The sequence below is a fragment of the Musa acuminata genome, chromosome BXJ2-8 (assembly GCF_036884655.1).
Source record: "Musa acuminata AAA Group cultivar baxijiao chromosome BXJ2-8, Cavendish_Baxijiao_AAA, whole genome shotgun sequence".
In the NCBI taxonomy this organism is placed as follows: Eukaryota; Viridiplantae; Streptophyta; class Magnoliopsida; order Zingiberales; family Musaceae; genus Musa; species Musa acuminata.
The window spans coordinates 42,703,326-42,806,120 of record NC_088345.1 but is presented as its reverse complement, the minus strand read 5'-3'; the positions used below and the strand labels follow the sequence as shown (position 1 = coordinate 42,806,120).

Sequence of the window (102,795 nt, the reverse complement as noted above, 5' to 3'; positions counted from 1 at the left end):
CATTGAACACATGTGATAGTTTCCCATTGTTATGATCCTTAGGATAATAATGATTTTGATGGCTGTCACAATATATTAAAGAAAAAAACTCTTACAATACTTCCCCACCCCCTAATTTACGGATTTGGTGAACTCGAAAGTCCAAACGACCAATTTTCTATCACCTCTCTCTAGTCCACTCCGTCATTTCATTGCATTTCAAACGAAGAACCGAAGGAAGAGCAACACCATGCCTCCGTTTCTCTTCTTCCATCGGCTCCCCCACTCCCAACATAAGCGGCTTACGTTCTCAATCGTCATAGTACGAACAGGAGGCTCTCGGTGTCCTCCGTTCCCGAGGCTCAGCTGCCTAAACTAGCTTGTCGGTGGTGGCGAGCATGCCATCTTTTCTTCGCCTTTGGGTTTGTTTGATGCGAGCATGCATTTAATGTGGCCCTGTCGGTCCCCAACCACTCGCCAAAGTCGTTCTACCTAGCAGTCCGATCATAATGTTTACATAAAGGCAGTGGAGGCTGAATGAAGTAGGTTTCTTCCCCGTAACAGAGCTCGAGATTCCTGTGGGAATGGTGATCATGTGACGCGTTCAAATACGTTGTTATACTAACCCTAGACGGTAATGTTGTACCGAGGTAAAAGCATTTATAAAGATCCAAGTGGCCGCTCTACCTCTTCATGCAACTCCTCTGAAAACGTTGTACGCAGGACGTAGCTGTTCCCCGTCCCAAGACAGCCCGACGCTGTTCTCTTTCCTCGCCGCAGCCACCCACAGGGAGCTTTTTACCCTTCTTCCTGGACCTCTCTCTCGCTCTCTCCATGTCTATTTGTCTCGTTCTCTTTGGGAAGCCTATTTGCAAAGGAAGCAATACGTGCAGCTACGTAGAAGAAACGAAAAAGTAATTAAGGATGCTGGCAGGCGCCGCTCCGCTCCTCAGTCCGTACGGTCAGTGGGGGACGAGACAGCGAGAGATGGAAGAGCGAGTAGCGCAAGGGGGTGAGAGACCGCACGCCTGTACCCGCTTCTCAAGATGTGGTAGGGCTGACGCGAGGCTCACATGAGGTCGCTGCGACACGTCAAATCATGCGGCGGCTCACCTCTCTCTTCCCCTTCCCCTCTTATTGAGTTGTACCTGTCTCTTCGAAGACAGCAGCAGCAGCGGTGTAGGTGAGCAGGAAACATCGGTGGCCAAAACCCATACACATACACGCATCTCTCTGTCGCTCTCTCGGTCGCTGTTTCCTTCTTCTGTTCATGAGGATTGTAGAGGAGTAACGTTGCGGTGGGAACCTGTGAGACGGCAAGGAGAATGGAGGGGACGAGGTCAGGAGGAGAAAGGAAGCAGCAGCAGCAGCACTACAGGGGGGTGAGAAAGAGACCGTGGGGGCGATACGCGGCGGAGATACGGGACCCGTGGAGGAAGGCGCGGGTGTGGCTCGGCACCTTCGACACCCCCGTGGAGGCCGCCCTCGCCTATGACCGCGCGGCTCGGTCTCTGCGGGGAATCAAGGCCAAGACCAACTTCCCCCACCAGTTCGCGCCAGCCCCCCCGCCTCCGCCAAACCCTCCGCCCTCCTTCGCAGCCGCTCTCGACCTCAACCACCCATCCTTGCACCTCTGGCTCGGCCCAACCCCACCCTCGCCATCGCCACGTTCTCCACCGCCGTCAACCAAGCTGGCCTTGGGAGCGTTCGTGCCTCGAGAGCCTCCGGCTGCTGCCACCTCGTTCTACGCCGTCTCTGCCGGGGGCTTACCGTTGGATCTCAACGAGCCACCGCCGCAGCTGGCGCCTGCCTTATCGCCACTCTTCAATTGAGCAGCCTTCCTCTGATATGCTAGCATTAATATGCTCTGCTGATCTGATCCGTGCATGTGATATCTTTCTCTTGTTATTTACGCTTTCTTTCTTCTTCTACTCGTTTTAAGATTCTTGACGTAGGTTTCGGAGAAGAACAGTAGGGAAAGTAGCAAGCATGCACCTAAAAAATCCATCCAGCTGTATATACTTGATGTTTAAGTGCGTCTTCTCGAATCCTTTTCCTTCAAGGATAGTTTTATGTGGTCGATCCGCACATGTTCTTCTTTGTATTACCTTCCTATTCTCCCTCCTTAGTTCCAAGTCCATGCGGACCTTCAGGAAGTCGATCCTTGTGTCTATCGTCATACATTTACAAACCTTCAGCGCATGCATGCTCATGCTTTTCTGTATACATCATCGAGTTCGGTGGTGGTTCCCACAAAGTTAGGCTTTTTCTTCGTCGTGTTGTGGGATTCATAGGACCATTGTGGCCGTGGATAAAAAAGAAAAAGGAGACAAAGGAGCGGCGGCCGCAGCGCGGTGCACGCACATCTTTTATTTAATGCAGCGACGAGTCCTTGGGCTTTGCTTTTGGACGAAGAATAGTGGCCGAGTCACGTGTCGCCAAAGCAAGAGCGGAAAGCAATGATCTTGCGCTTGGGCAGCTGACGTCGACCCGATTTCATGTTGTCATGGGAAATTACGGAGGGCGGAACAACCACTGTTTCTGTGGAATAAAGCCATTTCATGTTGGTCTTTAGTAATCGTTGTTTCACATAATCGAATGAACTAGTACGATCATCACCTGTCGAAAGTGGCGACGAATAATATTTGATGAAGAAGGTGCATTGCAAAGCCCAAAATCTGAGTCCCAACCAAATTTGATGAGAGAAGAATCAGGAGCGAAAGAAACTAGAGATGTAAATTAAGAAGTGAGAATTGCGGCAAACGAAAAAGGAGGACAAAAAGAATAAGAATCATACGTCTGCAACTTGGCATAAGATCGGATAACATCCATGTCTCTATCTATGATTTGGTGACCTCAGGTTGACCCCAGAGTCTTCGCTGGAAACTGTTGCTCGGCCGCACCTCTTCCACATCAGAAGCGGCGTCGTGAAAGACTCAGCCAGATAATGCGGTTGTTGGGTGATCTTTTGGTAGGGATCTTCCGTGTTCTGTCGCCATGGATCTGAACCTGTGAAGGTACGAACTTGCCATCAACTTCATCACTGTGGCTGTTGCCGCACAGCAACCAAAGGGGCAGGCGGCCTGGACGGTGGTGCGGAAACGGTTGAGATCGCACCGTTCGCGCTCTAAGATGAGCAGATAGGTGGGGCCGGATTGTGATGGGTGGGGGTCCAGCCGGTGGAGATTGGTCAGTAAGCGTGTACACGTTAAGCATCGAAGCCAACATTTATGGCGTCTTCAAAGCAACGTTGCGTGGTTTTTGCATCGCTGTCACACGTTTCCCCCACCTCTCTCCCTCCTGTTCTGGCCGCCGGTAAATCCAACAACAAAAGAATAAGAGAAAAAAATATTTTGATACCCGCCTCAGATACCGTCAGGTTGTCCTGCGTGGGCCCACACACTCAAACATATCAACACACAGAATGGACGGACCGGTAAACATTTGGGTGGAGGAAAGCATATCCGAAAGCAAAAGGAGCGCTTGCGGGCCCCCCTTGCTCCCTCCGCGCGTGTTAAAGGGGCGGGATTAGATGCGTTTTAAGTACGGGCCGGCCGCAGGCAGGTAGACAGCCAAGCGGCACGTGGCTCTAAGCGGCGCAGTCCACGTGCGGGGCCCTTCGCTCAACCACCGAACCACGACGCGTCATGCGACGAGCGCGGCTCGACGATGGCAACTAATGACACCATCTGCTGACGTTTCATGTTATCGTTGGCTGGGAATCGGCGGAGCCCCTTCGATCAACGAGAGATCTACGATCCTTCTGGCGAATAGAAGCCCGCCACGTCGTCCAAGGTATTTGTATGCTGTCCGCTAAAGGACAGCCGTGCCCGGCCACCCGCCGCGACCGCCGTTCCTCCTCCTTAACGTCACCCTCTCCCACACGCTTCCCCCTCACTGCCTCCGCTGGGTCCGAGACGTGCCCTCCTCGACCGGACCACTCGAACCCCTCCGTGCGGCAGCGGCCATGCTTAGCAACCCACCCCCCCACCCCCGAAAACAAGAAAACCACACCGCCCTCGAACGAAGGCTCTCCATTTTACCCCCTTCATCATTGGCGAAAAGAATGTGGGGCCCCAGTCCAGAGGTGCGATTAGCGACGCGGGTAACGAATCGCAGGTGGGGAAACAATCGGTGTGATACGAGAGAGCAAGCTTCTGCATAGAACTCGATCACGACCGCGACGGGGGTCCATGTAAAAGCTGCCGCCCCTCCCCGCGCCACCCCACATCCCCAACCACCGCGCCGGACCATTCACGTGCCCGAAACTTCCGCAAGAATATTCTAACCCGAGGAAGGGCCGGTTTCCCCTCGCCGTCAACGATACCGCTCTAAACCCACCGTTTCTGCAGACGACAGGATCCGTGGGGCCCAGCCGGCCCCCGACAGAGAGAGCTAAAAGTGGGGCGTAGATTTAAACCGGCACACATCAGGCGCGCACACGTGTCCCACCCTGTCCCCTACACCGCGAGTCCGGCTGCCGTCAACACGCTTCTACCCACGCCCAAATAGCACTCGCGATTCGCTCTCTCAGGTCTCATCGATCGCCACGCGTCGACCGGTTCGATCCAGCACCCATTTTAAAGCAATCGTGAGAGAGGAAACACTATCATCATGATGAAAATTAATAATATATTCTGAAAGATAAGAGCACTGAGAGTACACCTCATCTCGGAGCCGACTACATGAGTTCCTTCCCGGAAGGCAAAAGGAAAAAAGGCGAAATAACAGAAGAAAAGCTAAATATTTACAAAATTTGCTTCCTTTTTTCGAACATCGCTTGCATAAGCGGAAAAAGAAGGAAATAAAGAGGATTTTTTTTCTTCTTTTGTTGATATCAGAGGAGTGGAAGAGTTTGGGGGACGGTCTGACGGTTTCCGAGTCACACGATCTCCTCCGGCGGAGGGAGGTTGAGGTCGAAAGCGAGAGGGAACGTCTTCGCCTGCGGAGGAGGAGAGCGATAGTCCGGGTGGAGATCTACGACGGAGGAGGAGTCGGAGTCGCTCTGCACGGCGACGGCGGGCGGCGGCTGGAAGCAGGCGACGATCATCGGCGGGCAAAGGGCCAGCTGGCGGTTATTCGTGGCCGACTTTGCGTCCAGGAAAAAGAACTGCTGGGCCGACGGGGCGGCGGTTGGGTATGACTGAAAGGGGAAGCGACCGCCGGTTCCGCCGCGGTAGAGGAGGCCCAGATCGAGGGAGGGTGGGAGCGGAACAGCGAGTGGAGGCACCGCCGCCGCAGCCACCTCGCGGCCTGAGGATTCCACGGTGCTGCTCTGACTACTGGGGCTGCCAGTGGCAGCCGGGACGGCGCTGGGGCTGCTGCAGGCGTCTGAGAAGGCGAAGTTGGTCTTGGCCTTGGCGCCGCGGAAATCGCGGGCGGCGTTGTCGTAGGCTCTGGCGGCCTCCTCTGCGGTGTCGAAGGTGCCGAGCCAGACTCGGGTCTTCTTGCTGGGGTCGCGTATCTCGGCGGCGTACCGGCCCCACGGCCGCTTCCTCACCCCTCGGAAACGCATCTCCTTCCCTTCACCGTCGGCGACGGTGCTGAGCTTCCCCCTTGGAGCCATGGAAAAGGAACCCAAACTCACGCCTTTCTTTCGACTGTTCGATCCTCTCCCTCTGTTTCGGTTTCCGCGGTGCCTCTGCAGACGACGCAGGGCATTATATATATAGTGGGAGGGGGGTGAGCGGCTTGGATTAGTGTATTAAATAACGATTAGGCTCAGTCAACGAGTGCTTTGACTGTCTCGCCTCGCCCCCCTCGGTGCCGAGCGTGGTCGCATTTAATCGTCCTCTCCGTCCATGCACTTTGCTTCGGGAACCCTTTCGGCCACCCTGTAGTGGTACACTAGCGGGCGCCACCCAACGGCCTTACCCAGCCGCCCTCTAGGGGCCCGAAAGAGTTTTGGTTTACGCACCGCGTACGTGGCCGGAAGCAGTCGTGACACGCCCTTCGGGGCGGCTTCCGCTTTTTTGGACATGACGCCGTCACTTGGCGGGCGGGCGTCAAGATACGTGGACGCGACGGCTGTTCCACCGGGTCGAGTAAACAGGCACTTCCGTGGCGGAGGGCGTCTGCCGCCTCACCGCTTGCGTGACGCGCGTAGGATTCTTCGAGTGGGCTTAGGCAGTCGGGGGGGGTAAACGGCGTGACTCGCGGCGCCTCCGGGTGGCGATGGGGCCCGCACCGCCTGTCGGCATCGCGCCGCGAGTAACTCGGATCACGGATGGGCCACTCGGCACGGAAATCGAAGCGGCTGCGAACCAACGCGTGTCCTCGTTGATTCTGCGCCGGCCTTGTGGGCGGAGGGCTCCCCGCGTGGGTGGGGCGACACGATTGGATGGACTCAGTCACGGGGAGGTGGGGCGGGGCGGAGGGCATCGGACGGCTTTGATGGCTCCTCACGGAAACGAACGGCTAGGATGAAACGGTGGAGGCTATAATGGACCGACGCTAACGCGGCAGGGTGTCGGCACTGGTACGGGACTCTCCGTGCGAGTCGCGTCCACGTGCCGCCTATACTTTTTTCGTGTCGCAAAATCGAATGCCTGCTGTTGTTACCCCCTCATCGTCGCCATGGGTCGTGCTTTAGGGCGACAATCCTATTTCAGAAAAAAAAATAAAAAGAAGGTTATATTCACAAATAATTTTGATTATACAATGAGAAGAATTTATGAAAAAGAAAAAAAAAACCATACGCAATCCTACCTGATTTCCCAATCGGAACCAATTAAATCCGATCTCATTTAAGATTATCATTCTCGTTTGCAGCATATATTTCTTTCGTGTGGTTTTTGGTATATAGCTTGGCAGATCCATGATCCTTCTCTCTTCTCGGCTTGACGTGTGACGACGTAACATGTGATGCCGTGGCTTGCCGACATTTGCCTCTGCGTCATGTTACGCTGAGTTGACTTGGTCACCGTCGTTGATTTCGTCTTGATGCTCTGTGCCATGCAATCTACAAAGAGGGTGAGAGTGAAAGAGTTGATCGAGTAGGTTACATGGAGCACCTGCCTGTAGTCCCATGGATTTGCGTCGAAAGCAACTCTTAACATAAGAGTCTCTCCCCAACAAAGATAGGGCTGACTGTGAGAGTATTTATTATCCATATTCACCCGATTTATTTAATTAAAAATTGGAAAAATTAGAAACATCAAGAACGTTACACTTCACTAGTATATCCATCGTGGGTTTCATTTATTCCTCCAATCTAACATGACATTGTCATTCTAGTCACACCTGCTGAAGAAACAAAAAGGCCATGAAATCCATCTCATTATCAAATAATCTGGATTTTATTTATCATTTTGTTTTTTTAATCAATATCAGGTTCCGATAAGGATATCAAAGGGATATAATTGCACAAGATAAAATGACCCACCCTCTGAAACCAATGCAACAAAAGTAAAACTACAATATGCTTCTACACTTGCACGAACCAATGGAGTTTCATAAAGGAGATAGGAAGATGAACACAATTTTATGGAGACTACACTTGGAATGTTCATCTACAGTATTCTACACTGCATTATGTATATCCCTTTTAACTTATTTCAAACAATATCAAACCACACTTGGTAGTGAATATAAACTAGTGCTAGGAGTTACGGTAAACTGAAACATCTTACCTAGGTAAACTTAACTACTATGCAAGAAATATCATCTTTGCTCTTCCTTGCAACAGCCTCCTCTGTCAGATGCTTGGCAGCTGCTTGAGGATCTCTCGTATCTTTGATGAGATCCACTGCCTCTTCGTTTGACATTACCTGGTCAAAAACGTAAAGAGAAAAAATATTCTTAGATAAAAGAAAGGAAATACTTCAATAAATAAGAGCTGTCCGATCTCTTTTAATCTCCTCTTGTGAAGGACATATTGATGTACTTGGTTGCAGAAGCATGCAACATTCTCTATACAACAATACAAGTAAACTTCTATTCTACTTTATACTAAATTTGTTGGTCATTGCATGTATGCTACAGCAACCAAAATTTTCCTCACAGTCCTGCTTAAGGCTGAGAAATGGTCTCGGTCTTTCTCACACAGTTAATTTTAACATTTAAGTCTTATGAGAAAATGCTAATCTCAGGAAAGCAAAGGACTGCCACGAATCTACAAGAATGCACCTTCTGACATAGGTACACATCCAATGGAAGGAAGCCCCCAGATTAATGGGCAAAATGCATTTCATGTGGTTTGTAATTTCATCACCAAGAATAAGTCCATGAATTTTCAATCTGTAATCAAATTGTTCCATGTGATGATGCTTGCCCTTTTCAATAGAGAGTTTACCTTCCATAATCCATCACTTGCTAGGATCAGTGACTCTGTGTCATCATCGATGACATCATCGGCCACATCAGGTTCAGAACTGAGGTGTGCCTTTAAGCTGCAATCTCCGAATGCCCTTGCCACAGCCAGCTGCCCATCCACACGTGGTACATCTCCTGAAACGAGATATTGCTACTCAGTTTTGAAGGCTCATGCTCAACAATAAACTATCAAATTCCAGAATTGCAAATCACATATATAGGTAGCAACAGAATTATTTATCTTGTCTGCTGACACATCCCAAGCGTCAGTTGCTTCAAAATGTAACCTGAATAGCAAGAAATTTTGCCTACGTGCAAGGATTTTTACAATGTGATCGATAGACAACCAGCCCAAGGCCAGTCGTATCTGTAGTCGCAATGGCATTCCAGTTTAAGGTGGACCACACAAATATTGATGGCACACAAATAAGATAGGAAAACAAAGAAATAGTCAAGTCATAGTTATTAACTACAAATTACGATTGTCAAAAAAGGCCGCCACCTATCTTGGAGTACCACAATAGAGTTCAATATTTTTTATTGATATTTCAGATGAATTATTATTGTTACCCTGTTCATCTAACCAATGGTTGATGGTTTTATCTAGGGCAAACCGGTAAATATCAGTCAGCAGAATATGACATGGTCCATGTTGACCGATGCGAGCCAAATCACAATACCAAGGATGTTAAATATATTTTCTGCTTGACACGAAACTCCTGATTAGCATCTTGGTAGTCCAATGGTCCCATTGCTTTAGCAATCCATGGTGCTATGATGCCCCACTTGAGATTTGGTTTTATTTAGACTTTAGAGTAGATAATAAGGTCATGAGGATATGAGATTGGGGAATCTTGGAGGTTATGTTATATAGAATTTTGTGAAGAGTAATCCAACTGCTAAAATGGAAAGATTCATAATTATGTAAAAGATCTACATAGATTATGGCATCATGTTACCTATGCTACTTTATTACATAAACTATACATAATGACAAGTGTTTTATATCAACCTCTAGAGAATGACAAGTATCATATATCCATATCAATTTTATCCACATGTTTAAATAAAATAAATCACACTTCTCATGAGCCAATATAACTTTTAGAAAATCAACTAGATTTGCTATTTGGTTGTTTACCATCTGTGTCACACACCTTCAAAAATATTCACATACACCAACTGCACAACTTTTACCCATAGCCAAGTCGTTTATCACAAACTGCTTTGTTCAGAAGACGTCACGTCCCAACTATTTAAGATAAGCTACATGAATTTTCCACTCTACTAAGCTCTGTCCAAAGGAATATACCGCACTAGTCAAATTAAGAGTCACCAAATCTCTATATTACTGTTTCTAAAACTGTCTTTCTTCCTCTACTATCCTCACATCACTAGTTTTGATTGATCCATATCATCTAACCAAGTGCATCTATAGGTGGACAAGTGCATTTCATCTTAAACATATCACCTTATATATTTTTTGCTCACCTCGAAATTTTGTACTCACTAGAAAAAAATCTTATATTTTTATTTTTTCTAGTTTCCCACATACTCATTTTAACATTATCATCTTAGTGACAGATACTAACTACTTTGTGTTGCTTCCTATTAGTACAGCATTTTTATCCATAAAATATAGCCGAACTTACAATGTCCTTAAGATCTTTTTACTTGCAATAATCACAAAACACTCCTAGCACCGCCTCTTTGCACATTAATTATCTCTTTTTAAATCTTGAACAATATCTTCATAAATATCTCTCGTCTGATGAATAAGATATCAAACATATCTATAACCTTTACTTCTTCAAAAGGTTTCTTGACCATGTATGTTTACTGCACACCTTAGTTCTTCCCTTGGTATTATTAGAATTGCACTTCATATTTCTCCCCAGTTTAGGACTTTTCTTGTTATCATTTGTCTTTATAACACAAGCTCAAAATTAGTTATACCCTTGATTTCTCACTTGGTGATGCTCATAATTTTCACTGTCATCAGTAGAACTCTGGACGATTGGTGAGTTTGCAATAATTTCTTTTCAACATATACATTAACAATGAGGAATCAAGTGAGACATTAGGTTCCTTCTCTTATCTATTATCACAAGCAAAGTACTTGAGGTTTTTCTCGTTCAATAAAGTCTTGTAAAGAATACTTTGCTGATATTCCTTGAAATCTCTACCATGGCTTGTTCAATTAATCAGCAATCTTGGTTCACTGGAAACTTTTCTTACCTGATTGGAAACAAGAATTACAATTTTGAATTTGTTAAAATACTTTGTGTTAAAGTTCAAGTCATAAAGACTAGTTTTAAAAGTAGCTATCTCTCTGTTTGCAAGATGCAAATGGTCCACATTAATTATGAAATTCATCATAAAGGTATAATGTTCTCTAGAGATTAGAGCATAACAAGAAAATTTCAGGATAAAATACAATGGAGAAGACAGGAAAAATGGATAGAGCTGATTTAGCGGAAAACTAAAGAACATCACATTCTAATAATAAAGAGGAGGTACAAGAAAACAGAAGAAATATGACAGGTATGAAGGAAGGATAATCAAAAGAAGAGAGCAGAAAGACACTCGGAAGAGCCAAAGCCAGTAGACAAGAAAACCATCAATTTATTGCTCAAGATTATCACAATAACTCACACTTCTAGGCAATTGTACATTATGCTTATAATAATTTTGTTTCACTTTGTTGGACAAAGACTCTACAAGATCCATGAAGAAATAAATTAGTCAATTGGCACCTTATCTAAAGCAGGGTTCGTCGTACCGAGCTGTACCGCTCGATATGGGCGGTATGTATCGGTCCAATAGGGTATCGATAAGCGGACCACCCTATACTGGGTGGTACCCATTATATGATCTTGTATCAGGCGATACAAGGTCTATACCAATCGATAACGATCGAAATCCAATCATTACCAATCAAAGGGTGAGATTGCTCTATTTCAAATGGTCAATTTGACCGTCTGAACCATAGGAAAGGGTTTTTCAAATCCTTTTCCCCCCTCTCTTTCAATCCATTTTACTCTCACAATCTCTTCAACTCTTTCAAACTCTTTCTCACTCGTATCTCTCTCTCATTTGGTCTTCAACTAGGGGAGCGGATGTCGACACCTCTCTTGTCTGTGTTCTCGTTGTCATTATTTTAACTCTCTGAGGATCTGGATGGGATCTTTGAACACTAAAATCCTTCCTTTTGCTTCTTTGGGTCTTTCTGAACAAACTGAGGTTTGAGAGTTTGGTGATGAGGTCGTCCGGGATTGCTTGGGACGGCCTTGTCCTTGCTTGTTGTAGCTCCTTTATAACTCGGATCTCCGATTGTATTTCTTTGAGATTCTCTGCGATTTGTACCAAAAGTTGTATCTGAACGTTGTGTTGTTTGATAACCGCAGACTGATGGCTCAAAGTTCCAAGAGGATCCTTTACTTGATGAGGCAAGAGATCCTCCACGTCCTTCGTGTTTTATCGCTAAGGCAATAGAAGAAAAGAAAACACATCCCCAATAGGAGGAAGATCCCCCTCAATCAGAGCGTGTTGTAAGAAGTCAGATACCATGGAGTCAGACTGCTCGAGGAACTACAGATACCCAACCGTCACAATCATCCGCCTAACGCACAAAGGCAAAGGCAAAGGGAAGACATGAGCATCAGTTACACGATTAGAAATAATCGAGTCGAGCAATGAGTCACCTTCTCAATTGCATTCAACAACCCGCTTAGTCCAAAGATATGATAGCGACATGGATAGTAGTGCCTCGACCGTGGATGGCGATGACACCGAGGAGTCGATGGTCCCCTCTACACAATTTGAGAGTAGTGCATCGACCAAGGAGCAGTATTTTACACGTCACCCAAAATTCACTAAAACCATTCAGTTCCTTAAATAAGTAAGATAAACAAAAAAAAAGAAAAAAGAAAACTTGAGCAATCGAACCATATTTTCAGCCAAAACTTACCAAGACATGGATTGCAGTTGAGTTTGTTCTAAACCTATGTAATTCTAGCGATTCCCAATCATGCAAACAGTCTGCCCCTTTTATTTTCTTACCAAGCTAGTAATTACCTTAAAATTTTGTCATTTAGCCATGCGTTGTATTAAATTCGTTTAAATCATTACCATAAATTTGACACGATGTTGTGAAATTTTTATGGCGATCCATCAAGTTTGATATTATAACTCTTCTCTGTTCTCCAGGTACTACATATATGGCATATACAGCACATCAACCACTTTCCATTCAGTTCCAACTTGTTGCCATTTTTGTTCATAGGTTAAATAAATTGGGAAGGGAGCCTCAACAACTTAAAGTAACAAAAATAAATAATTTATAAGTTACCTGGAATGTTTGACACAAATCCTCCCTTTTCCTCAATCAAACGCTGCTCGGTGCTTGGTTCATGATCGACAGAAAGTTGTCTGGCTACACCATTCTTTGAAATTACAGCTCGTGAATCTCCAATATTAGCTACCACCAGCTTTACTCCATCTATTAAAATAGCTGTAACTGCAGTAGAACCTCCTCTTCCCAACTCAGCTGCTTTTTCCAGTATTTTCTGATCAGTGCGATCATATGCTTTCCTGATTGCACTTTCTATATCACTCCAAATTTCAGGCTGCAGGAATCTGAAGGTTAGCAGAGTTTACATATTCAAGCATGTAATTAGTATTTGCATCATGAATGTTTGATGATATGAGTAACAATCTTACAGAATGTCGCTAAAGCAAATGTTGAAAATGCAATTTGGTTACCTCTTTCAATATGTTCTCGAATAGATGAGATCGCAGATAATCAGCAACATCATGGCCCAAGTGGCCATCAAAAATCGCAAACAATCCCAATTCATGGTCATCAACTTTCTTAAATTCCGCCACCAGATAGTCCTCCATTGGATGGCTGGCTTTTCCCTTCACCAAGTGATAGCCATGTCGGATATTCCTGCCAGAGATCTTGCACCTGCCCTTTCCAGTCTCTGACGATGAAGCAAACCCCGCTTTTGCCTGCGAGGATAACATGATCCCACGTAAATCGCACTTGGAAACCGCATGATAGATTTGATTATAGAGAAAGATAAGAAAACTAGTGTATGAGGTCTACATATGAAGCTCAACAAAGATTCAAATGATGCTCAAAAGGCGTAAATTTTCCATCGCTGCTTTGTTCCATGCCGCCGAATTTTCGAGTAGCATCGTGGAATTCCGCATCAACCTCAACAAAATTTATACTCATCGAAAGAAAGAAAGGAGCGACGAACAAGATCAGAGCAGAAATGATGTCACAAATCAAGCATCAAGATCAAGATCCGTACGGGTAAGGCAACGGATACTACAAGCGAAACGAAAATTGAAAGACATGGAAACACAAGATTTGAGGCAGGTTTGATGACGCACTTTCAACTTGTGCAGGATCTCCTTCCCCGTCATTCTCCAGATCTGCTCCGCTCGCGATCAACCGGCGTTCGAAACCTAACGATATCTTTTTGGCTAGAGAAGAGGAAAAGGGAGAGTGAAGGAAAAAAGAGGTGCTGTGGGGATTAATAGATCAAAAAGGAAAGAAGCACTCTTTCTTCCTTCGACACGGGATCTTATGAACGGAGAAATCCAACTTGGGGGCGTTCGTTGTCGTTGTGGAGTCAGTCGGTGGCCTCATGGCGAAACCCTCCGCCCGTTCCGCTTCCCTCGGTACTCCTCCACGAGCTTCTCCTGTCTTATCCAAGACAGGGTCCGGGGCTTTGTCATCCTCTAAGAATGCGGGATGGGACGAGTGTCTATTTGGCCTCGTGGAGCCCACAGCTGCTAACAATTAATAACCGAAACAACAACCCACTTGATCTCTAGAGCGGGACACGATAACCGGACTCCGCGCGTGGGGCCCATGACTCGGCCACCCTGAACCATGCAAGGGCTCGAACAGCTGAGCCACAGAACGTACTCTGAACGCGAAAGCATTCGTCTCTACAACAGGTTACAAGCGGGTCCCAAGATGATCCGGTGAAGGGAGGCTTGTCTCGATCCTGATATGCTGATGGCCACGGTGGATGCGCGCGCTTCTCTCGCAGCCTTTGTTGACCAGGATCAAATCCAGTTGTTTAATGAACGGTGGTGATGCCGCGAGATATGGCTTCCGAGTCGTCTGTCATCCTGATGACACCGCCGTGGAAAGATCACCGACCAAAAACACGTGCGTCGAAAGAGACTCGCCCTGGCTTTTATGTGAAGTCATCATATACACACGTCTCCAACCGCCGAGCTCTTTACCTCAGGAAGTAGTTGTAGGCAAATTATTGAGGGGCTTTTCCAGAATCATCCCCGTGACAATTCGAACTAGCATTTGTGCAACATCTAAATATTAAGACCCTCCTCCATACATCAACATAAAAACAAACCACTATGATCTAATCTAATGACCAATGTCTGCAAGTTTGGAATAAATCAAAATTTAGAGAGAGAAATACACAACAAATGGAGGCCCAAATAGTTGAGCAGTTTGATGGTTGACTTCCTGCAGCATTTGTTTAAGCTATCAATTTAATCAAGATACGCTTTGGGGACTCCTGACTCACAATGAATCAAAGCCAGCTAGCTGACAATTGCATCAAAAGAATTTGATTGTGTAGAATATAAGACTGGCTACGTAGTACACACACTCGGTTCCTGAGTTGTTCCTCTTCCTTTCAGCAGAAAGATGTTACATATTGTGCAGACAGACTGGTTCAAACAGTCTTGAACGACTGCAGAAGCAAATCATCTCATGTGAAATGCCTGCCGCAGCTCGACTCTGTGATTCACACGCAAGTCTGGTGACTTTGGCTTTGTAGCTTCCTTCGTAGATCTGTAAACATATTACCGCAATCTAGTCAGAAATAAAGAAACAACGGTAGCAGAGGTTTCTATTGATTCTAGTATCAGTTTTCATACTTCTGAGGGACAAATGGATTGCTAAATTTTGGAAGGGGCTTTGCGTGAGGCACCATTGTTCTCCTCATCTGCTTCACTGCCTTCTCTTCTTCCATCTGGAGACAAGAAGAAATTCATAATCATGAACCGACCGAAGGTGAACAAAAATCTAAATTGCAAATTTTCAGTGGTTACCATCTGCGCAAATTCCTGCTCTTCTCTTAATCTCTTGTATGTCAATTCTTTCTCCTTAATCTGCACATGATATCAACAAACTCAGGATCACACCTTTATGATGTTGCTTCCGGAGGGGTTATTTCATACTACTCCTCACTCCTCTCTCTCAACAGTGAGACACAATAAACATGTGCAAGCAGAAATGCAAGCAGACATAATTCTAGCAAGGGGACTTTGAGCTCTTCAATATTCTAACTTTTCACAGTAGAAAGTTAGAAAACAAATGATGTAAGGAGTTGTAAGGAAATTAAATGATGTCTTCTTTACTTGTGAAGAAAACAAATGATGTACTACACACACAGCTGCTCAGGAGCAGCAAACAAGTATTTATTTAAGACTGAGAAGGATGGAAGTGTACAAAACAGATTTGACAATAAGAATTCAGAAAAAAGGTAGTCAACTGTGGAATCAACAAGGCCAGATTTGACAATAAGAATTCAGAAAAACGGTAGTCAACTGTGAAATCAACAAAGCTGGCACAGCTTAATTACCAGATATGACAAAGAGATGCATGAAGAATGAATTAACAGTGAAGAGTAACCTTTTGATCAAATTCTGTTCTTTCGACAGCTCTATGGTCCAAATGCAATACAAACTCCTTGATTTCAGTGAGAGGCTTTCTCTCCCTTTGTGGAAGTGGTAGAGGGTCACTGCCATAATGTTGCAAAATACTTTCAGTTTGTCTTCAACTAACACACTGAAATTGTGAATTATAAAAGTACTGGAACTTACTCGTTTAAAATGGGCTGTGCTCTAAATATTCTTCGTTGTGCCTCCTCTCTTTCCATCCTCTCTTTCTCTTCTAACTTTCTCTGCATCTCCTCTTCGTGTCTTACAAGGCTTTCTAACTGAAAGGCTTCTGGCTTTGTACAATGCTTAGGCTCAGGTTTGGGAGGTATCTGCAAGCACGCGAAAATTGCCAAAATGCAATGAGAGCAAGGTATCGTTGTAATCGTGTTGTCATTGGTAATAAATAGATAGTGCTTCTTACCACCGGATAATCAGTAGTATACGGGTAAGGGTTTGCCTTTGGAATTCTAGCCCTTTCCTCTTCCAACTCTTTCTGTAAAATCTGTTCTGCAAGTTGCCTTTCTTTCTCAAACCCTCGCTCCTAAAACAAGGGGAGATCAGGAGAATCTTAGATTATAACTGAAAAATGGAAAACCAGCATTTGCAAAGAACATAGTTCACACACCTCTGTATGAAGATGGAAAGGAGTTGGAATTGTGACTCTAGGAACTTCTTTCCTCTCATGATTAGAAGTTTCAGAATGCAGTGAAAGCTGAAAATTTTGAAATGCAATTATCAGTAAATTTCTCATACTTCTGCTTGATGTAAAACCAAAAAGCAATCTGATGCCTGCCTTATCGAAAAGTTGCACTACTGCTGCAGGAGGACCCAACCTCTCATTTGTTGCAAAGTGAAATTCCTCAGTAATAGTAATCTGGGGCTTTGGATTACAAAACAAGCCTATTTCCCCTTTGCTTTCAAGAATCTGGATATATCAGACAGAATTTGGTAAATGCATCAATCTATAAATGAGTGAGAAAAATATTGCATGATTTGTTTGATTAAAGAGACCTTCTTATTGAGTGGCCTAGCCTTGAACTTCGGTATCTTTTCAAGATCCTCCAACTCTAATTCCTGAGTACTCTTGATCCTGTAAAAGACAGGTCTATCAGTGGCAGTGAAGCAACATAATAGTGCATGATGCAACGTGCTCTACGACATATAACTGAGATTATACATTGGTGGTCGAGCTCGGAGTGACGTTTCAAGATGAGGAGGCCTCGGTTCAGTAAGTCGGAAAGGTTTGTTCTGATTCTGTTAGATTGTGTGATCAATTTATTAGAAGCAATATTATATGAATGACATCCTCAACAATTAGCAAAGACGAAACAAGGAGAGGTACCTGAACGGAACCATCTATAGAGGAGACTACTGATGATGTTTCAGTATGTTGATTTGCTCTGTCCATTGTCTTAAGATGGAATTCCTTTGCAAATTAATAAAATAGGTAAGTCACAACTGCCAACTTCTTCATAGCTGATGGAAAATCAAGCAAATCCAACCTGGAAAATAGGTGGTTGTGGAACACTTTTGGGCAATGCAGGAAATGAAGGTGCTTCAAAAATCTGCAAAATTAAAAAAATATTGACATAAATATAGACCTCAAGTCTGACGGAAACAAAGGTTCTTGAGAGAAACAGGAAACCTTCTTATTTAACGGACGAGCTTTGAACTTGGGGATTTTTGCCAGCATCTCTTCTTCTAGCTCAGCAGAGCTCTTAATCCGTACTGCACGAACTCGGTGGGCTGTTTCAAATTCAGGATGTTTTGGCCTCGTCAAGGTAAGTTTAGGCCTCCTTTGTATTACTGAAGCTGTATCATCCTGAATAAAATATCATATGAGAAAATGAAGGCCTTCTAGAGATTGTCAAAAATCGGAATCAAAGAGCAAAAACTTATTACACATCACAGGTAAAAAATTATATATTGAGAACTATATATCTTTAAGATCTAGACATTTGTGAATATCTTGCAATGAGAATAACCAGGCACACTCCAATACCAAGATAATAAAATATGATTGCAATATAAGAATAACCAGGCCGTGCTGGTGATCTCATTCGACTAATATGATTGCAATAAATCTTAAGTGAGCAATATAAGTTGAGCACTAGAAAGCAATCAACTAAGTCAACTCTTTACTTGCAAGGGAAAGCATGTCTAAGTGATCCATTTCAGTGTCTTTATGCTAGTTTTGTCTGTCTTCTGCAGCTGAGTTTGATGTCAACACTAGTCTTGTAAAAGATAATAGACAAAACATAAAGATGCAGCTAAACATCGAAGTAATAGTTGTTATTAATAGGCATATTATGCACAAACAACACAAGTAATTCCCACTAATGCTCGTACCTACTACCAAAAAGTAATATATCTGCAACATAACAAAGTATGCAAAGTATACAAGTTCTTGGATCTACTCAAAATTCTTCCTTTGGAATGCTCTTAATGTTTTAGAATAAATAACAGAGAAAATGAAGATCAGGGAATCACCAAATTTCAAGCTGATTAAGAATGAAGCTCAAGAGGGCCACCTAAGATCAAGCTGATTCAAAACTAATCTCAAGAAAAACACCTAAGATCAAGGTGATCAGAAAAGCACTATGCATTCAGTTCTGAGTATGAAATCAGGCTGTTCTATAAAATGTGACCAGATTGCTAATTCGCTGATAAGAATCAGAGCGACTTAAAAGAAATTAGCATAAGCTACTTGACTGAGCCTACACTTACAGAGCTCATTTACACATCAAGAAAAAAGATAGATAAATCACACTGTGGAGTGAGAGAAAAGTCTTAGATTCTAACTAACATTTGAAAGTGATCTATTCTGAGAGAGATCCAAGTCTCTAGTCCTTGAATGGAATTTATTAATCATCTCTGCAGCAGATATGAAGGGTGATATTTCCTGTTTCACAACACGAAACACAAGTTATTTTGTGTTAAAGAAACATAAAATATGGCTACTATATCACAGAGTATTCTAACAGTCTTGCAAATTATCAGTAGTTCAAAAAGAATTTATACCTTTCGCGATGATTTCTCTTCCAGACAACCTTTAGCAGCAGAAGTAGACATACCAGTGCCACCGGTTAAACCCAATCTCGGCTTGTGGAGTAGAACTCTATTTTTGATATTGTGTATCTGAAAATGGTCATGTCAAAGTGAATTTGTATCAACATCTATTTGAACTAAAATTTCTGTACTTCTGAAGAAAAAAATTGCAAAGCTTAATAAACCTGTCTGGATCTTCCATCATCCAGCTTTTGTCGTTTTACTGCTTGATTCTCCTGTGCAATTTCAGCAGCCATGGAACTCTTTGCAGCAAGGCTACCAGGACGTCTATCACAGACAAATATGCCAATCTAGGTGATCCATTAAGTAAATAACTGCTAGATGATATTGTTGCAGACACAAAACGTACTTGATTATATTCTTTCCTTTGGTGCTTTTTGAAGATCGGATAGGTGACTTGGTTTTTGGCTTTAAAGCAGAAGGCTGTCGCATCATACTTGCATTTTTTCTAGTTGTTAAATGCTTTGAACTGCTCGGTGCTACTCCTTTTTCTGGAACTCTCTGCGCTCTAGGGGTGCAAGCTTCAACAGTCACATGGTTGTTCACGGTAATAGGTGCTACCAATTTTGTGGAACTCTTCTGTGCTTTGGCAGTACAAGCTGTTGATGCTATCAATACATTCAAGTAATACAAACAAAATCAATAAAAGGAATAATTTAACCAAACTACGGCAATGGAAATTTGTCCATGAATCAGTAGTATATACCCGCAGCCACTGGAGCACCACCTGGAGCAATATGGAACTCCAAACAAGGAGCTTCTTCCTTGCTCGATGCTAAGGAAAAACTGTTACATGGAAAACTGTCATCAAAAGAATGTTTGAGCAATAAGCGAGTTGGGTTATGTTTCTAGTAAGAAAGCAGAATGGAAAAGGCTCTGAATTAAAAACCTCGTCTTCTGTTGTGGAAGAATGTTAGTCTGAGGCTTAACTTCGGACACCTAGACATACACACAGGTAAAAACATTTTAGAACTTGAGGACCGGGTAAATATATCAATAGAGTATTGTGTTCCCAGACCAGCATCTTTTAACTTACAAACTCGAAAGAATTTTTCCTATCCTCTACTTCTTGGCTTTGTTCAGGTTTAACCAAAGGCTTAGTTTCAAGCTCCTGCTGATAATTTCTGAATGCACGAACAAGAAACAATGTTTCAGGTCAGTTCTCGGCAATATAGCGTGTATCCCTCCAACAGAGAAAAAAGAAGCATTTGCTCGATAAATTCAGGTCAGGTCTCAGCAAGTTAGCATATATTAAGGAGTCAATAGATAGATTTTCCACCTTGTGGTGTTCTCTGCTTCATTCAATGCATCAGTTTGGGTAACTTTGGTTGATACTTCCACCTGATATTGAAAGAGTGAAAAGAACAGACACAACTTAGCTAAAAGCTTCCGTTTCTACTCGACTAGCACAATAAAAAAAAAAAGTTTGGTAACATTAAAAATCACCTTTTGTTGTTGATCAACGTTTCCAAAGTCACAGAGACTGTCAATTTGAACAGATCTACCCTCTCTGATTCTGGGCATGAAAGCTAAAGCAACAAAAAGAAACATAATTGAGCCCTATTTTCCTACTCAAAGAAAAAAGAAACTCTCTCAAGGAAAGAAGGAAAAATCTAAAGAACCGACGGTATCCAGAGGGGAGAAATCTGGAACTTTGATATTAGAATCAAGAAACTCATTGCCCGACACAGAAGTAAAACACTTTCTTGATCGAACACAAACACAATCTTAGTATCAAATTCCAGTTCAAGGTACAAGAACCTAAAACAAAGCCCTGATTCCCCACGATCTATACGAAATAACAGCAAACAAAACCCTAAACCCACCATCATCGACATCAAGAAAGCAACGAGTTCAAATACAAACTCCTCTACCAACAATCAGGAACATCAATTGGAAGAACCAAATGCGAAATAAGGTAGAAAGAGAGGCGTACGAGACGGGGCGTAGCTGCGCGAGGTCTCAAACCAAAGCTCGGCCCTTTTGATGTCCTCCTCAGTCTCTTCATTGACGAAATCGAAGAACCGAGGCGCGCGGAACTCGTACGCCTCGTCGATCTGTAGGACATCGACTCCACCGTTCGCCATCATATTCGATCCCCTTCTCCTCGTCTCTTGCTGCGAAATCGATAAGAGGGGAACCACGAGAAGCGATAGATGGCAACGGAAAATGGGGTTGTTTAGTTCCTAATCCTGCAAAAGATTCGTTGATCTTCAAGATGGAAGGGCACGGCGTTTCTCTTTCTTGAGGCTCTCTCTCTCTCTCTCTCTCTCTCTCTCTCTCTCTCTCACTCCCTCTCTCTCCCCGCCTCTCACTCCCTCTCTCTCTCTCCTTCTTGATCGAGGAGTAATATTTCCTTGGAAGGGAGATGAATGAAATAAACGATTCGAGGTGGCAACGGTCGAATTTTTTGAAACAGTTGATCGGTCGGACCAACGGCTATTTTCTAGGCGCTTCGTGGGGTGTGGACCCGCCTCTGCACGTGTTACGCACGCCGATACTAGTCGTGACTAAAATCGTAGTGTCACCAATAGGAACACAAATATAACATTTTTAAATAATAATTACATCGAAATATTTTTCTCACAAATTATAGGAAAAATAGATCCAACGCAATGTTTATGTTCGAGTGGCATTGCCATGAATCAATCATATGCAGATAATTCTCACTATTTTACAAATAAATTTAAAAATAATTATATAACTTCCACAGTCAATCAGTTGTGCTCCTAATCTAAAAGATCATTAAAATAATTTATATATATATATTAAATAGTGTATTTCAGAGTCCGATGTCACTATTTATCATATACAAAATCATAATTAATTTTTTAAATAAATTAATTTAATTCAATTGAATCAAATTTGATTTAATTAATCGATTTGAACCAATTTAGTATCAAAAACTCAGTTGAATTTATATCTTTCAAATTAAAATCAATTTGATTTGGTTTGATTAATCAAACAAAAAAAGGCATCCTCAAACTATTAATAACATTTAAAATCGAATCCATTCAAATAAAAAAGATTTCAAATCAAACTAAATTGAGCATTATTTTTTCTTTTGATTTGAATGCCCCTAATATACTATCATCATGGATCATATTCGTTGACATATGGCATGCAAGTTCTTTTAGATCGTAGTTGACAGTTAAAGTTGGGGTGGTCTCCTGTAGCCTCCGGAAACATGGCTTTGACGGACTTTTTGGTGCGAATGGGTCGGATGTGGTCTGGCTCAATTCAACCCGTTCCGTGGGTGCAAATAGCTACAGGCTCAATCAAGGCTATGGGCTGGGCTAATCATGTATAGTTCAAGCTGCGAGCTCAACTGGTTTCGACCTAATCTATGACTACGGTCTTTCCTTCTTTTTTTTTTGTTTTGGGGGTTCTATTGTTTTTATATTTTTCTTTACAATTTTGATCAACTTTGCTATGTCCTGACAATTTTTTTTTTTCTTTTTCATTCTTGGATCAAAAGTTTTCTACAACAACTTCGAACGTTCAACGTGACCATAATTAAAAACTAGCATTATTAATCTCAAATTAGTTTGGTTTTGTAAATTAGAACTCCAATTTAAACACAAAATATCATTCCTTCTCCATCTATTTTTATCTGTATTGCAAGCATACTTAGGCCTTTATATTTTATATTATTATATAAATTATATTTAATACTATAATCGAAATTAAATAACAATATATCACTATCATAATTATGTATCTTAGGATGTCATTTAAAATATTTTAGAATTAGAGTTATCTTCTTATCTCTTCGTATCCTTCACAAGATCATTATAAGTGATATAATATGGACTAAGAATGAATTCTTAAGAATATATCTCATATCGTATATAGTCTTTAAGAGGTTTTATTTATTTATAAGAGTAGAGGATCTAGGATAAATAATTAGGAGAGTCTCTTTCAATAAAAAATCATCTCTTAATGAATCCTACTATAATTAATTTTTTTTATTGATTGATAACTATAATCAGAATCTAATCAGATCTCTAATATATCTTACTCAATTAAACATGATCATATAATCTAATTTTTTCTAATTATCCAATAATTATTAAGATATAAAAGAAATTCAAAATTAAATAAATAAAATAAAAATAATATATTAAAAAAAATAATTTTACCTAATAGGATTTTAAAAGTTTTGAAAAGTATTTTATATCTTGCTTTGAATTTTAAAATAGGTTACTAAGTCTAATAAATATAATAATACTATATTAAGTCTAACTACCAATACGAGTCATATTGGTTGTATATCATTAATATCGTACTCTCTTCTATATATATCATAACACTATTAGTATTTCTTAATATAGTTTAGAATGATCCTTACAATTTATCTTATCTGGACAATCATGTTATCATTGTTGAGTCCTGTATTTTGATAATAAAACTAATTGATGAGTTTATTAGACTAAATATGTTTTTGAGATAAGTGACATGTTGGAAACATTAATAAAGCATCACATATACAATGGAAGAATATAAAACAAAATTAGTTCTCAAAGCTTCAATATCAAATCGTCGTGTAAAGATTGATGCATAAAAAATCGTAAAATTAAAAATCGTATATTACGTGTGAGATGATTTACCTAGGGGAGATCATATATTCCTAAAAATGCATATCCAACTGTTTGATGAAGGAGGTCAGATGCCCTCCTTTCTAGTGGTGATCCACACGGTAGATGAAGTGATGATGCTCCTCCTTTTATAGCCCAAATCCTCGTAGTCTTTGCACACCACCTCACAGCAAAGATCAAGAAGGGCTAGCCCTTTGTTACTGTTCTCTTGCACCACCAAGAGGGTTGTCAACTCAGGAGGAGAGGGAGGAACGAGAATAGGAGGTGGTAGCTAAAAAGAGTCTAGCCTATAACCAATTTGGTTCCATCATATTTATATAGGTCCATGTCAACTTAGCCATAATAGATTTTGCCATATTGAGTATTGGATCTCTATCTAACTACCCAAACCTCTTGTATTAATTGATCTCTATCCAATAATACAGGAGCTTATTGGATATCCAATAAAACATGGGCTCGACGGATATCTCGTATCCAAATCTCTATCCATCGCAACACCTATCATATATGTGTGACTCTTTAGGCCCAATACTGAGTTTGTCATGAGTCATATCTATCAGAACTCTTTCTGACTCAGTGAATTATTATTTGCATAACAATTCACTTGACTCATCGATTATGAACGTACTAGGTCACTATGTCATAGTCCCTAGACGATACAGGGGGATCAAATCCATTAGACTTGTCCGCTCTCAGTTACCATGTATCTATAATCCTTCATCCATCTAATATCCCAAAGATTGTATATTGGGTATAATGTTATCAAGCCCATACACAATCTACTCGAGCCTCACTTTAATCAAATTCTCCTAGAGAACTCCTTTCTCTCTCAATCTGAATGACCCTAGCTATGGATTTACTTGAGTAAGAACACATGAGACATTCCTCTCTTGACATTTAGAGTGGATTATCCTCTATTGACACTCAATTACTCTCGTAAAGTTGTATACCACTCTCGATGATCAATTGTGCCAGATTTGAAACTTTCAAATTTATAAGTCAAATATCAAATAGTTGAGTACTCATATAAGATATCCTTGGTGTCTCAAGTCTAAGGACCAGACACATAATTGAGATAACAAAATTGATGTCTAACGATGAGATATCATTAACCATCTAATATTTCGTGAGTGGATCATTCATAAACTCATTCTCCAATGAACACTAGCACTATACCCCTAGTGTCTCCACATGAGCAATTATGAGACCAATAACCTTCATCATATGGATGGACATACAACATCACATACACAATATCTAATTCCTATCATGATCACATTTCAATATCTCTCTTGAGTAATTTATGATCGAAAATATTTATGATCTATATTTATAGGCGAATTGGTCTCATTATCATGATCTCATTTTGATCTAATTCCTATTGCACATATTCAATGACATCATAATATATGCAATAGGTTATTAGGAAATCTAGAGCAACATCACATACACAATAGAAGAACAGAAAATAAAAAATTTAGATTTTCATATAAAATAGTTTCTTATCATCGTGCGAAGATTGATGCGTAAAAATCCATAAAATCGAAAAACTACACGTGTTAAGGGATATGTGTCACATAAGGAGATTGTATATCCCTAAAAACCAGTAGATCTGTAGGAGAGAATGAAGGAGGTCAACTATCCTCCTTTCTAATAGTGATTACATGGTAGGGGCTGCAAAGATGCTCCTCAAATCATTGCTCAAATCTCATTGTCACGTGCATCACGCAATCAAGAAGGGGTCGACCCTTCTTATTGTCCACATTGTTGAATCTCGTATTTTGATGATGAAACCAATTGATAAGTGTTTAAGATTTAATATACATTTTGAGTGACGTAGGATGCTTCGATCAGGATGAGATAATTAAAGCAGGAAGAATCATGTTCGATCAGGAGAAAACATGTCAAAAGATTAGACATCGGGCCGGAGGATCGGTCGACATATCGACATAAGGCTTTGGGCCATGGATTCAGGTATCGGGCCAAGAAGAGCGGATATTATGCCAAGAATATCAGAGTTGTGGAGTCAACTTACCGATTGGGCAATAGGCCGCAAGAGAGGACGATGCGTCGACGAATCGGACGAAGCGTCAATGGACCAATGACATGCCGGACAACATGATTCAAGCTTAGTAATAATTGTCTAGATCGAAGTGTATTTTTACATATGCAGGATTAACTACGATAGCAAGGCATAAAGCAAAATGAAGTCCCGGAGTCAATAACGCGATTTCGTTGGGAGTTCGAGAGTTCATCGGAAGTTCAGACGTTCGTCAAAAGTTCTGCAGGAACTATTCAAGAAGTCTCAGAGCTTGCCAGAGAAGCTCATCGGAACTCACCAAGAAGATTCTTGTGAAATCCAGGAGCTTGCCGGGAGTCCACTAGAACATTGTCGAGAGATCATCGGAAGTTCGCTGGAAGATCGCCGGAAGCTCGCGGGAAGAAACTAGACTTATGGACTTGTTTAGCTTAGGAAATGTCTTAGAATTCATAGTTAACACATAATTGGATTTGGATTTGGGCCAACCCAATTAGGGGCCAGTTGGGCCTATGTAAGGATTGTGTTAGGCTCAATGAAAGGCTCAAACAATAACCCAAGAAGTGGCACCGTAGTGGCACAGTCTTTGAGACTATATCAGGCGATGGTATCGCCAGTCTGGGCGGTGGTACCGCCCAGCGCAGTGTTAGTGTCAGACTGACACTGGCGGTGGTACCGCCCAGCACAGACGGTAGTACCGCTCAGACTTAGGAAACCCAGGATGAGATGTTTTTAGGCTCTAAGTTTAAATCAACTTAAAGCTTATAAATACCCCTATCATTCCTAGTTAAAATACACAAGCACGAAGCATTTAAAAGTGAGAACATGCTGTTGCAATTACTAGAGAAATCCCCTCATATAGTCTAAGTTTAGAATTCTATTTAGGAGTAGTGTGTGCTTATAAGGGTTGTCTCCTAAACTCAGTAAAAGGAGAAGAAGGGTGTAAGAAGGAGATTGATCTTCACCTATTAAAGGAAGATCGATAGTGGATGTCGATGGCTTCGACGAAATAGGAATCGGCGAAGTGGATGTAGGTCACGACGATTGAACCACTCTAAAATCTGGTTTTCGTTTTACTTTGAGCAATTTATCTTTACTGCAAACCTCTTTAATAGCTTACTGCCTTCAATACATTTATAAACACGTGTTTTAAGTTAAGCATTTATGGCTTTTGTCATATGAAAATTTTTTGGAACTGACGTAATTTTTACCGCTGCACTAATTCACCCCTCCTCTTAGTGCCGACCCTTGTTCCTAACACACATACCCCAAATAGGGGCTGCTAGCTGAGGAGGAGAAGGGGAGAGGAGAATAAGATATGGTAGCCAAAAGGGATGTAGCTTATGGCTCTTTAATTCTCTCATATTTATAGAGGCCTCATATTAACTAAACCCTAATGGATCTTGCTCTATTGAATATTGGATCTCCATCCAACTATCCAAGCTTCTTAGATTAATGGATCTCTATCCAATAATCTCATATTGGTTCTTATTGGATCTTATCCATAAGATCCAATAATTTATGGGCTTTATTGGATATCTAATAAGATAGAGGTTCTAACGGATATCTCATATTCAAACATTTACTTGTCGTGACACCTACCATATGTGTGTGACCTTCTAGGCCCAATATCAAGTTGGCCATAAGTTATACCTGTCAGAACTCCTTTTGGCTCAGTAAATTATTATATGCATAATAATTCACTCGATTTATCGATTACAAACGTACTATGCCACTACACCATAGTCTCCAAACGATACAAGGGAATCCAATTCATTGGACCTGTCTGTTCTTAGTTTCTATATATCTATAGTCCCTCATCTATCTAATATCTTAAAGAACGTATACTAAGTATGGTGCTGTCAGGCCTATACGATTTCTACTCGAGTCTCGCTATAATCGGATTCTCTTAGAGAACTCTTTCTCTCTCAATCCGAATGACATTGTCTAGGGATTTGCCTAAGCAAGAACACATGAGATATTTCTCTCATGATACTGAGAGTGAATGATCCTCTATCGACACCCAATAGCCCTCGTAAGGTTGATTTTCACTCTCGATGACCGATTATGCTAGATTTGTAACTTCCAAGCCTATAAGTCTAATATCGAAAAGTAGAATACTCATATAGAACATCCTTGGTATCTCAAGTCTAAGGACCAGATATACCATTGGGATGATAGAATTATTGTCTAACAATGAGGTATCATCAATCATCCAATATTTCGTGAGCGGATCAATTAGTGAACTCATTCTCTAATGCGCACTTGCGTGGTATCCCTAGTGTCCTCACATGAGAAACTATGAGACTAGCCGCATCCATTATATGGATAGGTGTATAACATATCAGTCTATCCGGTCATCTCGATTTCCCTCTCAAGTGATCTATGACCGAGATTATTTAGTGTTTATATTTAAAAGTGAATCGATCTTATTATCGTGATCTTATCATGATTTGATTCCCATTACACAGATCTATGAATATCACAATACATGTAATAGGTAATATAAAGTGAGAAAATTATAAAATAAATAACCTTGAGGGACTCAAGAAAAATGCCAAATAAATCACCCTTAGCGATTCTCTAGTGGGGATCAAGATCCAATCGGTGTCTCAACGTAACCTCGAGGGACTCGACCAATTAGGCTAAGCCCAAAAAGGTAGGCAACTCTTATCGATCATAACTCTTTATGATTCCCATCCTATTCGGCCTTCAAATCACCATGGTCTCGAGGGACTCGACCAATCATGATGTTCGATTAAGTTATTACTATTGTTATAAGATGAGTTTGAATCGATAATATGCCCTCGAGAGACTCGACTAGCATATTATGTCCTCAGGTTACTAGTAACATTTCTATTTCGCAGGTAAGATACAGAATTGCGATATAAGTGAGTCTTGAGGGACTCGACCAACTCAACCTACATTGGGAATCGATTTTTCCTTATAATAATGGAAGGCCACATGGGTCAATCTAATTGTCTCACCTTTACCGACTTAATATTATTGATAGAGGATATTTTAATAAATTCGTTGACGTGTCACACATATACATATTTAATATATATCTATATCGCATGCATATATATATATATATATATATATATATATATATATATATATACATATCTAGTGAGTGTATAAGCAGTTATATATTACATGAGCAATCACACAAGATAATCATGGACCAATCACACAAGATAATCATGGACCATGACCTAATGTGATCAAGCTTGAGCTAATGGACCCAATCACTCACATCATGATCTATGTGTGCATCGGCACATCTCCATGCTTTGTGATCATCCATCTTGTCCTCGTCGATTTTGTCAATGTTTCGGTGCATCTCCATACGTTGCGATCATCTATCTTAGCCTTGTGGGTCTCGCTATCGCCTCCACGCTTTCGCTATGCCTCTTTATATAATTACAACATAATCACAAGCACATAGACTTGACAATAAACGAGAAAAAGTAGAGGCGTAGACCCCAATAATAATAATAATAATAATCATAATACTGTTATGATCAAGAGCGGCACTAAGAGGGGGGGTGAATTAGTGCAGCGGAAAACTTTTCGAATTTAAAAGACTTTTGTTTTGATTAAAACTGATTCAGACGAAAATGATTTCGATTCAATCCATTTTGGAGAGATTATGAACTTGAAAGTTTTCGTAAAAGTGCAATAAAGAATTAAGGAGATTTGCAGTAATGTAAATTGCTCAAATGAAAAACAAACCATGATTTAGAGTGGTTCGGTCAATGTGACCTAATCCACTTTCGGATTCCTCCTCCGACGAGATCTCCGGCGTCCACTAAAGGCCTTCCTTCAATATGTGAAGACCAACCACCTCTTTTACAACGCTTTCTCCTTTTCATGGGTTTAGGAGAGAACCCTTACAAGTCTCACACCTCTCTTGAATGGTCCCAAAACTTAGAAAGGAAGGAGGAGAACTCTAGCACTTGTTTACAACACTTTTACACCCCAATAACTCAAGATTATCTCAATGTTTTCGTGCCCTTTCATGTAGAAAAGGGTGGAGTTTTTATAGGCCCCAACAACTTTAAAAATGGAGCCAAAAAATGTCTAATCCCGGATTTTCGGGGTCCTAGCGGTACCACCGCTATTACTGGGTGGTGCCACCGCTTGACACCTGACACTGGGTGGTACTACCACTCAATTTGGGTAGTACTATCGCCTAACAGAGCTCGGAGACTGAGCTTTAGCAATATCACCGCCTAACAGGGGCGGTACCACCATTGGCAGCAATAATTATCGACAGTACCACCGCCTAGTCTGGGCGGTACCACCGCCTAGATTTCCTAGGGCATTGCTTTTCAGGCGGTGCCACCGTCGACCAATAATTCATGGGCTAAATTGGGTGCTTAATTCGGCCCAATTCAGCCATGTTAAGGGCCCAATTAGCCTCTAATTAAGTTAGTGAGATTACCTCACAATCCTAACTTAATTTACGCCTAACTATGGTAATTAAGACATGTTTACTGCACTTCTTGTTCTGGTTCGTCAATTGCTCTTCCAGCGAACATCCGACGAACTCTCGACAATGCTCCGGCAGACTCCCGGCAAGCTCCTAGACTTTACGATGATCTTCTTGGCAAGTTCTGATGAGCTTCTTTGGCAAGCTCTTGGACTTCTCGGTTGGTTCCGACAGAACTTCTGACGAACGTTTGGACTTCCGATGAACTCTCGAACTCCCAACGTGATCTCAATCTTGACTTAAGTTTTCAGTCTGATGTCGATGATAACAAGTCGAATTCAGGGTATGTGTACACCTTGAATGGAGGAGTAGTGTGCTGGAAGAGTTCCAAGCAAGGTACTACTATTGACTCGACCATAGAGGCGGAGTACATTGTTGCATCAAATGCAGCAAAGGAGGGAGTTTGGTTGAAGAAATTCATCACAGATTTGGGAGTTGTGCCGGATAACGAGAAGCCAACTTCCTTATATTGCGATAACTATGGGGCGATTACTCAAATAAGGGAACCTGAGTCTCATCAGAAGTGTTCTGAGGAGGTTCCAGCTTATCAAAGAGATCGTAACCCGAGAAGATGTAGTAGTGGAAAGTGTTCCATCCGAAGATAACATTGCAGATCCACTGACAAAGTTGTTGTCTCAGATTATCTTTGAGCGTCACGGAGGTCTGATGGGGATCAGAAACATAGGTGATTGGCTTTAGGTCAAGTGGGAGATTGCTAGTCATAGGTGCCCAACAAGCCAATCACGTGAGTGATGGCACGTGTGGCTTGATATAGAATCTTTTTGCTTATTATATTTTGGTATATATCACTTTATAACTATTGCATATATGCATATATATATATATATATATATATTGTGATGTCCTTGGATTTGTGCAATGGGAATCAGATCGTAATGAGATCATGATAATGAGATCGATTCACCTTTAAACACAAATCCTAAATAATCCCGGTCATAGGTTACTCGAGAGGGATATCGTGATAACCGGACAGACTGGTGTGCTATATACCCGTCCATATGATGGATACAGCTGGTCTCATAGCTGCTTGTGTAGGGACACTAGGGATACAATACAGGTGCTCATTGGAGAATGAGTTCACTGATTGGTCCGCTTACGGAATGCTGGATGGTTGATGATGCCTTATTATGAGACAGTGATTCCGTAGTCCTAGTGGTGTATCTGGTCCTGAGACTTGAGACACCAAGGATGTCCTGTATGAGTGCTCCACTCTTTGATACCATACTTATAGGTTTGGTTGTCCCAGATCTAGTACAACTAGTCATTGGGAGTAGTAGTCGACCTTACGAGGGCTATTGAGTGTCGATAGAGGATCATCCACTCTCGGCGTCATGAGAGGAATATCCCATGTGTTCTTGCTCAGACAAATCCCTGGCCAGGTGTTGGGAAATCTTGGGGGGCGACATCACATGCGCAGTGGAAGAACAAGAAAACAAAATCCCCGATTCCCAAAGAGATGTTCGTCATCGTGCGAAAATTGGTGGGCAAAATCCGCGAAACTTAAAACTGTGTATAGAGTAGATTGTGTTACCTAAGGAGATCGTATATCCCTGTTTCCTTACAGATCTTTAGGAGAGGGTGAAGGAGGTCAAGCGTCCTCCTCTCTAGTAGTGATCCACATAGTAGGGCTGCGACGACGCTCCTCAAAACTCCAGGTCTGCTCTGAGATGGAGAAGGGGAGGAGAATATGAAAGACAAGTAAAGGCTCTAGCCTATGAGGCTCTGAATCCCTCATATTTATAGAGGTCCCCTGTCAAACCCTAATGGGTCCTCCCCTAGTGAGTATTGGATCTGCATCCAATAAGACAAGGGCTCCGTCGGATTTCTCATATCCGAACCTCTACTCATCGCAATGCCTACCATATGTGTGTGACCCTCTAGGCCCAATATCGAGCTGGCCGTGAGTCATACTTGTCAGAACTCCTTCTAACTCAGTGAATTATTATCTCTGTAATAATTCACTTGACTCATCGATTACGGACGTACTAGGCCACTACACCGTAGTCCCCAGACGATACAGGGGAATCCAATCCATTGGACCTGTCTGTCCTCAGTTATCGTGTACTTATAGTCCCTCATCCATCTAATATCCCAGAGAACGTATATCGAGCATGGTGCTGTCAGACCCATACGATTTCTACTCGAGTCTCGCTCTAATCGGATCTCCCGGAGAACTCTTTCTCTCTCAACCCGAATGACCCTGGCCAGGGTTTTGTCTGAGCAAGAATACATGAGATATTCCTCTCATGACGCCGAGAGTGGATGATCCTCTATTGACACTCAATAGCTCTCGTAAGGTTGACTATCACTCCCAATGACTAGCTATACTAGATCTGGGACAGCCAAACATATAAGTCTGGTATCAAAGAGTGGAGCACTCATACAGGACATCCTTGATGAGTCAAGTCTAAGGACCAGATGCACCACTAGGACTATGGAAACGCTGTCTGACAATAAGGCATCATCAACCATCCAGCATTCTGTAAGCGGATCAATCAATGAACTCATTCTCTAATGAGCACCTGTACTATATCCCTAGTGTCCCTACACGAGTAGCTATGAGATCAACTGCATCCATCATATGGACGCATATACATCACACTAGTCTGTCCGGTTATCACGATGTCCCTCTCGAGTAACTTATGACCAGGATGTTTAGGATCTGTGTTTAAAGGTGAATCGATCTCATTATCGTGATCTCATCACGATCCGATTCCCATTGCACAAATCCAAGGACATCACAATATATATGCAATAGTTATAAAGTGATATATGCCAAAATATAATAAGCAAAAAGATTCTGTATCAAGTCACACGTGCCATCACTCACGTGATTGGCTTGTTGGGCACCTATGACTAGCACGAGGGTCATTTGGGTTGAGAGAAAAAGAGTTCTTCGGGAGAATCCGATTAGAGCGAGACTTGAGTAGAAACCGTATGGGTCTGACAGCACCATGCTCGATATACGGTCTCTGGGATATTAGATGGATGAGGGATTATAAGTACACGGTAACTGAGGACAGACAAGTCCAATGGATTGGATTTCCTTGTATCGTTTGGGGACTACGGCGTAGTGGCCTAGTACGTCCGTAGTCGATGAGTCAAGTGAATTATTACAGAGATAATAATTCACCGAGTTAGAAGGAGTTCTGACAAGTATGACTTACAGCCAGCTCGATATTGGGCATAGAGGGTTACACACATATGGTAAGTATTGCGATGAGTAGAGGTTCGGATATGAGATATCCGACGGAGCCCTTGTCTTATTGATTATCCAATAAGCCCCTGAATTATTGGATCCCATGGACGAGATCCAATAAGAACCCATAAGAGATTATTGGATAGAGATCTACTAATCTAAAAAAGGCTTGGGGTTATTGGATGCAGATCCAATACCCATTAGGCGAGGATCCATTAGGGTTTGATAGGGGGCCTTTATAAATTGGAGGGATTCAGAGCCTCATAGGCTAGAGCCTTTGCTTGCCTCTCGTATTCTCCTCCACCTCTCCACCTCAAAGCAGGCCTGGAGTTTTGAGGAGCGTCGTCGCAACCTTGCTATGTGGATCACTGCTAGAGAGGAGGACGCTTGACCTCCTTCACCCTCTCCTAAAGATCTACAAGGAAACAGGGATATACGAACTCCCTAGGTAACACAATCTACTCTATACGCAGTTTTAAGTTTCGCGGATTTTGCGCACCAATCTTCGCATGACGACGAACATCTCTTTGGGAATCGGGGATTTTGTTTTCTTGTTCTTCCACTGCACATGTGATGTCGCCCCCAAGATTTCCCAACACAATGTCTGCTCTTCTAGGCTAGATGCCCAAACTCATGACACGAAGCCTTCTGTCGATACGTCGACCGATCCTCAACTCGACGTCCAATCTTCTAACATATTTCACTCTGGCCCAACATTGATTCTTCCTAGTTTAACTATCTCTTCATGATCAAAACTAGTCTTGTATTACTAAAAAATATAGATTATATCATAAACTCTATCAATTTGTTTCATCATCAAAATCTGAGATTCAATAATACCAACTAGTGTTAGGCAGTGGTACCACTAGATTGGGCAGTGGTGCTGCCCAGTGTTAGAGTGCCAACGATGGTACTGCCTAGCATAGGTAGTGGTACCGTTAGTACCCCGAAATCTTATGGATTTAAATTTTGGCTCAAAATTTTAAAGTCATTTGTGGTCTATAAATATCCTAATCTTTCTTGCTTAATGTAGCAAGAAAGTAAAATAAAACTCTATTATTCTAAAGCTCGTTAAAAGGAGAAAAGAGTTGTAAGAAGGTAGTTGGTCTTCGTCCATTGAAGGAAAACCAGTAATGGATACCGGTGGCCTCAACGGAAGAGGAATAGATAGTGAACATAGGTCACGATGACCGAACTATTAAATATCCGGTGTGCTCTTTTCTTTTGCTATTTACCTTTATTGCTTATTAATTTTATTGCTCGTTACATTCTATAAACATTTTCAAGTTAAGTATCTTTTCGATACGGGGTTTATTCAACGATAATTTTTTAAATCGTCATTTTTAACAAAGTACTAATTCAAACCCCCCCCCCCCACCCACCTCACAGATTTTATAATTATGGAGGAACGATATTATCATTGTGAAATTATATTGTCATCTTTGTTCCAGAACTACAAAAATATTAAAAATAATATCATCCTATTTCATCATATATTCCTATCATATATTCCTTTGAGACTATCTAAATCTTCTAATTATATATGCTATTATAAATATTATTTTTCTTAATATTATTTAAGACTAATCCTTAATATAATTTTATAAATTTATTAATATAGATAATTTTGATGGCTATAAAACTAATATAATAAAATATATTTTAAATATCATATCAATGATAAAATATTTATTATAATTCATTTCCCATAAGTCCATCAACCTATGTCACTTTAGTGATTACAAATTAAATAAAAATTAGGAAAAAAATTATAAATATTATTTACTATTTTTTAAATATAATTAATTCAAAATAGTTTAATAATTATTATAATAATTATTGAACTTTTTTTAGTATAGAAAACTCATATGATAATTGTAATCATAATAAAACATAAATAATACCTTTATATGAATAATAAATATTATTTTATTTTTTAATATACATATGAATAATCATATAAATATTCAAAAGTAATAATTTGAATTTAAGTACCATAAATAAATAAAAATACCAATATTATATATAAATAATGAAAATTCATAATTTTTAATTTTTAATTCTATACGGAACCTTAAATTAGGGCAACTACTTAATTAGAAAATTCAAAAATTAGGTGGGTCAAATATTAACCCAATTAATTAAGTTGCACAAAATTAAAATTAACCAAGGTCAAATAAAGTTGATTAATTCAAAAAACTTAAATTTTGATCAAATTATGCTATTACATGAAATATTTTTAATACCAAAATCAAATTCAAACAATGATATATTAAGAATGAAATTGTGTACTTTCAATGCAATGCAGAATACCTTTCTTCTAATCTACAAACACATCCTCATTGAATTCAAAGGAAGCAGCAATGTTAATTTATAAAGAGAACTAAACTCGTCTTCTCCTCTCTTCCTATTTTTTACATAATAACTATAAGTAATGGACTATGAACTAAGAGAAATTGAGAATATATCTTCAGTTTATTTATAGGCAATAGGCGAGAGTAAAGGGTCTAGGATAAGTAATTAGAAGAATCATTCCCATCAAGATTATCTTCTAAAAAATTCTACTATAATTAAACATTCTTTCAATTGGCCTATAAACATAATCAGAATCTAATTAGATCTCTAATATATCTTATCTAATTAGATATGATCACATAATCTAACAAAAAAAAATCAAATATCAAATATCTTAATTTAAAAAAAAATTCAAATATATATATCAATTAAAAAAATTATGGAAAAGACATATATAGAAACCATGTTTGAAGTAAGAATTTATAGAAAACATATCAACGTGGGAATATCATATAAACTATTACAAATATGTATTAATACATATGAACCAAATATATTAATTTTCAAGGCTTCATAGGTAGCTGGTTTTTCTCTTAAGTTGGCACATTTTTCTCATGTTAGAATAAATTGTTTTCAAATCTCAGTTGATTTGTTCATTCAATATTTATGAGTTAAGCTGAAATCTCATCATTAATTATATCATATACTTTGTCATATCTCATGTTAACAGCCTCCATAAATTGATAGACAAATCATTTTACATTTACTTTAGCAAGCTCTTGTAATATATTATAAATCATGTTATCCATGAAAACTGTTTTCTAGGATTTTTCAAGAACAAATCTTTGCAGGTTCCTCAGCTTACATAATCCTCACTAAGTCTGTATTAGTAAGGCTTCAATTATCATGTCAATATGAATATAAGCAGCTCCAAATTTAAAATTATCTATAACTGAAATCGAATATTTTTACAAGTATAGAATGAAAAATCATATACTGTAAAGTTTTTTTTGGTAATTAAAAGGACAAAACATCAAAATTTTTGAAACCCTGATTAAAATAACTAATCTTCAAATGACTTCTTTAAAACCATATGTTTTCTTTAAAGTAGAAATAATTTTATTATGGCAATGATTTTCTACCACTAATTACTTTGTACAAGTCAAACTGTGGCACAATTTCATATAGCCATAGCTTTAACTTATATACTCTTCATAACTTGGCATCAGCTCTGTGATAGTTCAACTTAACCTGGATTTCTCCATATGATATTTAGGTTACATATATGCTTCTTAGATTACAGCACAATCAATGACCCAAAACTATAAGTTACATATATTTATTTTCAATGCCATAAGCAAGGGAGGGAGGGAGGGTTTGTCTTGTTCACCATCGAAACTATCTTATGAACAAATGACAATGCCTGTTTTCTAGCCATGGCTAAGAAGAAGACCAGCATACCATTCTAATCAAAACAAGTCTACCATTCCCAAGAGTAAGGATACTTTCCTTTTCCTGGTAGGTTCTCTGCATCTTGTGTTCTATAAGTTAGTGCCATTCACTGAAGAAATAGATAAGCAGCAACTCGAAGAACATGAGAACAGAATCTAGTCTCTCTTTCTTGTTGTTCCCCCTTCTATCTACAAGCATAAAATCTGAGTGTTTACAGTGGTTACATGATCTTCTCCTGATCTTGTTTCACATAGAAACTTAATCATCACAGACACCACAACAATTGCAAACTTCTCCTGATGATACTCAAATATTATAGCTGGTAGATTACTACACAATTACTGACATCTAAGCAGGTTGTTCTAATGCTATCATCCAATAATAAGTTTCTAACGCATCAAAGGGAAAAGGTCAAAGAGGAAAGTGATGAACAATGGCAGTCAAGGCGATTCTAATAGCTCCAAGTGCTACGTTACATGTAGGAAAAAGTTAGGGTTTTTGGTGCCCCCACTATGTGGGTTATACCTTTTTATCCTTTACCTGATGATGAAGAGTTGTCCATGAAATCCAAGAAGACAAACCTGTACAAAAGCCGAAACACATGACTGTCAAACTGATGCGTCTCTACCAGCATGTACGAAACACATGCAAGCCATGCCTGCACAAATGCATTTCTTCCCTACCAAAGATTCAACTGACATGATAACCATGAAGGCAAGGAAAGCTCCACCCAGAAGAACACAAACTCTAGCTAGAATACTGCTGAGAAAGACAGTCATTGCACTTCTGAACATAATCATCAGAACAAATAAAACCACTCAGTCCATTGTCAATACAGTCAAGGAGAGAGAGAGAGAGAGAGAGAGAGAGAGATTCGCAAAGGTTATCGATACACCTGTTACAATGGAAGAAAGCCCAAAAAAGGCAAACCCTAAAAACCACTCATAAAAGTGAAATAAAGACCCACTCCAGAAGATTATTGTACTAAATCTTTTCTGCAAGTACACCAAAGAAAAGAGAAAAGAGAAAACAGTAGAAGAAGAAGAAGAAAAAGAAGAAGAAGAAGAAGAAGAAGAAAAGGACTTGATTGTTAATTGGCTTCTGCACCAACTGAGATCACATTTACTGATGAAGAAGAAGAAGAAGAAGAAGAAGAAGAAGAAGACGAAGAAGAAGAAGAAGCTATGATGAAAGACCAACCACTCAGTAACCAGTACATTAGAAGAAGATGGTATGCCATGCCGGCCATGTAGACACATGCAAAACCAGCTCACTCCTCCAGCACCTCTACAGAAGTCTTCTTCCTCTTCCTTCCCAATTCACAAGGATAAACATCATCCGAGTACGATCGGAGATGGATAATGCATGTTACCGATTAAGCCGAATGGATCCGAGGTTCCTCTCGGAGCAAACGGTCTTCTTGATGCCACAATGACTGAAAAAACACAAGGGGCTTGAGACGTTTGCGTCCGACAGGAACTCTCCGATCCGCATTCCCTCCGGTGATCCGCTCGCGTTGCCCCCATCACGACGAACATGAAATATAGTTATAGCCCACTACTACTACTGGTAATTGAGAGAAGCAGCAAGTATGAACGATGAGCAAAGTTGAGAGACGGTACTAATTATCCATTCGGACTAGATCAGAGGTGTGACCGACGACCCACCCGCAGTTTGTGCCGTCTGGCCAACCGGCGCCGCCGCTGATGGCAGCATTCCAGTACACTGCTGCAGCTGGACCGTAATCATCCAAAGAATTCTCCGGTGGAATCTGCCAATCTATGCAGCTGTTGATGTTGTCATTCACCATGTGATTGGTCTGCCCTTCTAATTTCACTTCCTTCATCATCCCATTAATGCTCTCGCTCATCCCGCCAGAGGTTTGCAGTTCATCAAGCGGCAACAAGACTTGATGGTCCTCCACTTGCTTGGGCCGTTTAATGCCCGATACTAGAAGCGATGCAGATGACAGAGATGAACCAAAGATTGGATAGTCGTTCAAGAGTGAAATCGCGGCTGAGCTCATCGGCGCTAATGGCTGAAGCTCCCCGAGATGGTACTCGTTTTCGAGCAGCGGGTCGGACAACAGCCCGAGACCAAGTGCGCCGAGATGAGGCTGCAGATCGAAGGCAGAAGCGCAAGACGGGAAGTGGATGCTGTTCGCGATAATTGGCAACGTGAGGCTCATGTCCGAAGATGAAGCCGCCGCTTGCAGGGCGTAAATCGCGGCGGCGTCGAGTTGGGAAGAGGAAGATCTCTGCGCCGACAAACAAGCGATCGGATCCGGCGGAAAAAGGGGGCGGGGGTGCGGATTACCCGGCGGCACCATGGGAGCGGCTGCCGGCTTCTTGGCGCGCTTGTTTTTGCGGCACCCGCCGCCGACGGGGACGTTCCGGAGCGTGCCGCCGCGGGTCCAATATCGCTTGCACGCCTTGCAGAAGTGCCTCGGCTGAGACAGGCTATAATTGTTGTAGTAACAGAACTTGGTGTTGGAGGAGTCACATCGGGGGCATCTCAGGGCCGCCTGTGGATGATCTTGCGCTGACGGCTTGTCCATAACCCTAGCAGCACCGGGAGTAGTAGAATTGACATGGACCATATCGTTGTTGTTGGTGTTAGTGATGGTACTGCTACCATTGTTGTTGTTGTTGGTGATGGTAGTTGTAGTGGTGATACTATTGCAGCTCTTAGCAGTGGTCATAGGTCTTTCACCCATCATCTGCAGAGAAAATTGAACAGAGGAGTTCAGAGAAGATCTGACAAGGGGGAAGAGAGAGAAAGAAAGCTAGGGTTGGAGGGGTATGAATGATGAAAACCAGAGAAGGTTCCCTGACAAAAGCTAGCCAACAAAAACAAGCATGCAGTACCATTGACTGATGGCGATAGGAAGAGAGAGATAGAAAGAGAAAGAGAGGCTAACGAGGAGGAACAGATGCCACATGTGGACTAGCGGAAGAAGGGAAAAATCGGTGCCAACCTACCTGTGGCCGTTCCTTGCCTGAGCTGATGCCCAACTTCTCTCCATTGCAGAGCATCTTCCTTCCTCACTGCCAACTGCAACTCCTGATACCGATGATATCTCGATAGTAGTTCAAGGCAACAGAAGCAAGAGAGAGAGAGAGAGAAGAAGAAGAAGAAGAAGCGAGAAGGGTGTGCTTATGATCAAAGCAACACTAACTCAAAGAGTTGGGTGAGCAAAATTTACCCAAGAAACAGAGCATATAAGTAGTAGTGGTGGTAGTAGGAAGAGGAAGGGAGCAGGAATCCCGATGCAGGAGTAAGCGAGAGAAACGAGGCAACCGAGGGGCAGGAGAAGAATCCTTGCGACTGCCACTCGCCTCTCTTTTCTTTACTTTGCCTTTAGTTTTTTGTTTGTGCCCGCTGTGCCTCTCCCAACTGTTCAAAGCAGCCTCCCTCCTCTACCTCAAAAGAAAGGAACTCCCACAGGAAAGCGACAACGCTCACCATGTGATCTCATGAGTAAAAGAGAAGAAAGAGAGAGCGAGAGAGAGAGAGAGAGAGAGAGAGAGAGAGAAAGAGACTGTGGGTTTTAGGTCTCGTTGCTGCTCTTCTCTGTTGCGAGTTCCCGTTAGGCCCAGGCGTGCCACTGCTTTAATAGGACAGCAGATGGGCTCACCCATGTGATCGAGCAGCTCACAACTCCCTCCTCGTCCTCCTCCTCTCTCTCTCCCCTCTCCATCTGTAAGAAGGAAGAAGGCATTCATCTATTCACGTTCCAGGGAGAGGAACAAACGACAACGGGATTTTGTAGTGTCCCGAGGGATCTCCACTACACCCCACCATTATTCTCCCCTAAACCGACACTCTATCTTCTGTGTCATAGCCACACAAGACGCTTGTTAAGCTACATCTCATTCCTGTAAACCCAAGCTCAAAAGGAGCAGCAACAACACTTGTTACTCGGTCTTTCGAAGGTCCTGTTGGCGTGCACAAAAAGAGCAAGAACCACAAGCAATACCGAGCCCTGGAACATGGTGGTGTTTCATGCATGCTGCAGTGAAGATAGACAGTAGCACTGCTTGGTCCTTTGAACGTTTGGTAGCACTACCAATCATTCAAACCTGGTGTTGTTTTGTGCTGCAGCGGGGGTAAGCACTGGCAGTACTTGTTGTTCTTGTATTGTCTTCTGAAGGGTTTGTTGATTCAAAGATGGCGTTGAAGGTCTGTACATGTAACAGTGAGGAGACATGGAGGAGAAGGCAAGCTGGGTAAAGGCTTCGGGTCAAACACATGAATGGGGGAAGTGGGTGGCGGGGCCCTCCTGGGGGCCCCCACCCACTACCACCACGGATTCCCATGCATTGCATGATGATCATACAAGGACAATGTCCCATAACGAGCGTTAAGTGATCCCCGTTTGGCACGGTAAAGAATGTTTTGATGATCGAAAGAGAGCTTAACGTGTGACTGACAAGTGAGCGTCGTAAGAGAGAGAAAGAGAGTGAGAGAAGAATCCTCGGTATACCACGACGACAAAGATCTTAGTTCCGATTAGGCTGTACTATTCTAACCTATGACATTCTTGAATATGATATTAGGTTCTCTCTCTCTCTCTTTATCCATCTATCTATACATATATAAAATAGACTGATAAAGGGATGTTTATAGTGCTAAAATTAGAGCATTACAAACTACAAAAATTGTGCTTTTAACGCAGGCAACAATTAAGGTTAATGACTGTCTTCTGACTAATTTTGCTAATGTTTTTTAGGATCAGTATGTGAGGAATGATATTGATATCAATCCCATTCGGTATTAAAGTAATAATTATTATTTTTCGATGATACTATACCATATTTTAAACCTTGAATATAAAAAAAAAATCACCATTTTCCTTTTGATAATGTACTAAAAAGTGCTTACGACAAGAATAATACAAGTATTTCATCTGATTATTTTTTATCGATTACGACGAGCGAGTATAATACATTACGAAAACTATCAGCTTCATTAATTTTATATCAGGCCACCTATCATCATCATCTTTCATATTCAAAATTCCATTTTGTTATTTTGTTATTTTTTTTTTGTGTGACAATAATGATTGCAATAAAGAAATAATGGGTTATGGTGGTAGTCAATTTCATCTTCGTTGATATTTATGTGAGATTAAGTTCCTACAAATTTACAATTGAAGTTATAAATAGTGACTTTTTTCTCAAAAGTAGTAATGGCTAATGGAGGCATCTATCTTGAAAGCCTCAACACCATCAAAGTGGTCGACCAAAACTCGAATCAATTGACACAGGTACTAATAATTTCGAAAGTGAATGACCAGAAGAACAACAATGCACATGAGAAATGCATGAGACTCATGAAATCTTGTCAGGTCCAAGTGCACTAAATGGTGTTCCAATCATAGCATATGGCAAGCCTGTCAAAAGATCACACTGTCCAACTGATCATTGTGGAGACTTGATGTGGTTTTATTGAATATGTGAATCTTATCTTATGTTCCATAATTTGATGAGAAAACCAAACCCAGTCTTATCTTAAATTAATATTATTACTGATAGAAGATATTTCTCCAACTTGATAGAAGATAAGATTTCCTAGGAAATCTCTCTATTCTGTTTATTCTGTTGAGAGAAATCCTTCCTCTTAATTTGTATAAATAGGAGAGGAACACGTTAATATATTCAAGCTAAAGCTATTTCATTTCTACAATAAAGTTTCTTCAATTATTGTTCTTTATCTTCTATTCTTTTTATCATAATATCGAGGGAACATGTTAATATATTCAAGCTAAAACTATTTTATTTCTACAATAAAATTTCTTTTTATCTTCTATTCTTTTTATCAATTACTTCACAAAAATATGGATTGCATACACATGAACACATGACAAATGTCTTCCGTGTACTAATATTTTCCTTAATTCCCTGATCCATCTGATGAACATATCAAAATCATAGTATATGTACTAAAGAAAACCTCTTGTGAATTCAATGTACCTTCCATGGTCGATCAATTTCGATGCTGTAGCAAAGTTGAACTTGTGTGAGAATATCTCATGAAGTAATCTTGGTGGTTTTGACCCTAAGAACACAGGACAACAGTTCCTTTCATGTTTTAGGTGTATTGTGTTGACAATCCCACTCGATGAGATGGATACATGGTGGAGAGAAATGCATTGCCAATGTGGATTTGACAACTCCATCAAGTCAACACCCAATAAAAAAAAATGGAAATAGAAAGAGAACTACAGGTTTAATCTAATCATTATTCCATGGAAATGAATATGTAGAAATACATTTGCAAAAAAATTACATCTACTCCTAATGTCATGCATGATGTCCCTATAAATACATTTAGAGAGAAAAAACACATATTCACAAGCTAATTATGGCAGCATACTATTCAATTCCTTTGTGTCTGTGTGTCTTCTGATCATCTTGTTGCCTATATATATATATATATATATATATATATATATATATATATATATATATATATATATGTACATATATATATCACAGTCACAGCCTCAAAAGCATCATTTCGAGGATGACAGATTGATCCGACACACCACAAGGAATCGATTACAGTCATTATCCTCATATATTGGCGGCCAATGCCAGCTTGCTCAACTAGTGGAATCTAAGATCTCCCGAGTGTGTCGATGGCCATGCCACTCCCCTTCCTTCTCCCTCATGGCAATGTTTAACATCAGATCATGCTCATCCACACAGTCTCATGGTCCTATGGACCGTTAGGATCTCGTTACTAGCTCATCATAAGACTTGAGTCGCATAAAGAAAGGGGGAAGGTGGCCGACGACACTGGAGCAGATGCATCTTCCTTGTTTGCACCACCTGCTCTTTGTACTACGTTTTGGTGTTTGCTTCTGTGACACTCGCTTCCCTTGTTTTTATTGATGTATTATTTGTCGTTGATCAGGTGCAGAGAACCTGAAGCTTGTTGTCTAGGAATTTGGTGAGACTTTTGTGCAGCTTACGCGTGCTTTACAGTCAAAGATTGGTCCCAAACACTGTGATTTTTCCTTCAGAAAGCATTACTCCTACCACTGTGTTGTAGATCTTCTCCAGATATGACTCAGCTTTCTTTTGACCTTTGATCTCCAGAACAGAGAAAGAAAGCGATGGAATCTAACAATGATGAATCCTGTTGTGCAAGCTTAATTCATGGATCTCACTGGTTGGCAAAGATCAAATCAATCCAACATAAATCCACGTATATGAACACAGAGAGGGAGCAACCTGGTCTGAGATGGAACATTGGAAGAAACAAACGCCCTCGCAAAGTATGGCCTCATCGCATGGAAAACAGTAAAGAAGAGGAATAACTCTGGCAGGAATCCCCAGTTTACTTTTCCCAGATTTGATGGTAGACAAACAGCATCATCCCTTTCTTGCTAGAGAAGGATCCTCGTCCTCCTCTTTCAAGTTGATCTGCTCTTTTTCTTAATCCCAGCCATTCTCACCAGCTTCGAGTCTCGGGTTTTGGAATTGCATGCCTGGAATTCCGGGAAAGGGAATGTTTCGGGTGGCTCAGGTTGACACAGGTGGCATGGAGATTAATTTAGTCTTAATCCAAGCTCCACTTGGTCCCACTAAGATCGCTTGTTGGATCTTGTTAAGAGTAATTGGATCGAGCATGTCTTTTTAGCATGTTCTTGAGGCTCCTCTGTGCTATATGCCATGATGATGAGCATTACTCTACGTGCAGTTCCCCACCAAGGTGGCAAATAAGTCTCCATAAACCAGCAGCTGACGTCGTGTGATCATGAGCATAATAATATATATATGCCTAATGGAAGCTCATTTGCCTCAGAACGATTCAAAAGCTTAAGCATCATTCATTCGTAGGCCTCATACATCGTAATCGTCTCATTCCAATCATGGAGACGAGCTTTAAGTCGAGGAAGACATCTCTAGTTGTCGTGTTTCAGAACAAAGGAAGGGTTCTCAGCAAGATGACAGGCGTCTCAAGCCACTCCTCCATGGTTAACTCATTCCGACGGTGCTGTCACTGAACTTTTAGGTGGTCAGAGACCTACCGCAGAGGAATCTGCAATCCACGAGGGAGGAGGGGAAACAGAAGGCCGAGCTATAGCATCAAATGATGCTTCCCACAACGTTGGGATGTGACACTGCACATATTTTTAGGAGCTCCACTGTGCCCAATACGTGATCTCACGCAGCAAGAGCAAGATCGAATGAGTGTTGTTTCAAGTTCCTCCTATTTGGATTTGCAGGTAGGTCATTCTTTGAAGCATTGGGTTTCTTCCAACATATCTAGGGAGTCTAGCTAGTCTACTTCTTGTGTCTATATGGTCTTTCCTGGCTGGCCCTTTAGCTAAAAGATGATGAATTATATTAAAAGATTAGTGCAAAAGCAGTGCCTTGTATACATGCATATATATACAATCTTAAAGGATCCCATGTCATTATTCCATTGCCTTTGGGTGAAGATGAGAGTTAATTGGGTTCATTGGCAGAGTCCTATAAAAAGAAAAGCACGCTTCTTCGATCACTCATACACTAGAAAGGGAAAAAGAAGACAAAATTGAGAACACAAATTGAAACGGATCAGTTTGCCAACTTATTATATCCATGGATGAAGAAGACGAAGATAAAAACAATGCAAGATAAAGAAGACAGAATTGCTGCATAAATGAAGTATCAGAATACACGGAAACTCCGAACTGTAGGAAAAAATCATAATAAAATGGTATAATAGACAACTCTAAGATAACATAGAATGGCCAAAATTGATCACGAAAGATAATTCGATTTATTTTAAAATCATCTGCACGATGTCCTGATATGGATTGAACACAAAGCACGACCCACAATCAAAGATCTACATAAGGTTGCCAATACAAATCAAAAGTAACCAAAGAACATCTCTGCAGTCGTGAATGTACTCACGTTTCAAGGCAAGCTATACTGTTCTGAAGGTTGAGCAAACGTATCTAATACCGAATACATTGCACATACAATGCACACTAGACTGAAAACAGGGGACCCCAGAATATATCGGTCTGCTGCATCTGTGTATTGAACTCTAATCATCAAGATGTCATTATTAGATGCAATCTTCTACCACGACAAAAAGGGAGAGAAGTTGCATCGAGAAACAAGTGAACGATTTCCTCCCTATCAAAGTGAATGGGCAATCAGTTCTCTACAAACAACTCTTTCGATAATATCCTTGTTAGCATTTAAAGATCCAGGGTCAGCTGAATCTACAAATTAGACCACCTTTCAAACAGTTCCAAACATATGGGAACCAACTATTTGTAAACCCAACTTGAAGAAAAAGCAGCAACCAGGAAATCAGACCATGTAAGTCATGCCCACCTGCATCAGGTTTGTATGGGGAACGCTTAGTGATGCAATACCTCTTCTGCAGTTCCTTCTCAAGAAAGCATAGAAGTAGTTTATAACCAGCTTCTTAATGAACCAAGATTCCTTCCTAGCCCTAATGTCACCATGTCCAAGAAGATAAACTACGCCCGACTCTTTTGCCTTGTGTATGAATGAGAGCTCCCGCTCAAGGCTTTGTCGTGCATCTGTCACAGTTTCATCACGTGGCTCATCAAAGGAAGTGCTTGCTTCTGAGATTGTCTTATCAATACCGCTATAACCAGCCATAAGCGGGACACCAAGAGAATAAACGCTGCCATTAGGAGCTACAAGAATGTTTGAACAAGAAACCTCATTTTCAGAGTCTGTGTCACGATCCTCGTCGCTCTCCAGTGAACGTTCTTGGGCTTCTCTGCGTATGAACTTCTCAAGGCTTTCAATCAAAAGTTGTTCAAATATCAGGTGATGCTCTTTACGCACATCCTTGTAGCCATACCTACATCAAATATCTAAAACTAAGCACACTAGCAGACAAATTAGTGGAGGTGTTGAACAACTGCACTGTGATAGATGGTACAAGTCATCGACTCCTTGTAAGCATAGCATCCATAGGACAGCAGTGTGGTGCATATCAATCAGTGAGCTACAGACCACCAACTGACTAAATGACCAGGGTGAGGTGCCAGAGATATCATCCCTACTTGAGTATATTATAACAATATCATGGAAAGAAGAAAAATAGGACAGCAAATTATGAACATAGAATATGCTGGATATGTTTGCTAAAGAGAGTTTCAATGACATGTAGCTGTTTGAATAACAATAAAATGTTTCTGAAAATTCATAAAAAATATCCATAAATATACAAACAGACAAGAGAACTTAAATCTGACTCAACTCAATTTTTAGTTTGAGTTTAACCAATTTTCAACATAAAATTTTACTGTTAAGATTAAGATCCTTTAGGACTCCTGATTTCATCTTTGTAACTCGATTAAAAAAAATTTGACCTTTCATTCTAGTTTAGGTCGTAGTTGTACAGAACCAAATTCAAGACTAAAGAATCCTCATCTGGTGCATAGACATGGGATCTGTTTCTCACTCGTTGAAGTTCCCACTGATAATAGTTTCCTAGAGAGGACATCAACATCTAAGTCAAGGCACTAGGAGTGCGAACAATGACCAGTCATGGAAACCTTCAGAATTGTCAATGTAGTAAATGCACTAGAAGAAAATAAATATTGTTTTGCAAATTTTAATTGACAGAAGAAACTGGAAGTGTTTTTCATTGTTTTATCTTTGCCACACAGTGTTATCCTAAACTACTAAATATAAACATCTCAAAAGCCAAGTAAATTATTCTCACCGAGCAATGCAACGAAACACGTGAAAACTTTTAGGGCAGACCCGCCTGAAGAGAAACCTTTCTGTCTGTGGCACGACAGGAACTGGCACATATTTTATGCACACAAATATGATCATTGAGTGAATTGCTGGCAAAGTGGTCAAGAAATGACCAAAGATTGCAGGGATTCCTTTGACTAGCTCATTGTAAACCAAGCCAATTCCAGGGGCCCTTATAGTACCAAGGTTGCTACCCAGTTCCATCATCAAATCCATAGAAAGTTTCTGTTTCACTTCAGTTTCATACTTAAGCTTGCTGCCATAGTTCCATATGTACATTATCATAAACAATACTGCTGCAAAAACCAACATCACCCAGCTACCATCTACCACACTACCCAGAACTGAAGAGAAGAAAAGTAGTTCCAACCCCAGAAAGAAAGTCAAGAAGCATAACACAAATACAATGTTGATCTGCCATATAAGAAGCATAATTATAGTTACTAAGATTGTGGTCATAATCATCACGCCAAGCTCAGCAATGCCTGCACAATATGTTTTGTCAATATAGGAAACAAAACAGGAGACATATATGAATGAATGGGCTATTCCGATCAGTAAAAAGGAAAAAAATTCAAAAAATATTTTGGAAAAGGGAAACAAATATATAATGAAATAGGAAGAACCAGTGTTGTTGGAAATATCAATAGTGAGACAATCTCATAATCTTTCACATTTTCTGATCAAAAGTTTCAAGAGGCATTAACTGAAAATTCTTCATTGAGTATGCCACATGGACTCAGGATTCAGGAAGCATATTCCATATAGCAGAAAAACTAATCAAAATGCCAATGACCGAAGGACCATATTCACTAATGACATGCTCTTTCTGACCATGAAGATAAAAAACTCCTAACAATAATTATCATCTAAGCATACGAGTGTAGATTTCTCAAGCTTCCAAAAATTTACCATCTTATTCTATTATTCCGTTTAGGAAGTGGGATGTGAATTCCTAGGAGAGAGCCTCACCAATGCTAATAACTCTTGAGTTGGTCTTGGACTTCTCATCAAACACTTGCTTATATCAAAATCAAGAGCAAACTTTGATCATGGAAGGTATACTACAAGATGTAAGAATGGGTAAATAAGAATCATGACAATCCATCCATCAGAGCATCATAAGAAAACCTTTCCATGTGAACGTCCATATGTTATCCAACATTCAATCAGACTGTACACAGGCAATTATATTCAAAATGGTTAAGAAAGGTGGTGTAACTTTAATCTCAGTGACTGAAAATGAGTTCCAAGAACTATTGGTCAACAACAACAAGAACAACAAGTCTTAAGCCCCAAACGTTGGCTGGCTAACCAAACAACATAGAGATGAAGAGACAAAATTATGGAGAAATAAAAAGTGTGACACATAAAGAGGTGATCCATAGAAAGAGTATGACTACTTGCTTCAATGCATCAGAAATTTCTCTTCTCTCCACCTACATATTACCCATAGCTTTTTTATCCCCAACCAAAAGACATTGTCATGAAGATTATCATCATAATTAAACAAAAATTTAAAAAAGGACCAAAATATCATTTTCAAGGCAAAAGATAAGCAAAAGGATAGGAATAAAGCACCATATGCATTGCCAATCTCATATATGTTACCAAAGGTAGCAACAAATGCCACACAGAAAACCAGCAGAAACCAGTTTATCACTGGAATATATATTTGGCCCATGAACTTCCGAGACGTATGTATGATTTTAAGTCGAGGAAAACAGCCAAGAGCTATTGATTGTTTTATGCATGAAAAAGTTGCTGTTGTCATTGCTCGACTTGCAATTAGCGCAGCCATAGTTGCTATGAGAAAGACTGGCCAGAAAGCTCGACCTGCAATTGTAAATAGCATAGTTATGTCCTGAAAATTTGCCAAACCTTGAAAGCATACTTGTGATATTAAATGGATTTCGACCTAGTTTACTGATCAAAAGTTGTAATGTTGCTCAAAGATTGATGGTGTCATGGATTAGAACATCACAAGTACAAGCAGAAGACAACCTTGCAGATACAAAAGAGTAACAAAGACAAGAAATAGATTGATCTAGCTTCAACTTGCAGATATCAGTTAGAAGAAAGTAATGAAGAAAGGAAATAGATTGATCTAGCTTACTCGGGATAGATGAAAAGAAGACCTGCTGATTTTCCGTAAAATTTTCCATAAGGAATGCAGCCTGACCGAGGTACCCCAAGATAAGGCATGGCAGAACGAGAAACAAAAAGGTGAGCTGCAATAAGGAGCTAAAGTAATCAGAGCATGTAAAAATGTTATAAAATAAGTTCTGAAAGAACAGGAAAGGAAAGAAAAAGAAACAAATTTTCATAGTTCTCAATGCTTTACCTGGACGGATCTAACAGAGAAATAGCAAAGGTCAGCAAACATTGCCTCAGATCCTGAAATGCAATGGCCAAGTCAATCACTTAGCTTGAAGAAATAGTTATAGATAATGTTGAGCAACAAAGAAGCTGAAGAAGGGCTACAGAAGTATTTGTTATGAGTAACCAAGGATTTCAGTTTTTTACTTCACATAATCTCCATGCTATCATATTCATTATACTCAAGTTGCCACATGAGTCATTTTGTCAAGTTATATCAAAATCAGACTGCTACTAGAAAGCACTTCGGATCCTGAACTAAAGAAACTATTAACAAAATAACATGTTTGTTATGGTAGAAAGCTCCAATTCATATTAATTGAATAATGAGTTGACTTTGGAGTACTTAAAAAATGCAACAATGCCCTATTTTTCTGGGATCTTAGCTGACACAGCTGGGAATTACAGTATTGCTGTTGTGTGTTGAATGCAACCAAAAGATATCTTGGTAGAATGCCATTGTCTTGGACAACATTGTAAATATTACATATTCACAAACAGACATCAAACATGGTTCAAGTTTTTTGTTTACTCAAGGTACAGTTGTATTGTACAGTTTAGTTTATATTGGTTCATCCATATTTAACGGAGATAGTCATTGGTTTTTGATATGGCAACAAGCTGGACATGCTACTCAGTGAAGAAGTCAAAAAATGGTAGCATCTAACCGTTTAATGTCATCAAAGACGATTTTGGCTACTAATGAAAGATAGTAAACATCTAATATATCACAACTAGGTTACCTAATTGGACTAAGATCAACAATATTAGTTTATCAATTAGATCCCAACTTGTTCTGATGGAAGACAAACACTGATTGGACAATTACAGTCAACAAATTTTGTAGAATGCATATAATGGACCTTTAATCAGACAGTGAAAATACTATAACTTTACCATTTAAACCTGATGGAAGCAATAAAAACCTAGAACGCTTATTTGGCCATAATAAGTTGCAGTTATTCCTGAGGTACAGATTAGGCATGAAGAATGTACCAATCTATGTCAAACCTCCACTATTGCAACACAAGATACAGTTGCTTTTTCAAGAAAAAATAGGATGTTAAAATAGAACCTGATGACAATACCCAAGACATCGAGTTAATGACTTGTTCTTTTGCGTTAAGTAAATAAGTAAAATTAAAAGATTGCTCCTTACCTGTTGCACAAAGAAGACAACCCCCAAGAGACATCCATGCCTGAGTTGGATTTCTTTGGAAAAAATAGTAGATATAAACAGGGCTAAATGCTCTCAAAACATCTGTTCCATACTTAAAAAGGTTGTAGATTCCAATGAATCCAAGTAAGCAAAACCATATGAACAGTGCAGGACCCACAACAAGCCCAACTTTGCTTGTTCCAAACCTCTGAACACTGAACAGGACAATAAGAGATGCAATTGAAATCATCACCACTTCGTCTGCAAAAAGTTGTAGAGAAAATTAACTATACACACTGATAAATATATCGTAAGAAAACTAAACAGACAAAAAAAAGAGCTACACTTGAATTTCATGCTCCAATCTAAGATTTATAATAATACATCCCTCACCATGGATTATCTTCACAGGCTTACTTTGCCCAGGTGTGTTTTCAGTGAACAAACTACACTAGAAGAATCTGCAAGATCTTGATACATTAACTAATGGTTATCAATTTCTTTAATTGGTGAGGTTAAGGTAAGGGTGGGAAAAAGATCATCCAATCCATCTGACACGCCTAATAAGACACAAATTTGGACTCAAATATCGCAAGTCATGCCTGATAACTAGCTTTGAACATATTTATTCTGATTAAAATAAAACAGCATTGGTCAGAAACTACATTATTGGACTATCTGAGTGGCAATAACCCAATTCTATCAGTGGAGGGCTAATCCAAACCAGCCACATTGATCAATGAGATGGAAACAACCATGTGACAAGACGTATTTTTGTAAATGGCATGGTTTTGGTGGTGGATGGTCTGCATTAATGAATAACGATCCATGTCATCCACAAAAGGTGGCACTTAAATTATGTCTCAAAATCCACATGTGGTATCATCATCTCACCGCATGGGTTATAGGAAGCCCGACACTTCGCACCCATACAATTCACCAACCGTACTTGGAGAATGGTCATCCTCCCATACCCAGCTATGGAAAGATGACTCCTACCTTAGGAAAGATGGAATACCACAAATGGCAATACTTCTTCAATCATGCAAGATTCCTCTTTATGTCTCTCATCACCCCTTTTTCTAACAACAGTTATCCTAAACAGTTAAAAGATTGTAAGAGGAAAGATGAAGCTCAGAAGGCATAGGAGAATTTCAACTTACTCCAACCCAATACACAATGGAAGGCATGAAGCTCAGAAGGCATACAAAAACTTCAACTAACTCCAAGGACACAATGGAAGGCCTTTCATATATGATAGACAACCTTGGACCACATGTACCGTGCACAGATAAAAAAAAGTAATATGGTGTGCGACTAGTGGGCAACCCATGAATCTCACCAGCCACACAGCCTTCTACATCACATATAGTATAGATATTAGATAAACCAGTTAAATTATCACAACATATATCGATTAAAAACTATCAGAAGAATTGCAGGAATATTGAATGTGATCAGTAATGCTCACATTTCACCGGTTGTTAAACAAAAACATTCATATAAAGATGCCTGCATCTGAATAATAGTTATGATCACAAGGTTACCTTGCTCGACACTAGATATTCCAAGCTTCAATCCACTGAAAGCTGACATAACTGCGATCACAAATATTAAATAAAATAATAATATAAGAAGTAACGAAAAAAAAAGACATATTACTAGTTAGGCAAAGCAACAAGATTTTTAGGTTTGTTCTCAAATGTTAGGCAACATGATAGCAGTAAATATGGATTTGAGGAAACTAATCACGCAACCTGACATTGCTGGAGTGACAACACCATCAGCAATCACCATAGAGGTACCGAAAAGAACCAAAATCAAAAGCAGCTTTTTGAGTAATAATGAATTTTCAAGATATTCCTTGATTTTTAGAGACCTTTCCAGCTCCGGCGATGGCACCTTGAGCCTAAAACTCGATATGCGAGCATCAGAAGGCAACTGATTTGGAAGAAGACTGGCCTTTGCATTTCTGCATATCAAAGAATACAAAGCAAAGGTGCCCCCTGCAAAAGGTACAGCATAATGAGAAGACACCAAAATAACCTCCTAGTAAAAAAGGGTTGCATACAATAAAACCCATGCATACGCTCCTAGCATACCTTCGCCATCATCATTGGCCCAGAGGACAACCAAGATGTACTTCACAAGTGGTATCAAGATCAAAGTATATAAAACAAGAGAGAGTGCTCCTAGAACATCTTCCTTCTGAGCGAGAGGATACTTGTTGAACAAAACATCAAAAGTATACAACGGGCTGGTCCCAACATCACCAAACACCACTCCAAGTGTCTGAAGAGCAAGCACTATATGTCTTCCCAGACTATCATCCTGCGCAATCAAGCAGACCGGCTTTAGAGCAATCACCAGCACGAAAATACATATTCCAAAGGAAGGTTTTCTTTAAAGCTGGCCAAATCTAAATCCTCAATTGCCACACTACCAAGAGTTATGCACCATCATTTTCTTTTTGAAGAATCAATTCTTTCATATTCTTTAAAGATAATCAGAAAATATCAACATAATTAATTGCATTGGAAAATATGCTGCACAATAGCCATCAGGATACATTGACATACCAATCAAATTAACATGATAAATTCAAGAAATATCCCAATTTGATGATAAATACCCACCTCAAAATCGTTCCTAGGGGCACCAGGTACCTCGAGAGCCTCGACGTCGAAGGAATCGATTCGGGGGGCGGTTCGGATCAGCCTCTGCTCCACATTATCATCTTCCTCCTCCGACTCCAGGCCCATCCTCTGCGACAACGACTCCCCTTCCACATCCGAATCCTCCTCCTCGTCCCGGGCGACCCATCTGGATTCGGTGGAGTCCATCTTGGCCAGCTGCCCGTACCCCCTCTCCGACCCTTCCGCCATCGAGCTCTGCACCAATTATTTCCCAAACCGAACCCTAATCCATCAGGAACCACATAAAAGATCACCAGGATGAAAATGAATCGAGAGAAGACAAGGAATTAAGGATTAAGACTCTATAGAGAGAGGAAATGGGAAGAAGCATCAGAGAGTGGACAATCGGAAGCGTACTCACGAAGCCGGATATCCAGGGTGGAAAAAATAAATAAATAAAAGAATATTTCGGAGACGGCGTTTACAAGGGAGGCCCGAAACCACGGGCGTTACGAGGAAAGCAAGCCTGTCTGTTCTGAGTCAGGGAACACGGATGAAAACCCACAAATAAAGCTGATACGACAACAAATGAACATATGGCCCACTGGGTACTGAGAGTTAGCGTGCATCCCGCATGGGTCAAGGCAGCTGAGCTACACAGGTCTGACTGCGGTGCTCCCTGACGTGGTTTCGCTAAACGGCCGTCATAGCGGTCATAGTATAGAGATAGAATATAACTAACTAGTGTAATTACATATGTCTTTTGACTAATCGAAGGTTCAAATTTTGTTTCCTAATTATTTATTGCCTACTCATTTCACCTTCCTACCCCTTCCAATTAATTATCTATATACATATATATATTAAAACAAAAGGGTTATTCATATATCGTATGTATTAATGCATGTATTAACGTATTGCAGGTGCAAATTTTTTTGACCCACTATCATCCTTGAACGTTCGACTCCGTGCACTCCTCCCCTGATGGCGCGACGATCTGCTGACCTCTGTCGCCTGCTTCACTTCGACCCCCTCCACAAAGCCTCCTTCCCTTCATTCCTCCGATCTCAGTGCCATCTGCACCTCCGCACCAAAGCCGCTCGCCGCCGCCCCGATGACGACCCCGACGATCGGCACAGGCGGAACGACGCCGGAGGCGGTGGCGAACCTTGGGACCGCAGCTTCCGCCTCGACAAGGGCCGCGGCCAGTACCTCCTCACCAACCCCCGCGTCCTCGACACCATCGCCCGAGTCGCCGGACTCCGCCCCTCCGACACCGTTCTCGAGATTGGCCCCGGCACCGGCAATCTCACCGCCCGGCTCCTCCAGTCTGCCCGCAGAGTCGTCGCTGTAGAGATCGATCCACGCATGGTCGATTCTGTCCTCGCTCGCGCGTCTCGCCTCGGCGTCGACGATCGACTTACGGTACTCGATCCCACGCCCTTAATTTGTTCGTCGTAATTCCTCGGTGAAGTAAGAATAGGAATTTGCTGTACCTTGTTGGGTTGAATGGGAACATGACGTATCAGGTAATCACTGGCGACGCGCTGAAGACGGAGTTCCCAGAGTTCGACATCTGCGTCGCTAACATACCTTACGGGATCTCGTCACCTCTTATCGCGAAGCTTCTCTTCAGTACGAGCAGGCCATCCAGCTTCAGGAGCGCGGTGCTCTTGCTCCAAAAGGAGTTCGCCCGGCGGCTCCTGGCCGTGCCAGGTGACTCGGAGTTCAACCGGTTGGCTGCAAACGTGAGACTGGTGGCCACAGTGGAGCTGCTGATGGACGTGAGCAAGAAGGACTTCGTGCCTTGCCCAAAGGTGGACTCTACGCTGGTGCGTCTCCAGCCCAGGACTGATGTTCCTGAGGTTGATTTGGATGAATGGTTGGCTTTCTCCCGCACATGCTTCAGCAACAAGAACAAGACCCTGGGTGCCATCTTTAAGCAGAAGAAGAGGATCGCCGAATTACTTGGGAGGTCCAAGTCTGAAGGAAGATCTACCAAAGTTTTCATGGAAGAGGAGCAGAATGATAATGGAGCCGAGGAGAATGATGATGACAATCGTGACGATGATGATCTTTTGGAGCAGAATGCATCTGAAGTAAGTTCTTTTAAGGAGAAGGCTGTTGGGATATTGAAGTCTGGGGGCTTTGAAGGGAAGAGACCTTCCAAATTATCCAACGAAGAATTATTGCATCTGCTACAGCTTTTTAATCAAAATGGTGTTCAGTTTCGATAGCTCAAGTTGAACTTATTTGGTCCCATTGTGTTTGATTACAAGCAAAAGCAATTCCCAGAGCAGCTGTCTGCTCTATTTGTGGATAGATCTTGTGATATAACCAGCATTATAAGCTCCAGACTACCTGATTACTTGTACTCACATGGGTTACAAAGAGTCAACAGAAACGTTTTGTGAGCTCTGACTTATGCCACTGATATGATTCAAGGAGTTGCTTGTTGCTGGGAAAATGAAATGAATATTCTCCAATTTATTGGAAGTCTTTCTTCCGAGGATTCAGCAAAGCTCAACGTGAAGTACTCTGTTTCTCTTCTATCCACAACCCTAGGTGAAGGCAATCTTTAAACTGCAGATACCATCATGTTATACGTCCAGAACAACTGACAAGCCTACTGCCTTTTCTGTTATGCTAGAAGCTGATGCAGAACTTTTGACATTTGATGTCTCTCTAATATGTGATCCTAAGCTTGTTGTTGCTGAAGTACCAATATTTAGATCATCGCTCAGTTGACTGCAGAGATGTACGTATCTATTTCACTTTCCATGCTCAAATTGCAAACGGATGTTGGAGTATGACTCATCAATTAAGGTATCAGCATTATGTTTCATAGCTTTCTGAGTTCTCCTAGAAATCAAGAGGTCTTTACATAATATTGGTTTAGCAGTCTATGCATAAGAATTAAAACCAATCACTCATTAAGTGTTGATTAATATGGATGAAATAGAGAAGGGCTCCATGAAGCCAGCTCTTGCTTTTTGATTGATAGGAGTGATCCAGGTTCCACAATTAGGATTACAAAAACCTTCACGTTTGTGATGAGACTTGTTACTTAAGTTATTCTCTAATATTTATAATTGTGAGATTGATGCAAGAGGCGCTGTCATTGTTCTGTTATGAATGTTTGATGATTAATGCTATTTTGTGATATACTCAATTTTAACTGTGTGGTCTGCTAAAGGATTTCCCACATCTGATGGTCCTCTCACAATGGCAATGTCATTTGACTGGATAGTAAGTGAAAAAAATTGCATGCAATTGGATACTGCTTGTGCCATGGGTGTCTATTCAGTCACTAATCACTTGAACTAGTAGGACTAAAATCAAAATCAATTTTTGGAGGAACTATAAATGCGTGAAAACTTCCAAACATTACACAGTGTGCCTCATGTAATACACTTGCCCACCAGAAAAGGGTTTTATGCCACAGACATCATGGGGTAAAATGACTGCTTCCTGAAAGCCAATACTATTATCTGATAATTATTTCCTTAGAAACAAAAAGGAGCAACTGGTTGATTAAAGCATTAACATAAATTTAATAGAGAATAAAATTGTAGCATTTAGCTCATAGTGCACACACACACACACAGGTAAAACAGGCAGCATCTTCCTCTTTCCTGTATGAAAGCTCTGGTATTGCTTCCATGCTAATCATGTCCACCTTGATGAATCTGAAGTTGTTTAATTTGCAGATGAACCTATCCAGTCTTTTCCGCAATGGCCTGTTGTGCATTAACATTGGGTTTGACTTGGTATCGGAAGTCCATCCTTTCTCTTCAAGTCTCAGCTCACTCCAAGCATCAAGCCAACCATCGTGCAGAGGGAAAGGGCCATCTAACTATTAATCTGAGTTCATATCACCACCAAATATAACATTGGGTGCATTTGATAGAAGATTAAGAGCCATTTTAGTCTGTGTTAGACCCTCCATACTGTGCATAATTGGTGGTATTGGGCTCTCCAGATGGCTAGTTGCAAGTTGCAACTGTTAGATTCTGACCCATGCCAAATCAATCTCAGCTGCTCAAAGCTCTCTTCCCATGGAGGAGTTTGGAAAGCGACCACAGTAGAACCTTTTGCCAGGTGACTTGGTCAACTACGAGAGGTTAACAATTTTTATTTTTAGCATTAGCGTTATCAATAACGTTAGCACATTGTCAATCAAACATAATTAGTTTGCTATTAAGCTCACAGTTCAACTTTACCCTACATATTTTATTTTATGCCAGACTGTGTTGCAAAAAAAAGCAAAGGAACCAAAAGGCTAAGCCTACTTTCTGGTGGTTGCTTGTAGATGTTTTTGTTTAAATCTTGATCCCTGCATGCAATGTAGGAGCTTAGATATTCATGATCACCCTGTAGATTCATCACAAAAAGATACAGCAGGAATGTAGCATATATATAGACCCGACAAGGAATGTATCTGTTCATATAAATGTGATCAGTTGACTGGATGATCTACTTATGCAATGAAAGAGAAAAAGATGGATCCAAAATTTTGCAACTGATTACTTTGAGGTACAAATGTCAAACAATATAATATGATATATTTTAACAAATTAAAGAAAACAACAAGGATTCAATGACTTAACAACACACATGCACGCATATTCCAGATATGAGTATACCAGCATGCAGAAGCATCTTATGTTTGCTACCTCTGATGAAACTGAACAGTGATATGCTTTCCACCAGGATGAGCTCTGAGAGATGTCATAGATATTTTGTGAGACTTCTTGAATTAGGTTTATCACAGTTGAGAATAGGTGTTAAGCAGATGTTGTGTTAATGCAGAAGCTTTAAGACTTGCAGGAGTTGGTGATACCTACATCTGGAAGATGTTGCAGTATCAGGCGCCTAATTGCTTTCATTCTCTCATGCAGTTCCAGTTCTTCATTGAACCAGACATTGTAAGTCATGACTTTCTCTATTCCGGCACTAAGATCTTGGCTTTCCAATGTCACAAGTAACATCATGTTTACTTATTTAGAAAGATGCAGATGATAGTGATTGTACTCTTGGTTTGTTCACTTGCAAACTTGATTTCATAATCAGAACTTTAGTAAGAGAAATTTTACTGTTAGAAATTTTGGAACCGATTTTTCTCAGGAATAGGAAGTTATGAGATATGGTATAAAGAAATCCACCAGTGGTTGTTAATGTCATTTGTTCTGAAAAATAACCTAAAATCATAACTAAGCAAACCTTTCTGAAGGGAAAATGGAGTGAATAATTATTCAAACTTGAACCGATGATTATTTCAGCCTGAAGTATTTGCACCCAACAACATATCAACACTTGTTTTTAGAACAACTTGGCTCTCTATTGTAGTCAAATGTCAAAAAATAATCTGAAGAAAAAGTAGCTGAGAAATTTCTATCTTAGATAAATTCTGTGAATGAACTGCAAGATCATGTTCTGATCCCTCCAGGTCTTTTATACTGATAATATACCTTTAGGGGTTTCTTTGAAAAACAGAAAATTTTGTTTTCTATATATCCTTGTAAGGTTTGAGAAATGACATATATCATGTATTGATATTCCAACTATTTGGCATCAATTACATGAATTTTAGTATAGTCTAAGATAGTATTTATCCTATGCATATGTCATTCTTATTAGTATCCATCTAGAAATAGTGAAGATAACTGTTCTGAGGATAGGATAAAAGAAGTCTATACAATATTTGAAATGTTGCTAATGCTTTTCAAGTATGAGATTTACACGATCTCAACATAAATTAGAATTTTCAATTAACAGCAAACTTACAGCAGCTAAAGAAAGTTAACCATATGTCACATATGAAAATTCTTTTGTTACATACAAAGAATTACTCAAAGTAGGTGGAATAAAAATTGTGGAATTAATGTTGTTTGATAACGATGCATGTGCATAGAGATGGGTGCATAAGTGAACACCTTGTATGCCCATGCACCCACATGGTCTTAAGCTTTAATTAGGTAGGTAATGGGACGGTGTCTTTGAGCTGAGACATTCACATGTTAGTCTACGGTTCTTCCTTGCCCCATGATCATGTCATGCAAATTGGACATTATTATCACCTTCCAAGATGACTCTGTCACACCAACTTCATATTCTTTTGGCCACCACCTTCCATAGATAGACTGACATAAATTGCTGGAAGAAGGATTTTGATCACTGCCTTTTCGCATCAATCAAATGCGTTGATTAAGTAATAATGCCTATGCGCGTAGAGCCTTCTCGCTGCTCTGCATACTCATGCCACGATAACAATTTGATCGTTTCTCGCATGATACTTTCTAATATACTAACATTATTTCCTCTCCTTTCTGCGATTGAGTGGTCGTCATACTTATTTTTAGAGATCTTATGCATCCAAAACTTTGGGATTCATACGTTCGTGAATTGAACTTCGTTAATTGCTACTCCCATCTCACTGAGAAACCACCGTGACAAGACGCACATTCATTGCAGATGATGCCAGAACTGTTGTTCAAGAAGTCAAAAAGACCAGCTTGGTCTCTAAGAAGCAGCAGCAGCAGCAGCAGCAAAGTCTGAAAGCATCTTTGCCAGATGGCACTACTCGCAAGGAAGGATTCCATTTGTCAGGTGAAAGCATTCTGGGAATTCGGTGGGTTTTCCTCCAAGAAGGTGAAATATTTACGCATCAAATCGTTTAAATGAAGGAACTTGAGATCTCGGTGAATCACAAATGCATCCCTCTCACCACCAGCTAATTCCCTTCCTTGTTTTTTTCCCCCAGCATCAGCCGCTGACAGCTCATATCAGAGTGACGACTCCATTGACAGACGGATAGCACTTTCCTCTCCCTTCTCTCTCGTTGTCTCTGCTGCATCTATATCATGGTCATGGATCGAGAGTTGGGCTGCATGCGGTTCTCTTCTCTCCTCACTCACCTCCTTTCTGTGCAGCAGTCAGAAGGAGCCGTTCCTGCAGCAGCATCCTATTGCTAGTTTTGAGGATGGGAAAGAGTCGCCTCTTGGCCTCTTTCCTCTCTCTGCTGCTGTTGCTGCCTTCTTGCGTGCTGGGGGACAGCCCATACAGGTTCTTCACTTGGAACGTGACCTATGGCGATATCTATCCTCTCGGCGTCAAGCAACAGGTCTGCTCTTCCTTCCTGTCATGCTTCTTCCTTCTTTGGTCTCGTTGGCCTTCTCTGGAGACTGAAAGAGACTGCTCTTCTTTACTTGTGGAACCGACGCAGGGGATTTTGATCAATGGGCAGTTCCCGGGGCCACAGATCGAGGCCGTCACCAACGATAACCTCATCGTCAATGTATTCAACAGCTTGCCGGAGCCCTTCCTCTTTTCCTGGTTACTCCTCTCTACCATTAGTCCTCTCCCTTGTTTCATCGTGACGCACCATATCTTCCGTGTCTCCCTGTCTCATGTTTGGCTTATTGGTTTGACTGGGGATGCGTGCTCGACGATCTACCAGATTATTTCTTGTTTCTTTGAATCAGACCGGACGCTTTTATGGTGATAAATGTCGGTGTGTGGGATCTAATCTCATATCGCCAAGAGCAAGATCTGAAGGTCAAAAGTTTAAGGAGCTTTTAGTTCCTCTTTTTGGTGGCTATCTTGTGTCAGGTTCTGACCTGCAGAAAGGTTGCCTAGTCTGCTTTGACTCAGCTCTTAGTTCCTCTTTTTAGAGAGAGAAATCTGACTTTTGATTCAGCTTCAGTTCATCTTCTGTGCATCTGTCTCGTGCGTCGAACCTGAAAGTCTTACTCTGTTTCCATCATATATTCGATGATACCGATTTAAGACCTGTTTAAGGATATCATTGGTCTTCTTCTTACAGGAACGGAATACAACAAAGGAGAAGCTCGTGGCAAGATGGTGTTTATGGCACCAACTGCCCCATCCCCCCCGGTGGGAACTTTACGTACACCATGCAAGTGAAGGACCAGATCGGGAGCTACTTCTACTTCCCCTCGCTGGCCTTCCACAAGGCTGCCGGTGGATATGGTGGCATCAGAGTTCTAAGCCGCCCATTAATCCCAGTGCCTTTTGCACCTCCGGCCGCCGATTACACTGTCTTGGTTGGCGACTGGTACAAGGCTAACCACACTGTAAGCATGCATCTGCTGACACTCGTACTCCTCTTCTTCATGTAGTCAGTCCACTTTGATGATCCTTCCCCACTTATCTTTTTGTGTTGTTTAGGACCTGAGAAACATATTGGACGGTGGCAAAGATCTTCCCTTCCCTGATGGTCTTCTAATTAATGGCCAAGGATCGAATGGAAGCGCATTTACTGTCGATCAAGGTACCTGTTCTCATCTCTGCATCGATCAACATAATCTTGTAGCAGTTCATTTTCTTCACCTAAAACTCCTCGTCTTTAAGGTAAGACGTATAGGTTTCGAGTATCGAACGTGGGGGTGGCAACATCACTGAACATAAGGATTCAAGGGCATGCATTGCTGTTGGTGGAGGTGGAAGGATCTCACGCCCTCCAAAACACATATTCTTCGCTCGACATCCACCTCGGCCAGTCTTACTCCTTCCTCGTCACGGCTGATCAGCCACCCATGGACTACTACATCGTCGTTTCGACGCGATTCACCACCACCGTGCTCTCCACCACCGCCATCCTCCATTACAGCTACTCCGACGGGAAGCGGGTCGAGCCACCGCCGGGCGGGCCGACTACTGACATCGAATGGTCCCTCAACCAGGCGAGATCGATCAGGTATATATCCTCACACTGTCGTTACACGTCAAATTGTTCCAATGATCAGGCATTCTCACATTTCTTGTGCATCCAAACACCAGGTGGAACCTGACAGCCAGTGGACCGAGACCCAATCCCCAAGGCTCTTATCACTACGGCTATGTGAACGTCACAAGGACCATCAGGCTTGCCAACTCTGCACCGGTCATCAACGGCAAGCAGAGATATGCCGTCAACAGTCTCTCCTTCATTCCAGCTGATACGCCCCTTAAGCTAGCGGACTTCTACAACATCTCCGGAGTGTTTGAACTCGGAAGCATTTCAGATATCCCCACATCCGGGCCTGCTTCTCTTCGAACATCAGTCATGGCGGCCGATTTCCGAGCTTACGTCGAGATCGTGTTCGAGAACTCCGAGACCAGCGTGCAGTCTTGGCATATCGATGGATATAACTTCTGGATCGTCGGGTAAGAACTGCTGCTGCAACATACGATCTGTAAGATTGATTTACCTGTGATTCTGTAACCAAAGGTGACTTGGAAATGGCAGAATGGATGGAGGGCAATGGACACCGGCAAGCAGGGATAGCTACAACCTAAGAGATGCAGTATCTCGTTGCACTGTTCAGGTACTATGACATTTATGCTTAGATACAGTCTTACTGGTTTGCTGAGAAGTATACACGGCATTCATTCCGGTGGGTCTGCTGCTGATGATCGCATGCGATTGCAGGTGTATCCCAACTCATGGTCAGCTATCTACATGCCTTTGGACAACGTGGGCATGTGGAACGTCCGATCGGAAAACTGGGTTCGCCAGTACTTGGGTCAGCAGTTCTATATCCGCGTCTACTCTCCGGCGAACTCATGGAGGGACGAGAATCCAATCCCGAGGAACGCCCTTCTCTGCGGCCGGGCGTCAGGCCGTCGAACGAGGCCACTCTGGTGAAGCACAAGCACAGGCATCTTCGCTGACACGATCTCTCTTCTCTCTCTTGCCAGCTTCTTCCATTGATTTCTTCTTGGATTTTTAGTTCTTACTGTTCTTTGTACTACTTCCAATCTCTCTCAGTCATCTCAAATACTATGAATCTCCGATTATTTCAGTGAGATCTAATTGAATCTGTGTATGATCTGCATTCATGTGATTATATCAGAACGCAGGTTAGGCAAAGAAAGCAAGCATTGCTGCATGCAATAAATGCCAGCTCGAAAACTCACGCATATGTCTCGCATTTATCTGTTTTTGTAGTAGATAAAGATGTTGCAGGGCAAATGGCATCTGATTGCCCCTAACAAGCGCGGAGATAGAACCAAAAGGAAATGCAATGCCATTGCTTTTCCTCAGTTCCGGAACTGCACAACCCATAAGTAACAAGAAAATGAATCCAGATTTTGATCTAAAAAAATTCTTATTCACTTAGTTTGAATGCAAATAAAGGGAATCAAATTTCAGGCAAATGACTTCTCTAATCATGCAATCTGATCCACATCGGGAGCTTTTACCGTTCTTATTATACGTTATGAACTACAGCTGCAAGCACAACTATTCGGGGTTTTGAACTGCGTTCTTGAACCGGAACGGACCGGCCAATTGCCGATCCCGTAACGGATGTTGTCGTCCCCTCCTCCCCTCGCCGTAGGATACGATCGATTCCGAGGATCATCAATGACCCACTCGCCGTAGAATAACAACGCAATCTCCACCGGAGATCACCAGCAGGCAAACTTCTTGATCATTCATTTCTTTACATTTTCTCGTTCTTCCCCTTTTTTTTTTAATTTTCCCTCCGCACATTCCCAAGATATCATACATTTAGGAACTGTCTCATTGGTGTTAAGATCGGTCTCTACAGTATCTCTGTCCTTCTGTAATAATCTTGTAAATTGTCTCTTATTGTGATCACAAATATGAATAAGTTGTTTTTCTTTTTTGTTGGTCTGATTTCCTGCTGTTTCTACCATATGTTGAACCTATTGTTTGTATAATATCTTCTTAGACAAGTTTGAGATGTTTGGGGTTTGTCTTCACATCTTCCTTAAAAGTCATTTTCAATATTGGTTTTATAGGAACTTTGGTCCAAGTATTTCTAAAATAGTAAAGGTTAGTTATGCTTCTTGTGTACAAAGATTAATGATAGAGAGTACTCCGTCAAAGGTCATTGATCGGTAGTCGCAAGGAACTGATGTGGAGGACAATGTGACATCTATCTGATGTAGAAGAGGGTTGAGATGGCAATCGACACTCCCTCGATCGTCCTTTACCAACCTTGCATTATACGAGATGGTACGAATCGATATCACGTCACAGGAACCCAAATAGGCTTACTCGTGCTACAAGGGGTTATATGGGTCAATCGCTTGCATGAAGACGCCATAGGAGGTATGAGCGGCTTTTGTAGCCGCAGTTCCCATCCATCAGCTCCGCAGATATAAAAATTGGTTTCAATGTCTAAAGAGAGAATCGATCCCAAAAAATCCTACCAGATATAGAACTAAATTTTCATCAGCTAACTTATGCATTAGAGGGTTTGGGTCGATAATCCTTCCCAACATCGACCTATTGTGCAAGGTCCCCGTAGTGATTAAATATATTCCAACTCTACCTCGGGATAACCTTGGAATCACTCTCATCAGCCCTTGCTCGGTCTTAGTCATTTTTTTCCTCCCTTGAGAATATTCATATGGACAATTTTATACCTTCAAGATAAAACTGAGCCGCACCGACTCCCGATCCACGATATTAAGTTGTTAACAAATATATCTAAGTTGTTAATAACTAGCATCAATGCAATTCTAAGAAAATCAATGAATACATTTATTTTTAGCCTGCAAGCACATTTGTTTCTGCAACTTAATCCTGATCGAATGCATTACAAACACTGCTCTTATTCTTTAAATTCTTAAAATACATTTGTTAATATCCTCCACATCCTCCCTTAGCTCTCGGCTACATGCTATCCATTTGGATATTAATATATGACATATTGTGGGAATGAATAATGCTTTTAAGTTTGAGATTACAAAGACTTTGACGCCAGCAACTTAAGTGAAGCTCCCTTCAAACATGAGATTCCACGAGGATCAATGTACACAATTCTACTATAAGATATCTAAGATAATCGCTTTGATGATTGTAAAATATATATGATTTTGTTATTAGTATAGTAAAAATAATTATTTAATATAAAATATAAAATTATTGTACAGAGAATGTTTGATATAATATTTATGTATATTTATATTTTTTTTAATTTTATTTATATTTTATATAATATATAGAGAGCTTGTAGTAGGTTTGAAAATCTCATTTTGATTGTTGTTTATGACCATTTTAGTTTTGTGAATATAAGTTATATATAATATAGTACTCTATATTGTACAGAGGTAAAACTATCCAAATAGTTATTTTGATATTTTTTAACTATGTAGAGTGGTACGAAGTGTCAACCAATATAGTATCCTAGAGCTACTCGAGTGGCACATGACTTTAGAGTATTATCTAGGCTAGTTTGCTATCTTATTCCATAGTAATATCGTATGAACACTTGTAGGGATTTTTTATTATGGTGAATCGCCTTGCACCCTTTGTTGCGTAATTATTCATAGTTTACAAAATATATATTTGTAATTTGCATTGTCTATCATGTGTTTATTAAAATATTTACTTGTAGGATCCTAAGTCATTTCATCTAACTCATCTTCCTTTTTGTAGATCCTTAAGGGACCATAAGAGGTTTCTAAGTGTTGAATCTCGGATTTTGATGATGAAACAAATTGATAGTATTTATGATTTAATCTACGTTTTGAGTGACGTAGTATCATGGATAAAGTTCTAAACATGATGTTTGATGTAATACTTGTGTATGTTTGTATCTTTCTATTTGTTCATGTTTTGCACAACATGTAAAGGAACGGTTGAAGACTTAACAGCCCCATTTTAGTTGGGTTTGGAAAGTAGTTAAAAATTAAGGGAGGTACATTGTAGCTAAAGCAGAACATTAAAAATTAAGCAAAAGCGAGAAGATGCACATTTGTAAGGTTACAAACAAATTTGTACAAAAAAATTGTTTGCTATAATGTTTATGTATGCTTAAGTCTTTCGGCTTATTTATGCTTTGTATAGTATATAAAGGGTTTACAGTAGGCTAGTCAACCCCATTTTGATTAGTTTTTATGATTGTTTCAGTCCAGTAAAAGTAGGTTATGTGTAGTCATCATGCAGACGCAAAATTACTCAAAAATAAACTATCTAAGTAGTCATTTTGGGAGTTTTCTAGCTCCCTAAAGTAGTATGGAGTGTTAGTCAGTACAACACCTTGGAGCCACCTGAGTGACATAGTTCTTTGGGATATTATTCGGGGTTAGTTTACTATCTATTTCATAACAATGTCATGTGAGCACTTACGGGGATTGTTAGTCATTGTTGATCGCCTTGGACCTTTTGTCACAAGACAAGTTCAAAGTTTACCAAGACTATATTTATAATTTACATTACCTATCAATTGTTTACTAAAGTATCTACTCGTGGGATCACAAGTTAAATGTTTCATATAACCCATAAAATGTTTCGAGGAGGTCGATCCTTTACGCATAGATAAGCAAGGATGTTGTACGATTAACGTAAAACTAACTAAGCCCATGATAATTAGTATGATAAAAATAATATTTTTTAAATATAAGATGTAAATTTGTAAACCTTTTGGCAGTAGCAGAATCGGTCATTTTCTATTGCATGCTCCAAGGACTCTGCATCTTGTGTGAAAAATGGTCAAACACGTAGAGTGACTCGAGACTTTGTACTGTATCTGTATCTGGACTAAAATCTGCAGAGGGCAATGTAATAGCCTCTTATGGTCCGGAACATCTGGTCAAACTTAAGCTTACTTGCTCATCCTTTTGTGCTGTAACCAGGGTTGCTTGAGCTTTAGTTGCAATCTACTGTTCGTCATCGTGTCCCTTTGTCCAAGAACATGCTCCTTTCTCTATGCCTCAAGCAAGGGTGTCGGTTTGTCGCTTGTGTTCCATGAAATGTTGAGGGAAAGCTGCATTTGCGGCTACTCCATTCCCACCATCCCCCGTAGAAAATGCTTTTCTATCGGAACAAGAAAAGTCTTAATTCTAATTAAATGTTTTCTTCTTCCTTCTCATGTTTCTTTCTTCACCCGAGGCCTTTTTTTATTGGAAGTAGGATTTTACTGGTGCAGGTCGATAAGGAGGTCCCAGAGCAGGGGCAGCAAGCAGTGACTGGTGCTGTCCAATTACCATATGTTGGCTTGCCATATCAAGCTAACCAAATGATGGTCGCCTGCTTCCCACCTTCATCCAGCCAGCTGACTGCTCCTGCAGCTTCCATGTACAACCAACTCAGCACCTTCTCCCCTATCACAGCATTCGGTAGCAGCCGATGAATCAACTGCACCCAGACACACGTGTTTTAGGCAAGCCAATAACAGGAGATTGCTGCAGCCTCTAATCTCAAAAACCAGAGTGGCACGGATAAAAGAGGTCATGAACAGAAATATGAGACGTTTATTCTTGGACTGATGTATAATTCATGGACCCATGCTGAGGAGAACAAGCGAAGCATCTTGCGCAAGAGCGACACTGCTGTAGCCATCACGAGGACCTATGTTTTTGACCTCCTAGTGGATGTTGTCTCTACAGAAGATGTGAAGGAACATGTGCTTGCATGTATTAGTGCCTCCTCGCCGTACTATCAGCGACTTCTCAAGAAAATGCGGTTCCTAATGTTTGTGATTCTATTAGTTTCCTCTCCGCAAAGAAAAGTTCTCTAGAGTGCTAGATCACCAAACACAGTAAAATCTCTCTTCTTATTTGCTTTGACTTGGAAAGCCTCTTTCCATGGGAATAGTATCTTCCTTTTCGGCCTACTCCCATCCAGCGTGAAGTCTAATAGAGAGAAGAGGTATATGCCAGCTTCTTTGGCGTCAAACTGTGTTCTTTCCTACTTTACGCTTAAAAGTAGCTCTCGGCTGACTCAAGCTAACTGTTCCTCGAAACCCACTTACCATTGATTTCGTCCCAACGTTATCAACTGTAGCTTTCGTGTTCAGAACGGCTACAAATCTATGGACAATGTTAACAAACAACACCAGAACGTGTGTTCCAAGTAGAGCTGAGATTAGTGTAAACCATTGACATCATGGAACGTCCTTCATCTTTAGGTGTGCAACACAGGACAAAATTATTGAGAAAAACTCATATATACATACAAACACATATGACATGAAACAACATTTACTTTTAGTTATGATCAGCTCAGCTGATGAATACACATTGATAAATCAGAAGATGCTTGGTATGAGCAGTACAGATAGAACTACTGCACCCGAGAGTAGGCGAAGACAAGAATAAGAACTTGGTCCACGATTTTTACCAGGACCTCAGTAGCGAAGGAGTCAATGTGATAGTGGTGGCAAAGTCTTAGCTGTGGAATTAAACAGGATCAATTTGACCTCCGCAATCCCCACCGAAAAGAAAGAGACATCGACCCAAACATGGTGAACGGAGGCCTCCAAATCCAAGCAGCTGTGTACTGGTCAACGCCGAGATATCATACGGTACGTTAGGTGTGTGACAACCCCGATCACCACCCTCGCCATTGGCGGCCCTTCGAAGTCCGATGGCAGCCCACAAGGTCACTCACCAGCCGTAAGATAGGAATGTGATCCCATTGATTTCTCTCTCCTTATATAGAGCTCACCTTGAGTTAGAACTCATCTCCCTACAGCATCACAATGATTACTTCTACTGCTGCTGCATCCGTGACGATGTCATGCTCCTTTCTTCTGTTTCTAACGCACGCAATGTTGCCGATCTTAATTCTTCCCTCACTTGCCTGTGCGAGAATTCTGCTTGATGATAATAGCGCTTTGGCTGAGAACAAGCGTTTCTCGCTAAAAACCGGCGGCAGCGGCAGTGGGTTTGGTATCAGTGTGAGCCATAACAGCTCTGGTACTGACATCACTATCGGTGGAGGAGCTGGTGGCGGAGCTGGCACTTCACGTGGCGAGGGAGCTAGCGTTGGCGGAGGGATCGGTGTTGGGGTCGGCATCCACATAGGGAAAGGCGGAGCGAACGTCGCAGTGGGGGTCGGCGGAGGCGGTGCCGCTAGTGCGAACAACGGCAGCGTCAGCGTCGGTGGCGGAGGTGGCGGCGGAGTTGGAGTTAGTATCGGGCGTGGTGGTGTGAGCGTGAGCGTCGGAGGCGGTGCCGGAGGAGGTGCGGGGAGTGGCGGTGGAGCGTCAGGAGGTGGTGGCGGAGTGGGAAGCGCCGGAGGGGTGGTGGCTAGCGGGGACGGTCATGGAAGTGCAAGTGGTAGCGGCGGAAGTGGTGGAGGCGACGGAGATGCCTCGGCTGGAGGAGCCGAAGCAGGAGGTAACGGCGGCGGCGGCGGCGGTGGTCGAGGTTGATCACGTCTCGATGTTCCAGTACACCCCGTGACGTCAGGGATTAGATAAGTTTTTGAAGCTATAATCGTAGAGGATGCAAACATATTTGCATGTCAATGACCTCCAAAAGAAATCAAACGAGCTCTTATGATTGTGTTTGCAGCATTTACATTCGATTTAATGATGTATTTTTTCCATTTTACAGAACCTCACGAGAGTAGTGTTTCGTCAAAACTTTGTGTACAGTAATCTTTCTTGGGTTCATGACCGAGTTAGAGAGTATGTCAGAGTTGGCGTCATTTCTCTGTTGTACTTCTTCTACCGTCACTGTAGACTTGAATGCTACCCATCTGAGCCATCGATTGGATACGTACGAATCATAATTGAGAGCTGTTGTAGAAACAAGTGTGCGAGATTTATATATACTCTACATCATGTTAAAGATACAATTTTTCCTACCCTTTCATTTCAGTATGGACCACATTTTTATCGTACTAAGATTCTCATCATGCAAGACTAATCCCCAAGTCCACTAGCAGTAGGAGTAGCTCCTCACTGTGCTCAACAGCTGCAGCAAGCAGCGACCCCACACACCGTATCAACTCTTCTGTGGCAAACCCACCCTCTGATTCTACCCTTTCTCAACATCCATCAATATATCTATATGCCTCAAAAAAGAAATAATAAGAACAAATTTTAAGTATCGATTGATCTAAAATCTGTATCTAATAAATAAACAACGGATGATAAATGCAAGCACAGAGTCAGCAAGAGTTACCAACATAATGATCATAATAATAATAATAAAACAAAAACTATCAATTACCCGTGTACGATACCTGTCTCCAATCAGGCAGCGATGGACTCACGGTGGGTCCCACAAGGGCTCCGTTCTCAAGTCAGAGGAGGGTGGATGTGGGGGGTACGGTTTGGACGTAAACAAACAGCATCGCTTAGTGAATATATAATTGTAGACGACTTGGGAAAGGGCGGAACAGAAAAAAAAAAAACAAAAAACAAAAAATAAAGGGAAAAAGGCGAGCGATGACGGCGGCGGCGGCGACGAAGAAGAAGAGGGGCCGGCCGCGGAAGAAGCGGGAGGGCGGCCACCTTCACTACTCTCCTCCTTCGCCTCCACGGCCGTCGACGGCTCCCCGCCGGACTCTCCGCCCACGGCGCCGCCGTACCCTCCTAGACGATTTCGCCGACTTCGACGACTACTTGGATGAAGAGGAGGAGGAGGAGGAGGAGGAGGAGGAGGAGGAGGAGGTGATGGAGGAGCAGGAAGGGAAGGGGAAGAGGCGGAAGCTAAATCTCATACTCAAGTTGCCTCCTGCTGGCCCGACTACCGCCACAACGGAGGAGGAGAGGCCTCGGAGGGGTGTGCCAGTGGTGCCCGCATCGTCCTTTTCGTCGTTGGCTTCGTTTTCTTCGTATGTGGATGATGATGATGAAGAGGACGAGGAGGCGGAGGGGGAGACAATGAAGCCGCCGAAGAAGCGGCGATTAGACGGATGTGATGATGGTGTTCGTTCTGGTGGATCTGGTGACCGAGAGGTACAATGTACAGTTCAAGTTGTTCCTACACACTGCTTCTTTGTTCCCTCTAATTCCATTTCGTTCCACATGTTGATAATATTTACTGACTCTTTATTCTTGCAGACGGGGAAGATAATTCTTCTTCAGAGTTTGAAGGGGTCTGCTACAGGTTAGATTCTACGTAGTTCTTCGTTGTTTTGTGATAATGTTCGAGCAAAGTATCCTCTTTAAAATTGATGGTGTAAGCTTCTTGTCTTCAGGGGTGTCCACTAGTTCTCAGGTGGCAGGAACGTGTTTGCCCGAGAGGAAATTACTGGAGGCCGTTCTTGACAAGATTCAGAAGTAAATTGCTCTATATGGAGAACAGTTTTTTTTTTTTGTCCCGTTGTAATTGCTTAAGTGGCATTGTGTTCCTATTGAATTCTATGATTTTGGTGTGTCAGGAAGGACACATATGGAGTGTTTGCGGAGCCAGTGGATCCTGAAGAGGTTTGTTTATACTTGATACTTCGAAAAATTAGAGGAAAGATGGTGGGCTTTGTTCAACCTTATTACAATGCTTGTTTTGTTTCAGCTTCCTGATTATTATGATGTGATTGAGCATCCGATGGACTTTGGGACTGTAAGGAAGAAGCTGGCAACCGAAGCCTATCGTTCTTTTGAACAATTTGAGGTAACCCTTCCACTTTGATTACTGCTATTGCAAATTTATATTTCGTGTTCCACATAATTTAGATGCTTATTTAAGCAGCAAATTACTTTGTGAATAGCTGGAAACTATTTAGTTCCTTGAGAAGGTAGGAGTGAGAAGAAACTCATAATAAAATTATTAATGAAGTTTCCATTTGTTTTGTTGCAATGAACCCAGCCTAATCATCAGGATTTATGTGAAAAGTTTGAGAACAACTTGATGTTGGACAACCTATTATGTTATCTTTTCCAAGTTTGTGCTAATGTATTGTTGATTTTTGACTAGGTATCAAGGCAAAGCACCTAGTGTTATCATCCTTTTCTTTTACTGACAATAACCCTATTCATTTTAATTTTTTCAATGGTGTATTTGATTATGGGAAATATAGATAGTGTGGATATGCAAATCCTACATTTAACAGCAGTTTTTTGGCTTTGGAAAAAACCCCCTTCAAAAATCAAATCTAGTCCTTTCATCTCTTTTGTAGCTCCATATTTACAGTTTGCAGCATCTATATTTCTCACAAATGTAAGGAAGTAGGCACTTTCTTCAGAACCACACATACCTTTGCCTACTTCCTTACAAGCAAAAAAAAATTGCCCTTTGCCCATACTAAGATTACGCTTTATGCTTGCTTGTTATGCATTTAATATAATAAAATGAGGTTGCTTGATTGTTACATGTTGCAGTACAGCCCAATATGCATGTTTGTCCTACCATAAATATGCAGATTGACTATACATGACCAGAATCAGACCATTGGTAAAGCTTTATGTGAACTCGTTCAATGAATGATAGTTATGATAGACGTTCAACCTTGACATGGCAAGGCTAGTTAGGTGGAACCATAATACAAGTGATTTGAGCTGCAAACATATTTTTTGAAGCTATCTCAGATATCTTCTTTTTCTGAACATGGACTTAGCTTCTTGAAACAGAACATATGAAATGCACTTTTGGGGACATTTTCCCCCTTTAAAACACATTGCCTTTGTCCGTATGATAATTTCATCTAAATTTCTAGGTTCCATATTTTTGTTTCTTAAACTACAGGGCTATCTAATTTTATCCAAATAAGATTTATTATTTAAATTTACTTTCGTAGATGCATTTCAGATTGTCAACCTGAGTAGATTGCTTTTGTTACTAATTGTCACTTGTTTTACATCATATCTTCCACATTCTCATGCTTATCGCTTGTTTAATATGTAGTACTAATTATTACATGATCTACCAACAAACAGCACTTGTTTCCCCATTTGAATTCTGAACTTGGATGTGATAAAGGCGGTTGTTCTTCGTCTTGGCCTTATCAGGTTGTATTAATGTAGACAGCAATTTATGCTGGAATTGTTTAAGCATAATTATATCAATAATCTTAGTGCGTCAATTGTAATTTTACTCATCTACAGTGATTTCAATAGGCGCTTGGGCGAGGTGAGGCCCGAGCGCCTCGCTTCATGTCCAAGCGCCTCGCTTCAAAGAGGTCCCGCCTAGGCGCTCGCCCGAGCCCAGGCGTCGGGCTCTTCGGGTGAGCGCCTAGGTTAAACTAGGCGACCGAACCAGATTTTTAGGTTTGGTTGGTCTCCGGTGCTTTAGTTGGTTCAACCGAACCAACTAAATCATCGATATCAGGCTCCCTCTCGCGATTTCCCCGACTTCCCCAACCCTAATACTTGCGATTTTGTCGCCAAGATTTCTTCTCCGTTCTCACACTCTTCTCACTATACTGTTAACATTATATTAACAGTATACTGCTAACTGTATACTAATAATAGTATTTTTATTTATTAGATTAATAATATATTATTTTTATTTTTATACTATTAATTTTTATTTATTTAATATTATATTTGTTATTTAAAAAATACAAAAATATACTATTATGATTTATTTATTTATTGTGATTTTGTACCCAATTTTCTTAATTTAATAGCATATTTTTTATTTAAATAATTATATTTATTAATTATATTATATATTTTTATATTTTAGCGTCTCGCTTCGCTCGGGCGAGCGTTTGGGCGAGCGCCTAGCGCCTAGCGCCTTAGGCATTTTTGGACCTTGGCGCCTAGCGCTTTTTAAATCACTGCTCATCTACTTTGCATGTTAACATGCATAATGAGTGTATGGTCCTGCACACTAATTGAATATGTGTAGCATCCTTGGAAAGAACTTGGAGGGAGTTCACTTCTCAGCAATAGGATCCTTATTTGCCCAAAATTAAACTAATGAGATAACCTGGAAGGATTTATAGGAAAGCAATAAAAGAACACCAGAGATGCTGTAAGCCAGGTGGCATTGCAGGTTAAAAAAGCTACCATAATTTATACTTCTTAACAATTTAAGCATGTAATGCAGCGTCATATCATGTCTACTGCATGCACTTTTCATTATACCTGCACATGGCTTCTTTCTTTTCTTGTCATTGTGCTGCACTTCACACCTGTTTTTCTTATCGTCATCGTCCACTTTTACTAGTCCCTTGCGCTGTTATAGCTGCTGTCTTTGCCACCACTCATATTTAAGTTTCTTTATTTAGTACACTCTTTATTGGGTTTTGATTGCCATATAAGCTTGTATATGGGATATCACATAATTTCTTTGTTTTTCTAATTTTTTGGGTTGTTAGCTGCTCTTTTTATCAATTAATAATTTATTGCTTATAAAGCTTCATTTAATATCACTCGATTGGGGTCAAATGCAAATATGAATGTGCATCCACCATACATATATTTTCTTTGGGGCTTTAGTGTTGAAATTCTTTCTGTGATACGTAAATAAATTTTTACATAAGTAGTTTGTTGAGTCAAGTGAGTTCTCCAATTGATAGTGACAATTTTGGCTAGATAGGCTTACACAATACTGTAATTTAAAAAAAAAAAACCAATAGGCTATTTCTAATTCGCGCAATCAGAGAAAAACCAAAATGGAATACAGAGGAACAAAATTTGGAAAATAAATAATTTGCATAAATTATCAGATTATAATAATGGATAAACAAACACATAAATTGAATTGTTCAAGAGGAATTAAGCAGAAGAAAAATCAAATACTAACAGCTGTAAGCCCTATTTTGTGCAAATTAGTGACTTCACCAAAGAGCAATGAAAGGATTTCAGTTATAGACAACTACAACTAACCTTTGGTTTATTAGAGAGATTTAGAGGTTCTGGAATTGAAGTCATGGTTACTGATTGAACACCAAAGAAGATGGTTAGATGGATAATGGCTGTCGATTCTTCTATTAATGTCTTCTGAATCAGTTTAAAAAAGGTTATTGACTGGGTCCATTTGTGAACCTCTGCTAAATCGCACAAACACTTAAAGGTTCTTTGTGATGGCATAAACCTCTGTTAAACTCTAGTCCATATTCTTATAGTGAACCTTAATAAAGGTAATCAGGAAAAGAAATGGGCCTAAGTACATCTACACTTGGGTACCCCTAATTGGATATATACTTATATCCTTTCAAACAGTTATGTACTATACATTTTGCAAGTTTGCACAAAACACTGGATAGACTGTATAATTGTTTTATGTTTGTACTCACAGAGAAAGGGCTCATGTCCACAGTGGTGAGTCATACATAATTTCCATGTATTCTGTGTCACAGAAGAATCGTAGATAATTATACAGCATATATCCAACACTAGTGAAGGAACTGTTGCTGACAGAGCTAGAAAATTGTAATTTATGCTTCTCCCACGTAGTCTAAGAAGCTGACCTGGCCTAGAGAGATTCCTGGAGCCAACCCCCCCTCCTCCACCCTACCCTCCTTTTTTCTTTTCCCTTTCCTGCTTCCTCTTTCTTTTCCTTCTGTTATATCACTTGGTTCCCCTTCATCATTTGTTTCACAACTAGGACAGCTGATAATTTAGATCTAGAAGCATGTTTTCGGTCCGTCTTACTGACCAAACTTGTTTATCATATATTTTAACTTTCACAATGAAAATTCAAGTTCTTCGTTCTCTCAGAAAATTGATCCTTGTAAACTTTGTTTCTTATATGGTCTCCTTATGAGATTAATTATTAAATGCAGGATGATGTCTTCTTGATTTGCAGTAATGCCATGCAGTACAATGCACCAGATACAATATACTTCAGACAGGTATTAGGAGCTCCTGCTGTATTGTTCAGACAAATAGATAGATATGGTCTTCTTCATAATCATTGTTAATAATCCTTATCCTACTCCCCAAAAGGCACGGTCTATGCAAGATATTGGAAGAAAAGAATTTCAGAAGCTAAGAATTGAGGGCAAATGCATGGAAACTTATTCTAAATGTGAAGAGAAGACTGTTTTCAATCCCATTGAGAAAAAACTGCTACAGATGTGCCCGCCAAGAGTTGCTCAAGAAAATTTTGTGTCTGATATCTCTTCTGCTACAACTATTGCTTCTGGAGGTGAGCCCTGTACTGGGTTGAGCACAGCAGAAGCTAGTGGTGTAGATCCTGCAACCACTTCCAATGGTCTTGCTGATGGCAGTTCTTCCCTCGGGGAGAGTAAGTCAGAGAAGGTGGATGACCTTAGAGGTATGGTAATTAGGGGCTTTCAATAGGTTATGATATTGGTAGAAGATCTTCTACACTCTTTATTTAAATGATTCAGATGTTTCTGAAAGTATCTGATGTTCTAGAACCAAGATCGCTTGCTGTAGCTAAAAATCCTTAAAGAGTTGTGAATTGACTAGACAGTGATGGTAACCTGCAATAGCTCCTATGATGACATCGATTCGGTCGATGTTAATCAGTCATGTTTTTTTGTTGGGTTACTATAGAGTTCCCATGTGATATAGTATAATTTTACGTAACTGTGAATCATTTTGTTTCCTGAAATCCACCCAAGATTTCTTTCATTAGATACATGGCAGTTTTTTTACCCACCTTACACTAAAATATTAGATTACAAGGAGAATGCCCTTCATATTTTATAAGAAGAGGGCTAAGATGGTCCTAAAATGAAAACATCAAAAGCCATTACAAAGGAAATGAACTTTGATAATGATGTAAAAGGAAGCCGGTGTGGCCATAACGTGGTACTTGGGTGGTGCTAACACAACATGAGTGTAGGAGTCCTACAGGTTCTGCATCCGCCCAATGGATACCAGACTAACACCATGTTAAGCCCATGGGGATACTGTGTCTTGTGTCATGTCGCCACAGTATTTATTGGTGTGCAGTTTAGAAGTTATGTATTCACAACTTCAATATGGCAGTACAGGATCGCAGATCACCACATATGTGCCTTATTGACATTGTAAGTAACTTAATTTTTCATAACTTAGGATAGTCTATCTGATGTAAACATCCAAAGGTGGGTCAAGTGTTCAAATGGAATAACTGTTGGGCATAGTGATATCTGGCTAAATTCAAGTGGGTATTATATCATTGACTTTTTTAAGAAGAATTATTTCACATTTTATCTATTACTATCAATTTGTTTTCTCTTCCAGTGAAAGGCTCTCCATCTAAGCTTGGGAAAAAGTCACTTGAGGGAGATGAAAATCGGCGTGCTAGTTACAATGTATGTGACGAACAGTCTCCACAGGTGTCTGGCATGGTTTGTGATGTTCTTGATGGCGAGCATAGGAAGCTGGTCCCTGTATGTAACAAAGGTTACTTATTGATGTCTTTCGTTTTTCCGTGCCCATCTGATTTTTTATTTTCTGAATCAGGTTGGACTCGATGCAGAATACTCGTATGCAAGGAGCCTGGCTCGTTTTGCTGGTAATCTTGGGCCCATTGCCTGGAGAATTGCTTCACAGAGAATTGAAAGTGCATTGCCTTCTGGTGTTAAGTTTGGTTCTGGTTGGGTTGGAGAATATGAACCACTTCCAACTCCTATTCTTTCTTTCGAGAACATTCCCCAGCTACAGCATCAGCAACTAGATACAAATACAACTCTTCAGTCCAAGATGCCATTGAAGGATAAAGCAACTGCATTGGGTAAAAAAGCCAATGGAAATAGTCGGGAAGTAAATTATGGTATCCAGAGTAAGCTAGGCACCACAATTTACAATAGAGGTTCTGGTCCTGTGACGGGGGGAAATAATCTTTGTGGATTTACAGAAGTGAAGCAACAGTCACCTAGCTTCATCTCTGAAACTCAGCTAAGGCCAAATGCTGCTGTATTACAACAGAAGAACAAACAAGTGACCTCTAATCTTGCCAAGGTTAGTGGTACCTTTTTGGAACAAGCCCGAGAACATCAGCAATCTTCCTCAAGTTGTAGTTTGGTAGATCAATCTGTACAAAGGCCTGAAATCTTTACAGGGGTTGCCGCTTTTAAACCTCCTGGGAGAATTTCATTAGACAGAAAACTTGGGCAGCCTGAACCTCTAAAACAAACAGTGGCAATGGTGCCATGCAGTACAACTGATGGAAGAGTTCCTGTTGGTCAATCAAGTAATGGGAAAGTCTTGGGTGGATCTAGCAGCAACATTCTTGGAAATACCATGGGATTTTCCTCCAAATATCAAAAAGGAATTGTGGGCGATGAACACCAGACATTACATGAGTATAGCCTCAATCATCCGTCAAGACTAATGGGCTGGCCAATCGAGATGCTTAACCAGTCGAACATTTCAAACAATTCTGTTGATTCTTCTAAACTTTTGCCATCAGCTGTTCCACCAACTGGTAGAGAAAGTCCAAATACTGCAGATGCTGCTGCAGCTGGAGCATGGATGTCCATTGGAGCTTCCACACAATCTAAAACGTCAGTTAATGCTGTTAATGGTCGTGACAGTCCAAATGCATCTGCTTCTACATATTTTTACGGTTCTACTTCGAGAGCACCAAAGGTATCCTCCAGAGTTTCTGATGATTCCAACACAACTTCCATGTCTCAAGCCTTTAGGCAGCCCATTCAGGTGGTTGGTTCTGAACCCCAGTTTTGTAACAAAGGACTGGTCATCTTCCCACAACTAGGCGCAACCGGTATGTCCAGATTTCAAGGTCAGACTCCACAGCAAGGCCTGCTTCGACAAACAGAAAACAGGCATCCTAAGAGCGTTTGCCCTCCAGACTTGAACATTAGCTTCCAGCCCCCAGGATCTCCTGTTCCGCACTCTTCAGGGATTCTCAAGGACTCTCAGCAGCCGGATTTGGCTTTGCAGCTTTGACATTTCATGTTTGGTCCTGTTAAATTCGCCACGCAGGAAGTTATTGATGTTGTGCAACCAGCCATTGTGAATTGATGCATGCAAAAGGAGAGGTTAATCGATGTGGAATTCCTCTATGCTGGATGAAGCTTGTGGCAGGAAGTTTGGTAGATATTTGAAGGGGAAAACAAACCGAGTGGTGATCGTTAAATGCAACAGATCTTTTGCTTGAATCATTTGTTATGGCCGGGCATGTCACGGAAGAATTAGGTAATTCCGAAGACCAGACTAGCAGATAACCTATGTGGATTGCAAGTATGTGGTTAGAGAATTGTGTATCTTCAAAGACCACAATGGATGATGGCTTCAGGTTGCTGATACTCTCATCTTTAGCTTCCACCATGGCAACATATCTTCTTGCAGTGGATTAGCAAGTGAATTGGGCAGATGTACTTTGGGCAATTCAGTTGATCTGGTCTTTCTTCCGTTACTGTTTAACAGCTGTAGCAGAATCTTTTTTAGATTCTGTCCAATGAAAAGAAGCCAAATTATGATTGTGATCATCTTTTTTCATGGTATTTAATTTTTCTATATATTTATATCCGTATTATTGGATCGATGATGAGAGTCTCGAGTATATTTATTGAAAATGATTTTTCTTTTACTAAATGATAAGCTTCTCGAAAATTTTGAATTGTAAAACAACAAAGAAAAAAGAGTAAATGATGAATTATTGAATCCAAAATCATCAAAAGTGGTTGAGGGCTCGTTGGCTTAAAAACAAATCTACCGTACACTAAAATTGTCGCATTACATCTGTGTTTAGCATTCAAACTAACGAGAAGGAAATCCTGTTGAATGCTTCCATCCTCATATACTCGACCACTGTCCGCTAATCCCACCGATACTTGACATGAACACTAAACGAGGTAACCCTAAGATTCGCTGACAGAATCCTTGTCGATAACCAAAAGATTTGCCGTTCAACCGTCCGTGTCTTTGAACTGGTAGAAGCACCGCACCTGGCTCGCTCGCTTTAAGAGCGATCTCTGCCTGCGCCGGCCACGAACAGTCGCCTTCCAAACATTTGTAGCATTCGAAGCATCCGCACGCATCGAAAAGTTCCGTTTTCTCCTACCCGCCTAAGTTCCCGTTACAATTCCTCTCATCTTCCCTCTCTGATGAAATGGCGCGATCTGGGCCCTGAAATCTCGGAATCCCGAAGCAGAGGATGGATTTGAAGGCTCCGGGGACGTGTTCTTGTGGCGCCCTCCGTCTGCGTTGGAGGGATCTGGGACGGGGGAAGCCGGTAGCGCTGTCGGTGCCGGTGCCAGCTTGGAGGCGGGAGAGGGCGCAAGGCAGGAGACCGAAGCGTTTCGGATTGTCCGTTAAGCTGGTGAAAGATGAGAGCTTGTCATTGCCGCGGGCTTCTTTCTCCTTGACTCCAACTCCTCCCGAGGAGGAGTCCGTAAGGAACCAGAACCTTAGTTTGCTCCCGCTCCCAAGTGGGTTTTCGATTTGGATTTGAGTACTTCCCTTTCTATTTGCGTGGACGTTGGTGATTTGCTGTTACTGATTGGTGGAGTAAGATTGAGGTGGATTTGTTTCTAATGTTTGGATGTTGAGTGCAATGTGATGAAATGCATGAAAACTGTCCTACTCTGGTTTCTTTCTGCTGATGCTATTTCATGCTTTCTTGAGAGGGAAAGATGTGAATTTATATTAGGCAGTTTATGTTAGAAATTTGATGGTTTTACTATTGTGTTTATGTATTTGTGTGTGGCATGTCTCGGTCTATTGGTGAACGAATCATAAGGTCACAGTAGTGCTGATAGTTCATACTTTAGATTCCATTTCTTTAGCTGTTGTACCATTGATAACTCATCATTGAAACTTCCGTGATAAAGATACGCCATAGTATAAAAGTTATGTGACATTTTGCTTGGTAATCCCTTTCGTTTAAATTTGCAGAACCATTGTCTTCAACAGATCTTTCTGTTTCTGGCCATAAACCTAACATACGTGTAGCATATCAGGTATCCCTTTTGGTATATTAACTGCTGTTTGTGTTTTCCATAGTGACTCTTAAAGCTTTGCATAAACATCGGTGTTCTTCTCTTGTTATGCGTAGGGTTGCCCAGGTGCATTCGGTGAGGCTGCTGCTCGTAAAGTATACCCAGATTGTCAAGCAGTTCCATGCGAACAGTTTGAAGTTGCTTTCAAGGTTCTTGATTGTAGCATGTTGAAAGTACCACATTAATCAAAAATATAAAAAAAATGTCATCTTCAACCAGACTCAACTCTCTCATTTGCAGGCGGTCCAACTTTGGCTGACTGATAAAGCAGTTCTTCCAATTGAGAATTCATCATTTGGAAGCTATCATCGGACTCATGACTTGCTTCTTTCTCATAGTTTGCATATTGTGGGTGAGGTGCAATTGGCTGTTGACCACTGTCTTATGGCTCTGCCAGGTGTGAAAAAAAAGGAGCTAAAACGTGTCTTAAGCCACCCGCAGGTTGATATCTATTCGTCTGATGTTTAATATGTCTCGATTTTGTGGTTCTCAACAACATATCACTTGTAGGCACTTGGGCAATGCGAGATTGCACTGAGCAAATTAGGCGTCATTCGAGAGAGTTTTGATGATACTGCTGGTGCTGCTCGGGTAATGCTTTTATACATTTGTTCCATACTTGTTGCCTTTTCACATTATCAGTATCGTGTAGGGGATTCTATATTTTGTTAGCTTTCTTAACATTCTCCCAGTTGATAGCTTCAAAAGGTTTAGGAGATGTTGGAGCAATTGCAAGTGCCCAAGCTGCAGAGATATACGGGCTTCATATACTTGAGGACAAGATACAGGTAATTGATGTTTTCTATCACAAAAAAATTGTTTTATGTACCCTTGCCCTTACACTGGGATGTCCTACATAATCAGTGATGGACATCCCTCATTTTCAAACTTTATATCAGTTGTATTCTGCCGAGTCATCACCCTAAAATACTTGGAATATTACAGCTTATCAATGTCGTAAATCAGTAATATTCTGCTCAGATCTTTGGGGCCTTTTGATGCACCTTTTCATCTATCAGCTTCTAGTGACCAAGGATAGACTTAATTCCTTATCTTGAGCTAATGTGAGTTGTATCTGTTTCTCCATTCTATCTCAAGCTGACATGAATCTTATCTGGATTTCCTATATGATCTGGTTTCCATGAACATAACCGAGTTCTAAACTATCATCATCTTATTGTCTGACTCCTCTTATCAAATTGTTCATCTTTTGGAGCTTTAAATTGTGAATCTATTGTCTACTGAGAAAAGACTGATATGGAATGGTACTTATATATTGTATCAAGATTCGATAAAATATCAACCATAAGGCTGTCTCTGTTGGTTAGTGCATTATTGCATAAGTGATAGGTCTCAAGTTTGAGTTCACATGTGAGTGTCATGTATGCCATCTAATGTAATGAAGATTTCTTTCATATTTTTTTGAAGTAAAAAAAGCCAGCCATGAGGCTTGTTTGTGGTACAGTTCAGTGTCATTGATTCAAGAGTCTAAATTCTGTTATGCTGATTATTCTTCACTTGATCTATGCATGAGGGTTTTTTTGCTTGTGAACTCACTTTTGTTGTCTGCTAGAACAATTATCTGAACTAGATTAAAATTCGTGGTTTATTAATCATCTATTAGGATCCAATTACATCAGGATCTTTAACTAGGGTAATATTCATAATGCAATGCAACTTTTGATATCCTTCCAATTGCAATCAAACATTTTCCTTAAGAATTAACATGTCGACAAAGTTGCATGGTAAGACCATCTGTTGTTTGATTGCTAGCTCTGTAATAAACCAAGTCAATTTTGATTCTAGATTAGGTTTTTAAATGACTTCTGCTTAATTTATGTTTACTTTTTCTTCTTATCTTTGAGGTACTTTTACTTGGTTTGTGTTAATTTACTCTTATAAGGGTCCACAAGTCTTAGTTAGGAAAGGTGTGTGCAGAAATGTGTCTGCTTTTGATTCTATTGAAAGATGCTTGCAGCTATTGTATTCTCAGATGTTTGTCATATGCGAAAAGATTCTCTGGCAAATGGAATTTCCTATTGCTTTTTTTTTCTTTTCTGCTGTTTATTTTCGTCTGTTAACCTATTTTCTCTGATTGTTTCTCTTCTTTGCAATTTAATCTCTATGCAATCCTGTTCTTTCATAATAGCAACAACATATCTGATGTTTTCTCATTGGAGTAGAAGTTTCCTGCAGGATCTCCTTCAAATAGCTCCTAATTTTAAAGATCAAATTCCTATAGTATCCTTTGCGGATAAAGGAAATACATCGAAAAACTTCTTCGAAAGTGAAACTTGATTTTAGCTCTACAGTTTAATTTAAAAGAATGATTACGTATGAAATTTTTTGGCAAACATCATACTAGCCATGATAACTTGTGTCGAGCACCATGTCTTCTGCTTGTTTGGTGTCCAAAACACCAGCCTCCATAACCAACAAGAGTCTGCAAAACCTTGAGATAAAGGATCTCCAGTCTGCACTAGTAATCATTCAGACGTGTCTGCTCCAAACACAGGCTGCATTATTTTGCAAATTAATATTCATGACTGCTCCCTGGTCTCATTTTATGGTACATTCTAGGACAGGAAATTTTTAAGAACAATCATCAACAATGGCTGCTTTAAAGTTCATTTATCTTATGATGCAACACAATTGCTCGAGCATGGCAGTTCATCCACACAAAAGTTTGGCCACATAGCTCTAGTGTAATCGTCGTTGCTGTCTGTATTGCAAATTATGACTCACTAGGTGGAGCACTATTTGCAGTTCTTTATTCCTCACATACACCTTTTTTAATACATTGAGCTGAACAATTTGCAAAACTTGCTAACTACCACATGACATGTTTTTGCAAAGGGTCCTAAACTCTGCAGTCACTTAGGGTACTGGAGTCTTGGCCTATCAGTAAAGTTCAGAAAGATAATAGGAACTAAGGCTGCACTTCCCTAAGTTTGGGATTAGCAATCAAATTATCATTAATGAGGGTGGGCCTTGGTACAAGGTTCGAGTTACAAAAATAGCCTCTTTAAATATTTCAAGGTAAGACTACATACATTGACCCTCTCTAGACCCTGCATTGGCGGAAGCCTCGTGCATTGGTTACGTCCTTTTCTATTTTATCAGATTATCATTAATGCCAGATATATATGTCGATTATGCTTCACCATCAAATTACACCTTCATACCATATAATTCAACATATAGTTTTCAAGTTAATTTTAGCATATATAGCAATCTCCTGTTGATTCAGAATTTTGAGTCCTCCAGCCGTTCCATCTCTAGCTGCTCTGAGTTCTCATTGTTCATGATAACATTTTGTAACAAACATGGCAGGACATCTCTTTTAATATTACACGTTTTCTGATTCTGGCTCGGGAACCCATAATTCCAAGGATTGGCTGTCCTTTTAAGGTAGTCAACAGACTTGCTTCCTCTTATTTTTATCTGTTGGAGTGATATGAAAACAAACTCTTTTGCTAATTGTTTCAGACAAGCATTGTATTCACTCTTGAAGATGGTTCTGGGGTACTGTATAAAGCATTGGCAGTTTTTGCTCTTAGAAATATAAATCTGACAAAGGTCTGACATATAGATCAATATTTCCAGCCTAAAGAGCTTACCTAATTCGTTAGAGTTAATTGCATTTTTCTTATTGCAAATTGTAGATAGAGAGCAGGCCACAACGTAAACGCCCTCCGAGGTTTGTTGATGATACAGATCATGGTACTGCCAAGTAAGTTCTCCATTCTCTTTCCTTTTTTGTTCTCCAATTTTCTTGCAGATTGAGTGCATGTACTTACAACTCTACCATCTTAATGTAATTATTATTATGATTATGAGAAAATAATTGGTTACACATAACTATTGTATCTATTAAATGTTTGGTACGTATGCCATGGTTTAAGTGGTAACTTTCATCTTAGGTACTTTGATTATCTTTTCTACATTGATTTTGAAGCATCCATGGCGGAGCCCCGTGCACAAAATGCCTTGTCCAACCTACAGGTCAGAAAAAAAAAGCCTACTTCCCTGTCTTACTTTAGTTCTTACACTTTTGAGAAATCACAATGAAAACCCCTGTCAAGTTGTTGCCGCTGCTGACATTTTCCTGCAGGAGCTTGTCTACTTATCCAGGGATTAGTGAATTGGAAAAACATTTACCTGCACTTATAAATATTTCAGAATATATATATATATATATATATATATATATATATATATATATATATATATATATATATATATTCTAGTCTGTGTGAAGTCATACCAAAGAACAGTTTGGAAATCCTGGTACATTTTCTAGGTCCAAGGACATGAGGTCATCCTTTAAAGAAAACATTAGCTAGGGGATGAAATTAATAGATTACAACAGCTTTTACTAAAACACAAATTAGAATAGAAGGAAATGATTGCCGGTGGGAAATATCAAAGCATTAACCTAATACCCAAAAAATCTTTAGATCATTCTTTAGCACAAACAATAACCTTTTTAATGTTATTATTCACTGAGGAACAGTTAAGATGGTGGTTCTGCAGAAGTTTCAGGACACCTTCACCATTTATGTCTGTCTTGGTCATTTTGAAGTAGGAAGATTTCATCATCTAATGATATCATATTATATTGAATTAAGCAGACAATTTTGATCATTTATGATCTTGAAAGATAAACTTCTACTTTTTTCGTTGTTTCTTCATTGCTAAACCCTATTTTTGTTGCTTAGTGTTTAACGACACGACTAATAAGTTCAGATGTAGGATGGTCTTTTCATTTTTCTTCATACATTCATCAAGTTGTTTTTTTTCCTCATTTCAGCGGAGTCATGAATGTAAACTTGTAAACAAATCACTAGTCAAGATTTGATAAAATCATTTTAGTAGCATAAACTATCACCTTCTTCATGTTATTATTCACTGAGAAACAGTTGAGACTGCAGTTGTGCACAAGTGAGGGCACCTTCACCATTTAGTCTATGATGACTCTTGTTGGAAGTTAAAGGTCTTCATTGTGTTACTCCATTAACATAGTTTTGCTTATGCAGGAATTTGTTACATTTCTTCGAGTTCTAGGCTCTTTTCCAATGGATATAACTCTGTAATATCTCCAAAGAAATTTTCCTACATACATTACTAAGACAAGGCCCAATCAAGGTTCATATGTCGAAAATTTATGCTGATGAATGCTCTCCTAGAAACTCAAAGGGTTCTCTCTAATGAAGGATATGAACATCCTGTTTCCAGTTCCTTGTAAGTTTTACATTGTCCAATCCCATCAAGAAAACTTGATCCTATTATTCTTTCACATTGATTCATCTATCTTCAGCTTTGGTGTTTTCTAAAAGAGTGCAGCAATAAGAATTGTGTGCCATTATTTTCTTGCAATCTGTGTCTTACATGGATCTTCAAATGGCAACAGTAAGAGATCCAACGTGTTAGCTATTACGATTTACACATACACATGCACACACACACACAAGCACGCACGCACGCACGTGCGTTCAAGCACACACCAAATTAGGTTTCAATATAACGACAATTTAAAGTGATCCATTTGGAAAACAAAATCAAGGTTTTGTATCAAGCTAACTAGATTTCTTTTAGAAATTAATCGAGATCAACGCATTTACCATAATCATGATTTTTTTGTTACCTAATAAGAATGGAGAATGCAAATTTTGTTTGGAAGTAGTAGTAAAAGATTTGTGGAAAAAATCAACAAAGTAAGAAAAGTGTGTGGGAGTACTGATCCTAGAAAACCAAAAACAAGAGAAGGCACTATTTCTCTAAATTTCTCATCCCAAGTATGATTCTTCAGATTTCATTACCATTCTTTTCCCCCACAAGTTTTACAGGGTTGGCCTGACCACCGATCTCAGGAGCAAAAAGGTCAAAAGAAAGAAAACGAAATCTCCAGTTTTCAGCATGCACCAGTAACTCATTGTTGGAGAAGAAAAAAAATCTGAGCTGATGTAGATTTTGGGTTGCATGCACCGCCGGACGAGTACTGGAAATTTCTACTCGATGCATAATTTATGCCCAAATACTTTGGTGACTTTCCTTAGCTCCAAGCTTAATTAATATTGTGTTGTTGTTGATAGGCCAGGCCTTCTTCAGGTGAAGTGATGAGCTGATTGGAACACCCATGATCATGTCCTTGTGAGTTTCCCCATTAGATTCCCGTACTAATCTATGCATTTACTACGAAGTGATGGGTTGATGGGAGCAATAAAGTAGAGGAATCTTTCTTCTGCTGACTCGCAGGCATCATCGGACCCTGAAGACATGCTTTCCTTGTCAGGAAGCTAAAAATGCCAACTTTGTATAGTTTGTGTTCTCTTCCAAAGGTCGTAGTTTTGAATGATTGCAGAGATGGCGTCCAAAGTATTTTACTCGGATAAATCTTGAAGGAAGAGAATCCGTTGTTTCATAGTCAAAAGCATTAAAAGACATGCCCAAAGGAGAAGAAAGATCGATCTGTGTAGCTGAGATAGCAGAAAAAAAGGCTTCTTCTTTCAACAAGAAAGAAAGTGAAAGCGTACCTCAGACGTGAGTGTATGACGGAGGGAGATATTGACGCGGCTCAATCCAAAGACAAGGCCCGTTCGAGCATATTATCCGGCCGTGTCTTCAGATTGAGGCACGCCAATACCTCCCGTGTCATCAACCGCTCCCTTTCAGATCTATCTCATCCTGTGCTCGTTCTTCCTCCTCGACGACGGGCGGCGAACTCAAACAGATCAGTAGCGCCGATGTTCATCGGCGTCTCTGCCGCGAGCTACGTGTCATGCAAAGTTCGGATTGTCCGAGGATGGAGGCAAGAGTAGTTGCGGAAACAGAGGGGAGAAACATGAGGTTTTCCTTTCATCCGAGTCGTAATAGAGTTGTTCTTCCGCTGTAGTTCTCCGCTCACGAGCTTTTCGTGGTGATGTTGAAAGAGTAGAGGATGAAGGAAGCGAAGAAGCTGATAGAGAACCACATCGACATGAACAAGTCTCGAGGCAGTACACGTTTATATTGGCTGTAGCCAGTAAAATTGCCTAGGAATCATCTGTCATATGTCTGCTGTTAACTAGGAGTCTAATGCATGTAGACAAGTACTAGGAGTCCACAAAGAAAAAGGTGGAAGCATTTAGGGATATTATAAATAGTTGAGTATGTGGATGATCCTTCCTTCTTCTGAATGATCTGAATAGAGCCAAGAAGACATCATCAGTAAAGTTGCCTAATAGTCATCCGTCATATATTTTGTCTCTCTCTCTCTCTCTCTCTGTCTCACAGGAGCATTATTCAGATGAGTGAAAGAATGAACATGGAAATGAGAAAGATACCGAGTAGGGAGTTGTGCAAAGGAGAGACCTCAACAATGATGTATCGGATGGAAGAGAAGAGAAGGACCTGGTGGACCACACAGACACAATGATTTGGTGGAGTCAAGAGGTGTGACTCACCTTGCGTTTGTTTGTTGGGGGGTGCATTAAACTATCATCATCTCATCTCTCTGTGGGGTGACCAACACCATTTCCATGTGCTTCTTGCCAAGCTTCAGAGCATCGATGCAGCCTTTGTCCTGCCTATCTATCACCACTGGAGCTGGTGGGGCTCGACCGGAGCCTTTACCGACGTTGTTCTTCTTGTTTCGCTTCGACTTTTTTTACTTTCTTTTGCTACTTCGGGGTGTGGTTCTGCAGCAGCAGCAGCAGCAGCAGCAGCAGACGACCAGCCAGAGTTATATTACTGTAGCTTCGATGGGACCATGTGTCCCATGCCCAAATTTCTTGTCAAATTAAGATGACGACTAGGGATATATTAGTCTAGTCAAAGTACAAGAAATGTGTAGCATGTAAATACATTTTTGTTCACATAACAATTTTTCGACATAAGAAATGTAAAACTAACAATACATTTTTTTTTTTTTTGTTAATAGAAATACTCCAACTTTTGTAATTGAACCCGTTTTATTGGCAACATTCGTGTCGCTGCTTTAGCAGTTTAACTAACTAACTAACTAACTAATAATGTATTATTACTTTCTTGATCATGGCAAAGGACGAATGTAAAAGACAGTAAGTATGAACGAGTAATAGGAAACCACCACCGATGACAAGGGACTTGTATTAATTGCCACGATTGAGATGTGAAAGCTATCGATGTGATGCTTCTGCTGTCTGGCATAGGAGAAGCAATTAATTAATGGTTTCACGCGAGGTGTTGTTACACTTGCCAAATAAATGGCTGTGGCTGTGGCTGTGGCTGTTGTGGGCTATTCAAGTTTCTTCTGTTGGGAGCCTAACATTAACTGTTGTTTGCTTGGTGCGACACAGCAGCTTGTTCTTAATTTTCTCGGGCCTCAGAGTGGATTAACTGCCTCATTTAGTATTAGGCTTAGTTAATCGCTTTTCAGAATCGCTATCTTCTTCCCCTCCCCTCCACTCCACTCCACTCGTGTTGTGTGTAAAAAGCCTTGGACGATAAGATCACTCACCGACAATTGAAACAGACAGGTCCACGAACATTCATCAATGTCATGTACGCAGCACATCTGACTCGGAACACTTTCACATGTGGTGATTGAAAACTCTGACACGCTAAAAGGCCTCACAAAACATCAGACGATAATAAATTTGGGGAGTTCCAAGTTGTGATGATGGAGGTTCTTTGGATGAATGGAGTTCTATCACTGCTTACCGCAAACCTGGGTAACGCAAGTCACCACAAAACAGGCCGTCGAACTTTGATCTCTAGGAAATAACTCAGGCAATTCAATAACAATTTATTACCAGGTTCAGGTTTTGATGTTATTCTTTTAACCATTTCACTAGATGACTACAACGAGAAATTAAATTACATCAACAGTAAAAAGAAATTAAATTACAACGATTGTATATTTTGCTCTTTTTTTTCTTTTTCTTGTTTAGAGACCGCCACCAGGACAAGAGCTGCACCAAGTGTGCAGAGGACCGGCCAAGCTAGAGGATCATAAAGAGGGAATGTCCTTGCTGGCAGAGGGAATGGTTGCTACTGAGATTCAATTTAACTCAGCTGAGACATAACAGAGAAGAAAACTTGCGCAAAAACATGTTTCATCCTCCAAACTTTGAAATTATCAGCTCCTTGAGCTTCCTCCTAAACGTATCCTCTCCCTGTCCGTAAGATGGCATGATTTGAAAAGAAGAACACAGGACCAGAACATCAAAATTGTGTATCTCCCTTAAAATAAGAGCATCACGATCATAGTCCTGACCAGAAGAAAAATAATCCAATAGCCAGGTTGATACCAAGTCATGAAACAAATGACAGTTTAAGCTTTTGATTCAATTCTTTGTGTTTCTTAAACCTTCTGAGCAGTCTCCCATGAATGATTTTAAAAACTAAAAAAGTAAATCAAAATTGCAATGATACCTTTTCCGTCACCACTGCAACAACTTCAGTATTGAATCTATCCTTGAGTTTGCCAAGTCTCTCTTTGATCATCTCAATATCCTATATATTTGGAGATTCAACAAGCCTTCAGATGAACCACATATAAAGTAATAAGCAAATAAAACTAATCACTTATGCCACATATTTTCCATGCTTGCAAAAATAAGATTTAAGATATTTTATCTTATGGAAGTAATGTCATCCCTACATTAAGTACTTCATGAAAGAAAATAAAAGTAGCCAATCAATATTAGGATTAGCATCTTTCGGCACATGTCAAATGGTTGAAGTCCCACAACAATTCTACAGTTCTGTAAACATACATACATATATATATATATATATATATATATATATATATATATATATATATATATATATATATATATATATATATATATATGGACTGGACTGAGAAGATAAGTATGAACTGTCTTTCTAGGAGACCAATACCACTCATGACTCACAAGTCACACTTTTGTTATTTTCAGAAGCAAAAATCCTTTTTTTTTAACTACCAAAAATAATTGAAACAGTATCATGTGTCAGAAGAATTAGCAATCATTATGAATGATATTTTTCAACTCAGTTTTTTGACAGGAAAAAGAAATGATTCCAAACAGGTCCTGAGTTCTACTCACAAGCCAAGCATTCATGTTCATGCAGAAAAGCATATTTAGTCAAACAACTTTACTATAATCTTGTGCACACGAAGGTGTCCACACAATCCAATGCTTGATGTGAATCACATGGTAAATGCTCAGGTCACAGAAAGCAACAATTAGCACTAGCTGATGGATGACATGACCTTCTGGAACCATACAACCTAGATACTGGATAACATCCAAAATAGCAATGCCCAGTAATTTTTAAATTATAGTACCACATGTCATATAATGTATTATCTTCCATTATGTAACTTCATTCGTGAAATATGAGCTTAAGTAAAATAATGAAATTGTAGTTTGATTATATAATGCTAATATACCTTCAGTTACTTGGCTACATAAATTTATTTAGTACAATGTGCCAAGAGAATATGAAATAAACATTGATCTTTGCAAGAAAAAAAATTCACGGATGGTTTCATCTGATTGGTGTGAGTCCAACCAGGACTATTCTGGTGAATCCTTCACTGTATAATATATTAGGTCAGTTGGAGGACAACTTTCCTTTTGGAAATAGGAAATCCCACTTGGTGGAATGGAGCTGCAGACAAGATCAGAACATCTTTCATAGCAACCTTTTTGTCTTTTCATAAACATGGATGGCATAAAACTCACCTTTTCATTATTTTGTTAATGCACCAGCAATGCTCTTTAATGCCTATTACAAGCTTTACAAAACTCTTGCTGTATTCCAGAATTTTAACAACCTAAAAAAGGATTTTAAACAAGGTACATGATGTTATGCTGCTCCATCTTATTGCATATAACATATACCAAGGGTTGCATGTATGAGTTAATATCAGGTTTCACAAAATTTTAAAATACCAAGACAAGCCACAGGCTAAAAATGGAAAATTGGAGAAAATTGAAAAAGAGAGATGTGTGGAAATAGAAAGATGGAGGGTAGAGATGGCAGCAGGTAAGGTTTCTTGGGTACCCATTCCAGCCTAGCCCATTTAAGATTGATTAGTTACCAATTAATTGGGTTTGGAATAAGTACCAACATGTATCATGCAATATGGCTGTTACTTCATTACATGTACCACTTCATAATAAAAAACTAATTCCTGGTTTCTTCATCATATAGTCAATTCATTATTTGGTAGGTTTCCCCATATGATTTGCTTTAGTAGCCCTCCATATATGGAGAAAACCACCTGGAAGTCTTTCATAATTTTAACATTCAATAGATTCTCTAGCAGATGCTAATTACTTTTTGTCAAGTCACCAATTCTTCAGCAACTGACAAAATAAATCTTACAGATACATATTTAGAGCAACAGTGGAAGGAAAAAAGATACTCACATTTAATTGAATGGAGTGATGATCACCAAAGTCTAACCTATCAACAAGCAATGGCCCAATCTGCAAAAGACAGGCGAGAACTTTAAAAAAGAATACAGCAACCAGGAGTTATTTAATCTGATAGTTTTAGAACGAATTCGGCTTCAAACGAAACTTCGAACAATAAATAAACATTAATGCTTTTGTTACATGTTTAGAATATAATAAATATTTGGCAAAATAATATTTAATTTATATTGAACACCCCAATTGAACCAAAGTGAAAATATCGGACAACCTTCCCAACTGCCTGGACAAAAGCATTTGGAAAACCAATCGCAGAAACACACAGTACAACCCTGTTAAGCACCACACTGAGTGGCAATGTTGAGTGCTGATTCTTGACTTCAAAAAAGTGTGATGGTGTCAATCTAGTGAAAAATACCGCATGGCATGCATCAACAGTATGCATCTTCGACTTTATGACTTTAAGCTGCCCATCAGATACCTGCAAAGAGCAAAGTAGTCAATGAAGCTTCACTTAAGGCTGAAAAAGGTATCTGCAATCTAATGCAAGCTTGGTAAGCAAAAGAGACCAAAATAAGTAAGCAGAAAGGCACTCAGGCCTTTCCTGGCAGCAGGCAACCACAAAGAAGGTTGTGGGACAAGGTTGACAGCGACACATTTTAACTGGAAGAAATTTTAAAGTATTTTCAGCTTCTTATTTTATAATGTGAAGTTCAGACAAAGTTGAGTTAGGAGTCTAGTAAGAGAATGAGGCTTGTAACCTATAAGGACATGTGGATGTAAGCCTCTAAAGCTCATGCTTAAACTATTGGCTATCTTTCTTCAACTAATATAACTTGGAAAAATTATTAGCTCTTAGGAGGCTTCTTCTCCACCTCAAACCAAGTGCACATTAGAGGCAGAACTTTTACAGATCACAGATACATACCAAATCAGCATGATGAACTACAATGATATCCGCTCTAGAAAGTGCACCCAGTGGTTCTCTCAAAGACCCACGCGGAATCAAATGATTGTTCCCCCAAGGCATTAAGCCATTTAACATAACAATTTCCACATCACACAACATGCTCCAATGCTGCCTATCAAAAGACACAAGAGGACATTAAGTTAGAACAGATTATGTTATCAATAATAACATACTTAATCAGATAAATAACCTGATACAATCAAGTTTCAGAAAATTATTGTGTTTCATATTCACCTACTTGAAAGTAGAGGGTGTAATCTTAACTGTGTTGCATTGATAAAGTACAAAGCTTAAAATAGTCTGAATAAGATCATCATGATTACAAATGTTTAGTGATAATATCAAAAAAGATAATTTTTAGGGTTATTAGTGATAAGGTCATTTAGTCCCATATTGGTTGAGAAATACGGGAACAAAGAGCTCATGAGTATGTCGGATCTCCCTTACCCTCAGAGGCATATTTTAGAGCTCACGAGCTCTGAAAGGACAAAACCGTATGGGTACACCCACCGCCCAAAACGGACAATTCCTCGTGAGCCTACGGGCTGCACCAACGGTCGACCGACCAAATGATCCCTTATCAGATTGGCGCTAGAATGAGGGCCCGAGGCTTGTATCTAGGTTGAGCAAACACGATCCCAAGACGTGCACCTTGGCTCCCTTACATGAGGGAGCACTGATAAAGTCATTTAGTCTCATATTGGTTGAAGAGCATGGAAACCAAGGGCTCATAAATCCACCAAATCTCTCTTACCCTCAGAAGTGTCTTTTAGAACTCACGAACTCTGAAAGGACAAAACCGTGCAAGCACGCAAAGCGGACAATTCCTCGCGAGCCTACGGGCCGCACCAATGGCCGACCAACCAAATGGTTCCTTATCAATTATCTGGAAAAGTTGTTGGAATGCATATAAGAAATAGCACAATAAAAATAAATACCTGCATTCCATCATCCAGGATGGCAACACCAACTTTCCCATTCTCTGATGCAGATCCAAACTCGTGAGGATTTGAGAGTTTCTTTGAATATAATGTGTTTTCAAATTTCATGTATCCATGCCTTTCAAATATAGAAGCTGCAACCGCAGTCCTGTTTGCACCTACACCAATCCTAGCAGAAGTCCCTGAAAGATGTCTCTCAAGCATTTTAGCTTCATCACCACTTGCATAGCCCTGCAAAGATGATAACCACTATGTCATGGTAAAATAATATCTCATAAACAGAACCAGTGACATGATTCATCAAAGGAAGCAACGCTGAAGACATGATACAGCCTATGCATCAAATTCCTAATTCGATACTGTTTAACCCAAGAACAAGATGAAATGAACATTATACGTCCCATTGATTTGTCTTTAAATTAGCATACCATTTGTCTAAGAAAAATAACAAGCCATAGGGTGCATTGCTACATGGTCTTTTCCTGCTTTTTAGCTTTATCAAAGGCCAAGCTTCTTTATTAAACAAAGAATAATGCATACAAAGTGATATAACAAAGGAAGTGGAAAATGAAAAGACAGTGTCCAATAGTTTGGCAGATAAAAAGAATCAAGGAAAGTTCAAAAAGAAAATAGAATTTCTAAGCAGCTTCTTGAGTAATTGATAAGCACATCATGTGCACCAAAAATGTACACCTTCTACTTGCCACTAAACTAACTTTACGATTTTGTTGCCTGATATCAGGCACTAAAAAGTATGAAAAATTAACATATCAGATAACAACATTACGATTTATTCAATGAGTTAATTTTTCTAAATAGTTTCTAAAGAAATTATCAGTACATCTAGAAATTTAGGCCCTGGGCTTGCAACTGAGATAACTTTACAGCTTTGTTGCCTGTTGATCCCAGAAGAAGCTAAGCTAAGCAATTGAAAGTATAGAAAAAGGTTGCCTTTGTCTTGCTATGACAGTAAGTAGCAGAAGAAGATCTGAACGAAATTCTCACCAATAGCTAAGGTTTTGGGTCTATTCCCTCCCTTTGTAGGTTGTGAGTTGTGACTATGGGTTAGCAGAAAAGAGAGAAGGAAAAAGGCCCTGGTGAATCATGCCTAAAGCACCAGAATGTCGAATAATCTACATCCAACAATACAATCTCCAATCCCTCAGCTGAAACTGAAACTGAAACCATAAAGCTTCACCTTGTTAGGCCACGGCTTCACCGTGAATGCCTTTGTTCTTAGAGGTCATATTTGGTTTCCAGAAGAAAAGGAACTTCTCTCTGGAAAGATAAATATCAGTTCCATATTTAAGCAGAACATTTGTAATCTGACAAGCTATGGACGAAAAATAATGCAAGCAACATGATGATTAATTGGTTGCACGTTCAATAGAGCATCGTGGCTGACGTAGAAGAAATGAATCAATAAGCAACAACTGAAGACATTTCAAGATGCTTCGAAAATCGTCACTGGTTCATCAAGCACACATCATTTCTGTGTCAAAGAATGAGTTTGTATTCATAACCAGTGCCTAGCGTCGTGAACAATAATATTCTTTAACCCTAGAGACAACTCCGATGCTTTAGCTAACTGACACCTGACAAGGATCATTACCAAAAGAACCCATTTTGCAGATCCACAAGAACACGGAAACGCTTTACATAAATAACATAAAGGTATTTAAAGAAACCAAGGTTCTTGATCAAGATTACCCTGGTGAGGATGAGAGGCGGGATTCCGGCCTCGACACAGATCCGGGCGATGAATTCCACCATGGGCGTCTTCCCATTGCCGCCCCATGTCAGATTGCCAACACTGATTACCGGCACCGGCAACCTGGAAGAGGAAAAAAACGAGAAGATCATCAAACTCAGAAGATCGAAAAGAGAGAGAGAAAGGGGAACAAGAACCGAGGAGGATCGAGGGTTTAAGGCTCTGCCTGTGCCGAGGGAGGAGGCCGAAGCGGTAGAGACGGCGGCGTAGGGCGAGGGAGAGGCGGAAGAGAGAGGAAGCGAAAGATAGAAGAGGGAGGAGGAGGGAGCGTTGGAGGAACGGCAGCTCCTGGAGGCGGCCATCCGGGGTGGCGGCTACTCGGATCACCGCCCTCTTTAACGCCTCCATGTGCTTCTTTGCTGCTCAATCCCTGTGGGTTCAAGAAACCACCAAAAACAGGCGAAGTAGAAACATAAATATCATATTGGTGAATTCCTCACCAAAAAATAAAAACAAAAAGATAAATATCAAAACGGCACCTTTTATTTTTTTTAAAAAAATAATATTAATCTTAAAAAATCATTTGAATTCACAAGAGATTAAATCAGATAAAAAAAAATAAGTTAAATTAAACCAATGCTTTTATTATATGCTATACATCTCTTTCTGTTTTACTTTTACTAATTGACACAACAAATATCATATTGGTGAATTCCTCACCAAAAAATAAAAATAAAAAGATAAATATCAAAACGGCACCTTGTATTTTTTTTAAAAAAATAATATTAATCTTAAAAAATCATTTGAATTCACAAGAGATTAAATCAGATAAAAAAAATTAAGTTAAATTAAACCAATGCTTTTATTATATGCTATACATCTCTTTCTGTTTTACTTTTACTAATTGACACAACCTGTATTGTATGATCTTTAATTTTTTACCACTTCCTATTTGATCCTCGTTGCCTCAATATACTTCACAACCTAAAACCATTATTGACTTTTTGTGTTATTGTGTTTAGGATTGAGTTTTTTTATCTACAAGTGTCGAATTTCATCGCCAATGATATCAACTTCTTTGGGCTTCTATTCTATCATTATCATTATTAAAAGGTGGGTTCTAGGGTTGTATTGATGTTTACTATGTTAAATAATGATTTGAAAACTTTTTGTTTTACTATCAATATTTTGAGTATTTTTTAATGAAAATAAAATCTTTATCTAGAACAATGTACCATTATTTACTTGTTTATTTTATTTTTAATAAATTATAATTCATCCATATAATATTATTTTACATTTGAGCTTGTAAAGAGATCCTATATATATATATATATATATATATATATATATATATATATATATATATATATATAAATTTTCATAATAAGTGATGCATGAGGAAAATTCAAAAATAATGCACTGCATGTATGCACTATTCAAAGAATTTTAAATTTTTAAGAATGCTTTGAATATGACAGGACATATGTCATTGGTTTTCCATTTTAATTTTTTTGGCATTTTTATGAATTTTTGAGTATTTAAACAATATGTTTTTTTTTATTTCGAAATAATCATAAGGCATCCATGCAATGTTTTTTTTCATATTAAGGCTTCTAAATAGATCGGTAATATATGTAGAAAATTTGATCTAGAAAAATATTTTCCTAACAAGTGATGCATTATTATTAAGAAAAAATAAAAAATAATGCATTGTATAGATGAACGGTTTAAAATGTTCTTAAATTTTTAGAAAAACTTTGAATATAACACTTTTATATATATTACTAATTACATGTGCCCAACAAACCAATCACGTGAGTGATGATACGTGTGACTTGAAACAGAATCTTTTTGCTTATTATATTTTGATATTTATTATTTTATATTAACTATTATATATATGTATGTATGTATTACGATATCTTTGGATCTATGCAATGGGAATCGGATCGTGATGAGATCACGATAATGAGATTGATTTACTTTTAAACACAGATCCTAAATAATCCCGGTCATAGGTTATTCGAGAGAGACATCGTGATAATCGGACAGACTAGTGTGCTGTATACCCGTCTATATGATGGATACAACTGGTCTCATAGTTGCTCGTGTGGGGACACTAGGGATACAATACAGGTGCTCATTGGAGAATGAGTTCACTGATTGATCCGCTTACGGAATGCTGGATGGTTGATGATGTCTTATTGTTAGACAACAATTCCGTAGTCCTAGTTATGTATTTGGTCCTTAGACTTGAGACACCAAAGATATCTTGTATGAGTGCTCCACTCTTTGATACTAGACTTATAGGTTTGGATGTCCCAGAGCTAGTACAACTGGTCATTGGGAGTGGCAGTCGACCTTATGAGGGCTATTGAGTATTGATAGAGGATCATCCACTCTCGGCATCATGAGAGGAATATCTCATGTGTTCTTGCTCAAACAAATCTCTAACCAGGGTAATTCGGATTGAAAGAGAAAGAGTTCTTTGGGAGAATCCGATTAGAGAAAGACTCGAGAAGAAATTGTATGGGTCTGACAGCACCATACCTAATATACGGTCTTTGGGATATTAGATGGATGAGAGACAATAGGTATACGGTATCTGATGATAGACAGGTCTAATGGATTAGATTCTCCTGTATCATCTTGGGACTACGGCATAGTAGCCTAGTACGTCTCGATGAGTCGAGTGAATTATTATAGAGATAATAATTCACTAAGTTAGAAGGAGTTCTGATAGGTATGACTCATGGTCAGCTCGATATTGGGCTTATAGGGTCACACACATATGGTAGGTATTGCGATGAGTAGAGGTTCAGATATGAGATATCCACCAGAGCCTCTATCTTATTGGATATCCAATAAGCCCCTGAATTATTGGATCTCATGGACGAGATCCAATAAGAGCTCATGAGAGATTATTAGATAGAGATCCACTAATCTAAAATACTTAGATAATTGGATGCAAATCCAATACCCACCAGGGGAGGATCCATTAGGATTTGACAGGGGACCTCTATAAATAGGAGAGATTCAGTGGTTTATAGGCTAGAGCATTTGCTTGCCTCTCCTATTCTCCTCCCCCTCTCCACCTCAGAGTAGGCCTGGAGTTTTGAGGAACATCGTCACAGCTCTGTTGTGTGGATCATCGCTAGAGAGGAGGATGCTTGACCTCCTTCACCCTCTCCTAGAGATATGCAAGGAAACAGAGATATACGATCTCCCTAGGTAATAAAATCTATTATATACGCAGTTTGTTTCACGATTTTTGCGCATTAATCTTCGCACGACGACGAACATCATTTTGGGAAATTGGGGATTTTGTTTTCTTGTTCTTTCATTGCGCATGTGATGTCGCCCCAAGATTTTCCAATAGTGGTATCAGAGCTAGGTTGTTCGTGCGAATGATTGGTTTTGAACTGCGTGTGTTGTGTTTATTGTGTTTATGAAGAATGTTGATATTAAATTATTGACGCAATAGATGAGGAAGGGCAGCAACAGTTGATGCCCTTACTACGCTCGAAGATGGCTGCCTGCTTACTGCCATCTTCATGCATGCAGGCCGCCTACAGTGGTGGCACGCAAGGGCGACGCCTACGGGTGTTGGACCCGCGGGCAAAGGCGACATGGGGCAGTGGCGCCTGCGGCCGCAATGCCTGTGGGCTGAGGCACCGCAGGGCAACGGCGCCTGCGGTCGCTGCTCCCGTGGGGTGACGCACCATAGGGCAACAACGCTTGTGGCCACTGCTCCCGCTGGAAAAACCCCGCAAGGGCGGTCGCCCGGCGAGGCAGCACCGCCTGCGGACACTGCCTCGTGGGTAGAACCGCCCGCAAGCATAGCGCTACCCATGGGGGCGCCCACCTACATGGGCGGCGCCTCGGCCCCGTTGCACATGCCGCCGCTGGTAGGGTGGCGGCAACAGCAACAGTAGGGAAGAGGGAGAGGGGTTTTGGGTTTTGGGTTTTGGACAAAAATACAGTTTTGCCCCTCGAAATTTAAAATTTTTTAGTTTTTTTATTTTTTTATCCAAATTATGAAAATACCTCTAAAAATTTAAAAATTCCCTACATGTCCCTGATTTCAAAAAATATTAATTAATTAAAATTTTAGTTGATTATTATTTTTTATTATTATCTAGTAGTCCTACATGATAATGATTTATACTTGTGATGTTTGATGTTTGGACGGACGATCATAGGGCATGGAGATGCACCGTTGCACACATAGATCTTGATATGAGTAATTAGGCCCACTGACTCGGGCCTGATCACATTAGTTTGTGGTCCATGATTATCTAGTGTGATTGCTTATATACATACTAGATATGTATATATATTTGCATGGGATGTAAATATATATTAAATATGTATATGTATGACATGTCATATTATAAGACAAATTATAGAAACATCTCTCTCGATAATATTAAGTTGGTAAACGTGAGGCAATTAGATTGACCCACGTAGCCTTCAATCATTATAGGTAGGAACCGATTCCCAGTGTAGGTTGAGTTAGTCGAGTCCTCGATGCTTACTTATATCGCTATTCGCTATCTTGCTTACGACATAGAGATGTCATCGGTGACCTGACGACATTGTATGCTTAGTCGAGTCCCTCAAAGGTATATCATCGAATCAGACTCATCTTGTAACAATGGTGTTGACTTAACCAAGCATCATGGTTAGTCGAGTACCTTGAGACCATGGTGATTAAGAGGCCGAACAGGACGAGAATCACAAGGAGTTGTATTCGGTAAGAGTTACCTAACTTTTGGGCTTAGTGTGATTAGTCAAGTCCCTCGAGGTTACACTAAGACACTGATTGGATCATGATCCCCACTAGAAGTCTACCGGAGACTTCCATTTCACGTGCTGAGGGTGTCGCGTGACTCGCTAGTAAAATAGTTGAAACATATTAAGATAGAAGTTCATATCTTGATTGTTTATTTTCTATAAAATCTACATGTCATTCATTTCTGCTACATCTTTATTTTCAGAAAATGTCAGTTTCAAATCCCTTACATGACATACTTGATGTTAACCACTAGTCCAAATTATACGGATTGGCTCCGTAACTTGAGAATTGTTCTCATGGCGGAGAAAATCGCGTACGTCCTTGATACAGTGATGCCTACGCCCAAGGAAGGGATAAGCGAGGATGAGATCGCTTGCTACATGAAGTACATTGATGACTCTACTCTTGCTCAATGCTACATGTTGGGCTTTATGACTCCTGAGTTTCAGAGACAACATAAAAAGATGGATGCTAGATCTATTCTCCTACATGTCCGTAAATTGTATGAGGAATAAGGAAGGACTCAGCGATATGAGATATTCAAGAGCCTCTTCCGCGTTAGGATGATTAAGGGGACACTGGTTCAAAACCATGTCTTAAATATGATTGAGTGAATAAAGAAACTCATAGGATTAGAAATGGTCCTAGAGGATAACTTATGTGTAGACATTGTGCTTCAGTCCATACCATATTCCTTTTCACAGTTCATAATAAATTTTAATATGAACAAGCTTGAGGTGACTCTCCCAGAGCTCCTCAATATGTTGAGGGAGGCAAATAGTACTATTAAGAAAGAGAAGCCAATTCTCTACACTAATGAGATTAGAAAGAAAATGGAAACAGAAAAGTCCCTTAAGAAGGGCAAGGGCAAGGGCAGACCAAGTAAAGCAAAGGTTACAAAGAAAGACCCAACAAAGGATAAAGGCCAGTGCTTCCATTGTGGCAAAGATGGGCACTGGAAGAGGAACTGCAAAGAGTACCTTGCAAAGAGGCCAAAACAAAAGCTTGGAGAAGCTTCAGGTACATTCATGATCAGTCTCCATTTATCAGACTCTTATGATAACATATGAGTATTGAATACCAATAGTGCTTATCATATATGCAATTCATTGTAGATTCTAGCAAGGCCAAGGAGACCGGAGAGATGCGAGATGGATCTCAAGATGGGCAATGGAGCAAAAGTTGCTATAGTAGCTGTTGGCAAGGTCACCCTACATCTACTTGGTGGAGCTTTTATTGCATTAAATGCATGTTATTTTGTTCCTTCTATTATCAAAAACATTATCTCCATTTCATGTTTGACAGTTAGTGGATATAAATTAATTTTTGAGAATAATGGTT

The 102,795-nt window shown here is 40.2% G+C and overlaps 12 protein-coding genes across 19 annotated transcripts; 6 read left to right on the top strand and 6 right to left on the bottom strand.

The window, feature by feature from the left end:
- The first annotated feature begins 573 nt into the window (after positions 1-573).
- Positions 574-2,063, top strand: LOC103994684 (ethylene-responsive transcription factor 12-like). The gene has a single exon (XM_009415088.3). The coding sequence runs from the start codon at positions 1,305-1,307 to the stop codon at positions 1,809-1,811; it is 507 nt and encodes a 168-aa protein (XP_009413363.2). The 5' UTR covers positions 574-1,304; the 3' UTR covers positions 1,812-2,063.
- A 2,616-nt stretch (positions 2,064-4,679) lies between these two features.
- On the bottom strand, positions 4,680-5,634 carry LOC135619519 (ethylene-responsive transcription factor 4-like). The gene has a single exon (XM_065121618.1). The coding sequence runs from the start codon at positions 5,543-5,545 to the stop codon at positions 4,862-4,864; it is 684 nt and encodes a 227-aa protein (XP_064977690.1). The 5' UTR covers positions 5,546-5,634; the 3' UTR covers positions 4,680-4,861.
- Positions 5,635-7,411: 1,777 nt separating this feature from the next.
- Positions 7,412-13,972, bottom strand: LOC103994686 (probable protein phosphatase 2C 62). The gene is made up of 5 exons (XM_009415090.3): positions 13,696-13,972; positions 13,057-13,305; positions 12,644-12,920; positions 8,273-8,427; positions 7,412-7,748 (listed from the first exon to the last, which is right to left on the bottom strand). Exons 1-5 carry the CDS (start codon positions 13,726-13,728, stop codon positions 7,611-7,613), a joined length of 852 nt encoding a protein of 283 aa, XP_009413365.1. The 5' UTR covers positions 13,729-13,972; the 3' UTR covers positions 7,412-7,610.
- A 987-nt stretch (positions 13,973-14,959) lies between these two features.
- On the bottom strand, positions 14,960-21,416 carry LOC135619518 (protein TPX2-like). 2 transcript variants are annotated; one of them, XM_065121615.1, is made up of 23 exons: positions 21,014-21,416; positions 20,524-20,606; positions 20,357-20,418; positions 20,114-20,201; positions 19,967-20,016; positions 19,784-19,878; positions 19,427-19,685; positions 19,242-19,344; positions 19,030-19,146; positions 18,815-18,910; positions 17,654-17,830; positions 17,511-17,573; positions 17,351-17,434; positions 17,186-17,262; positions 17,020-17,098; positions 16,802-16,933; positions 16,634-16,720; positions 16,430-16,549; positions 16,171-16,337; positions 15,980-16,088; positions 15,397-15,456; positions 15,223-15,317; positions 14,960-15,136 (listed from the first exon to the last, which is right to left on the bottom strand). In XM_065121615.1, exons 1-23 carry the CDS (start codon positions 21,165-21,167, stop codon positions 15,049-15,051), a joined length of 2,445 nt encoding a protein of 814 aa, XP_064977687.1. In that variant the 5' UTR covers positions 21,168-21,416; the 3' UTR covers positions 14,960-15,048. The 2 variants fall into 2 exon arrangements, with proteins under 2 accessions (XP_064977687.1, XP_064977688.1); XM_065121616.1 differs by having other exon boundaries at positions 19,784-19,863.
- Positions 21,417-37,926: 16,510 nt separating this feature from the next.
- LOC135619517 (dof zinc finger protein DOF1.4-like) lies at positions 37,927-40,896 on the bottom strand. 2 transcript variants are annotated; one of them, XM_065121612.1, is made up of 3 exons: positions 40,384-40,896; positions 40,160-40,241; positions 37,927-39,897 (listed from the first exon to the last, which is right to left on the bottom strand). In XM_065121612.1, the coding sequence occupies exons 2-3, from the start codon at positions 40,211-40,213 to the stop codon at positions 38,800-38,802; spliced, it is 1,152 nt and encodes a 383-aa protein (XP_064977684.1). In that variant the 5' UTR covers positions 40,214-40,241; positions 40,384-40,896; the 3' UTR covers positions 37,927-38,799. The 2 variants fall into 2 exon arrangements, with proteins under 2 accessions (XP_064977684.1, XP_064977686.1); XM_065121614.1 differs by having other exon boundaries at positions 40,156-40,893.
- A 5,037-nt stretch (positions 40,897-45,933) lies between these two features.
- LOC135583852 (potassium transporter 7-like) lies at positions 45,934-54,530 on the bottom strand. Its single transcript, XM_065121611.1, has 10 exons — positions 54,110-54,530; positions 53,576-53,804; positions 53,231-53,479; positions 53,021-53,071; positions 51,474-51,734; positions 50,280-50,332; positions 50,052-50,166; positions 49,517-49,771; positions 47,898-48,420; positions 45,934-47,027 (listed from the first exon to the last, which is right to left on the bottom strand). The coding sequence occupies exons 1-10, from the start codon at positions 54,356-54,358 to the stop codon at positions 46,502-46,504; spliced, it is 2,511 nt and encodes an 836-aa protein (XP_064977683.1). The 5' UTR covers positions 54,359-54,530; the 3' UTR covers positions 45,934-46,501.
- A 495-nt stretch (positions 54,531-55,025) lies between these two features.
- On the top strand, positions 55,026-56,878 carry LOC135619516 (ribosomal RNA small subunit methyltransferase, mitochondrial-like). The gene is made up of 2 exons (XM_065121610.1): positions 55,026-55,534; positions 55,639-56,878. Exons 1-2 carry the CDS (start codon positions 55,094-55,096, stop codon positions 56,344-56,346), a joined length of 1,149 nt encoding a protein of 382 aa, XP_064977682.1. The 5' UTR covers positions 55,026-55,093; the 3' UTR covers positions 56,347-56,878.
- LOC135619514 (L-ascorbate oxidase homolog) lies at positions 56,780-63,915 on the top strand. 2 transcript variants are annotated; one of them, XM_065121609.1, is made up of 12 exons: positions 56,780-56,935; positions 57,820-58,210; positions 58,940-59,037; positions 60,584-60,760; positions 60,873-61,232; positions 61,335-61,444; positions 61,935-62,205; positions 62,300-62,402; positions 62,483-62,828; positions 62,912-63,277; positions 63,360-63,438; positions 63,543-63,915. In XM_065121609.1, the coding sequence occupies exons 5-12, from the start codon at positions 61,092-61,094 to the stop codon at positions 63,756-63,758; spliced, it is 1,632 nt and encodes a 543-aa protein (XP_064977681.1). In that variant the 5' UTR covers positions 56,780-56,935; positions 57,820-58,210; positions 58,940-59,037; positions 60,584-60,760; positions 60,873-61,091; the 3' UTR covers positions 63,759-63,915. The 2 variants fall into 2 exon arrangements, with proteins under 2 accessions (XP_064977681.1, XP_064977680.1); XM_065121608.1 differs by having other exon boundaries at positions 58,922-59,037.
- Positions 63,916-69,639: 5,724 nt separating this feature from the next.
- LOC103994753 (glycine-rich cell wall structural protein 1) lies at positions 69,640-70,245 on the top strand. Its single transcript, XM_009415182.2, has one exon. The coding sequence runs from the start codon at positions 69,640-69,642 to the stop codon at positions 70,243-70,245; it is 606 nt and encodes a 201-aa protein (XP_009413457.2).
- A 966-nt stretch (positions 70,246-71,211) lies between these two features.
- Positions 71,212-80,123, top strand: LOC135619513 (uncharacterized). Its single transcript, XM_065121607.1, has 9 exons — positions 71,212-71,781; positions 71,887-71,932; positions 72,024-72,105; positions 72,207-72,252; positions 72,338-72,436; positions 76,497-76,565; positions 76,660-76,990; positions 77,911-78,059; positions 78,133-80,123. Exons 1-9 carry the CDS (start codon positions 71,269-71,271, stop codon positions 79,579-79,581), a joined length of 2,784 nt encoding a protein of 927 aa, XP_064977679.1. The 5' UTR covers positions 71,212-71,268; the 3' UTR covers positions 79,582-80,123.
- Positions 80,124-80,423: 300 nt separating this feature from the next.
- Positions 80,424-86,934, top strand: LOC103994693 (arogenate dehydratase/prephenate dehydratase 6, chloroplastic). 2 transcript variants are annotated; one of them, XM_009415101.3, is made up of 11 exons: positions 80,424-81,065; positions 81,532-81,596; positions 81,692-81,784; positions 81,876-82,076; positions 82,146-82,226; positions 82,328-82,423; positions 84,969-85,046; positions 85,125-85,214; positions 85,301-85,368; positions 85,559-85,640; positions 86,675-86,934. In XM_009415101.3, the coding sequence occupies exons 1-11, from the start codon at positions 80,792-80,794 to the stop codon at positions 86,729-86,731; spliced, it is 1,185 nt and encodes a 394-aa protein (XP_009413376.2). In that variant the 5' UTR covers positions 80,424-80,791; the 3' UTR covers positions 86,732-86,934. The 2 variants fall into 2 exon arrangements, with proteins under 2 accessions (XP_009413376.2, XP_018686020.2); XM_018830475.2 differs by having other exon boundaries at positions 85,559-86,934.
- Positions 86,935-90,378: 3,444 nt separating this feature from the next.
- Positions 90,379-97,112, bottom strand: LOC103994694 (probable tetraacyldisaccharide 4'-kinase, mitochondrial). 4 transcript variants are annotated; one of them, XM_009415102.3, is made up of 8 exons: positions 96,880-97,112; positions 96,653-96,776; positions 94,940-95,173; positions 93,960-94,109; positions 93,303-93,512; positions 93,026-93,085; positions 91,032-91,112; positions 90,379-90,868 (listed from the first exon to the last, which is right to left on the bottom strand). In XM_009415102.3, exons 1-8 carry the CDS (start codon positions 97,059-97,061, stop codon positions 90,713-90,715), a joined length of 1,197 nt encoding a protein of 398 aa, XP_009413377.2. In that variant the 5' UTR covers positions 97,062-97,112; the 3' UTR covers positions 90,379-90,712. The 4 variants fall into 4 exon arrangements, with proteins under 4 accessions (XP_009413377.2, XP_064977677.1, XP_009413378.2 ...); XM_065121605.1 differs by having other exon boundaries at positions 93,450-93,512; XM_009415103.3 differs by lacking the exon at positions 93,960-94,109.
- Between the last annotated feature and the right edge of the window lie 5,683 nt (positions 97,113-102,795).

Bases quoted from the DNA above. Each gene is read 5' to 3' on its own strand.
- LOC103994753 (XM_009415182.2), top strand. From the start codon at position 69,640: ATGTTGCCGATCTTAATTCTTCCCTCACTTGCCTGTGCGAGAATTCTG.
- LOC135619513 (XM_065121607.1), top strand. From the start codon at position 71,269: ATGACGGCGGCGGCGGCGACGAAGAAGAAGAGGGGCCGGCCGCGGAAG. The intron at 72,253-72,337 runs GTTTGTTTATAC...GTTTTGTTTCAG, and splicing joins AGCCAGTGGATCCTGAAGAG to CTTCCTGATTATTATGATGT. The intron at 78,060-78,132 runs GTATGTAACAAA...TTTCTGAATCAG, and splicing joins AGCATAGGAAGCTGGTCCCT to GTTGGACTCGATGCAGAATA.
- LOC135619517 (XM_065121612.1), bottom strand. From the start codon at position 40,213: ATGCTCTGCAATGGAGAGAAGTTGGGCATCAGCTCAGGCAAGGAACGG. The intron at 39,898-40,159 runs GTAGGTTGGCAC...TTTTCTCTGCAG, and splicing joins CAGGCAAGGAACGGCCACAG to ATGATGGGTGAAAGACCTAT.
- LOC135619518 (XM_065121615.1), bottom strand. From the start codon at position 21,167: ATGATGGCGAACGGTGGAGTCGATGTCCTACAGATCGACGAGGCGTAC. The intron at 17,574-17,653 runs GTTTCCTGTTTC...TTAATTTTGCAG, and splicing joins CTCGTCCGTTAAATAAGAAG to ATTTTTGAAGCACCTTCATT. The intron at 15,318-15,396 runs GTAACCACTGAA...TCTTGTCTCCAG, and splicing joins AGCAGGAATTTGCGCAGATG to ATGGAAGAAGAGAAGGCAGT.
- LOC103994693 (XM_018830475.2), top strand. From the start codon at position 80,792: ATGGATTTGAAGGCTCCGGGGACGTGTTCTTGTGGCGCCCTCCGTCTG. The intron at 82,424-84,968 runs GTAATTGATGTT...CAAACATGGCAG, and splicing joins TACTTGAGGACAAGATACAG to GACATCTCTTTTAATATTAC. The intron at 85,047-85,124 runs GTAGTCAACAGA...TAATTGTTTCAG, and splicing joins GGATTGGCTGTCCTTTTAAG to ACAAGCATTGTATTCACTCT.
- LOC135619516 (XM_065121610.1), top strand. From the start codon at position 55,094: ATGGCGCGACGATCTGCTGACCTCTGTCGCCTGCTTCACTTCGACCCC. The intron at 55,535-55,638 runs GTACTCGATCCC...ATGACGTATCAG, and splicing joins GCGTCGACGATCGACTTACG to GTAATCACTGGCGACGCGCT.
- LOC103994694 (XM_009415102.3), bottom strand. From the start codon at position 97,061: ATGGAGGCGTTAAAGAGGGCGGTGATCCGAGTAGCCGCCACCCCGGAT. The intron at 95,174-96,652 runs GTAATCTTGATC...TCATCTTTGCAG, and splicing joins CGCCTCTCATCCTCACCAGG to GGCTATGCAAGTGGTGATGA. The intron at 90,869-91,031 runs GTATCATTGCAA...TCTTCTGGTCAG, and splicing joins TTGCAGTGGTGACGGAAAAG to GACTATGATCGTGATGCTCT.
- LOC135619514 (XM_065121609.1), top strand. From the start codon at position 61,092: ATGGGAAAGAGTCGCCTCTTGGCCTCTTTCCTCTCTCTGCTGCTGTTG. The intron at 62,829-62,911 runs GTATATATCCTC...TCCAAACACCAG, and splicing joins AACCAGGCGAGATCGATCAG to GTGGAACCTGACAGCCAGTG. The intron at 63,278-63,359 runs GTAAGAACTGCT...TGGAAATGGCAG, and splicing joins TATAACTTCTGGATCGTCGG to AATGGATGGAGGGCAATGGA.
- LOC135619519 (XM_065121618.1), bottom strand. From the start codon at position 5,545: ATGGCTCCAAGGGGGAAGCTCAGCACCGTCGCCGACGGTGAAGGGAAG.
- LOC103994684 (XM_009415088.3), top strand. From the start codon at position 1,305: ATGGAGGGGACGAGGTCAGGAGGAGAAAGGAAGCAGCAGCAGCAGCAC.
- LOC135583852 (XM_065121611.1), bottom strand. From the start codon at position 54,358: ATGGCGGAAGGGTCGGAGAGGGGGTACGGGCAGCTGGCCAAGATGGAC. The intron at 51,735-53,020 runs GTAACCTTGTGA...AACTTTTTGCAG, and splicing joins AATATCTAGTGTCGAGCAAG to ACGAAGTGGTGATGATTTCA. The intron at 49,772-50,051 runs GTAAGCTAGATC...TTACAATTGCAG, and splicing joins CTTCTTTTCATCTATCCCGA to GTCGAGCTTTCTGGCCAGTC.
- LOC103994686 (XM_009415090.3), bottom strand. From the start codon at position 13,728: ATGACGGGGAAGGAGATCCTGCACAAGTTGAAA. The intron at 13,306-13,695 runs GTGCGTCATCAA...TTATCCTCGCAG, and splicing joins AGATCCTGCACAAGTTGAAA to GCAAAAGCGGGGTTTGCTTC. The intron at 12,921-13,056 runs GTAACCAAATTG...AGATTCCTGCAG, and splicing joins TCGAGAACATATTGAAAGAG to CCTGAAATTTGGAGTGATAT.